This window comes from Perca fluviatilis, chromosome 23 (assembly GCF_010015445.1).
Source record: "Perca fluviatilis chromosome 23, GENO_Pfluv_1.0, whole genome shotgun sequence".
NCBI lineage: Eukaryota > Metazoa > Chordata > Actinopteri > Perciformes > Percidae > Perca > Perca fluviatilis.
Genome location: NC_053134.1, coordinates 21,332,994 through 21,477,172, shown reverse-complemented (window position 1 = coordinate 21,477,172; position 144,179 = coordinate 21,332,994). Strand labels below are relative to the sequence as shown.

At 43.1% G+C, this 144,179-nt stretch overlaps 4 protein-coding genes across 8 annotated transcripts; 2 read left to right on the top strand and 2 right to left on the bottom strand.

Annotated features, from left to right (window-relative positions):
• Positions 1 to 2,570: 2,570 nt before the first annotated feature.
• Positions 2,571 to 16,036, top strand: slc38a2 (solute carrier family 38 member 2). The gene is given in 16 exon segments (XM_039792251.1): positions 2,571 to 2,899; positions 4,189 to 4,308; positions 4,492 to 4,521; positions 4,523 to 4,750; positions 7,382 to 7,455; positions 7,558 to 7,650; positions 8,288 to 8,363; positions 10,086 to 10,168; positions 10,363 to 10,421; positions 10,888 to 11,055; positions 11,169 to 11,248; positions 11,396 to 11,496; positions 12,735 to 12,859; positions 12,964 to 13,108; positions 13,325 to 13,422; positions 14,171 to 16,036. Coding segments are annotated over 15 exon segments (1,596 nt in total). The 5' UTR covers positions 2,571 to 2,899; position 4,189; the 3' UTR covers positions 14,288 to 16,036.
• An 8,610-nt stretch (positions 16,037 to 24,646) lies between these two features.
• Positions 24,647 to 43,592, bottom strand: scaf11 (SR-related CTD-associated factor 11). Of its 4 annotated transcripts, none has more exons than XM_039791828.1 (15): positions 43,392 to 43,591; positions 36,739 to 36,784; positions 35,142 to 35,287; positions 34,585 to 34,668; positions 33,145 to 33,224; positions 32,837 to 32,916; positions 32,709 to 32,746; positions 32,533 to 32,603; positions 32,182 to 32,307; positions 31,602 to 31,687; positions 27,997 to 30,357; positions 27,228 to 27,550; positions 26,537 to 26,710; positions 26,296 to 26,415; positions 24,647 to 25,023 (listed from the first exon to the last, which is right to left on the bottom strand). In XM_039791828.1, the coding sequence occupies exons 2-15, from the start codon at positions 36,755 to 36,757 to the stop codon at positions 24,928 to 24,930; spliced, it is 3,804 nt and encodes a 1,267-aa protein (XP_039647762.1). In that variant the 5' UTR covers positions 36,758 to 36,784; positions 43,392 to 43,591; the 3' UTR covers positions 24,647 to 24,927. The 4 variants fall into 4 exon arrangements, with proteins under 4 accessions (XP_039647762.1, XP_039647765.1, XP_039647764.1 ...); XM_039791831.1 differs by having other exon boundaries at positions 26,296 to 26,406; XM_039791830.1 differs by having other exon boundaries at positions 32,837 to 32,913.
• A 4,848-nt stretch (positions 43,593 to 48,440) lies between these two features.
• On the bottom strand, positions 48,441 to 100,301 carry arid2 (AT rich interactive domain 2 (ARID, RFX-like)). Its single transcript, XM_039791778.1, has 21 exons — positions 99,770 to 100,301; positions 99,553 to 99,646; positions 98,504 to 98,601; positions 81,931 to 82,064; positions 73,694 to 73,912; positions 72,277 to 72,344; positions 70,664 to 70,733; positions 69,478 to 69,728; positions 66,181 to 66,277; positions 65,382 to 65,591; positions 64,037 to 64,201; positions 61,840 to 61,918; positions 61,173 to 61,307; positions 60,118 to 60,317; positions 57,562 to 59,948; positions 53,843 to 53,991; positions 53,611 to 53,749; positions 53,341 to 53,426; positions 52,896 to 53,019; positions 50,872 to 50,963; positions 48,441 to 49,562 (listed from the first exon to the last, which is right to left on the bottom strand). Exons 1-21 carry the CDS (start codon positions 99,859 to 99,861, stop codon positions 49,451 to 49,453), a joined length of 5,001 nt encoding a protein of 1,666 aa, XP_039647712.1. The 5' UTR covers positions 99,862 to 100,301; the 3' UTR covers positions 48,441 to 49,450.
• An 11,763-nt stretch (positions 100,302 to 112,064) lies between these two features.
• Positions 112,065 to 141,636, top strand: gas2l3 (growth arrest-specific 2 like 3). Of its 2 annotated transcripts, none has more exons than XM_039792072.1 (9): positions 112,065 to 112,207; positions 126,266 to 126,322; positions 133,192 to 133,378; positions 134,994 to 135,112; positions 135,803 to 135,944; positions 138,037 to 138,100; positions 138,243 to 138,384; positions 139,893 to 139,997; positions 140,671 to 141,636. In XM_039792072.1, the coding sequence occupies exons 2-9, from the start codon at positions 126,299 to 126,301 to the stop codon at positions 141,505 to 141,507; spliced, it is 1,620 nt and encodes a 539-aa protein (XP_039648006.1). In that variant the 5' UTR covers positions 112,065 to 112,207; positions 126,266 to 126,298; the 3' UTR covers positions 141,508 to 141,636. The 2 variants fall into 2 exon arrangements, with proteins under 2 accessions (XP_039648006.1, XP_039648007.1); XM_039792073.1 differs by lacking the exon at positions 112,065 to 112,207 and adding an exon at positions 123,700 to 123,909.
• The last annotated feature ends 2,543 nt before the right edge of the window (positions 141,637 to 144,179 follow it).

Here is a 144,179-nt window from a genome sequence, read left to right as displayed (position 1 = left end):
CCTTTGTTTGAACCAAAAAGCTTTTTATATTATATTATTATTTATATTATTTTATTTTACCTTTAAAGAACACAGAGCTCTGTGCACAACACCTGAGGGCTACAATAAAAAGAAAACATTGTTTATTCTCCACCAACAATAGAAACCAGACAATATGACACCGGTGCATCTATGTGAGACATATTACCAAACTTCCCTCTTTATCGTGTAAAGCTGTTATTTGAACTGGTGTCACAACATCACAACGCCAATATGACATTTTGTGAAGCAGTTCAGGGTGTAAAGCCAGAAGAATGATGTTGCATGATGCGTTAGATAAGAAAGATCTCTTTGTTGTCAGCTGCTGACATTTCACCTCCAGCTAAGGCAGACTCATAACACAGATCTGGCACACTCAACTGTGTGTCATTTATTCTTAAATACGCATTAAAACTCTTCATTTGGAGTCTTTCTTCACTTAATGACTGGACTCAGGTGAGCCAGGTTGAATCATGCACCCTGCTGGAGTGTCCATGAGCTGAATCTGACCCCCCGATTCTCTGTAGGAGGGCGGCACCGAAAGAATTTGAACGATACCCAGCCTCTTTGCTACATGTTGTCCCCCCTTTCTCTCCCCCCTTTCCTTTCCTGTCCAAAAAAAGCACAAAAATCTTAAAAAAAAAAAAGAGTTGTAGACGTTAGTACAATTATTTTCTTCTAATTCTAAGTATTCAGCAGTCTAGTAGCAACAAAAGTAGTATAGTAGTAGTAGTAGTGATGTATTACTATCAGAATAAGGCGCGGTGGCAGTAAAATGTTGTAGTATTAGCAGCAGTATCAGTAGGAAGTGTTATATTTATGCCATCTGAATCAAAGGTTACACTGATGGTTAACTGACTTTACAGTTCTTAGTCATCCCAGACACCATACTAGACTGTAAACCATGGTTGGGGAAGATTACACTCCTTCACACACACACACACACACACACACACACACACACACACACACACACACACACACACACCTGACCGGCGAGGAGAGCCAGCAGTGTGAAGGCGGATCAGGATGGCCTCTATCACATGAGAGCGTTTGTCTGTAATCTCCTTCCGACAGGGAGGTCTGCTTTGAAGCTCCACTCCCGAGCTGATCTGGAGCGACAGACGTCCAGGAACTTTTGAGTCCACTTTACCTTCAAAAAAAGTCTCCAGAGGTTCGACAGCGAGGGATTGCTAACCTTATTCTGCTTTCCAAAAGAGAGCAATGTCCTGTGATAAATGACATATAGGCTATGGAAACAGATCTGTACGTCAACGTGCAAGTGATTTAAAGAATAATTCTGCAGTAGCAAAATAAATCACTTTGAAATGATTCATAGGGTTAAATCAAATCAAATCAAATTTAAAATCAATTGCAATGAACATGAAGGGGTATTTGAGTTCATCTGACAGGACTACAGTCCACATTTAGACATTTACAGTCCTTTAGTAGGGATATAAGGGTGCATCGCGAATCGATTACAAATCGATATCAATAGGTTGAGATAAAAAAAGAAAAAGAATGGCGATGTAATTTTTAAATGGCCTAGGGTGTAATCTACTTTTTTTTTTTTTTTTTTGGGGGCATTTTTAAGCCTTTACTTGGATAGGACAGCTTAGACTTGAAAGGGGAGAGAGAGGGGGAATGGCCTGCAGAAAAGGGTCGCAGGTCGGAGTCGAACCTGCGGCCGCTGCGTCGAGGAGTAAACCTCTATATATATATATATTTTTTTTTAGGTATTTTGATGTGGGATTTGTTTTAACAAATTATTCACTTATACATATAATATAATTACCAATATATATATATATATATATTATAATATAATTATCAGTTGCACTTTTGATAAGAGGACACATGGCATTTTGCACAGTTTATATGAATAAAGGAATATTTCCCAGTCATTTGTCTGCAGCTCATTCTGTTAAAAGAAATCATAAGAAAAATCGTGTCGGGAACTTAAAATCGTGTATGGAATCGTGGGTTGAGTGTATCGTTTCATCCCTATCCTTTAATTATCATAGGGTGACTTTTGATGTTCCTATAACAATAAACAACTATTTTGTATACATCTCTGTTTCAGTACTTATTGTTTATTCTTATTCATGTTTAATATGTTTGTTGGTTTGTGTGTATGCACCCAATCACCAAGGCAAATTCCACGTAGTTCCACTACTGTGGCAATAAACTGCTTTCTAATCCTGATGATCACAGAATTATTTGGAACATTTTAATAGGGCCTGCTGTAGAAGACTTTATTAATAGTACTAGTGTAGTATTTACTGTATATGGCATTCATGGATAACACCTATTGTAAAACTGTAGCCTCCTAGAGGCTTCCTGTGGTTTTCCAGGGGAAAGTCTCTCGGTCATTGCTCTGTTTGTACACAAACGCGCGTCACTGCTGTGCGTAAAAAAGTCTCCACCTTCTCCATCCAAACGAGTCAGGCCACTCCTCCTCCCCCCGCCAGGCTACTCTTTCTCCCCCCCCTCCCCCCTCCCGCCTCCTTCCATGTAGGTCCGGGCTGATGCAACGCTCATCCATCTTTATAAAAGGGTGAGTCCCTCCTTCACCAGATCAGGCTTTTCTCTCCGAGCCTTCCGCATCTCTGGAAAATTGTTTTTTTTTATAAATTAGACGAAAATCAAATTTGATTATTCAAAGTGTCTTTTGTGATGACTTCACTTGAAGTGTTTTGAATCAGATCTTGTCTAATAGGCCTAGCCATTCATTTTTCCAATTCATTCTCACTCAGCCTAAATACACTCAAGGATCCGTTTGAGTAAAAGAAGAAATCGTCCGGACATTTGCTGTTTCTTTTTTCTTTCTTTTTGTACTTACTGAAAGGATTTTACAGGCTTCCTGCCACATCTTTACAAGGTAAGAATGCCGGTGTTGTGTCTCATCATTTACCCTCTGTCTGTCAGAAAATTTCCGGATGGAGGCGGCCCAGTGTTTTGGGAGATCATTCTTAAGCTTTTAGGTGGTACACTTTTCGGTTTTCTACTTAAATAATAACCCCAATATCTGTCTTTTGTTTGTATTTTGAATAATATCTAATGAAAAGTGGATGCGTCGCTTTTGGGCTAATTAGTCAGTATTAAACCGACTTCCTGCCATAACAGCTGTGTGGCTCTGTTTCCAAAAGAGCCAAAAATGTCCTTGCCTTTTTCTTTTTCGTATCAGGTCAGCCCTAGTCCAGGAATAAATAAATAAATAATTGATCAATGTGACAGACAGTGATGCTGCAGTGCTGGACTCATGTCTGGAGGTGGGCCCAGTGTTGTCATTGCCACACAGGTTAACATTGCAACACAAGCTGAGGGAAAAGGAAATCATGTAAACCGGTCCCTGTGTGTCATCAGCAAAGGCTCTAATCGTAAACCGAGAAGGAATTAGAGTGCGAGCCCTCTGCGCAAAATGGAGAGCCATTCCCATATAGGGGACAACACGTGCCATTGTTTCCATCGGAGCCGGCCATGGGAATGATGTTATTAAATGGATCTGCATGGGGTTACGCCTTTTTGCGCTCTCTGTCTGGATCCACATGCGCACACTCGAGAGATACATATGCCTCTTAGCCTATTATTATTTTTAGAATGTCAGATTTTAGAATATCCACATGCTTTGTCTTATTGGCACCCTTATTCTGCTTTAGAAATGTCTAAGGAGTGTGTCTGTGTGAGGGTAAAGACTTTGACACACCCTGTTTTCATTCCACTTTTCAAATGATTTCGGAGGGAAATGTGCGCAAAGTCAGCGGCGCGTACTGCGGCTTTTTTTTTTTTTTTATTCAGTGTCTCTACATCACATCGCGGCTGCTGAGGTGATGCCGGTCTGGTATTTTTCCACTGCCGGTGCGTCACCCGCCCCCTCCCTCTTCTCTCCCTCCTCCCCCCTCCAAAGAAAAGTCACATGGTATGAGATTCATGAGAAGGGCTGCGGCGCGCGCCTGCATGCTCACTATAATATTGAGGATTCCAAAGGGAGCGTGAACGCGCACAGCTAGAAAAAAAGAAAGGCTGTGGTCTTTTTATGGCATGACGCAGGGAGCAGAAATGCGTTAAAAAAAAAATATATATATATATATATAATATATATATATATATAAATAATTTAATAATTTAATAATAATAATTAATCAAAATGGTCTCTTTTTATTCTTGAAGCATGAAACAGCCCACTGAGATGAGCCATCTCAACATCTCTCCTGAAGAAGACAACAGCAGCTCCAACAGCAATGAGTACACCACATACCAGGACTGTCCTAGGAAGGTCCCACTAGGGGGGTGAGACTGGCTTTAAATATATGTCCATAACATACTATATTATTATATATATATATATATATATATATATATATATATATATATATATATATATATATACACTTAAATAACCCCTGTGTAGTAATTGAACATCCTGTGTACACGCATTGTTTTCTCTAAATTCTCTTTTGTTCTCTTTTAAAGCCAATTCTCTGACGATGGAGAGAGTCAAAACTCTCCCAAAAAAAGTCCTCATTTCACAAAACCTAACAAAAAAAAAAAAAAAAAAAAAAAAAAAAAAAAACAAAAAACACAATAACTGTGAGCCTTTTATTGTTTTCCCACAGCACCAGGGCAATGCTTCCTTTGGCATGTCCGTCTTCAACCTGGGCAACGCCATCATGGGCAGCGGCATCCTGGGTCTGTCCTACGCCATGGCCAACACTGGCATCGCCCTATTTGTGTAAGTTTATTTATATATATTAATTTATTAATATATTAAGTTAATTAGGTTCTTTTCCCCAACAGCCTTTTATCTTTCTGGGGCTGTCAATGTATTTAAATATCTAATCGCGAGTCAAAAAAAGGTGATCTGGTGGTAATGCCAATGTAAATACAACTGCAAAGCACCGACAGGCATCAGAGAAAGGCAGTACTTGAGGTAACAAAACAGTCACAGGAGGATAAGGTTTAAAGTAAAAGGAAAACCACCACTCAACGCGTGCACGGTTTTGTTTCATAGTCTGGATCCAGCTGAGGCGAACAGGAGCAGGTGTGGTTTTGTCTGTTGCATCAAGGTTGCAGGTCATGATGTGTACTAAGTATCTGCTTGGCTTTTTCCCCGCCAGCAGTGTGTGTGTTCAATCTGCAGCCGCTTGACCCTGAGCAGCAGATTACACCAGGGTCGAAAGTTTACAAATGTTCATTCGGACAGTTTTGAAGTACTCGCTATCATGTTTGCAGTAGATACCACTGTGGAGAGAGTGTTATTTTCAGTGGGAAAAAAAAGTGGAAAGGTAAATTCTCTTCAAGGCAAATTATGGGTTTTTTATTAGAGCTCCCCCTATTGGTTATCCACAGCAATTTGAGATAAAAAATGCCTACTTCACTTTTGCAGCTTATGTGAATCACGTCAAGACGTTTCTACATCAGCTGTCATTTTGTTTTAGTGTCTGCATTTCTGAGCCCATTTTCCTGCGGAGAAACCATCACTTATAACAGCACTTTTCTTTGAATCACACTTTATAACTACTGTCTAAGAGGCCCTCAGTTAAGTATCTTTTTTATGTAACACGTGTCCAAATACGAATACATGTACTCATAGCAGGTTACTAGCTTTCTTTGGGTGTCACCGAATGGCAGTATGTACATTTCCAACACGGGGAGTGGCAGCAGAAGCAGCTTAGCCGAGCTAATCCGACTGCATTTGGGTCAGGGTTATGTAACGTACTCTCGCAGGAGATCATGAATGGGGCGCGTCATGGTACACTGTGAGCCAGCAGGTGACCAATCGGAGCCCTACATGGGCCAGAAGTTGGGGATTACAGAAACCCTTAATGGGAGATAGCGTGTCTGTTTGCGTTTCGAAACACTGTCTGGTGCTTGTCTCATCAGGATTTTCAGTTCCAAAGTAAACGGTTCCAGAACAAACCTATTCTCCATAAAAGGTCATCCAAAGCATATATTTGTTGAGTCCGAGCATGTGAAGCGATTAAAAAAAAATTAACCATTTGGATGTCAGAGGCAGACAGACAGACAGACAGGCAGGCGAGTGGCCAGCCAGAGGCTCGAAGCAGCTCAGTGCTTACATGCACGGAGGAAATGCTGCGCCTATCCACCCAGATCCTCTAATGGCCTGGAGATTCATTTTCACCTGGACTATATAATACCGAAAAAAAACCGCTGGCGGGCCCCCCCCCCCAAAAGAAAAAAAAACCAAGGCAAAAAGGCTTTTTCCTTTCCCCCCCCAGAAAAAAAAAAAAAAAAAGCCCCCACAAAAGGGGGGGCACCCCCCCAAAAAAAAAAATTTCTCCCCCCTTTACAGCAGCTATATGCACTATATTTTGAGCTATTTGAGACAATAGAACGCTTAAAAATCTGCACACCGTTTAGGAAAAACAGGATAGTCACCAAGGAAAAAAGACTTCCTTGATCCTTTTTGTGTTTAATTGTTCTCCAACTGTCTTCCTCGTTCCGAAAGCAGAACACAACAATTGTTGAGGATGACTCATTGTCACGCCTTCCACCTAAAAAGAGGCAACCATTGTCTGTTATTATTTTTTAAGTTACATAACATAGGTAGGTTAGGAATTTGGCATAAACAGCATTACTAATCTTGGAACCTATTTTTTTGTTCTACTATGCTGGAGTAAAGTTCACAGAATGAATGTTGACAATGACAAATCTGCTACATTCGAATTAGTCCCATAATAATCTGGACCGCTCTAATTGTAAATCAAGGATTCCCAAAAGAATATTTACTCACTTCTGTTAGATTTCTTCAGGGAACAGCATAATAGTAGACTAGTAGTTAAGAAAACATTCTGGGCTGCAAGTTTAAATTTCGGAATCGGTGTCGGGAAGGAAAAAATGGTATTGGAACATCTCTTGTCAAAATTCTCTCATCGTGGACATTCTTTGCAGATAAAAAGAAATGGTTTGAGATAATATTCACTAGCCTCTCTTTGAGGTACTTTATTGAAATGAATATCAGTATCTTAGTAGAAATGCATGAAATTCCCATAGCCTGCTGGCAGTTTCTTCCAAAAGACATAAGATTAGGAGTCATGACAAGGGTACATTGGTGTAAGAAACATATTCTGCACGTCCAGCAGAGGAAAGCCCAACCTTCCCGTTAACTAAATGTCAATGTGTTTGTTTACCGCAGCCACGGTAACACATTTGTCATTGGATTGGCCTTTAAAGTCGCATGTTCAACACAAGTGTTCACTCTAGAGATTAGCATCTGTAACAACGAAACATTTCAGCATATGTCAGGAGCGGTTTGTCATTGATTTTTGCCGGTTTTCCCTTGTAATTTCCTTCTCGGTTGCTAGTCAACATTCAGCTAAAGACCCCTCTCGTCTGTTTACAGGATTCTCCTCATGGCCGTCGCCATCTTCTCCTTGTATTCTGTCCACTTGCTGCTGAAGACGGCCAACGAAGGAGGTGCGTCTGTCAGATAGTCCTGTGTCCAGACTTCCCGCTGGCTTCTTGGAGGTATTTTTGGAATGCTAAATCTCCCTGTCTTTGTGTATTTCTTCTTTGAAGGTGCACTGGTGTACGAGCAGCTGGGTTACAAAGCCTTCGGGATGCCGGGGAAACTCGCCGCTTCCATCTCCATCACCATGCAGAACATCGGAGGTGAGAGACTTTGGCATTTTAACGGCAAACAGGCCTGTAACAATTCTTACGTCATTGTCTAATCGCAGTTATTTTTACGTAATCCCCGTTCCTTTGTTTGACATTAGCTAAATCTTAATGGTAATTGTTGATTTTGTTTAGAGATGCCAAAATTGCAATTATACAGTATAAGTGGTTATTGGTGTTTTTTTTGTTTTTTTATTGATGAGGATAAATATTGTTAATTTTATGTTAATTTAAGAAAAAAATACAATAATAAAGAGATGTGGTTTACTTCATAGAAAAGTTTAATTTGTCTGAAAAAGTACTACATTATTTTTTAAATTTTTTTAATTTGACTAAAAGAGACAATTATGTTGTTAATCGCAATTATTTCTGAGACAATGAATTGCAAAATAAAATTTGGAATTCTTAGAGCTCTAACAGCAAACTTCTTCTTTCAAGTGTTATGTAACTATAATTGAATTGCGTTTCTTCATTTATCCACCCTGTGTTTATTCCATGAACTACAACACTGTCCCTCTGTGTCTTAATTGACCGCATGGAGGGAAAACCAGTGTATGTTTTTGGAACGTAGAGCACATGACTTGGCTCATTTTACATGGCAATATACTGACTGCAGTTTTTGTCTTCACAGCCATGTCAAGCTACCTCTACATCGTCAAATACGAGCTGCCCATCGTCATTGAATCCTTTATGGGAGTCAGCACTGGGTGAGTGGCCAAATATTTGATTAGCTCTCAGAAAACCCATTTGATCACCCACAGGTCTCGAAAAGTTGAAAACAAATGTGTCTGGGATCCACTCTTAAAAACATTTCTCAACAGCGCTAGTAGTGGTCAAAAAGTCTGAAGGGGTTTGCTTTAACTTTCAGCATCCTAATAGGACTAATCATTTCGGGCTGCAGAGTAATCACTTATAGACGTTTCTTTGGTTTTCATATTTCAAATTGACTCATTTTAGAAGCATAAAAATATGAAAACTTTGCTGCATCTAGGCAGAAAATACATGGGTAAATACATTTTTCTTTAACATTTTCGATCAAATATTTGAAATGAATTCAAATTTAGTTTGATATAAATTCGTGAGATTTTTTTTCTTTGATATATTTGGTAACAAATTTAGGTTTATGAGCCGATAATGGAGGTTCTGAACTCTCTAACAACTCTCCGACTAGATTTCCAAGAAATCGGTGAGCGGATCAGCCTCCGGCCAAGGAACAGATGAATAGGTTGAGTTTTGCTGATATAACTGTTAACCAAATGTCAATACCCACATCCCAGAAGGGGCTGTTTGCAGGGTCAGGACTTTGAATAATTGGTGAAAGAACTGATGTGTCGGAAAGCTGTGTGTTAGAGCACAAACAAAACAACATTCCCCATCAGAACAAAGATTTTTAAATGAGGTGTTAGGGTTAGGGTTAGGGTTAACCCTATAGAGAGCAGGAATTCCTGGCTGACGCACTTGAGGTGAAGTTTCACATCAAGCAAAATGGCTGCCGGTTGTTATTGAAGTGCTGGGGGGGGGAGAGGGGCTCCAGACATTTTAAAGGGATGGACAGTGCTCAGTCGATCCTTCAAAGAGCCCTTTTAGAAGATGCAGCCGGTGCCGCATCGAGACGGAGCGCGCCATGAGCTCATTGCGACCTCGCTCCCAGTTTAAAAAATTTATGTTCAGAGCAAAAAGCTCCTCAGTGCTGCTTTGTTCAATCTATTTCTGTGAGCGATGCAGTCATCCTGCGCAGGCCAGTTTCGTGGCAGCTGACATGCAGGCGTTGGAGAGCTTTGATCAGGCCTGAAGATGGATAAGAGAATTCTGACAGAAAAGTGGATTTAATGTGAATGTTTTCTGGACGAAGTAGTCATTTTTAGTGCTAATTAGTTTACTCCTGGTGCTGGTTACTCAGTGCCTTCAGCTTGGAAAAAGATGACTGTATATGTGATCAAAGCTCCAGTATATACATACTGTTAAACTTGAACTAAGCCTGAAACAAAAATGACAAAATCCACATGTCAAAAACACTGTAGTGTATCCTAAAAAAAGATGACAAAAAAATAAAAATGATTTTCTAAAGTTGTCTACTGCCAACAATACCTTAATAACCTTAAATAAAATGTTACACGCATACGAGGTTTCCGGCTTTTTGTTTCTATGAAAGGTAAAATGATCCTTTGAAGCTTTGACGTTCTGATGTTAAAATTAGATGAGGATGCATGCAAAGTATTTATGACTTCTCATTTACATTACACAGTAGAGCTTGCAAACATTGCAACAACAAAAAAGCCTAGCTGTTGTGAACTTTGTCAAATATATCAAATCTAAATAACAGGAAGGAACAGGAAGCAAAAATGTAAAAAAAAAAGTCACACAGTCACACAGTAAATGACGTAAACAGTATCGCTAACTTGTTCTTGTCCTGTCCTGTTGTGTTTCAGAGCATGGTACACTAACGGTGACTACCTGGTGCTGCTGGTGACCCTTGTTATTATCCTGCCCCTGTCACTGCTCAGGAACTTGGGTAAGCAGTGTGTAAAATGTGTTCATGCATTGCCACATATGGCTGGAAGGGGGTCGTGACGCACTCGCATGTCTCAAAATGTTCACAACTCAGAGTGAAGTCATGCAAGGAAAATAGAAGAAACATTCTGCAGTTTCAAAATAGAAAAAAAAAAAAATAGTAGCTCATGTTTCTGTTTTTGCTTCCGCCCTTAGGTTACCTTGGTTACACCAGTGGTCTGTCCCTGCTCTGTATGGTGTTCTTTCTGATTGTGGTGAGTAAAACCCACCTGCTTCCTTATTCGTCACACGCACGCACACACACACACACACACACACACACACACACTTACATACATTTCCTGCACACCCCTCTTGGGCACATGAGCCAACCTGTTGTGCCAGATGAGTCTTAGTCAGAGAAGTTAATTTTTTCCATGGAATCCCTGGCTCCCCTCCTTCCTACATAGTACAAGAGTAGGATTAACTTATTGGGAAATACAATAAGCCAGAGTCATAAAAACAATTGAACTTAATGAAATAAAATAGTGAAACAGAAATTTGGCTGCATCATTGTGATCTTTTAAGATTTTTTTGTTACCCATTTCTCACAGTGGTGTGGTTTCAGTGTGGTTTTTGTTTCCCACGGTGAGCTAAATGCTGTTTTTTTAGCGAGAAACGCTGTATATTAGCCTAAAGCGCTAGCTGATTTAGCCTAAAATCGGTTGTCTTGTCCTCCAGGTGATCATCAAGAAGTTCCAGATCCCATGCCCTCTCCCTGTGGACGTCAGCGCTCTGAACGAAACATTAATTAAAGTGCTGAACAACACCTTGTCCCAGCTGAACACCACCGCCGTGGACTACAGCGAGGATGCTTGCACGCCAAAATACTTCGTCTTCAACTCTCAGGTAAAGCTCTTTAAAACGCAAAGCATCTGGAGGAATGAAATTTGTACTAAAACATCTCACAGAATACTTTGTGCGTGCATATTAAATTTGTTGTTTCTACCCCCCCTCCCTAGACTGTCTACGCCGTTCCCATCCTGTCCTTCGCGTTTGTGTGCCACCCTGCCATCCTGCCCATGTACGAGGAGCTTAAAGAGTGAGTGCGCACAACTTTCATTGTATCGCCAAACTACAAACCACAGCTGCTGTCTTATCATTTTGAGGATTTTATCTCACATTTACATAACAAAAAAAAAAAACTGGTGTCTAAATGAAACATCCCCTCCTCTCTCACCCCAAACAGCCGTTCCCGCAGAAAGATGCAGGGCGTTGCCAATGTGTCCTTCCTGGCCATGTTCATCATGTACCTGCTGGCCGCCCTCTTCGGATATCTGACATTCAACGGTGAGTCTCTTTGAGCGGGAAAACCCCAATGGCATTTCATGCGTATATATGAATCTATACGCTTGCTGTATGGTGGAACAGTTTTTGGTGTGTAGCTGATTCCGTAATCTACCTGAAATTTTAACAATAAAAAATAAATAAAAGACAGAATTATTTTTATTTTCTCAAAATGAAATGTAAGGAGAAGCATATATGGCATCAAAAACATGCCAAATATGATTTCAGGAACAGATGTCTGGACAGCAACATATAGTAATCGTAATTGTTAATCGTACTAGTGTGGGTTTACTAGCAGTCATTAACCCAGGATAGTCAGAGCGGCTCAATCCACGTTTAGGAGAAACTCCCAGGTCCAAATTAAACAGTAGCCTATCCCTCCTGGCACAAAATCTTCCAGACTCAAGGTCTGTTATGCAAGAGTGGGAATAAGCCACCTGACGCAGCTGACCAGTGTGCCACCATGCGTGCGTCTCTGTTTGCTATGGCTGGAACATAGTGAACTTAAAAACTGGTTGGACAAGACCTTGATAAAACAAATACTTCCTCCACCGTCATGACAGGACAGAACCTGATGTGGGGCGGTGCAGCGTTTAAGTCAGGGCAGGTAGAGATTAAGAAACCATCGTGACCTTTGTTGTAACCTGCTTGTCCGGTATTTTGTGCTTTATCACACCAAAACAAATGCACTGTTAGGAGTCATGAATAGACCAAAATGTTTCACTTTTACTACTGAACATGCGTTTTAAGCCTAGTAAGATATTAACTTTCACACTCACATGAAGCCTTTTTATGCTTAAAGCAACACTAAAGATTCTTTTGTACCTTAAAATAATGTTTCCAAAATCGTTTCAGTGGTTCATCAACTCATAACAGGGTGAACGGCACTTCTGCATTCGCTTTGCGGGCCCTCTATCGGCTATAACCGCACTATGCAAGTTTGCCAGACTGGGTAGCGGATCTGTAGTTCGAATGGACAATTCCGCTTCCAACCTGTAGGGGAACCGAAGAGGAAAAGTGCTTTGGTGTTGCTTTAAGTATTTAACTGTTTCTTTACATGTTCTCCAAAATATAACAAGAGTCTACAGCCATGCTGTAACTATTGATTAAACTATTTAGGTGTTTTCTTCATTCCGATAAAAACTTTGGCTTTTTCTCCGGTTTTGGCAGCTTTATGGCCCTTTATTGCAAAATGTACTTGAATCAAGTTCTAAAAGGTTCTCTGCTGTCTCTCTACACAGTGAACGTGGAGCCTGAGCTGCTGCACACCTACTCCAAAATCTACAAGGCTGATGTGGTCCTGCTGATCGTCCGTCTGGCTGTGCTGACAGCCGTCACCCTCACCGTCCCCGTGGTGCTCTTCCCTGTAAGTGTCAAAGAGACTGAGCTCATCTTATTATTATTGTAGTGAATTTAGTGGGTCACGAGGATGACCTCTCTTTGTGTCTCTCTCTCTCTCTCTCTGCGTAGATTCGTACCTCGGTCAACCACCTCCTGTGCGCTTCTAAGGAATTCAGCTGGATCCGCCACACCATCATCACTGTTGTCCTGCTGGCCGGCACCAACGCCCTGGTCATCTTTGTCCCCACCATCAGGGACATTTTTGGCTTCATCGGTGAGTGTCTGCGTGTGTTAACGTGTGTGATTATGCCATAAAAAGCATCTCAATTACAAAACACAATTCAATTCAATTTTCATTTATAGCGTCATATCATAACAGAAGCTATTTTAGGACACTTTACAGATAGAGTAGGTCTAGTCCTCACTAATTTACAACGACCCAACGATTCCAACAATGTGACTTAAATGCCAAATTTCTTCCATCACACAGGTGCCTCTGCTGCTGCAATGCTCATCTTCATCCTGCCCTCGGCTTTCTACATCAAACTGGTCAAGAAGGAGTCCATGAAGTCCGTGCAAAAGATTGGGGTAAGGAGTTGGTCAGTTCTTAGATCTATATGCATTTTGAAGCAGTGGTGCGACATTTTAGATGATAGGCTTATTTACTTTGCTTATTTCTTTCTGAGAGTTAGATCAAACACTGGCAACGCTTTCATATTTGTCTGTTGAATGTGACACTGTAGCCAGCAGACTGTTAGTCTAGCTTAGCTAAGACTAGAAACTAAAAGTCTAAAAGCTCACTCACTAACCACGTTATATCTCTACTATATTTTGGCCATTTCTTATGTTAAGCTAAGCTTACCATTTTATATTGGACTAAAGACGAGAATAATATAGATTTTTCTCTTCTTACTCTTGGCAAAAATACAAATAAGTGTATTTCCCAAATTGTCAAGCTCTCCTGTAGAGTCTTTTACCAACTCCTACATTAGGCCAATGAGGTGGGACGAGGGAAGAACTTGCTTGGACGCATGTTCTGCGTGCCAATATTCAATGTCCACAATCTGTCTGCATTTCGGTGCTGTGACCTAACTAATCTGGCTATGACACGCAAACCTGACATAGTAAAAAGCTGTTAATTAATTAATAAGTTAATTACCTATATGCCTTCCCAAAGGCAATGCTCCACCCAGTGCTCAAACATAAAACTGCAGATCAATTAGCATAACCAACGTGGTATATAAACAAAACAAAGTTGTGTAATGGCGCCAACATCTTCCTTAATGTTGCTCAGGATGAACATGTTAGCTAAATGAGTTTTCTTTCTCCTCTCCAGGCCACCGCCTTCCTGCTGTGCGGTTTTGTGGTCATGATCGGCAGCATGAGCCTCATCATCCTGGACTGGATCCACAACGCCTCATCCAGCCCGGACACACACGGCAACGGGCACTAAAAGGTCCACCTCTCCTGCTGTGGCCTGCCGAAGACCAAGAAGGCTTTCAGCGCTGGACTGCTACAGCCGCGCAAACCAACAAAGATCAACACCTATTGTAAAAGAAAAGAAAAAAAAACATACAAACACAAGAACTCACTTAATGCTCGGCTTTGACTTCCTGAGCGACGAACCATGCCATTCCAAGAGAATGTATCGAACTTTGTACAGTATGCTGTTCTAGGCCACAACGATGGTGTTTTACTTGTTTTCTCTTTTTATTGTAACTTTTTTTCATTGTCGTTTCATGCTCGTTTTTATTTTGTGATGTTCTTTTGTAGTTATGGTACAGCTGAAAACAAATATTTTGAAGGTGCCTCAAATCAGAGATGACAGCGGAGAGTTCAAAGTGCAGCTCACACTCAGGTGCGGTGTCATGTGTGGCTGTGACCTCAGAGCTCTGCGACAACTAATCCTGCTGAGAAACGTATGTGTGAATCTCCCCGAAGATTGACGAGAGACAACAGACTTGAAAGTTCATCCTCCTCAAAGACAATTAAGTTCCTTCCAACATTTGTTGTTTTTGTTGTTGTTGTTTTTTTCTTTGCCAAAATTGTATTTGTAAAGCATCTCTGTATATTGAAAAGCACTTAACTGTTCAGCACAATTGTGGAGAAGAAAAAAAACAAGGCGTCAGTTTCCACAGGCGAGGCCTACTACACCGCCTTTTCAGTATTCGTACCAAAGGCTTTTGTGACCTTGCTTATAGTGTCAGCTTTCCTTGTAAAACCCAATATAAGTCAACAGAACCTGCCTTTTCAAACCCCGACACTTGGAGCTGCAGAGTAGCTCACAAGAGGACTCTCACAAAACTGTATTTACTCTTTATAACCTGCTGAAGATCTTGTTGGAACAGTGCGTACAGCGATGACACTACTGCTTTGAGAACGGAAGGTCTCCAGTGTCTCCAGTTCCCCTTCTCCCCCATTCGGGGGAGGGGAGAACTTAAAAATGTTTTTCTTTATGGGAGAATACTTTGAATTTGACCACATGCAGTGGTTCTAATATACCTGTTAAACTTGCAACAAAAAACAAACTAAAAACGGTCGCGCAGTTTTCTGCTTTCGAAATGTTTCACAATGAAGAACTTGATTGCTCGATGCGGACTTGTTTCCCCGCCGAGTCGTGAACCTGTCATCTGACAGTGCACTGTGCTTCCAACACTAACTTAACACGTCACCATACTTTTATTGTCCAACATCTATTTATGGAAGACCGTAAAAATCAATGTAATTTAATCTATTTTACTATATTTATATAATATTGTATGTATATATATGTATATATCTATTGAGTTCAACTGTATATACACTTTGTTTGAACCTTCCTTTTTTTTTTTTTTTTTTTACAATAATGCATTGGAGCTGTAAAACAAAAGCGAACCCCACCCCCCCCTTGCTGGTGAATTTGTGATATTGAATTGGCTCCACTACACTGAACTTGAACTGATTCATCTCTGAATTATCCTACTGTGTTGATTCTGTGAAAACTGTTACATGTTAAAGCCACTGATACAGCGGCAGCAATCTTGTTTACTTTTTGACCCCTGAATACGAACCCAGATCAGCAACGTGTTCTTTACGCACATTAGCCATCTTTTGACTTCAGGAGCAAAGAGGGCTTTTCCCGCCAGTGTAACACTCTTGTTTCAATGAAACACTATGTATATCCTGTAAATAATGTCCAATTAAAATCAAAGATAATCTATAACATGTTGGTGTTCTTTGTGTCCTGTGTCGGCTTCTTTTCGTAAAAGAGTTTGTGAATGTGGTTTAGGAGGACAAGGAGTTACAACTGACAGACCTTTAAATGTCCGGTCAGATTGTTGTCAGAATGCTGGTCAGCCACCACGGAGGCCACTAGGGGGTGTCATTAATGACAAACAACACAAATAAAAAAAAAAGAATTTGTTGAAGTATAGTTTTTGAAAGAAAATGCATATTCATTGCTGTCTCAATCTAGTTTATAGTTTCTTCTGAAACACATAAAACATAAATCATTTATGTAAAAGCTTTAGTGACCTATAAACGTATGTATTAGTGTTAAAACATATCAGATAAATAGAACCTCTGATAAAGCGTTAGTACAGCACACAGAGTAACTGTAGAGAAAACCTATCTTTGCTTTCTGTCAGCTTACCACAAACCAGTGATTAAGGTCCTACTAAAATCAAACAAACATGGTGTTGGTGTTTTTTTATTTTTTTTTGTCTGAGCAGAGTTTGTAACTGTGGTTTGAGGACAAGGAGTCAAAAACTGATCTGGAAGTCAATCACTGAATTTATACCAGGTGCTTCATCATGCAATTACAGCCACACACACACACACACACACACACACACACACACACACACACACACACACACACACACACACACACACACACACACACACACAGGTGATTTCAGTTATTCTGGCTGATTATAACTCTGCTCAGGTTGAAGGTGGGGGCCAGAGCTTTAATTGGAATTTTTTTTAGGTCGTCATCTACCAGTAAGTATGATAAAGGTGTAATTTGTCCAGCCCTTACAGGTGCCACAAACTAACAGAATAATCAGGAAGATGCCAATCAATCAGTGTAAACCTTGTACAGTCTATGATCTAAACACACCCACACAGTCCTGGGAAGAGATCCAATCAACCAGATTAACTCAAAACCCCTGTGTGGGTTTGAAATGTCTCATCAAGTGGTTTTCTGAATTGAAGTCCACCTCAACAAGGCCACTAGAGAGCCTTAGTAATAACAAACAAGAAAAGTAAATCCTTTTTCTTCACATGCTGCTTTCATGTAGCTCACAATTTCCCTCTAAGGACATATACTGACAATGTTACACCTTTAAAATGGATTTTATAGCACCCTGTATTAAACTTCAACATTAATGTTTCATCCTATTAGTTAAATATATTAAAAGATAAACTCTGAATGCTTAAGAAAACCTATATCTATTTTTTTACTCTATTTTTAGGAAGTAATAACTCATAAATTCTACTACATTCTGAGTGTATGAAACAAATATTTACTCTGGGCCTTCCACAATAACAGAAAGTCCCGGTCACAATTGTAGGTTTATAATTATTCTCCAAGTGCAGAATAACAGGGATCTCATCGAGCATGACTTCAGTGTTAAATTATTATGAATTTTCTCCTGGGATTACCATAAATTTTTCTCTTGACACCGCTGCTCTCTAGTGGTCAACAGAGGACACTCCACAGCTGCAACACAAGTTCATTTAAACTTACATTGTGTGATTTTTTTTTTGTTGATTCTTAGCAAAAAAATCATTTATTCTTTCACAAATATGTGCTCATTCATGTGTAATTACTTCCACCAACTAATCAAAGTATTCTCGTAAGCGTAGAATCTGCCATTCAGAATCATTCAGAATACATACGAGCGACTCGCTCGAATGATGGCCGGCATGTAGCGCCTCCATCTTTAAAATACGTTAGCCAAAGAGGGACATACCTCCGCCTTTCGCCCTTTTACACTCAGTGGCACCGTGACGAATGCAAGGGGGAGATTACTCGCCAGGGAAGCGAAAAAGAGAATTAAAACGACGACGCGACAGGCTAAGCAACAAGACCAAAGTTAATGTTGGAGTGGCTAGAACAGCTGCATGTAAACGATGGAGATACTAAGAGCTAATTTTGGGTTCGGCCACCGTAGGACTTAAAACGCGATCAGAATGGGAGGGGCTAGAAAGTAATATTCAGTTGGTTGTCATATGCAATTCCACCGCTAGATGGGAGAAATTCTTACACAATGTAGCTTTAACCTTTTTATCCCACACCGATTAAATATTTATATAAGTCTGATAAAAGACTAGGGGGATTTACATTAGGGTACTTTAACCTGAAAAGATTTGCCACAAAATGCACACTGCCCAACTTTTCAGCTCATGTACAACTTATAATATTCAAGCCTGTAATTGAGCTCAAAAGATAGTTACTGATAGTTACTTATCAGTTCTAATCACTTTTTTTGGTTCCACAGTGGAGCCTGATAGCTGAAGGCTCTGGCTCCCATTCTACTTTTAGAGACTCTAGGAACCACAAGTAACTCTGCATTTATGAGCTTTATGAGTACTATGAGCTCTTCAAGATATGATGGTGCTTGACCATTTAGAGCTTTGTAGGTCAGGAGAAGGATTTTAAATTCAATCCTGGATTTTACAGAAGGCCAATGCAGAGAAGCTAATACAGGAGAAATATGATCGCTTTTCTTAGTTCATGTCAGAACACGCTGGAGAGTCTTAAGGGACTTATTTGAGCAACCTGATAGCAAGGAATTACAATAGTCCAGCCTGGAAGTAACAAATGCATGGACTAGTTTTTCAGCATCATTTTGAGACAGGATGTACCTAATTTTGGTAATGTTACGAAGGTGAAAAAAGGCTGTTCTTGAGGTTTGTTTTAAGTGGGTGTTAAAGGATATATCTTGATCAAAAATAACTCCTAGATTTCTGCCAGTAGTGCTGGAGGCCAGGGCAATGGCATCCAGAGTAGCTATATCTTTAGATAATGAGGTTCAGAGGTGTTTAGGGCCCAGCACAATAACTTTGGTTTTGTCTGAGTTTAACATCAGAAAATTGTAGGTCATCCATGATTTTATATCTTTCATGCATGCTTGAAGTTTAGCTAACTGACTGGTTTCGTCTGGCTTGATCGATAGGTATAATTGGGTGTCACCCACGTAACATTGAAAGTTAATTGAGTGTTTCCTAATAACATTGCCTAGAGGAAGCATATATAAGGTGAACAGAATTAGTCCAAGCACTGGGCCTTGTGGAATCCCATGGCTAACTTTAGCGTGCCTGGAGGATTCATCGTTAACATTAACAAATTGAGATTGATCACATAAATAGGACTTAAACCAGCTTAGTGTGATTTCTTTAATGCCAACTAAATGTTTCAGTATCTCTAACAGGATGGTATGGTCAATATTGTGGAATGCAGCACTAAGATCTAGTAAGACAAGTACGGAGACAAGTCCTTTGTCTGAAGCAGTTAGAAGGCCGTTAGTAATTTTCACTAGTGCCGTTTCTGTGCTATGATGCATTCTAAATCCTGACTGAAAGTCCTCAAATAAACTATTGCTATGTAGAAAGTCACATAACTGATTAGCAACTACCTTCCCAAGGATCTTGGAGAGAAAGGGAAGATTAGATATAGGTCTATAGTTGGCTAAGACCTCAGGATCGAGGGTGGGTTTTTTCAGAAGAGGTTTTATAACAGCTACTTTAAATGACTGCAGTACATAACCTGTTAATAAAGACATATTGATCATATCTAGTAATTAAGTGTTAACCACAGGTAATACTTCTTTAAGTAGCCTCGTTCAGGATGGGATCTAAGAGACAGGTAGATGGCTTAGCTGAAGAGACCTTTAACATTAAATTGTTGAAGGTCTATAGGATAAAAGCAGTCTAAGTATATGTCAGGTCTTGTCGTTCTATCGGTCCTGCGTTTAAAGGTGAACCGTTAGAAGTTGAGGGCAAGAGGTGATGAATTTGATCTCTAATTGTTATAATTTTATCGTTAAAGAAGTTTATGAAGTCGTCACTACTCAGAGCTATAGGAATAGATGGCTCAATAGAGCTGTGAGTCTCTGTCAGCCTGGCTACAGTCCTGAAAAGAAACTTTGGGTTGTTCTTACTTTCTTCTATTAGTGATGAGTAATAGTCTGATCTGGCATTTCTGAGGGCCTTCCTATATGTTTTCAGACTGTCTTGCCAATCTAAACGAGATTCTTCCAGATTGGTGAAACGCCATTTACTTTCAAGTTTTCGCGAGGTTCGTTTTAATTTGCGAGTTTAAGGTGCTAGTTTCCTTTGCTTCATCATCTTCCTTTTGAGAGGAGCAACAGAGTCTAAAGTCGTCCGTAGCGAGGCCGTAGCACTGTCTACAAAATTATTAATTTGGGAGGGACTAAAGTTAACATAAAAGTCCTCTGAATTAAATGCTGTTGGAATTTCTTCCTTAAATTTAGCTATAGCACTGTCAGATAGGCATCTAGTGTAGAAGCTTTTATCTAATTTCGTATAGTCGGGTAGTAAGAATTCAAAAGTTATTAAAGAATGGTCTGATAGTAAAGGATTCTGCGGAAATACTATTAAATCTTCAGTTTCGATGCCATATGCCAGAACAAGGTCGAGGGTGTGGTTAAAACAGTGAGTGGCCTTATGCACACTCTGACTGAAACCAATTGAATCTAGTGGTGAGTTGAAAGCAATACTAAGGCTATCGTTGTCAACGTCCACATGGATATTAAAATCACCAACAATAAGTACTTTGTTTGATTTAAGGACTACACATGATAAAAACTCAGAGAATTTAGATAAAAATTCAGAATATGGACCTGGAGCTCGGTAAGCAACAACAAATATAATTGTCTGTAATGTTTTCCATGTTGGATGTAGAAGATTAATAACAACAAGGCTTTCAAACAAGTTATAATTTAGTTTAGGTTTAGGATTAATTAACAGGCTTGAATTAAAGATGGCTACAACTCTTTACCCCCCTTGTCCAGAGCCTCGAGGAATTTGAGTATTAATATGACTGGGAGGAGTGGATTCATTTAGACTAACATATTCTTCATGGTACAGCCATGTTTCAGTAAGACAGAATAGATCAATTTGATTATCTAATATCAAATCGTTTACTAGTACTGCTTTAGAAGACAGAGATCTAATATTTAATAGTACACATCTAATTTTCCTATTCTGTTCTATCATTGCAGTGGTAGTTTTAATTCCAAATAGGTTGTTAAGTATAGCTCCTCTTTTGTTTACCTTTGATTTAACTGATCTGAATCGGGGGACAGACACCATGGTTATGGGACTATGAGTGGGCGACTGCTCCAACGGAAGCACAGAGAAGCGCGTAGCACTGCACCTCTGATTACTGATTTCAACCTTGGGTTGTCATGGTTAACAAAGCATTAGGGCTGTTCACAGAGGTACTGTAAAGAAAACCTATATCTGTGCTTACTGTCAGCTTTCCTTTTCGGCCTCTGAACACAAACCCGTGATTAATGTCCCACTAAAATCAAAAAACTATAACATGGCGTTGGCGTTGGGTTTTTTTGTTCTGCGTCAGCTTCTTTTTGTCTGAGCAGAGTTTGTAAATGTGGTTTATGAGGACAAGGAGTCAAAAACTGATCTGGAAGTCAATCAGTGGATTTATACCAGGTGCTTCATCATGCAATTACAGCCTCTGAACACACAAACACACACACACACACACACACACACACACACACACACACACACACACACAACACACACACACAGGTGATTTCAGTTATTCTGGCTGATTATACCTCTGCTCAGGTTGAAGGTGGGGGCCAGAGCTTTGATGGGAATTTTTAGATCACAAATCTTCATCTACCAGTAAGAATGATAAAGGTGTAATTTGTCCAGCCCTTACAAGTGCCACAAACTAACAGAAGAATCAGGAAGATGCCAATCAATCAGTGTAAACCTTGTACAGTCTATGATCTAAACAACCCACACAGTCCTGAGAAGAGGTCCAATCAGCCAGATTAACTCAAAACCCCTGTGTGGGTTTGAAATGTCTCATCAAGTGGTTTTCTGAATTAAAGTCCACCTCAGCAAGGCCACTAGAGAGTCTTAGTAATAAAAAATCTGTCCTTTTTCTTCACATGCTGCTCTCATGTAGCTCACAATTATATACATTTACACTGACAATGTTACACCTTTTAAAATGGATTTTATAGCACCCTGTATTAAACTTCAACATTGTTTCATCCCATTATATACTAAAGACAAACTCTGAATGCTTAAGAAATCCTATGTCTATTTTTTAGGAAGAAATGACTTAAATATAAGTAAATTCTAATAACTTGTGAGCGTATGAAACAAATATTTACTCTGGTCCTTCCACAATAACAGAAAGTCACGGTCACAATTGTAGGTTTATAATTATTCTCCAAGTGCAGAATAACAGGGATCTCATTGAACATGACTTCAGTGTTAAATTATTATGAATTTTCTCCTGGGATAACCATAAACTTTTCTCTTGACACCGCTGCTCTCTAGTGGTCAACAGAGGACACTCCACAGCTGCAGCACAAGGTCATTTAACCTTTTTATCCCACACTGATTAAATATTTATAGAAGTCTGATAAAAGAGTTACAATTACAATTTGCCAGAGCAAAATGCACACTGCCCAACTTTTCAGCTCACATACAACTTATAACATTCAAGCCTGTAATTGAGCTCAAAAGGTAGTTACTGACCATGGAAACAGTAGACACGTTTCTCTGCCCTTTTTTAACAGTATACCTGTTATCCCTGTCAATTTGGCTTTACTTAATATTTTTCTGCTACCTCCTTAACCATTGCTCTTTCAGCAATTCAACCATGTTTCTTTCTCTAGTGATCTAAAAGGCCATGCACAAACATGTAAACCTACACAGCTGATTTGATTTCACTTGACAGGCTGATTTGACCTCTTTTCAGGGCTGTGGGCAAACGTGGCTGATTGACATCTCTCCAACTCTCATGTTAGCTTTGCTAGGCAGGGCAGCGCACCTTAATTTGCCTTTTTTTCACATAGTAGGAAAAGCACAGGTGTTACTTATAACATTAACAACGGCTCTGTTACGTTCGAGTGTCCCAGTGAGCCGTGACAGGAAAGCCAGGACGCTGAAACAGGAGTAGCTAAATGGAAATCAACCATTATTCATTGAATTATTTACACCTGTGCTTCTCCTATTCTTATTCATTTACACGCCTGGAGACAGGAAATAATTCCTAGCAAAGCTTTACCCACTTTCAACCTTTGGTCTCATTAGCCAGATTAATTGATTGCAGCTGTGAGCAGTGTCCAGTCAGGGCACCAGACCAACACGTTTCAGGGACAAGGGGTGTCTAACTGCGTGTCAATCACTCCTGATGCACACGCATTCATTCTCCCTTGTGGGGGGAGGGGCTTAGGAGACCGTTTTGGGCTTTAGCGGAAAGTGGGGAGGGACTGAGAAGTTATCAATGTTAAATATTTTTGGCCAAGTCCTGGATCTTCACAATCCTACCTACAGCACCTTTTAAGATTTGTTGATCGAGTTTTATAGCATTACATTTCATCCAACTGTACTTTAAGATGATGACTACCAAAAAAAACAATAATTAGCAATGCTGTTCGGAGTCAATCATGGTTGACTTATTGGAAGTCGCTCTGGATATAAAGCACCAGTTAAATGAAATGTAAACGTAAAGTTTCAGCTTACCGTTTAGCTGTCTGACCTACAACTTTAATAGTTTGGTTCACTCTCATAGCATCGTTTTCAGCCACAGCTGAGAGAAATGTTTTTCAGAAAAAAGTTCTAATAACCCCACCGTACACTACGTACAGAACCGAGAGACTAGCTGTTCAACGTAGTGGAGCACTAAGCAGCTTAGAAGGACAGAGATTTCTCTCCAGAGTAGATAGAGTGAATGTTGGAAATAAAAACATCGTTAACTGCTGGCTGTGTAAATAAGCATATTTGCTTTTTTTTTTTTTTACATGTCGGTATGTAACTAATATTATATACTCGAACAGTGTTCCAACCTACTGTACACCAAATTCATGGCAGCTTTTAACTTGTTGGCTGGTAGTCTTTTCCTTAGGAAAAATTAAGTAAGGAGGGACCCATTGTGTTTAAACAAAGTAAGAAAACATCACAATACCGCCTATTGTTTCAAAGGAGATTTTTTTGGGAAGTACAGAGCAGAAACAATACAGAAACGAGATGGAGACGAAATTCAAATGTAAACTCCGAGGAAGGAAACCCTTCCATCTTTAAAATCTTATAATGGAGAGGTTTCCTTCTTTCATCTGAAGCCTGACAAACACACAGCAGATCAGGAAGCAGCTAATTTATTTCACTACTCTCTGGATACTTTGCACAGTTCCTGTTCACCCATTGACATTGAATACACATTCAGGCAGGGGGTGGGGTTTATTTCATTTGATCTGCCTCTCTGAGACCTGTGCCTTACATTACAAACTCACTGCTGATTGGCCATCCCACTTAAGAGTCTCCTCAACCAATCAGGGCCCAGATTACAATCACACTCATCAGATTCCAGCCCTTAACTGGGCCACAGAGATTAATAAAGGCAATGCACTGTTTTTGAAACTAGGCTTTCATCTGAAATATTATATAATAATAAAAAAAGAAAAGAACATTGACAATATTTAATTAATAAGCTATGCGATCAGGATGCCATTTAGGAGAAATTCATCGTACCAGCACCCTGGGAGAGGCTCTCCACCACATAAACTGACATCGTTCGCTGAGCGTTGCATCCCCGTGCTCCTTACAGTAGTTCCCAGGTCACATGATCTATGCAAAATAAAGGGCTCTTGCATTACAATTTCTGATTGGGCAATTCTTTTTCTAACAAAATATGAAATTCTATAGAAAAAAAATCTTCATTCAATAAAAGGTAGAGATATAAAAAAAAAAAATAATAATAATGTTGGCTCTCCGTTGTCTTTCAGTTTGGAGGCCAAATTCCAGCCAGAGGAAATTGCACTTAAGCAGCTGAATGGGTCTGTGAGGGCGCTGCCGCGCCATCAGCAGGGCGGGGGTTCACTTCTTGCGGGCGTGCTTGTATTTGTCCACGTAGGCCTTCACCAGGTTGGCCACCTTACTGGAGTTCACCTCACCACTCTTGCTGTGACACACCTGAGGAAAAAAAAATAATAAAATATAACACAGCCTAGGTCAAACAAACTGTCATTTGAAATATTAGCTGCCGACTGGGCGCGTTGAAGCAGTGAGCGTGGGGGCTGTAGTAAGAGTGACCCTCTGAGGGAGGTGCTTTTTGTTTAGCGTAATAACACAAGAGCAGAAGTGTAAGAACTACAGTGATCTAACAATCTGCTCTAACATAAGCTGAATTGTTAGCTTGCCTGGCGTGCTACTAGTCTACATCCTTCACGTTCCCCTTTCCGGGATTGCTCCGATGCTGCAGGAAATTCCGCCGGATGCACGTATTTTCCGTTTCCTTCCGCTTTCTTTGTGTTGGAATTTTAAATTCGGTGGTCTATTTTTGACTGCTCCTCAGATCTCTGCAGGGTAAATTGAGACAGCTAGCTAGACCATCTGTCCAATCAGAGTTTTCTCTCGCACGACTACTTTTGCAGCGGCTCTGTGCGGAGTTCAGCAGCGCCCATGGCGATTGTGATTGGTTTAAAGAAAAGCCATGAAACCAGAACACATTTTCCTCCCATCCTCGAAAGCTGTGTGGAGTAGCCAGACCCTCCTTCAGCGCGCTTTGGAGGAGGGTCTGGCAAAGTGAGACTAGCTTACTACCAACAGTGGTAATGGAGTCGTACGTTTAAGGCTATGGGGCACATCGTTACCTACATTATTTTGTGGGGTTACAGGCTAGATATTGCTTTTCCTAGCGGCCCAGGTTCGAGTCCGACCCGTGGCCCTTTTGCTGCATGTCATCCCCCCTCTTTCTCCCCTTTCCTGTTTTCAGCCATCCTATTGAATAAATGCCAAAAATGCCACACAAAAAAATAATAATCAGAGGCAGAGTGGAGCAGGTCACGCTAACTTCGCCACCTGGATGCTATCAGAGTTTGGGGTAATGTTAGCAGCTCCGTCCTTTACACTCCAGCGTCACCAGCCAAACTTATTACCGGAGGTAGTGTTACATTTGCAACACACATCGGTTAGCCTGGTCTCTTGTAGAAGTGAAAAACCAACCAAGCATGCAAGCCAGGTGTATGTAAGAATGAAACTTACAGTTACCTTATCACACTAATAAAAAACACTTGCACCAACATTCTACATTGTCTGCAATACAAGAACAATGTTGCTTCTTTATTTCCATATCTTCTGCATGGATCGTCAAATCGTGAGGAAAGCTTGACGGGGATAGCAACAGTAACTACTGGGGGCGGGGCTTAGCAAACTGATCTGGTGTCAGAAAAAAAAAGCATTTACCTTTTCTACCGCTTTGCGGACAATCTCCTTGTACTCGTCCTTTGTGATTTCCTTCTTTTGGTAATAGGGTTTGATGGCATTCTTCACTTCGTTTACAGCTTTCTCTTGGATCTGTTGTTTCTTAAGCAAAAAAGAGGGTTTTAGATTGCTGGAAAGAAATTGACAGAAATAGAGAGAGAAACATCCTAAAAAAAGGTGGTCTGTGATGGGAGCAACAGGCAGACCGGTGGCGGCAGGTTACCTTTTCTTTTTTGGAGCTATCAGCTTGAGCCTTATAATGCTGGCCGGGCTGAGTTGTAGAGGATGGTAGCACCTGGCTGGGTGCCGACTGGCCATGGGTCGCCACGGCAACACCAGCTTTGGTCGGGGTGGGAAGAAGGCCAGGTTTCCCATAAGCCATCATTGTACTTGCCATCTAGGGGCAAAGCAGATAATCTGAATAAAGACTACAGGAAGGCTGCAGAAAAACCGTACTCGTGTATTTAATTTTCTTATTGTCAAAACTTAAAGGTCCCATGACATGGTGCTCTTTGGATGGGGGGGGGGGCAAGGTGGAGGGTGTGGGCGTGGCCTTGACCAACTACCACTTTGCTTGTTTGAAAGCCATGATGTCTGTCTCTCATGGGTGGGCCAAATTCTCTGGGCGGGCAAAGCAGAAAAGGGGGATGTAACCTTTTTTCCAGAGCGTCCCATCTGAGCTTTCATTTTCTCAAAAGGCAGAGCAGGATACCCAGGGCTCGGTTTACACCTATCACCATTTCTAGCCACTGGGGGACCATAGGCAGGCTGGGGGAACTCATATTAATGTTAAAAAACCTCATAAAGTGAAATTTTCATGCCATGGGACCTTTCAGCTATTTGTAACGCCAATGATATACAGACTCCCATCACATGCTCAGCACTAGTCCCGTCTAGGTCCTAATTAAGCGCACCTGTGTGGTGTAGCCATCAGGCTGAGCTGCTGCGGTCAGGCTTCCTTGATGCATGGGTGGAGGTGGTGGGGGAGGGGGCGGGAGGCCCTGAGCACCAACAGCCGGGACCTGGAGCAGTGGTACGGCGGGGTGGAGGTGCACAGGGACCTGAGGGGGCATGGCGTACGGCGCTGCAGGCTGCAGGCTGACCGGCAGGGCCCCCCGCGGGCCCTGCATGGGGTAGTGATGGTGAAGGACATTCAGCTGAGCAGGAATCACGTTCATCACAGGCACCGGAGCGTTGCCTGGGACCGCCTGGGGAGGAGGCTCGCTTTTAGCGGGATCTGGGAGAACAAGAACATGCATAGTTAGGAAGCTAAAAACAACCACATTTTGTAGTCAATTTAAAGTACTGTATATTTATGTATAAAAAAAAGGAGATATTCTATCAATTCATAAATTGTGAAAATGTACACACAATACTTCACAGGAGGTGGCTCACACAATACATGGTAGAATCAAACTATTAGCCTTTTCTCAAAAATAGAGATTGTGTGTAATGTAATGAACAGTGGTGCACTACCTCCCTCTGCTAGCCTCAAAGAGAACATTTATCCCAAACACCGTGACTACTGCTCATATTTTCAAGAGAAATTTGGCTGATTAGACTTTCTGTTAATCATCTGCGTTTTTGAAGTGATGGTAAAAAAATAAATAAATAAATAAAAATAAACTGTACAGAGAAGCCTGGTTTTCACAGTTGTGGGGCAAAACTGAGAAGGTTTTTGACCTGATGCTGCTGCCGCCCCGGGCTGCTCCTCCTCTTGTCGGCTCCAGCCTCCTGGTCCTCCTCGCTCCCTCTTGGAGTAATAATCCTGAACGTCCGCGGGAAGCGTCCTCCTGACGGCCCAGCTGGATGCCGAGGACCAGCCTGACCGGTCGTAGTCTCCCGGGTCCGACTCTTTCCTCCGGCCACCGCCCCGGTTCTCGTTGAAGCGGCTGTACGCGTCATTCCCTGAAACGTTGCCTGTACCTGAGAAGTTGTTTCGGGGCTGCCAGCGGCTGTCGGCCGTTTCCTCCTGCTGGTTGAAAAAGCTACGGTTGCCGCCACCGCCACCCCGCCCTGCGCCCCGGCCGCGTTCAAACCCTCCGCGGCCCCCGCGGCCCCGTGACTCTCCTCTGTTCCCGCCACTGTTGCGGTCTTCCCAGCGCGAGCCGGCGCCGACCTCGCGAGTCTTTTCGGTAACCCAGTCGGGATTTTCTGACCAGGCTTGGCGTTCAGGGGAACTTTCTGTGGGCCCGCCGTTTTCAAAGCGCCCAGCGCCTCCGTGATGCCTCGGTCCCTCGCCAGCAGACCCACTGCCCTGCCCGGCCCTCCAGCCGCCCCGTCGCTCCTTCCTCTGGGGAGACTGCTCTCTGGAGGCGGGCCGATCGGGGCTGGGCCCTCGTCTGTAGGCTCTCGTCCTGGACCGTGATCTGGACCGAGACCTGGACTTTGAGCGACTCTTGGATCGCCTTCTCCTCCTCTCGCGACTACGTTCCCTCTTAGAATGGTCCCTCTCGCCGTCCCGTTCCCTGTCTCTTTCTCTGCTGCGGGCACGGGACGAGCGGCTCGAGGGCGGGCTGCCGTCCCGTTCTCTGGACCGCGAGCGCCTCGACGGTTCTCTGGACCGTGAGCGGGAGCGCCTGGATGGTTCTCTGGACCGAGAGCGGGAGCGCCTGGATGGTTCTCTGGACCGGGAGCGCCTGGATGGTTCTCTGGATCGAGAGCGGGAGCGCCTGGAAGTTTCTCGCTTGGACTCCCTCTTGGGTGACCACTTGGAGGTTGGGGAGTGGAAGCGAGAGCGCCGCTGCCTGCCATTCTTCCTCTCTTGGCTCCTCTCTCTTTCCGGTTGCTCCTTGTAGCTTTCGTCTTTGGCGACTCGGCCTGCAGCCGCAGGAGGTTCTGCAGCGGCGGGAACGGCGTTCTCCTTCAGGAGTTCCAAAATGGGACTGCTGCCGTGCTCGCTCGTGGGTGAACTGCAGTCCATGGGGACGACTTTGGTGTCATCCTTGGATGGACTGTCCTCCTTGGTTCCTTCCCCAGAGCGGTCCACTACGGGAGGCTCTTCTGATCCAGCAGGTTTTACATCAGCGTCCTCGGAGGCTTTCGAGTCTGGGACGGCCGAGTCGTCCTCCGACTCTCCGGCGGAGGGGGAAGCTGGTGGTGGGGAATCCTCGCACGACTCAGCCATCGCTTCCTTTGGAGATGCTTCATTGTTGGCTTCTTCGGACCCCGCACGGCGCGCCGTGTCCTCATCCCGCTCGGGCTGCTCGTCACGTTGCGGAGACCTCGCGTGGTCCTGCAGCGCGTTCTCAGAGTCCGAGGGCGACGGCGAAGCCCTGTCCTCAGAGTCCTTTCCTCCGCAGGAGGAGACGGGGCTTGCCGGCTCCTCCTCCTCCTCCTCCTCCTCCCCCCTCTTGCTCTGGTCTCCCTCAGAGCATGAGCCGGGGCTGTAAGGAGCCGAGTCCGAGGGGCAAGACATGTCATCGTCCCCCTTACCTGGTTTCGGTTGGCGTCGGTTGAGTTGTTCCTGAGTCTCGTCGCTGTCCTGTCCCACGTCGTTACCCGAGGGTTCGGCGCCTCCTGGCTCATCGGCAGAGTTGAACCCGTCCTGGTCTTCATTGAGGCTCACTTCAGCATCAGACGGTTGCTGCTCTGAGGGTTTCAAATCGTCTTCCTGATCAGATTTGTCCCCTTCCTCCACCTTCGTCGTCACGCTGTCGCATCCATCACCCTCTTCCTCTTCTTCCCCCTCCTCCTCCTCGCTTGCTGCCGGGCTGCTTACGACTTCGGGGGACTTTTTTCTCCTCGTTGTGGCTTTCCGTTTTCCGCTGGCCTTTCGGTTTGTTACCTGTTTGCCCTTCCTCTTGGCCGGCGCCTGCGATGCCCTGCCCGGCTTGGCGGACGAGTCGCCGTCCGATGAGCTGGACTGCGGCGGGGACGACGGGTCGGAGGCGGGAACCTCTTCCTGGCTTTTATTGTTGCGTCCAGATCGCCTGGACGGTAGAGACTTGGCCTCTTTGGGGGGAGCTTTGGAGGTGGAAGCTCGGCCGCCTCTCTTCTCTCCACCTTTGGGACACGTGATGGCGCAGACAACGCCCTGAAACACTGGGAGAGAAAACAATATAAGCGAGGCCCAATAGTATTTCACAGATACAATCAGCTGCCAAAACCTTTTAAACTATACATTATTTAGGAATCTATCAAGTCATCTAGAGCGCTTCATTTTTTGTTAAAGGTCCTATGACATGCTGCTTTCTGGATGCTTTTATATAGACCTTAGTGGTCTCCTAATACTGTATCTGAAGTCTCTTTTATATAGACCTTAGTGGTCCCCTAATACTGTATCTGAAGTCTCTTTTATATAGGCCTTAGTGGTCCCCTAATACTGTATCTGAAGTCTCTTTTATATAGGCCTTAGTGGTCCCCTAATACTGTATCTGAAGTCTCTTTTATATAGACCTTAGTGGTCCCCTAATACTGTATCTGAAGTCTCTTTTATATAGACCTTAGTGGTCTCCTAATACTGTATCTGAAGTCTCTTTTATATAGGCCTTAGTGGTCCCCTAATACTGTATCTGAAGTCTCTTTTATATAGACCTTAGTGGCCCCCTAATACTGTATCTGAAGTCTCTTTTATATAGACCTTAGTGGTCCCCTAATACTGTATCTGAAGTCTCTTTTATATAGACCTTAGTGGTCCCCTAATACTGTATCTGAAGTCTCTTTTATATAGACCTTAGTGGTCCCCTAATACTGTATCTGAAGTCTCTTTCCCGAAATTCAGCCTTGGTGCAGAATTACAGCCACTAGAGCCATTTCTGTGTCTGTAGCTATTGAGGAGGAGATAAGGGGGGGGGCAAGGTGGAGGGTGGGGGTGTGGCCTTGACCAACTGCCACTTTGCTTGTTTGAAAGCAATGATGTCTCTCTCTCTCTCTCATGGGTGGGCCAAATTCTCTGGGCGGGCAAAGCAGAGAAAGGGGAGGTAACCTTGCTCCTTATGACCTCATAAGGAGAAGATTCCAGATCGGCCCATCTGAGCTTTCATTTTCTCAAAGGCAGAGCAGGATACCCAGGGCTCGGTTTACACCTATCCCCATTTCTAGCTACTGGGGGACCATAGGCAGGCTGGGAGAACTCATTCATGTTAAAAAAAAAACTCATAAAGTGAAATTTTCATGTCATGGGACCTTTAAAAATTGTTTTTCTACTGCCATATCAAATATTAAAGCTCAACATGTATTCAGAAAACAAAGTCTAAACTGAGTCTAAATAATATTCATATCCAAATAAGGAGATTGTTTACATCGGATTAACAACAACAACAAAATCTGCAAAGAAAAAGACTCACCGAAATGACCGGGGCCAAACAGTGAAGTGGAGGTAAAGAGAGATGGAGATGGGCTGTGGTTCCAACCAGAGGGATGGAAATTCTGCCTGTAAATCCAAAAATCCAAACACAAAAACAAGATACCATCTGTTAAAACACAGTACGGACATTGTCATACAACTTCTCTCAGTGACTCAATTGGTGATACCACGAATGCTTGCTTTTGTTTTTAAATCTGCATTTCTAGACATTCATCACTTTAAGGGTTTCCTTTAGGATTTTTTCAGCAATTGTACTGTCCACGAGGGTCCGCGAGACGTAAATGAGTCAAAAATGTAGAATACATTTTGGTTTATAAATTGATTTCTTTTTTTAACTTAAATAGTTCATTTGTTCTATTCTTTCATTTCAGAGTACAATAAGACATTGAACTGCATGAATTTCAATAAAAACCTGGAAAAATTGGGGTGTTTTTGACCGGTAGTGTATTAAAATAAAAAAAAATAAACAATCAACCCATACCGATATGATTGACGATATATTGTGCATCCCTACTCTGTGCCCCTTTATCAATGCTAGTGGCGAGTTGGGATTTCCCTACCTTGAGGTGCCGGTAGCAGGGATGGGCGCAGCGGGAGAAAGCCACGGACAGTCTTGCATCTGGGGTTTGCACTGTTTGAACCCGGTGTCATATGGTATGTCCTCTGTCACCCACACAGGCTCTGCACTGCAGGACCAAAGAAAAGAATTTCAGAGTCGTATAGAAAGTACTTTGGGAAGGTAAACTACTGAAAACCAGAAAGCCTAGCAACTAGTAAGTCAGGGAATCGCCCCATCAAGGCACCCGATTTCAGATTTTCTTCTTCTTTTTTGCTGCGTTAACCAGCGGACAACACTAGCAGCGTTTGCTATCATTCATCGTAACATAATAACTCATAACACAGGGACTTACATGTCCTGAGTCAAAGTCGTTAATGAGACACAGGGAGACGGTGACCACGTACAGCACTCAGTTCCTCTCACCTGGAGAAAATGCATCAAAACCAGTGATGAGATTAAAGCGTTCACGTTACACCAAACACTGAAACGAGAACACAGGGCGATGGAAAAGGAACTCATGAAAAACACCTTTTTTCGGCTCAGTGAGGAGGGGTCGTCATCGTTACCTGGAAAAGACATTTACAGACTGTTAAGACCAGTTAGACACAAGGGAGTTGGTCATGCATATTTCTGGAGGAAGAAGGGTGTCAACCTACATTTCCTCACAAGTCCTTTTGTTTTTGCGTCTGCCATCCGCTCCACCTTTTGCCGTCTCAGTCTTCTTGCAGGCTTACTTCTGAAAGAAAAAAAAAGAAAAAAAAGAAAAACACACACCCCCTAATTTGTTCTCAGGTTGATTTCATAGTCAAGATATTCAACATGGTAGCACAGAATTTCATACTACAACATCACTTCTCCCTTATTAATGATTAAGTAAATCTAATTTCTTATTTTCCGTAATCTCTGTAAAGACCTTCAAGACTGCTAATCCTTATACGGAGAGAAAAAACTGGCTGACACTCACTTTAGACACACTTTTTGTTCGGGGGTTCTACAGCAGCAACTCTCGGCTTCAGGTTGAGTCACTCGTTTCCTCACAGGAACCTGTAAACAATGACAGCAGCACCTTTCATTTTAGTGCCAACATTTGCATCGCATTCCACCAAAAATCGCATCATTTGCCCCTAAACGGACATTTGCAGGTACGTCTTTAAACTGGTCAAAGTGCCAACTAATCCGCCGGCAAATATTGTTAAAAATCTAATGTTTAGATTGGCTTCGCGCAAAGATATACAGAAGACAAACAGCATGCAGAAAGGTATATGCCTTGGCGAGGGTGCCAAAATGAGAAAAATGTTTCCCCTAAACAGATAGTGATTTTCAGAATAACCCTGCAGTGCGGAACCTTTGTCTCCTCTCTCTGGCAGTGACAGTAATTACGCAAACACTGTCAACACACGTTGATGACATTATGCCTGCAGGTATATGCGAGTTTGCAGCAGTTTGCAGTTTCCCCCCCCTCCCCCCGCCCAGTAGCGCGCGCTCTCTCTCTCTCTCTCCTCAAGTCTTCCAGTGCAAATAAGGGCAGAGTGAAAGAAAGGGCCGAGTGGTGGGAGACGCGTTATTATGGAACCCACGCATCTTCGAGGCAAGGCTCGCCCTTCAATAGCATTCACACACTACTATTGGCTAGGCGTCCATGCTTAGGCAAGGCAACGTAACCCCATTTGTTCAGGTCCTATACCCTGACCAATCGGCTATCCTAACCTTAACCACTCCAGGTCAATGCCTAACCCCAACCAATCGAGCTACTTCGTAGGGCGGGACTTGCCTAGAAGTTACGTGGGATCCATAACAACGCGTGGGAGACAGCAGATGAAGTAATTATCAATGCCAGCAGCAGAAGCACAAGTCTCCCTTCCGTGTCTGCCATTAGTCCCTTCCCTTCTTTCAGCCATCTCCAACGAGGAAAAAGCTACACCAATGGTGATCCGTGTTTGCCCTTGCCGTCGACCGCTTTCTTTTTTTAACATGACTCCTTCCTCTTAACGCAGAGTTTCCTCTTCTTTTTTTTTTTATCTCGATCATCCGCTCCAGAAACTTCTCTTGGCAGTCCTTAGCATTTTCCACCACGGCTACGACCATACTTCTAGCTGCTGCTCCGTCGCTATGGTCCCCGCCCCCTTAGCTCTCTGGCTGGTGGACGTATATGCATCACTTTCGGTGTGCCGGCGCGGGAAAAGCGGCCACAGACACCACAACTCCGGCATACTGCGAAATATGACAGCTTTTCCTGGCGGCGATAGGCTTTATCTGCATTCTGTGTTTTGCGTCTATCGAGCGCTAGAATGTACGTTCAGATATATGTAAAAGTTCCGCAAACGGCATCTTCTGAACAGCAGACGCAGCCATGCTATTATCCTCAGCAACGATGGAGAGAAACACAGGTAGGCCGCAGACTGACCTGCACACAGCTGAGATTCCCGTCCCATCTGTAAACATTAGTGAAAGGTCTTCTGTCCACCGGGCAGGAGGGGGCCATCTGCAACTTTAAAGTGAATTAAACGGCTTAAAAGAGAAAACAATTAACGCTGATCAAAATGCTTTACAGGCTTTTCCACTCCAACATGAATTATATTCTGGGGAAAACACTAAATTCTGTTTTTGGCATGAAAATGTTAAGATTTAATTATCTTTTTCAGCGGAAGGCCAATATCAGTAATAACCTTAAAAAAAAAAAAAAAAGGGAATTGGTTGAATCCTTAAATACTTTCTAATTTAGATGTAAGAATGAACATACCATTTGAATTTTTTGCATCAGTCTGTAGACATTCAGTATTTAAAAAAATAAAAATAAAATAAAAACTGTACAGTCAATTTTTTCACACCCATTTGGATTGTGCTCTGAAGTCCAAATTGGCCCAACACCAGTGCACTGCTGCTGATATCACCATTTCACAAACTATATTTATCACAAATGTCATGAAATTCCAAATGTAATGTAGTGGCAATGAGCGTCACCTCTGCCCATGTGAGGAGACATCTGAGGCAGAAGACGTGGCAGCAGCTGTCGGGCATGGCGAGCTCGCCTCCAGCCAGGACGCCCAGGCAGATAGGGCACCTCTCCGCCTCCTCGGCGTCCGTCCCATCAGGCGGGCCCTGGCCGCCTGAACACACGCAGAAATACTTCACACACTTATGACTCAGATCTGACGTTCTCTACTCAGTGTGAAGAGGAAAAAGATGCACTAAGATAAAAGGTTTCTCAATGTGGGGATGCGTGGATAAAAGGGCTGCACGATATTTTGTTCCATCGTCTACGTCGCAATGTGCGCATGGGCGGTAGTCACGTCGCAGGACTACAACTTTTTTTGCCGCTTGATAGAAAAGCAAACTTTCAACGTTCTCCTTTTACCTGATTGTTACCGGCCGACCCTTCCCCTTTAAAAAGGCGCTGTAGGTAGGATGGTGCAGATCCAGGACTTGGACAAAAACATTTAACATCGACAACTCAGTCCCTCCCCCTTTTCCACTAAAGGCCAAAACGGTCTCCTAAGCCCCCCACCCCACAAGGGAGAATGAATGCGTGTGCATGAGCAGTAATTGACACGCAGTTAGACACCCCCCTTGGCCCTGATTGGTGCATCTGAACAGGGAGCGGTGTATTTTTGCAAATTGAACTACAGGCTGTAGGTGGTGCCAGAGGAGCCAGATATATTTTTTATAAATGACCTGCTTCATGTAGTTCTACTGGAACATAGGGTCAGTTTCAGCAAAATATGACAGAAAGTTAGTTTTATAAGTCTTACCTACTGCATCTTTAAGACAGGTGGCCACGTGGGCAACGTCGGTGTGTGCGTGTGCATGACGTAACGTTAGTCCGACGGGGTGTTGTTATGGGAAGCGAGGCTCTCCCGTGTGTAGAAAAGTAGCGCAAGCGGTAGCTGCCGCCGACACAGTGACACACACGCTTTTCCACGGGTAGTGAACCTACAGCAGCCAGTGTTTTAGGTTCGCTGCAAAGACGAAATAAGTCGCCCGATTAATGCAACGTTATCACGACATCTCCCGGCCATTTTTCACCGCAGAGTTGCCAGAAAGCTGCTACCAGCCAGGCCTGAGCTAATATTGTTTTAATATAGCCATAAGAATCAAGAGGTCTGTCCCAACTAACGTTCGGAGCCGCGAAACTGGAAACCTAATACTAAACAACAGAAGTCTGTGTCTGATGTAACGCGTTTTACACCGATTCGAGTGTTCTTTGATACACGGAGTGCGTTGCTAGTGCGTGACATGCAGGCTCTGCATGCGCAGCCAACCACCAATCACAATCAATGTTGACCAATTTATCAAACAACCAAAGCAGGCCCCGCTAGACGACCACAACCTGAAATTTAGAGGAAGCAACATGCATGCATTATTAATATCGTTGACTTTAGCCTGGATTGATGGTATTATATGAATACAATGGTCACAGGGAGAAAAGAATATCGCAATGTCAGTTTTGATCGTGCAGCCCTACGTGGATATACTTTAACTGATGGGTCATACTGTTAATGGCACATATATATCTGAACATTTGAACCTCAAACAATCATTGTGCTGTGTAAAGTCTTACCACTTCCAGCTCCAGTCATGTCACCCCTGGGCTGTCCTGATCACCACTACAACACAAAGTAGGAGAGAAAATGAAAGATGGAGGTGTGCAGCTGATTATGTACACTGCGTTGTGCACTCAGTTTAGCCAACAGGGAAATTAAACTAACATCTCCTGATAACAGCAGCAAGATCTGAAAGAAAATACTGTATGTGGCCAATTTGTTTGAGTGATTTTGAAACCTGTGACATTGAAGCATTTACATTTCCAAGAGGGCTGGTGGTTGGCAATGTTTACATCATCTCCACTACTTACTATTAGAGATGCACGATTACAGCTTTCTAGGCCGATTCCCGATTTTCATTGAGTTAGGCCAGCCGATACAGATTTTAGCCGATTCAGATTTCATTTTTTCTAACCACTTTACAGCACACAAATATTTATTTTCTATCTTTTCTTTAATAGAACATTTTGCACAGAACATAGAACATTTATTTAACAGATAATGGATCACTATAAAATAGAACTATATAAATTACTCCTGGTGTGGGAAATTCACACACATCTCAAGTGCAATGTTAGAACCATTTCCTTCTTTTCACATCCAATATCCAACTAAACAGTGATTTTTGTTTTGGGTCGTCCCTCCACGCCCTGCTTTTTCCTTGCAGGTGTTGCATATTGCAAACTTGTCATCTTCTGCACACACGCTGAAGAACGTCCAAACAGCTGACATGTTGCAGGTTAATCCACGAGGTTCCCTACATGTGCGAGAATAGCGCGGACACGCGCTTCACACCGCGAGCGGGTACGCGCGACAGACGGCAAGCAAAAGAAAGAAGGGGCGGGGGACTGTGCTGTCGTGTCTGTGCGTACTTGAAAACTGTAACTCGTATAACTTAAGTTGTCAGTTAACTGTAGCGTTGACCGGCATTTCCGTCACCGGCCGGTCTATCGGTTCATCTCTACTTACTATGGAGTTACAGAACACACACACACACACACACACACACACACACACACACACACACACACACACACACACACACACACACACACACACACACACACACACACACACACACACACACACACACACACACACACACACACACACACACACACACACACAAAAACACACACACACACACACACAACACACACACAGCAGAAAATAGATGGATGCTCTAGCTCTAGCAACTAGTTTCTACAAATCCGCCTTTTAAGCTAAGTTTTTACTAATAAACAGTGGAGTTTGAAGCTGTCAAAGGTGTGTTCAGAAAGTGGAGCTAAATTTCCACTCATTTCACTATGAACAGTGTTTGCCATGTTTACGTTGATTTATTTGTGGCGGCCCGCCACAATCTCTACGTCGACCGCCACATATTGTTTTACTATTTTTTTTATTATTTAAAATGGGTAAACTCGTATTCCATTGAAGAGCTGTGTGTATGAATGTTAAAATTACAACTTAAGACCATATTAACACAAATGACTGCATCGTATGGGGATGTACAACAGGAGATAAGCGGATAGAAGGAAGGAGATATTAAAAAATGGAATATGATAACATGCTTCCTGTGCCTATGCACAGTTGCTGCTTGTGTTTTTTTCCTGGAAGTGTCTGATGCCAGTGGAGATTGTTTAGAGTCAAGACAACCTTTGGAAAAAAAAAAAAAAGGTGCTGACACACCAAGCCGACGGCAAAGAACTAGTAGCGACAAAGGCTGACTGAGGTGTGGCCTCTCGTCTCCTCGCATCGCCTGTGTCTTGTCCAAAAAGTTGCATTTGAACACACCGCAGGGACTACAGTCAACGGCCATCTAGCACTTCCTTACTGTGCCTGCGTGAGGGGAAATAACTCTCCATGTCAGCAGGCAGCGGTAATCTATTCGTGTTTTCAAAATTGGAAACGGATATATAGTCAGCAAAAAAAATAAATGGCCTCTCACTTTTAACTGCTTTTATATTTTGAACAAACTTAACATATGTAAATATTTGTATGAACATTGAAAGATGTAACAAATAAGACCTAAACTGAAGAATTTCCACAGACATCTGACTTGCAGACACAGAATAATGTGTCCCAGAACCAAAGGGGTTCAAAATCAAAAGTTGCACTCAGTATCTGATGTGGCTACCAGCTGCATTAAGTACTGCAGTGCATCTCCTCCTCAAGGACTGCACCAGATCTGCCAGTTCTTGCAGTTGCTGTTACCATCCTGTCCCGCAGGTGTGATATTCGGATGTACCGATCCTGTGCAGGTGTTGTTACACGTGGTCTGCCACTGCGAGGACAACCGCTGTCATTCCCATCTCCCTGTAGCGCTGTCTTAGGCGTCTCACAGTGCGAACATTGCAATTTATTGCCCTGGTCACGTCTGCCGTCCTCATGCCTCCTTGCACCATGCCTAAGGCACGTTCACGCAGATTGGCAGGGACCCTGATATCTTCCTTTTGGTGTTTTTCAGAGTCATTAGAAAGGTATCTTTACTTTACTATTTTTTTTATAACTGTGACCTTAATTACCTACTGCCTGTAAGCTGTTATTGTATACTGATAAAGTTCATTAATTAACTACTTTGGCTCCACTACAGCTCCGTGTCTGTCCCTCTGCTTCGGTTTCACTCACCCCTGAGTCTGACTTAATGTCCCGCCCACAGCACTATCTGACTATCTTTTACTGTGTAATATGTAGAAAGTTTCATATTTATTAAATAATTGCTTAAAGCATTTAAACAAAGTTTTGTGTTGGAGTATGTTACATTCAAAAATCTTATTGACTTAAAGATTTTCATTTTCACTGTACGTGCATATCTGTTTCAAATATCGGTTTTATTAACTTCTAATAGTCGTTATCGGCCTTAAAAAAAAAAAAAAAAAAAAACTATCAGTCGATCCGTAATGTTTACACGTATTTGTGTAACTAAGGCGCTGTACCCAATTGAGTCCGTCTGAGTCCGTACAAGACCCTTCAAGTTAAGCCCACTGCTTCAAAGCCCGCCCCTTTAAAAGCTGTGATTGGCTAGTACTCTTTGCCTCGACGCATCCTTATGATTGGATGCTACGCGGACCTATGAGTGCATAATTTTAGATAAATTAGCCAACTATCTTAGCTTGCTAATTCCACCTTGCGTTTATGCTACACTGGTTAAGAAAATGAGCCAAGCATATTTGTCACTCATCTGGCGATAGAAATGTGCTTTCCTACGCTGTGACAAGAATGCGTATGAAGCATTGAGTCGTTTAATTTGACTCATTTGGTGGCTAGCTAGTTAGCTCGCCTGCTAATCCCACCTTGCAGCGCTGGGTCTACGGTTAGGTCCCCCGCTCTTTGTGCCTTTTTGTGTGTTCCTGTCTTTTAGTGTGTTCTTCCATGGTGTTTTTGTAACATTGTTTGGCTGTCAAAAAATTGTGGCAACACCGGGAGGAGTTCTCCCCGTGGGTTCCACGTCCGACTCTGGTCACCGAGACGAAGGCACGCCAACGTGCGTTTCTCTCCTGATTAAAAGGATAGCGCCCCCTGTTGTTAAGGTAAGGGCATACGGTTTGGTTGAGGTTAAGGAAACATCTCAACAGGGAAACAATCACAACACCGGCAGCACGGCCAACAGGGAGAGTAGGGCTGGGCGTTAGGGAGAAAATCAGAGATCACGATATTCTTGACCAAATACTTCGATATTGCGGCAATATTCTAGCGTTGACAATCGGTGCTTTAACAAAATATCTTCACACTTAGATTTTAGATAAATAATCATCAGTAAGTGGGGGAAAGGCAAATAACAGAACAGCTAGGACAGTCTGGTAAGAAAAGTAAATCACTTTACTGTAATGCAGCCTTTAAAACCAGGAAAAGACAACACTTATGTCATACCATGATATCCAAAATCGACAATATATAGTCTCATATCACAATCGATATAATATCGCTATATTGCCCAGCCCTAAGGGAGAGGCAGTAACGTCTGGTAGCTCGGCGTAGCCACGGTGGTTTTGGCAACCACGTGTGTAGCTAACGACAGTTCAGTCCTCCTTGTGTCCCAGTCTGGAGCTACGCTAACTCAGCCTTAGGGCCGGGACACATATAGCCGACGGCCGACCGTTGACAGAAAACCCCGTCGATATGATCAGTCGCGTCCCCGAGGTCCAAAAAAACTGCCACAGAACAGACCAAAAAGACGAGAGGAGACGAGACGTAATACATCTCTATAACAGCAGGCGGCGCTAATCTGTAATGTTGCCCAAGAAATGAAAACCGGCAGCTGATTGGACGAACGTGTCACATGGGTTTGTTTTCTCCCCGGAAATTGAAAGCCAGACTGTCATGGCGGCCTTTCAGAATACGATCTCATATTGTACTAAAATAGTTCACTGAAACGTGTTTCTGAAAACATTTTAAGCGAGAAATAGGCCATGCAGTTGCTGAATCTGTCTTCATTTCAGCTCAACAAAGGTCAGTTTAAAAGATTTTCATCAGATTTTGAGAGACTCTAGTCACGCCATTCCGCTCGTCATTTCCAGCTGAGTCCCGACTTCCCTGCCGCCGACCGAACATGTCAGGTTGGCCAAAATGAACTGCAACAGCCCCCCAGACGGACGACGGCACGGGACACACCGAACAGATTTGAGTCACTGACCTCGCCAGACTGTCCCACGGACGATAATCGGCCTGATGTGTCCCGGCCCTTAGTTGAACAGCTCGTAAAAATACACATAGATACCAGTCATTATATAGGTAAGTTGTTAAACTGTGACATTACAGTCCTAAAAAAAAAAAAAAAAAAAGGACCTTCTTAAGACAGACTTGTTTGGAGAAAATATGCTAAAAGCAGGGGGAGCTAATCTACAAGTATGGTGGAGAGGTTTCTGTTCAGAGGTCTGCTCACAGACTTGTACCAGTCTCGCCTGGTCCAGCTTTGCTGATCTCGTTTTGACATCTCGTGCGGTTTGGACAACTGTAAGTTACGCCCCTCTCTTCCAACGCGTAGATATCCCCTTCTCCAAAACACAGACGCTTTGTCACAGCTCTCTGCGTCTTGATACCGACGCACAAGGCCCTCACACGCACTAACACGCACACATGGCCGGGGCCGGCTTTTGAAACAAAGAGAAGCTTAGATGACAACACGGAGAGGGAGTGTGACTTTATTCTTTGTTCAGGACGCCATTTCTCCACTATATATTTACATAGCAAATCATTGTGTACTATATTAATGCCGGGTACAGCCCCTTTAAAAGGGGATACGCCACCGTTTGTTAAAATAGGGCTTATCACGGTCTCCCCTAGCTGTAGATAGGTGGGCCAACGCATTTTTTGTGCATGCATTGTCAAAGAAAAAACAACCTAATTACTTGCACTGAGACAAAAAAAATGCATTGGCCCACCTATCTACAGCCAGGGTAGACCGTGATAAGTCTGAATTTAATCTTTTTTTAAGAATTGTGACCAAAACGTATAATTGAAAAATAAACTACTTAGTGGACAAACTATGTAGGACTAATGGTGACAGTTTCTAAAATTAAACATGTTGCTCCTTGAGACTATGAATTAAACTATTAATTCATTACACAGAAAATCCCTGACATATAAACTGGATCAATGTCAATGTATATAATATAAATCATTGTTGGTTGCAGTCCTCATTTTGAAATTTTACTTTAAAAAATAAAAAACTTTAAAATTCTAGAAGTGAAAGTGATTCCCCCAATTTGATAGTCTGACTCACTGTTTGGCAACCGTGACCTAAAACCAATACAGAGAGCTAGCTTTGTGATCAGGTGTCTGTGATCAAGTCTGAGTACTACTTTCAGGTGTTGTTTTTTTTTTAGGCGTTAACGTCCAGAAACAAACTTAAATTGTTATGTACCTTAGTAATGACGGTGAACAAACCTAGATCCAGCAGACCAGAATAATTATCCAAGCTGGTTGACAGGGAGCCTGAGATCTAAAGCTGAGAATGATATCTGATCCGGAACCAGTCTTGGGTTCCACCGATTTCATTATGACGATCTTAAAATGTGTCTAAAGTGAAACCTGTGTAACGGGCCTATGCCAGAGCCTGGGTGATGTAAGGGAAACAAGGTTTCATTTATAAACACTTAAAATAAACCAAGTCAACACAGGCCGTTAGTCCAAAACTGTCATTTTAACTTCCAGCTAACGCTAACGTTACCGGATAACGGATGACTGAAAGCCTCAACCAAGAGTTAGCCTCGCGTCAGATTACGTTAAATCCCTAAATTGAGTGATTGGTTTAACTAAATATCAGTTGAGTTGGTGAGCAGAAACTTGCTGCCGTTTTGTGCCAGCACGGCCTGGCTCCCAGAGACACAAAATTAGCACCAACAAGATCAACCAGTGCCAACACGACGACGATGACAACATGATTGTTGTTGGTTAGCCAGACAGCTATTGCTAGCTAAAAACACAACTAGCAAAAGGGCTAGCTGGCTGTTGTTAGCCCGTCAGCAAACATGGCTAAATAGTTTCAACTATAAGCCACGGTGATTGTAATGAAGGTCATAAGTTAGCTAGCTAGCTAGCTAGCTAGCAGCAAGCGAATGTAGCTAGCCGAAAGCTATCTAGCTGCTCCGAACAACAGCACCTGCTTACGTCGCTTTTAAGCTTGCTAGCAGTTAGCTCCAGTGAGCTAGCGGCGAGTGTCGTTACTCACCTTTAAGTGCTGCTGCAGCTGGTTTGCACCTAGTAAACTGGTTTTAGCGTCCAAGCTGCTGCTATGAAATGCTGACAAATCGCACTATCCGGGAACTGTTTTGGGCTAAAAAACGGAGCGTAGCTTTCAGAAAGTCTCAGCCACATGTCTCGCGGTCTGGCTGAGAGTTGGTGCAGCTGTCTCCCCCTACCGGAACCGCCGAGCATTACAAATCAGAGTGGATTTATTCCTCTGGTGGTGTTACAGTGCACAGAAATAACGTTACAGTAACAGGTGGTAGATGCCAAAACTGTATTCAACTTCCAACTTCCAGGTGGACATGACTTGACTTGCAAATGTATTTGCCAAATAAGTTAAAAAATCAATAAATATATGAATCATGTAACTGTATTTTGTAAAAACAAATAAAGTCAACGTGTATTTATTTCTACTTTTAGATAACCCCAGATAGAGGGGGTTTAACCCTTGTGTTGTCCTTCGGGTCCCAGTGACCCGAAGGACAACACAAGGATTATGTACTTCCGTTTACTTTGTTGAGAATTGCTCTCTAAACAAGGGTTAATACAGCACCTTAGTTCTTGTTTGTACAGCATTTTGGTCAGCTTAAACTGTGTTTAAATGTGTTCTAGAAATAAACTTTACTTACTTACTTTATACAAACAGGGTTTAGAGAGCAATTCTCAACAAAGTAAAGGGAAGTACATAATCCTTGTGTGGTCCTTTGGGTCACTGGGACCCGAAGGACCACACAAGGGTTAAGTAAACATAGTACTGAGCATTGGTGAGTGCAATAGGGATAGTCCAAAATCCCGGTCTCCAAAGCCACCGTCCAGTCCAGTCAAATAAAAACAATATAATAGCACATGGACCTTTTTCACAGCAGACATGTGGACTTGTGATAGTAGGAAAAGCACAGCTGAAACTGATAACCTTAACGATGGCTCAATTCCATCAAGTGTCCCAGTAAGCTATTTCAGTGAGTCAGCATGCACAATACCAGGGCCTCTCCTAAGTGGAATGCAGCTATCATTAATGGTTTTTAATACACCTGTGCTTTTCTGACTATGACATGTCAACATGTCTGCTGTGAAAAAGGTCTATTGTTGGCACAAAGAAGTGGCCACATCAGTCTAACATTACATTTGAATAACACAGTAGCCTTCACAAGCCATCACATGGTGTGTTCACTTCTTTTGTTTTACCGTGAGGAAAAACATCTATATTATCTATATTTTTTTTAAATAGGCCTTTTAAAGGAGAACATTTTGAGTTGTCACTGTCACAGTAGGAAAAGGCTGAATTCCAGTTAGCTTCTTTGATTTCATGGTCCTGGTTTTGTCCATGCTGGCTCACTGTCACTCTCACTAGGACACTTAGAACGAACAGAGCCATCATTAGTGTCATAAGTAACACCTAGGCTTTTCCTACTTTGACAAGTCAAAATGTCTGCTGTGTAAAAGACCTATTAGGAGCTGTTTTAATGACTTTATTTGGGATTTGAAAATCATGCAATATGTCAGTGAATGTCCACTGCATTCCAGTGGTCACACTGAGAAACTACATCAAGATAAGACACCTCAAGTCTGACATGGTAACATATTTGGAACAAAAATTCTGTTTCTTTTGATCATTTTATTTTGAAAGTTGTGGCTGTTGGAACTGACAGTTTGACATGAGTGTATTTAGAAACATGAGTGTTCACTGCCATCCAGTGGTTCACAAAGTACTGAAACACCATAGCTACATTTATGGCTAACACACGGTGTTAAATGTAACTACTGTATAGTGTGATTATTAAAAACAACCACGTAATATCAATATTGGTAAGTACCGTACAGCGAAACAGAATCAAGGCAGGACGTGTCATGTCAGACATAACATAACACTTCTCGTGAATATTTAAAAAATACAAATACAAGTCATTGCGTGGGACGGAAACTGGTTGGGAGAAGTTACGCTATAAGTAAAAGGTTACTTTCTTTTACTTACCTTATAAAAAAAAGGTACACTACAATTGAAGCTACTCCTTAAAATGCTTTCACATCAAAATTGTGATTTAAGTTTAAATGTAGCTTGAATGTGCTGCAGAAGCACAGGTGAAAATAATAAAGTTAATGATGGCTGAATTCCATTTAGCTGCTTCAGTTCAGTGTCAGCATCCTGGTATTGTTGGTGCTGGCTCACTGTCACACTCTCACACTGTCATGACGTAGGCTGCGTTCCAGACACAATTTTTTGTCCGTAAGTTATGTCTTCAAGTCACGACTCACGACTTGGTAGCGTTCCAGGCAAAGACACGACAAACTCTTCTAGCTGGCGTTAGCGTTAGCTAGCGGCTACCTACCGTTGACGTTAACTTGCGCTAGCGGATACTAGCGATTTCTAGTCTGCAACATATTTTGGGCTTAATTTAATAAACATAACCTGTAGTACACAATTGTATGTGTATTGTTTTGATTACAATGTGTGGAATTACTTTACGTTGCCTATTTATTTCAATTTCTCACTGTTAATCACAGGCATCTGTACAGCATCAAAAGGGGGCCGACATTGTTGTTTATGGGTGTGTGACGTCAAAACTGTAACTGGGAGTACAACGATCTGGTACGGGTTCACGATTAGTAATGCTGCGTTCTATTTACCGCGACAACTCGTTTTTTACGAGGTCAAAGTCGGAAACACGCCCCCTGACCTCATATTTACGAGCTCGCAACTCGTACAACCTCGCAGTACCCCGAGTTCAAAATCCAACATGGCTGCCCCCAACAGTTGTGAAAGCCGCAGTAACATAAAGTTATAAGCACTTCTGTCTTATTTGTGTCTCACTAAATCAGTCGTTCACACCGGCATGTCCAACTTCTATCTGTGGACGTGTTGTTACGCTGTTTGCATGCACAAAAAACGGCGTAATGCGTTGTTATCAACTGGTCGCTAACAATAGCTAACCGGGCTAGAGCCAATGAAAATCCGACTTTAAAATAGAACGCATTCAACTCGGGTATGACGTCATTCCCAGTTGCGGATTCCGAGTTCTAAGGTAAATAGAACGCGGCATAAGTTACGGGTTTGACTGCCGTTCCAGGGCACTTTCACGGGCAGAAGGTAACAAGATTGCGAAAACACGAGTTACGGGTTGCCTGCAACGCAGCATTACTGGGACAATTGAACAGAACCAAGCAATCGTTAATGCTATTAGAAACACCTGTGCCTTCTCTCACATGGCAAGCCAAAATGTCAAAATGTGGAACAAGGCAATTACAACAAGTCTGAATTTAATCAATTATATAAAAGCAAGGATTTTCAGCAGACACAAAAACCATGTCAGGGTTGTTTAAATGAGCAGTGATAGCTACCATGACTGAAAAGAGAGCACCAGGTATTTAACTCAAACCTCAGCAGCAATTACACAAGGCTCCCTGCGCCTTTTGATTGAATGCAGAAACACCAAAGCAATGACCAGTGGGCAACAAAGATGGAAGTGAAAATAAACCAACAAAAGGATCTCTTATTATGCTTAAAGCGCTAACAAAATATGACAGTGTACAGTCTTTTGCTAAATACAGAAAGTTCTCTGTAATGTGAGATTAAACACAAGCATGTTTTGGGAGCAGTGGAGCGCTCAGCAAAGTCATTAACAATTCAATTATGTTGAAAGGAAAAGAGCCAACAGAATATGTCCATTGGTGTCCAAGCAGAACAAAAGGATGAGCTTGCCAGCAAATGGAGCTTGTTAGGTCAGCTATATCAAACAAGAGGGCTGTTTTGAAGTCCCAGCTACCAACCATGAAAACTGAGGGCTGAATATTCCAAACACAATAGCATCTGTTCAGACGTCTCTTATTATAAGCCCACAACACAGGCTGCCATGATGAATCCAGGAAACGACTCATGCTCAGTTGGTGTTCTCTACATCAGTCGGACAGCTGAATTCCAGTACCGACATGTTCCAAATGTGTTGATTTGATTTTAAAATGTCTCTACAAAAGTTAACTGGTTAACTTTTTTCAAACCGTCAAACGGTTATCCATTTCTTTTAGCTAACTATTTCAACCGTCAACTTCTTTTAGCTAGCTAACTATTTCAACCGTTTATCCATTTCTTTTGGCTAACTATTTCAACCGTCAATTTCTTTTAGCTAGCTAACTATTTCAACCATTTATCCATTTCTTTTAGTCATTTCAAAAGTTTATCAATTACTTTTAGCTATCTATTAACTGAGCTAACAGTTTACTTATTCTTAGCAATCTATTTTAACCATTTACCTTAGCTAACCATTTCAAATGTTTACCCAGTACTCCAAGCTAACTGTTCAGACTTCTCTGCTCACTTGTTAATTTATAGCACTCTAAATCGCAACAGGTGTTACAGCTCACTCAATATGTAAATTTATGAAATTACACCACAATCTTTCCAAATAACCCCCAGCATGGGATACAAGTACCCCTGCTTGGTAAACACGGCTCTACATTGACTGCTGCATGCACTTTGATGGGGGTCGGGGAAGAAATAAAGAAGCAAGCGTAAAACCAAAGCAAAATGTTCAGTGTTTTATTTAAAAACTATAAACAGTCACCAAAGTAAATAAAGCCAATCTCTAACAGACTGTTAGGTCTATGTATAGTCACACATCCTACTGACACCGCAGAAATGAGGATGGTTGGGTCGCCCCGGTCAGATGCTAATACGACAGGCAATCATAAATGTTACACAACACACGGTAGAGAGGACAGTCTGAGGACGTGAGCCGGAATGTGGCATGGTATTAAGAATGAAAAAATAGTACAATAAAACTCCACACTATATTAAGATAGAAAAAAGTAGTGAAGAAAATATCATACCTGCACGTAAAGCAAAGAACACAGGAGAAAACCTGTATAAAAACTCCATGTATTTAAACCAATTTACAAATACAAAAAAATTTCGGTACGCGCACTGTGCCCGTACAATGACAAAACGCTTACAGTGGATATATGTTACTTGTGTGTGTGCGCGTGTTGAGGGGCGATGGGAAGGGGGAGGGAAGAGAATACCTTCAATATTTTTTTTTTCTTCTACAAAATGACATGAGATATATTATTCCATACTCTTTCAGCCAGCAAAATGAGTTCTACAAGGTATTATAATACAAAAAATGTCACAGTTCCACAAAAAACTGTTTTTACCCCCTCCCTAAGCTTTACAGCATCAGTACCTTTGCAGAATTATTTACAGGTTTTTAAGTACATTCATCCACTGCTGAGTATAGAATCACATTAGATACAAGTGACCAGGGATCATAAAAAAAAAAGCAACAAAACAGAAAAACATACTACTTTATTCAATTCTACCAAAGTAATGCTTCTATTACTCCACAGAGCAAGTTCTCCAGTGGCTGCATCGGCATGAAAGGATCTTCTTTATATATATTCACAACATATTTACAAGATTCTTTTTCATTAATTGTAATGGTATTCATTTCAATAATAAATAAGTGAAAATATATTGACTCAAGTAAGAAAACCAAGCTACCAAGTTTCTTAAAAAAAAAAAAAAAAAAAAAAAAAAAAAAATAGTATCTGCGCCAGTTGCCAGCTGAGTCCTCCTCCACCCGACCCTGTGGGACACCTACAATAGCCCGCACCCCCTCCCTGCCCTTCTGTACTCTTCAGTCGACCGCCACTCACTCCAACGCACACATCAGTTCACGGGACGAAGAGGAAAAAAAAAAAAATACAAATAATAAAAAAAAAAAAAAAACTTAAACAAAATGTGCTCTGTTTGGGGTTTTGTGGAGTCCCTCAGGGAAGCAGTCTTAAAGAGCTTCCCCTGGTGGGCAGCTGGTGGAAGACCCCGTGGCAGTTTCTTTTGAGTGAGTGTGTGTGTGTGTGTGTGTGTGTGTGTGGATGGGGGAGGGCAGGGTTTTGAACACACGTTGGCGAGGAAGGTGGTGAGGGATGAGAGGGGGTTGGAGGGTGCCAGGCGCGGCAGAAGGAGGGTCTTCGGTCCGGTTCCCACCCTCTGCTCCCCCTGCACACCCGCAACGGCTCACCGGGGGGGTTGTAGAGCTTGTCCTTTTGGCGTTAAGCCTGGAGCGAGCGCGTCAGTTCATAAAGGCATTTGGCGAGCGTGGTGGAAACCTCCATGTTACTTAGCGCGAGCACAGACAGGTGCGTCTCATGCCTCTTTACCAACCTGAGGGGCAAGGGAGAAAGAAACAAATTACATCACAATTCATTCAGCTGACGCTTTTATCCAAAGCGACTTTCAGTAAGTGCATTTAACCATAAAAAGGTACAGACTCCGACAAACCGCAAGAATCACGTAGAAGTACACTAAGAAATTTCCATTCCGCTCCATTACAGACAGAATACCAGCTGAGATCAGTGGCATTGTTTTTTTTTTTAAACCAGGGCAGCAGTTTTCAGATGACATTATGTGCTTACATAATTGCAAAAGGGTCCGCCAATGTTTTCTCAGTTAGCCTTTTAAAAATGTAGCCTGACAAGCCAGAGCCACATCAAGATGTTGGGTCTGGGAACTCACCATTGACAGAGGTCAATCCGAGGGGCGGGATAAACGGTTGTCTTTCAAATTCCCTCTGCACGTAATAGGATAGCGCTACAACCAGGCAGAGCAACGAAGAAGGTAGCGGAGCTAGTTGATAGATTAGACTTTATCCGGTCGGCAAAACTCCGAACACATCTTCCTTTTTTAAGAATGTTTTCAGTGCCGTTCTTTGTTCTTCTCTCAAAGAAAAGCTGAACTCCAAGTCTTCCAGAAGACCGCTGTTACCAGCAGCAGCAGCCATAAGCCCGCCCACCAACTCTATACACGATGTGATTGGCCTGACCAGAGTTTGGTCTTTCCAGCTCGCAAGCCAACGGTGAGTGCCTGGCTGCAAAATAATTTTGCTGCCGCTAGGTTGCGTCTACATTTCTAGGCCATTTCAAAATGATAGCAGATTAGTAAACAGAATGGGCCTTTGGAGCATTGGATGAATGGTTGCTGATAATGAGCAATGGAGATATTGCATTAAAGATCAGCCATCCACTGAGATCAGCTGGTATTCTGTCTGTAATGGAAATTTCTAAGTGACCCCAAATTTTTGACCGGTAGTGTATATTTGCTTCAAATAAGCCAAACTACAAAGTGCTACATGTCAGTGCAACTTGTCAGATTCCCCCCTCCACCATCATCTTCTTAGCCAAGTTGCAATCGGAAGAGATGCGTTTTTGTTCGTTCCACCGTTTAGGAGCCAGGACAGCAAACAGTCGGTTAATGAAATCTTTATCCAAACACCAAGAAAAATAACTGGCAAACCTAATTAACTTGATGAAACACCTCTGACTGGAACATTTAGGCTCCACAAAAGCGGTATTTACTAAGTATTTATGTATTGGATTTTTCCTGACATCTTTCTGGTCACAAGGCAAAGGAACAAACGGTAGCAAAAACCAGAAAAGTTTCACTCGACACTCTCCACAGGCAGAAGGACACTTACATGCGACCACAGTCCGAGTGCTTGGCGATGTTCTTTAACGTTAAGGCAGCAGTTAGTCGTATGTGTTTGGTCACTGGTCCCTCTTTCTCATCCTAGGAGAGGGAACAAACGAGAAACAAATTCAGAGATTCCACTATGAGAGATGACAGAGGTTCAGAAAGGAGAGGCAGCTGACGAAAGGCGCTTATTTGGACAAGTGGATGGGTAAGACGACGGCGGAACATCCATTTATTCTAGTTGTGATAGTAACATGGCAACAAGATGAGTGTTCTTACACACAGTATCCAAAAAATCATCATTCACAAAGTGTTCTGTTCTAAACCTGCAGAAAAGTTGACGTACAGTACGCTTGGGCTGACTGGCGATCACATTATATGGATCGACGATTGAAGGAATGATTGGCGACTGGGTTTTCCTACGCATATATTAAAGCGATTTTAACAAACTTACTATGAGAACTAGAATATCTTTAATCTTTGCCCTACTGTTTATTTTCTAGTGCAGCGTCCAAGTCCACCCGCTGAGCCACGTTAATTAGCACAAGTACATTTTAAATCCAAAACGTTAATTCTAAAAAAGGAGTTTGCCTTCCCTTTCTCCATGCATCTGACGGGCCGTGCTTCTTTCGGACCGTCACCCAGCCTGCCCGGCTTCCCGGCTGCTGCCGGGGGACGGGAGCCAACGTTGCATTAGTTTCGCCCGCACCCATTAACGTTAACCAGGGGCTAAGACACAGCAGCTAACGTCAACAATCCAGTTTCCCCTGGCGCGGAGCTTCGCCTCCAACACGACAAAAAACTACAGTAGTTACATCGGGGCTCCAGACTAACTTTTTTCACTAGGAGCTCAGTGGCCCCCAACTGAAAATTTTAGGGGCACAACCAGAAAATGAAGGGGCACACTCTCCTCCCTTTCTCACCTAGCTGTCCTATCAAATTAAAAGGCGGAAAAGCCCCAAAAAAATTATCTTAAAAAAAAATTAAGGAAATCGCTTATGAGTGCTTGAGTAAACTAGTGGAACGTTTACTTTAAACGTATAGTGGATAATTAGCCGCTGGAATGAAGAATACATCGAGCTACTATCAACACAGAAGCATGTCATCACCACGTCAGCCAATCAGGAGGCAGGACAGGACAGCCGAGCCGGTGTTGCCAGTTTCATTGATGAAAGTGAAAGCTTCTCCGCATATGCGTTAATGTTATTTCATATTACGTGTTCAATATACCTAGACTGGCGATCAGATCGCCTATCGGCAGGGTTCAAAATGAACTACTTTTTCGCCCATCAGCCAAATTGCTAGTGAATGTTCAAATGATACCAGCCACTCAATAGATTACAATTGTTATTTTTGGCTGGCGAGTGAAGCAAATCCTACCAGCCACATGCATATTTTACCACCGTTTGGATGGTGATTGGTGCTAATTTTTTTTTAACCCTGCCTATCGGCAGTCTCTAGTAACCACGATTGGATGATTTGAAATGATTAGAGATCGCCCAAGCCTAACGTACAGTCTAATGGAGTATTCAGCCTAACAAAGACCTGGACATGACCATGTTTCTTCATGTCAGTTTGTTCCACACATCCGAAAAGAACCCCCCCCAAAAAACAAACAGAAAACCTCTCAGAAAAGCTCTTTTATATTAAAGGCTTTACACTTTTCTTTTTGATGCTGCCTTTTTGAAGTAGTTGTTCATTTCTTACTCTGCATTTTAACTGTTATTCTGGTATTTTATACCGGTCTCATTCTATTTTTAGCTGTTTATATAATATTCTCTTCAATGAATGTTTTTTACAAATGGGGTTTAAGGGCTCTTTAATGTTTTATGTAAAGCCCTTTTAATTGCCTTGTGGCTGAAATGCGCAATACAGATAAAGCTGCCTTGGGATGTAAAAGCTTTCAGAGCGGTTTAAGTCCACCTCGGCCAACCAGGAGCTTTCACACAAGTCATACAAAAGGAGTGCGTGTGTGTGTTTCAATGAAAAATCGGGGAGGTAATGAGGTAATTGCCATGTTCTACTCACAGTGAAGTCCCTGAAGACCAGGTTTCGAGAGCCTCTGCGGAGGGCCATGAGAGCTGCGCTCGGATGATTCACGATTGCTTTGGGTGCTCGCGGTGTCTGAGAACTGCCTGCCGCTGGCGGAGTCCTATAGAACACACCAAGCATAAACACACCATACATCAATGTCATCCGTCAAATACCACACTCGTCTCCCCCCCCAGAAAATTGCAATGCAGTATTTCTGATTTGGTCCGTGCCAATTCAGCATAGTCCCTTACCAAGTAAATTCCCTTTCCATCTACCATTTTAAACTACATTTGTTTCAATGTCCCATCTACCGGACAAGAATGAAATCGACCAGTCAATGCTTCAGAAAATGACTTCAGGCACAAACAAGAAAAAAAAAAAAATTAAGGTGTAGTTTCATGCATCAATCATTAAGATGAATAAAGAAAGGTGTATGTACTGGGAAGAAGTCTGATTGGGACTTTGCGCCTGCTGCTCCTCTAGTTTGAGTCCAGCCAGCAAAGCCTCTCGAGAACAGTGCTTATCCTGGAAAAGAAAGAGTGGAAACTATTTAGATCAATCTGGGACAGTTTCTCGTTGTCATACATTTTTTTTTTTTTTTTAACGTCGATGTGTTAACGGTACTACGAAAAGGTGCAATAACAAAAACACTGAGAAGACATTGCCCTGTACGACTGCCAGCCACGGATCAAGTGCAGGGGAGTCTTACCTGTAGATGCGTGATGAAGGACAGTCTCTGCCGGGGGAAGGGTTCACATCCCTCCCATTGACAGTGGCCACCGTATACGCCTTTTCCGCCGTGTTGCGTCGCCGCGTGGTAAAACACCCGCGACGGCGTTTCGAACCACCTAGAGAAGAGACGAGAAACCCGGTCAGCGGAAGCTGGACAAAAAGGCCTCGGCGAAGGAGAACCGGGGAGCGCTGAGTGTTCCCACACGTACCGTTTACAGGACTGCCACAGACACTTGAAGTTCTGCCCTGCTTTCCTGCTCTGCTCTGGCGGTGCTGCGGGGGTTTGCTGTGCTGAGAGGTGGGGGCTGTGGTTACCCCCCGGAGCAGGCTGGGATACAGGGGGCGGGGTAGACGTAGGCTGCGGAAGAGTCGGGAAAATAAATTTGAATAAAAACTAAATGGAATGAAAAATTAGACACCATCAAGTAAAGACCCTCATTCTATTAGGGATGTAACAGTGCATTGTGAATTGGTAAAAAAATCTATATAAATGTGTAATAATTACAATGGGATGAGATAGATAGATATTTTTAAATCACGATGCAATTTTTAAAAACGGCCTAGGGCGTGATCTTTTGATTTCACTTGTTTGACTTCAGACGTCACTACATCTTGATTTGATGTGGGATTTGCTAAAAAAATAAAATAAAATCTATTAATTTCTTAGATTTTTGTTTTATAAAACTTTATTTCAGTTGCACTTTGACAGTTTATATGAATAAAGGTATTTGTCTGCAGCTCATTCTGTTAAAATACCGTGATATAATCGTACTGTGAACTTAAAAAAAAAAATCTTATCGAATTGGGAGTTGAGCGCATCATTACATCCCTGCGTTCCACACAGAAGATATTCACCGTTAGTGGCATATCAAGCTCTGAACGGGTTAACGCCAAAGTCCTGAGTCAAGACTTTTGCTGACAACAATAAAAAAAAAAAAAAAAGGACTTTTGAAAAGACACAATAGAACATTCACCGGCTGCAAATTGTAATTTTCCCCCCAAACAAAAACTGTTGGCTGAGATGTAACCCGGGCCTGTCTAGTGGCAGAAGTTGTTCTCTCAGCTGCTTTGCTATAGGAGGTGGGTATCGGTGGGAGCCACATGGTCTTAACTGGCCTCACCTTCTTAACCTCCAGACATTAAACACAAGTGATGTGCAATAAACGGCATGTTTGTTGGCGTTTGAGTTTTAAAAAAAGAAGTTTTCACTCAAAATATTTTTCTCTTGGAATCGCGCTTCTTCACAGACAAAACCAAACTAATTTCACAGTGGATGTTAATGCCCCCTGCAGAATCACAGCAGAATCACATGCAGAACTATGCTCAAATGGCTTTCTCTCTTCAGTTTTTTACCACAAAAAAAGGTAACCATCTCCAACACACCGGTTATCAGTCTGATGATTTACACACAGCCTGCATCATGACATTCATGCAGTACAGACCAGTGTAGCATACACCAGACAGAAAGCCGTGGGAAAATATAATGAAAAACATGATTCTACGCAACCTGAGGCCTGGACTACGAAGCAGGATTTGGCGTTGGCGAGCTAACTTCAGGTTCAACCCAGGATTTTCTTTATCACAAAGGTGGATCACTTGTTATCGGGTTCAATTGCCGTGGTAACTCATGCTGGACACCTAACCTGGTCGGGAGCAGGTTAAGTTGGAGATCAGAGATCAACCGGTGTAAAAGCACCGCCTACTGACCAATCAATACTCGATTGATAACGAGAGAGAGAGAGAGAGAGAGAGAGAGAGAGAGAGAGAGAGAGAGAGAGAGAGAGAGAGAGAGAGAGAGAGAGAGAGAGAGATGCGCTCATTAAAGTTAAAACATTTAGAGACCGACAACCCCATTAACATTCCCTGATGGGTATTTTTATGAAATCTATATTTTAATGGGAGGGAATTACGTATCGGCTTCTTGAGCCATGTGTCGCCAATGCGCACATCGGTTTGAATTATGTTTTGATATTTTTTTATTTGCTCTCACGATCGCTTGCCACTGCCAGGGTTGCAACTGAAATAATAGGCTAAAGCAACGACACAAGTGTAATTATGGTCAGATCTTGGTCCTGACTGATAGGGAAGTGATATTGGAGTTGTGATTTAAACATCTACAGCGTCGGCTATTTTTTAGGAAGCTGCAACTGTATTGCGTTTTCCCTGTAAAACCGAGTCTGTGTTCTTCATATTTATGTAGAATTATAATTTGCTCTTCTTATATATAACATAAGCGGCTCTGGTAGATGTTTGCGATTGGTCGTGGTGCGCAAACACCGCTTCTTTTATGTGAACGTGCGCCGCTGGATGGGAAACCCTGAGTTGACTGAACTAGTTGATAACCACCGTCGTGATACAGCTTATGCGGGACCGCGGTTGTTAGGTGAAGCCGGATAACTGAAAGAGATCCAGGACATGTTGATCTTGCTTCGTAGTACAGGCCTCTGCAGTAAACACACACGTGGCAGTGTCTTAATCAGCCCAAAAAACACACACCACACACACAGTCTGATTTCAGTCTGACACTAACATATTTCACATCTAGAACATAATGTACCACAATTCTGTTACATAACAGTGTATTTCAGAATCGAATGCTGCAATCGTATTAAAAACACACCCTGTAATGTTTCTGACCAACAGTGAAAGTGCGGAACAATGTTTGTTATGAGTTGCCCGTGTTCTAACATCTATAACAGAAGAATAAGCACGGTGGGATGTGAGTCATACCTTTAAAGTGTAATGTTTAACCCATAATGCTCACTTTTAGTGTCTTTTTTTTGGCATCTCACAGACATGACATGAAAAATCTCAAGGATTGGCTCAACAAAAAAGTAAGTGCCTAAGGCTACATGAACATTTCTACATTTTGGTTTAAAAACAAGTATCTTTTGCTACGCATACATCTCGCATTCACACTGCTCTGACACAAGACGTCTCCCTCTGAGACTAAGCTACTAATGTTACCATGGCAACCACAAGCAAGGGCGGAGTAAACATGCACCTCCTGTTCACCCCAGCACGTGCACGCCCAGCATACGAGAATGTCCACGAGATATGCGGTTTGGGTCCCGTTAGTTTTCAACGGCGATTACTTCTTCTACTGGAGCTAAAAACACTAAATGGAACTAAAAAGCCCAAATGGCCCATTCTGGCTTTTGATGATTTATTCTCAGCAGCCCCTCTGCAGGTTTAACTTCATGTTGTTCCACAGGCGAAAAACATCAGCCAACTCATTAAGACAGAGGGAGGCAGTGAATGGAGGAAGCAAAGAGCCGTCTCTGCTCCGTCTCGGTGAAAGAAATCTGAGGTCATAGTATCTGGACTTATACTTGGACTTACTTAAGTTATAATGTGCCTTCCAAAAAAATTTAAAAAATTGGGTGTCAAATAACGTCATCTCAACTCAGACCACAGAACACCACCACAGACTCCAGCTACGTTTTGTGCAAAGTATCTAACATCGTAACAGTTGTTGTTGAAACACTGCTTAAGAGTAAAAAATTAACAGATAACAGCTGCCAACATTAGCCATCATAAAACGCGGGTTTAAAAACAAACGGATACATATGCTTTACGCTCCATCCTGTCTGCTAGACTGTGAAGGGAACATCTAATGTGTTTGTTTTCAATGAAAATACCAATTGACACCCTAAACCAAATACGTAGGTGGTACATTAGACAAACACAGTAGCCACAGACAACATACATGACTTGGTATTGCAAATACTCACCTTGGTGTGTCTGTGACAGACATGCAAGACGCATTTTGTAACAGACCTGACACTGAGTCACACTACTAGAAGTCTGTCTCACTACTAGAAGTCTGTCTCACTACTAGAAGTCTGTCTTCTAGTAGTGTGACTCAATGTCAGGTCTATTACAAAAACGTGGCTCACTGTAGGACTAGCGTTACAAAATGACTCACCGTTGAGCCAGCTGCCAGTGCGGGCGAGCAGTTCCTCTGCTGAGTGGCGCTCTCTATTGCTACTTTGGCTACTGTGCTTGGGTCTGTTCCTGCGGGCACCGCCACCATGGTGGCACTGCTGCCGGCGTTGTTGGGGTCACTGATGGTGATGATGCGCACGCCCACTTTATTGGGGATCCCCGAGGACGCCGCGCTGCGGTCCTCGCTATCGGCTGGTCTCTTGAGACCTCGAGCCTCGGAGGCCACTCCGTTCGCGGGAGGGGCGGCGGGACTCGGGGAGGTAGCGCCAACGGTGGAGGGGAGGGTGGAATTGGGGAGCAGTTGCTGTCTTAGCACGTGCGCGGCGTGGCCCGGCCCCAAAGGTCCATTGGTTAATTCCGAGGGAGGCCGGTTGCCTGCTGCCTGGGGTCCGTTAGCCAGGCGCTCGGCCTGCTGGGCTTTGGCAGTGTCCTGCTGGGGGGGAGGAGGACTAGGAAGAGGGGGGTCTGACCCGTGACTCTTCTCTGAGGGGCCCACCTCCCCGTTCCCCAAGTACTGTTTGGAAGCAATGTGATTTGGAATGTTTTTGTTTATGTTGCCACCACCGTCACCCCGATCAAAGTCACACACCCCGTTGACTAGAGTCTTTTTGGGGTCGGGGTTGCCCTCCAGAGGGGCGTTGGGGGTGGGGGAGAGGGCCTGCTTCCCGTTAGCAGGGTGGCCCTCCGTGGCAGGGCCGTTGAGCACCCCCTGGCTGTTCCCTGAGTGGTATGGAGGTAGATTCGACTCCATGCACTTCCGACCGTTTAGCAGCTTGGCACCTGCCGCGACGTCGCCGTTGCTGGTTTTGCCGTTGGAGTCGCCTTCCGCCAACGACGAGTTCTCCATTACCTCGATCTTCCGCTCATGGATGTGCAGCCCCGTGGCGTCCTTGGCCTCCTCCTCCTTCTGACAAATGATCTTGTCTCCTCTGAGGGGCGCCGGCGGCGGAGTGGCCGGGGCGTGGTGAGCCACCGTCGCGGCAGAGAACGGAGGTGGGGGCACTCCCGTGGCCACGGCGCCCTGGCTGACGGCGGCGACCGCGGCGGTCGAGGTGAAGCCAGTGTTGGGGACCACGGTGAACGTGACCTGTCCGGCCGCCGTGGGGCCCTGGATGATGGTAGCCGCCCCGGGGCTACTCGTGGAAATGAGCTGGCCGGGCAAGAGCTGGACCGTCTGGAGGGCTGGGGCTCCCGCAGCAGGAAGCTGACCAGGAACCAGCTGGACATTGAGCTGCTGAGGCTGAGGAGAGGGATTCTGGGTGCTGTAGCTCGTCTGGTAGATGACCTGCGGACCTGGGGCTATCGTGCTGTTGGGAGGGGGCACCTGTGGAGCGGGCAGGATGAGCTTCCCTCCCGGAGTAGAAGGCCCTCGCTTTGGAAGCAGTAGCTGTTTGATCAAGCTGGACTCGGTGGAGGTAGGCTGAGAGGGGGGGTTTGGGGAAATAAACTGGAGCTGCGGCTGTTGATGCGGCTGCTGTTGATGGGGTTTCATGGACAGTGCGTGGCTGACAGTTTGATTGGGATGGGTGTTGGAGTGACAAGCAGGGGGCGGCCAGGGGCTGGAAGCAGCTCCGGGCTGCCCTGTTATCTGGATAGTCTGGGCACCGGGAAGGGCGGAAGGGTTGGCGAGAACGATCTGGTGTATGGCAGGGGTGTAGGCTGGGCTCTGCTGGGGGTCGGGGCCAACTATTACGACACTCTGCGCCTGCTGTTGAGGCTGCTGGTTGGGAGTGGCTATCGTGGCTGCTGGTCCACCTGACTGGCTTGGTGCTGGTTTGGGGGCGATATTCTGAAATGTAACGCGTGAGCCCTGGTTATTGGGCACGCCGGCGATACTAAACGCCTGACCGGCCCCCACCTGGATGGAAGAAGAGGGGGTCGAGGTCCCAGCAACACACCGGGGCTCCGCCTGGGGAGCGTCACCCTGAGGCCCAGACAGGAGAGGGGTTTGAGGCAGGGCCGGGTGCTGGGTGATCGGAGGGCACACGCCTTGCACCCTGGCGGTGAGAATGTGGCCCTGCGGTACCTGCTGAAATAGCGTGACGGGCGTCCCCGTGGGGAGCATCGGGGAGTGTTGCCGAGCTGCAGGAGGAGCGCCGGGGTTCTGGGGGCTGTGGTTCTGGGCGGCCGGTGCCGACGTCGGAATCTGGACCACTGGACCAGGTCGGATCTGCTGCTGCTGCACCGCCGCCAGAGGATTCGGCGGCAACTGCGGGGACACCAGGTGTCGGGAAACAGTCGGGTGGCTTTCATGAGGAGGCTCCTGTGCAGTCAAGGCCATGGATGGGGCGGCGCCGGGGGTGCTGAGGCTGGGGCCCAGGGCCCTGACAAACTGGGCTCCAAGGCTGGGAGGCCCAAGAGGTAAGCCTGGTCAAACATTAACACACAAACGCAGAACTGTTCAGATCCAAGATGTTACGGTTAACGCAAACTTACTTTTCCTAGTTTACGAAGACACTTTTAACCCTTCCAAACATCACTCCCGAAGAAGGAGTGACTGGAAGAGAGTAAACATTTTAAATTCTATTAGTTCTACCTGGAGGCAGGGCCTGGGGGTCTCCGGGGGCTGCTGGAGGCGTTGGAGCAGCTGCCGGATTCTGCTGCTGAGGCTGCTGGTAGTACAGCTGGATGGGCAGGGGGATCGACCTGCGCCTCAGCCCTACCAGGAGAATCTGAAGCTGACCGGTGGCCTTGGTCTCCTCTTGCCGCCTCATTGTGTGGTTGGGAAACACAGTCCTGTGGTGGTGGGAGGAGACACAGGTTCATCACAAAGGGGGAACGATTGCTGGGATCTTTCTGGAGGATCATTACCACTATTAAAACTCAAAACAGCTAAGCTGTTAAAAAAAAAATTCTGTGGAAGTGCTAGACAGCGAAACGAAAAGTCAATAAACTGCAAGTCCCTTGCTTACCATACATAGACAATGATATACAGTATGTATCTACTTGGAGTACAACCTACACTGTGAAAGGAATGCTTTTCCAAATAAAATATATATTTTTTTTTAATTGAAGGAAAGAAGGGGTTACTGCATGTTAGGGCTGAGCAATAAATCAATATTATATTGACATCGATATATGAGACAAGAAATCATCTTAAATTGTGGATATCTTAATATGACACAAGTGTTGTCTTTTCCTGGTTTTAAAGGCTACATTACAGTAAAGTGATGTCATTTCCTGAACTTACCAGACTGTTCTATTTGCCTTCACCCACTTAGTCATATCTACATTACTGATGATTAGTTATCAAAAATCTATTTTTGTGAAAGCACCAATAGTCAAACCTACAATGTCGTCACAATATCGACGTATTTGGTCAAAAATATTGTGATATTTACGTCTGCAGACATTAACTCAGAACCTCGCTGACTAAAATAAAGTTTGTATCACCGTTTCATCCCAAAAAAAAAAAACCCACTCAAAACAGCTCTGCTTTATTAGAACTGCTCTACAAAGGCAAAGGGGCAGTAACTGCTGTGTAGCAAACGGAGAAAAGTCTCTCAGGCAGGGCAAAGACATCAGTGCTCTGCGCTGGGGGGGGGGGGGAACAGAGGAGCTTCAGACGGGGAAGGAAACGGGACTACTGACCGCAGACACTTGAGGAAGCCGGTGGAGTTCAAGATGTTGCTTCGTCCCATTTTACTGCACGTGGCCAAGTACTCGGAGTAAATGTCTGATCGCGGCACCGAGCCCTCGGGGTTTGTCTCAAAGTGTGCGTTCAGCCTGTTGGAGGAAAAAGAACGGTTAAAAAAAATAAAAATAAAAGTGTTTAATATGAGAGCAACAAAGCCGCAGACGTGGGGGGGCGGTGGGTTAGGTACAGAGTAGGGCTGCATAACGTTAAATACGGCGATAAATCAACAGATATTAAAGCGTACCCGGTATTCTGCTAAAATACAGCTAATTGCTTGTTGAATTTAAAACAAATGAAATGAAATAATCTTTCAACATTTTATTGAAGATTGAATTGAATATTAAAAAGGCACCACTAAAAAAAAAAAAAAAAAAAAAAACACATTTTAAAGTGCTGTTTTCTACTAATATTGTCTTTCAACTGGTCTTTCACAATATGTAGCAGCCTTTGGCGATGTGTTTATTGCACCAGTTGATATTACGATGACGAAAAAAAAAGAAAAAAGTGATATATTGTGCAGCCCTAGTACAGGAAATTATACATTTGTTTTCTTACAAAAAAAAAAAAAAAAAAAGTATCCAAACTGTATTTTCTTTTTTTATTCAGATGATTTAATCTTACCACTGCAGTGTAAATTTTTCCCCATCGAGCTCAACGATACCAGGTGGCGGTGGAGTGGATTGAACTGGGACCCTCGTTACTGAAAACGCAAGAAGAAAAACATTTAAGGCTTAAAACGATAAAGGTTTCCGCGTAATCGATCAAATGCTGAAAGCTAGAGGTTGTTGGTGAATTGGTCCATTGATCCCATCAACTTCAGGGTTGTGGTGCTCTCCAGGCTGTCCACTAGATGTCAGCAAAGTCATATCTAATATCAAATATCTAATATCAGCCCAGTGATAGCCAAGGAATGACACTTCCAAGGTTAGGTGGGTTTGGTTCCCACCAAAGGGCCACCGGTTCATTCACACAAACACAAACACTTGTTGTGCAGTGAGAAATTTGGAACGCTGCTTTTACATCTGCATTTGAATTCCTTTGTTTCTGCCAACCATGACGCAGGTAAATAATTAAAAAGGTACAGAGATCTAAAACTAAATAAGATAGATAGATAAATAGATAGATATTTTTTTTAGCTTGACAATAAAGTCTCGGTTTTCTGGTGGTTTTAAAATGTCATCAATAACTGTTCAAAAATTAAAAAGGTAAGCTTAACTTTAATCCTATCATCTATATTTGCTACTTAAAACACTGCATTTGTAACAGTTGCAACTCATTTCATCACAGACAAGAACGGCTTCAAATAACGGAATACTGCTAGACTCTGGCCGTCCTTCTAAATTAGCAAATAGGAAAATTAAGAGTTCGGAAAATTGCCAACGTCCATGTACTGTAGTTTCCCACTAAAACCAAAGCGACTTATTCCAAGAGACAGGGAAAAAAGTGATTAATGATCAGCAGGTATTTCGGTCAGGACTGGGTACAAAACAAACTGATTGAGAAGAACTTTTAGTGAAGGATGCAGCGCAGGGCTCCAATGGCTCTGCCAGAGGTGTATCAAAGTACGTGTGAACGGTGGCTGTAGTGGCAGGCAGAGGTGTATAGTCCAGGTGCCAGAAAGTAGAAATCCTGTCCTGCAGCTGTCCCAACCATCACTAAACCAGCTCCTCTACCAGGTAGATAAGCTCGTTAGTGAAAACACCTGTTCTAGATGTAGAGGCAGATCCAAAAACATGGCAGGATTTTTACTTTCTGGCACCTGGACTATACACCTCTGGTGGCAGGTGCTTTGAGCGGTCGCCAAGACATGAAAAACGCTAAATAAATGCAGTTAATTTACTATGAAGTATTTTTAAGTTCAGATCTTTTAAAACCTCATCTGGCTCAGACACACCGTTCATGACACACCGTCACAGATCAAACCACAGTGACCTCACACAGATTTGTTGTTGTGTGTACCCTTTGTGGCTGTTTGTATAATTTACAGGGCCTTCTTAATTTGGTGGGGGGCAACTTAGCCCCAGTGGGCCACCAGGCTTGTAATACACTGGGGGGGGACCCTGCAACATAACGGCCTACAAGTCCAACTGAAATGGTTAGCCGATTAAACACAGAACTGTTTTGATCGTTTCCAGTTTCTAAAACGTGAGGATTTTTCTGCACTGAGTACTTTTATACTTTAAGTACATATTCCTGACGATACTTGCATACTTTTATTTAAAGGTCCCATGACATGCTTTTTGGATGCTTTTATATAGACCTTAGTGGTCCCCTAATATTGTATCTGAAGTCTCTTTCCTGAAATTCAGCCTTGGTGCAGAACTACAGGGGGCAAGGTGGAGGGTGGGGGTGTGGCCTTGACCAACTGCCACTTTGCTGTTTGAAAGCCATGATGTCTCTCTCTCATGGGTGGGCCAAATTCTCTGGGCGGACAAAGCAGAGAAAGAGGAGGTAACCCTTCCCCTTATGACATCATGAAGGGAAGATTCCAGATCGGCCATCTGAGCTTTCTTTTTCTCAAAGGCAGAGCAGGATACCCAGGGCTCGGTTTACACCTGTCGCCATTTCTAGCCACTGGGGGACCATAGGCAGGCTGGTGGAATGCATATTCAGGTTAAAAAAAACCCTCATAAAATGACATTTTCATGCCATGGGACCTTTAAGTAACATTTCCAATGTTGGACTATAACTTGTAACAGAGTATTTTTTTGTATAGTGTGGTATTAGTACTTTTACTTAAGTAAAGGATCTAGATACACCACTGCGCCCTGCTCCCATCAACAGTGTGAGAAATGATGTGTGGCGAGCAGACACTCACCAGGCGCTGCTGCTCCCTGCGCGGCTGCAGGCACCTGCTCCACCAGCTGTGGCCGGACCTCTGCCGCCTGCTCGGCATTGGCCTGATGCTCGATCAATCGCACCGCTGTCAGGGCGTCGGGTCCAAACGTATGGAGGTCCACCGATACTAATCGCACTAACAGGTCTGATCCAAGGAAGAGAGAAAGAAGAAAACACACACACACACACACACACACACAGCACAGGTTCAGCACTGAAAGAAAAAAAAAAGTCACATTCCCACCGTGGAGAGAACACAAACCAGATCCTTTAAGACTAAGAGTAGAAGGAAGGAAACACTGTCATTTGAGCCAGTTATTTATGAATGGAATGGAAGACTAGGATGACAAAACTTGGCAGGCAGACACTTTTTATTTATTTTTTTTTTTTTTAAAACGCTACCAAACCCATGTGACGCTAGATTTCAAGCCCTGGATTCACCCATTAAGTAGAACTAGTACAGTGCCCGTTCAAAATGTGCCCGGACTGGCTGATTGCTTGGCCTGTGGTATTGCTGCTTGGAGCTTTCTCCAAAACCATGTGACCTCAAAATGACTTACAGAAGGACCCTGAAAGCACTTAATACGCAACTTAACTATTGACTCACTTTTGCGTCAGAAGAAAACATTGTACTACTGCCACCCATCCAGCCCGTTATCAGAGCCAATCAGCCAAAAATATGCACTTCTTTTTACCTTAACCTTTGTTGTGCGGCAGTTTAAGTTTTATTCACAGTTTGTTAATATCCAATATCCAACGCTGACCAAAATGCTCCACATTCCACACGCCAAGTTCATAGGGTAACCCAGGAAACCAAGTGTGAAGTAGATCAGATGAACGGTTCATGAGATATTTCACACAGACAGACAAGTAAACGGCCACGGTATTAGGGGTGTTAAAGATACATCAATCTGGATCGATATAAAGACCCACGAGCCAATATTATCGATGCAAAGTGAAAATATTGACACATAATCGTATTTTAGATTCCCACTTTATATTTATTCTTAATTAAAAAAAAAAATTGGTTTTTATTTAAATGCCTGGGAAGAGCTCCGACATAAAACTGACAAATCCTATTTAGTTTCTTTTTTTGAGGTGATGTAAATGTAACTATTAAATTGGGACAGGATATCATCTTGTATCGATCGCAGGTTCCTGAAGTGAATCAAAAATCGTACCGTGACAGACTTTAAAGATGTCAGCGAATGTTGCATGGTTGTCCTAAGAATCCGTACCGTAATCGTGGTGAAACTTGCGATTAACACCCCTAACGTGGTAGGTTTCAAACCGAAATACAACGCGCGACAGTCGCGGATGCATACCTATGCTATGGTCGACGGAGGCGATCTTGCTGCAGGGGATGTCTCCGAGCTGGGCCAGCAGGTACAGCACCTCCAGAGAGGCCATGAGGAGCATGAGGTCCGGCAGGGTGAGCAGCATTATTACCTCCCTGTACGAGTCCTGGTCCACGTACTCACAGATCAGCACGCCGTTGTCCTCCGCCTTGCTGAGGTTGCCCAGGATTTCCATGGCTGAAAATGCATGAAAAAAAAAAAAAAAAGGGACACACAAGAATACACATTTCACTTACGATGCTTCATACAGCATATATACTGACACTAAAGGGTGACTTATGGTTCTGCGGAGGCGCCGCGCAGAGCTTTCGCCGTAGCATAAAGTTTATACTTGTGCATTGGTGTGTGATCTCTTTAAGAGAATAGCAGGGCGGTGTGTGTGTGTGTGTGTGTGTGTGTGTGTGTGTGTGTGTGTGTGTGTGTGTGTGTGTGTGTGTAGCTTCCGGGCGAGTAGCGACTCTAGAGTCATAGTGAGAGAAATAAAGTGTCTCCCCTGTGTTTTCTGACCACGGTGGGAAATCTGTAGCAGGAAAAGTTAACCCTCTCCTTGATTTCATGTTGTTTATGGAGAAGGAGAACCTGTAATTGAGTCGAAATGCAACGCTACCAAGCCACGGCCGAGCGCCGTGGGTTTACATTTCGGGAGAGGCGCACGCCAGGCTACGGCGTAGGGTCCGTGTCGCCACATACGTACCCACGATTTAACCGCAGAAGCATTAAGTCAGCTTTAAGATGTTTAACACAGAGGCCCCACCAGAAAACTCACCTCTCATTTTGAGAAACCGGTCCCTGGACATCAAACATTTGGTGATGGTGTGAAAGATCAGATGAGTTGTCCGAAAGTCAACGGGATCCAGCTGGAGCTGCAAGAAGTCGCACAAGATCAGTTCCATGATCCCACAATCCAGCAAGTCAGCTTGCAAGTACTGCAACATTTATTCTACATGTCAGAACCGCCCTCTCTGATCGCTTCCAATCCATCCTTGGGAGAGGTTGGTTTGCAGCGCCAACGCAATCAATCTAGCAACCCAAACAGCTGACATGAACATGAACAATGATCTAACAAACAAAATGAACAAGAATTTACTTTAGATAGCCCGAGACTTGTGTGATTTAACAGGAGTTAGGAGGAAACAGTGTTGAGATTAATAATAACATGGAACTTCCTGTATGGATCATATAGTATTACAGGTATTTTATCTGCTGAACTGTTAACATTTGGCAAAAAAAAAAAAAGAATATCATGGCTACACTTTCCTTTCATTCGTTTTAAATTCAACGAGCAATTTGTTGTATTTTAGCAGAATGCTATGCAGCAGAAAGGCAGAACCGAGTAAATTTTAACGTGTGTATTTATCGCAAGTAATATCATTATCGGGATATTTAACAACGTTGGGGCATATCGCATATTTTCCTCATATCGTGCAGCCCTAATAACTACCCTGAAATTGTGTCAGATGCCGCATAGTGTGGCAATATTTTCATCTGTATCTTGTGTCTGTATTATTTGTCTAATTTGTAAATACTTATTTCTTTCTAAAAGTATCTGATAATGTTATGTGGTCCTTGTTTTCACCTTCCGTTTGACTAGTTTATTACTGAACCCAGCCATCCCGCGCCACCCACCGACGGCAGTAAATTCTCAACCTGTGGGAAACAGTGGCCCAATCCCAATGTCCGGACTCAGACTCACGGACTTTGGTGCGCGTTCTCGCGAAATTCGTCAGGGCTTAGGGTTGTCCCAATGTGGAATTTCAAAGGGCGTGAGGGTTTGAGTACACACTTACCGAGCCCTTTCCGTAAGTCTGCATCGATGCGGACTTCACCAAAGGGAATTACCCACAGTTCAAAGCGTTGTGACGTTTACCGCGGAGACGATAGGAAATCCGGAAATTACGGGGTAAACAACAGCACGACACGCGACCCACGGAACGGACCAACCTGTTGTCCTGCTCGTAAAACAAGAGTTTGGATTCAGGCAGCCGTCTCCTGGCCCTCGGCCGTGTGAAAAGCAACAAACTTAAAAGGACAATTCCCAAACCGGCAAGTGTTAGCAACATCTTTGTTATTAAACGTCGCCAAGGTAACATGTGATCTCGTGAAGCGCCGTCCCAATCCCATTTATACCTATCCGAGCCCATGTGGCCTCACACACTCGCTCACTTAGTACCTGAGATCACTTAAGTCTGTGAGTCCTTAGTCCTTAGTCCTCAGGGCTCACTTTGGGATTGGGCCAATGATTTGGTGTACTGGTCACAACGTATGAGCAACCAAAAAGAGTTCTATAGTAGTATTTATATGATTTACATTGACAGATAATACAGGGCTTTGCCGTATCATATCTGAAGAATGTGTCAACCGCCCGAAACCCAACCACCCAATTAATGGCATCAAAGGCTTAACTGATTGTATCAGGGAGCGCATGCATACGGCGTCTAAAAATAGATGTGGGCTCATCTACATGCGTCTCATACCAAATAAATGTGAAATTCTAAAATTGAAGCGAGCCCTTGTAATGTATTCCCAATGTTCGTCAAACAATCTACATTTTAAGACTTTTATGTCTGTAACAGCTAGAACATGTGATAATTCACCTTGGTCAAATTAATAGGTAACACATTCTGAAAAACAGAATGCTTTGGAAGTGACTGACACACACACACACACACACACACACACACACACACACACACACACACACACACACACACACACACACACACACACACACACACACACACACACACACACACACACACACACACACACACCATCTGGCAGAGCTCCTTTCTTAGGAAACTGTAACTACAATTACAGCTGATTGGGTTCAGAAACAGAGCACTGGTCCGTCCCTAATGACCCTCGCAGACGCGTTTGTTTTTGAGCAGGAACTAATCATTTGATTATTACTTCATCTGATTTTGGAAGAGGATAATGCAAGCTTGTTAGCCAACTAACCACTGTGCACGTTTTAGAAAAATCTGTCAAGACATCTGATCTGCACAAGCAGAAGCTAAGGGCAGACGCCCACAGTTAAATCCATTCTTTACACTTTCGCTGCTGCGTTTTGGGTTTTGGAAAGCCTGAAGTAAAAAAAAAAAAAAAAAGTCTCAAAACTCTTCAAATACCGAGCATCGCTTTTTGCTACAGCCTGATGCGCACCACTTCAACATGTGGAGGAACCCAAAGCTCGACAGACCTGCGGCGTTTAGTAACTGTCGCTGTGTTATGATTGGACAATCGCCGGTACGGAGGAGGGGTTTAACCAACGGTCAATTAAATCTGTTCAGACCACTGGATAGCGTGACAAACAAATGAAAGTCCTTCAAATGCAACTCCTATCATTCACGAACTGGACCGGCCCTTCTCAAGCTCCGATTCAGACGGTTTTGGAGCAGAAATGTTGGCTGAAGACGAGAGGGTTTACTGTACAGCAACCTACATTATGGACACAAAGCTCCCTCATCAGCAGGCACAAATGGAATCTGCCGATTTCTTTTTGAAAATCTGCGGAATTCAGCGGACTGGTTTTTCTGCTTGGGGTGGAGATTTGTAAACATTAGGAGTTCTATTTTTTTAATTTGTTTAAAATCTGCTAAAGTCCGAGAAACATTCTGCGGCATTCTGCGTCTGCTGATTCCGTGTGGCCCTGCTCATCTGGCACCTTTTTCCTACATTGCTGAACTAACCCAAATTACTGATTTTTTTTTTTTTTTTTTTTTTTTTTTTAAATATAAAAGGTGGCTCTTTTTGAAGCCATGCTTGCTATATTTGGAGCTAGGGCTGCACAATGTTTTTTTTTCCTTCTATGAACTGGTGCAACAAACATTTCCTTTCATTTGTTTTAAATTCTACAAGCAATTTGTTATATTTTAGCTGAATACTGAAAGCAGCAGAGATGCAGAACTGAGGACACTTTAATAGCAATTAATTTATCCCAAGTAATATCGGTATCGCCATATACAACGTTACCGCTACAGCGCATATTTCCCTCATATCGTGCAGCCCTATTTGGCGCGGAGTTTTTGACAAGAGCCCCAAAACGGTCACCAACCCGACCAACCTCGGCAGCCACGTTGCCCAACGTGTCGAGTCCGAGCTGTCGGAGTGAGATGAGGTTACAGTGGGCACAGAGCAAGAGGAAGCGCAGGCACGTTCGGTTGGCCGCCAGCAGCTTGACGTTGGCCTCCTCGAAGGAGAGGTTCCGCAGGATAACGGCAATCTGCAGCACCCGCTGGGCCTCCATGTCGCTGATGCCCAAGTTCCGCGGCGGGTGGAAGAGGCTCTGCCAGCGCCCCTCGCACGACATACCATCTGCAACGAGAACAGAGCGGGAACCGGCTTTTAGCCATCTTTGGTTATCATGTATGTATAGAGCTCAGCAGTGACCGCAGCGCCCACTTTTTTTTTTTTGAATGGCTCTGGTGGCGGAAGTGTTTAATCCACATTCAATAGCTTCATGGACGTTCTAAAAAAAAAAATTTGCTTCTTTAAAAAGGGTCTGGAACCAAGGCAGCCAGCTACGAGATGAATCGTGACCATAAAACATTTGATTTGGCGCAAATTATTTTGAAAACGGCAAAAAAAAAAAGTACAAAACTGTGTCCACAAACTGTCATTGACTTCGATGGTAGAAACTCGCTCTAGCCAATCGCAGGTACGGTTAAACATTTCCAGGAGTAGTGGTAGTAGTGTAATATTTCTCCACAAGATTACAAATAAAAACAAGTTTTTCTATATAAAAAAACAAAAAAAAAAAGGTTGATTTCATACGGACTTCTAGCTTCTTACAGGAGCAGAAACTTTCCATTCACAGCCTTGGAGCTTGAGTTCAGTCTACCTTGGATGGTTTAGACAAAATGTCTGATAATCAAAATCCTTATGGAAAAAGTGAATGGGATGGTTTTTATTCTATTGCAAGGGCAGGTGTAACATTTCTCCAACTGGTGCATCAATTTTGTGGTGCCACCGTTTCATTCCATGGGATCTTCGCTTTCACTTAGTTTATATAAAAAAATAAAATAAAAACTTGGGTAAAAGGGAGTGTGAAGGTTGGGAGAAAGAGGGGTTAAAAACACAACAGAACAACCCTTCCCACTAATATTACACAAGAAACACTAAAAAGGAAGTCACAGTAAACCAAGCAAAGCACACATGTTTTTTAAGTGTCAATGAATACACAGTGTGGGAGCGTACAGGAGTGTACCCTTTCATTGCTTTCTGTGGCTTCTAGCAGCGAGCGGGTTTACCTTGTGCCGGGCTGTTCTTGTCCCAGATCAGCTCCCTGACTTCCACGTCCTCCACCACCTCCTTCCAGAACTGCAGAAGAGCGGCAGCTGTTAGCGGTGCATTTGACCCGATGATGATTCAAATCACAGCCAAATTCAGCAAAAGCAAGTTAACTGCAACTGTTGTGTCAACGATCTATCAGACCATAAGAGACCTGAACTAAAAGAAATCAAATCTCCAGTTAAAAACATCGTCGAAATGGTCTTCTTTATTCGGCATATTCTTCTTCCTTGTCAAAACCTACATTACCCACGATGTATCCCAAACACATTTTCACCCATAATCATGAAAACCTGCACTACGCTGTCGAGACAATGGGAGTAGGAGACCAGCCTCCCCAACATGGATCAAAGCCTTTTGAATTGAAATGTCATTGAGTAGGGCTGGGCGATATGGAGAAAATCAAACCTCACGATATTTTTGACCAAATACCTCGATATCGATACCGCAACGATATTGTAGGGTTGGCTATTGGTGCTTTCACAAAATATTTACAAAATGAGATTTTTGATAAATAATCATCAGTTATGTCAATACAATGACTAAGTGGGTAAAGGCAAATAACAGAACAATTACAACAGTCTGGTAAGTTCAGAAAAGTACATCACCACTTATGCCATATTACGATATCCCAAATCTAAGACGATATTCTAGTCTCATATCACTAGCCTCGTGAGACCGTCCTGATCTTGCGAGCTCCAGTTTTCCACTCGCAGATCAGTCCGGCATCTTGAGATAGAGAAAATTTGGAGCCGCTCGCCAAACGACCGGGCCAATCAGCGTTGGTTTTGAGGTGGGTTAGGTGGTGATAGACAGATGGTTTATCCAATCAACTAACCAGTATTTTCAGACAGCGGTCCGGGAACCTGAAATGGGGTCTTTTATTCCTAAATTCTCGTTACACAAACGGCAAATATCCTTTACCGACATGTTGCTTGCTTGCCGAGCTAACGAGCTATGCTTTGCCTGCAGCAGCAGGGGTAGCCTGGCTTGTGGTTATATTTTCATACGCTTCGTGGATCTGATTGGTTGATTTGGCCCGTCTATCACCAAGATAGGTGATAGACCGATGGTTCATCCAATCAGCTAACCAGTATTTTCGCCCCTTCCCAAAAGTTCTCCAACGGAAAGTTCCCAGATGGATATGCCGAGCAAATGTGAAGCAATCCATCTGGCGGAGTCAGGTTATCATATCACGATATCGATATAATATCGCTATATTGCCCAGCTCTATCATTGAGAAACATACTGGACTTCTATTGGCTTCCGACTGTGAACCCTGACCTGAAAATGCACTTGTGACTGGCGATAAATTAAACACTACACCGCCTCTCAAATTCAGAGAAAAGTGCTCTTTAAAAGTTCCTCTGTTGGGAGTAACCGCTGGGTTTTGTGCCAATCGTCACACAGTGAAGAGTGAAAGAGATGCTCGGTGGCTTCTGTAAGCATATTTACTGGATCTATATTATTTCTATATATAATAGCCAAATCAACAGACGTGTAATGTTTAGCCGACAGCTTGCACAAGGCACAAAAAAAGTTACACACGTAAATATTTTGTTTACTACTTTACCCTGATGAAGTCCCGGGAGGTGTGTTCCTTCCAGTCCGTCCCGAAGACCCCGGAGAAGCTGCCTAGCGCTGCGAAAGGCACACAGAGGGAGGGCCAGAGTTCAGTTCAGTGTTATTCATCTCTATCCCCTGTTCTTCAATTCCCCCTCGATAAGTTCTATTTAGGAGGTGCCAAGAACAGAGGACCTCTGATCCAAGAACAAAGAGTGGTTGGAAAGGAAGCCGCAAACTGGGAACGTATTTGCAGAGTCCTACTAATACATTGTAATACGTTACATTATTAAAAGGGATACTTCACCGATTAGCATTAAGCTTTGGGTCAGTAGAAACCAGGTGGTATTTTTGAATGACCGTGCTTCCCTCCCTCATGTCCCCCACATACGAGAGATAGCTGTATTTTGTGTCCGAAAAAAAAAAAAAAAAAAAAACTCCGTTGTTGCACAAAAAATAAAAACAAAAAATAAAAAAAGGATACCTCCGATGACGCAAAATGACAATATTTGCATCATCCAAGTTTTTTTTCCAGACACACAACACAGCTATCTCTCATATCAGGGCGACATGAGGGAGGGGAGCACGGTCATTCAAAAATAGTACCTGGTGTCTACTGACACAAAGCTTAATGCCAATCTGTGAAGTATCCCTTTAATGTATCCGTAACATTTCACTGGGATTGGACCTCATACGATTCCATGTGACAAATACAATTGATTGATTGATAATACTGTTTTGTAGGGCTGCACAATTCAAATTAAAACTTGGTTTTCCGAAATAAAGTTGATAGGATTCTTTGTATTACAATGGATTCGAGTGGGGATGTCCTGATCGGCTTTTTTGGCCCCTGATCCCAATCAGATTTTTTTAAATATAAACACACACACACACACACACACACACACACACACACACACACACACACACACACACACACACACACACACACACACACACACACACACACACACACACACACACACACACACACACACACACGATTGGATACTTGTATTTACCTAGATTATAAAGCTGCACAGTGTCTTTTGTTTACAAAAGAAAAGAAAGTAAGTAAAAAGAGGTCTTCAGCCTAATACATTTATTTTAGTGCAGCTAGCATTTTTGTAAAACTCCGATATAAAATCAAATTCTACTTAGAATGGTGTAGAATTTTCTGAGGTAAATGATCAGAGTAAGGTGATGTGGGTGGCATTGATCCGATCGGGACATCCCTAGTTCTAGTTAATTCACTTTGGACACCTTAAATGAAAACTACCATTTTCAACAGATATTCTAATGTAGAGAATCAACTTCCCAAAGGGTATGTACATATTACAAGGTTTGTCTAATGTGCTCCAATGCGTGCAAGAGATGAAGTGAGAGACTACTTCTAAGTGAGGTGATGAGCGAGGTTCGCAACGTACAGTCGTCGAAGACGCCGGCGTGCGCCAGCAGCAACGTGACCAGCTTGGGGTCCTTGTCCAGCTGCATGGCGTGCTTGCTCTCGTTGGACAGCAGTGTGCAAACGTTAACAGCAAAGTCCACTTCGTTGGGTAGCCCCGAAAGGAGAGACAGCACCAGTTTGTTGTAGTCACACGGCGGGACGAAATCCAAAGACAGTCCATAGCTTTGGCGGAGATAGTCTGGAAGAGAGAACGCAGCATATCTCAGGGTTACTTTACATATTGCATGATCAAATCTGGCATTTAAATGTCAGGGAGGTGAGAGAGATGTCATTAACATTGTTGACAAAATCCACGTACTTCTAAAAGATTTTAAAAGTGCTCATATTATGCTTTTTGGCATTTTCCCTTTTCCTTTATCGTGTCATGTATCTTTTTGTGCATGTTATAGGTTTACAAAGTGAAAAAGCCCAAAGTCCACCCCAAAGGGACTTACCATCTCCAACAGAAAACACTGTTCACAACCTGCTCCAAACAGCTCTATTGTAGTCCAGCCTTTACTTCAGAGACAACCGGGTTTCACTTTGTAACACACGTTATAATTCTCACCTAGCTGCTAGCGTGGCACGCCCTCATACTCTGCTTCTGACTGGCTAGTAGTCCTTACCTAGCTACTGCTCATGTGCGACTCCCAACAAAGATGGAACAGAAGTGAGATGTCTCACTCTGTAGCTAAAACAGAGAGCTCAACACACAGGGTGAAAAGAGGAGCTGCAGCAATGTGCAGTTGAAAATTGAAACAATGTAAACCTATTCTGATATAACCTCTAAATACAATTATGAATAGAGGTGGGCAATATATCGAAATTATATGGATATCGTGATATGGTGTGTTATATACTTATATCGTAATGTAAGTGGTGTCTTTTCCTGGTTTTAAAGGCTGCATTACAGTAGAGTGATGTCATTTTCTGAACTTACCAGACTGTTCTAGCTGTTCTACAATATCGTTGCGGCATCGATAGAGGTATTTGGTCAAAAATATCGTGATATTTTATATTCTCCATATCGCCCAGCCCTAATTATGAACCTGAAAATTTGCATAGTAGGAGCACTTTAAAGTTTGAGCATGCATCACATCTCAATACACTGACCTTTGGTGGTTAAATTAGCTAGCATCACTCCGCAAAACAAGGTAATTTTTTTCTATTTTCCTAGCAGGAGGATGAGTGTAGAAACTCTTGTTGAGGCAGAAAGATTGGTCACAATTTTCCAACAAAGGGCCACAGGTTTCACCCAACTCCTGTCAGCCGTGTGAGAGATGATGTGTGACAAACAGACGCTCACCAGAAAAATAGCATGCATTTGCCCCATAACTGACTTCATGGCTGTAAAGATTTACAAAGAATATGTTTATGGCATTCACTCTCTAACTGGGACAGTTTTGGGACCGATTGGTGGGATTGCTGTGGACGAATTACCCGCGGCGATACACCGGTACGAGCAAATGGCGTCACCGTTTAACCATGTATAAATATAGCCAGCTAATTTAAATAGCTCACGTTACTGTATTGTGTGAACAGGTAACTTCATTTAACATTGTATGTGGCATGTTCATTTGCGGGGTGCAAACGTGCCACCAAAACAAGTTCCTTCCCGAGACTATTTCGCAGAGCCACCGTCGCTGCGTCCGGAGCTTAGCGCCGCCCCAAGACGATTGCGATTTGTTTAAAGAAATTCAAACAACCCAGAGCGTTTTTTTTTTGGTTCCCTTTCTCCTATTCCAGCATGTATCTGTGGTGTAGCCAGACCTTACTCCACAGCGCTGTGGAGATAGAGCTGACAATGTGACACTAAACAAAAACTCAAACCCTTGCCAAAATGTATGCCATATGCATTAACAAAAAGCCAAAAATGTCCTTAGTGATGCCAAGAGTTAAATAACTGTTGAACAGGCTCAATAAATGTCTGAAAACATTGTATTTAAAGCCCAAAAAAAGCATTACAACACTACCTACCAAAGCAAAGGGAGACACAAATGACTTTAAAGCATACAGTAACGATGTTAAATATAAACCACCGTCGTGGCATTCGACCGTAACACACTTGCTTCTGGAGGAGATACGGAGAAGAAATGGAGCAAGACAAGACAAACACTCGCACACTGTAGAGGATTTTTAAAGTAATCGTTGCATCATGCGAGTATGCCAATAGAGCTGCAGAGTAAAAAGCCTGTGGTTGCCCTACTCCGTTCCCTCGCTGCCATTGCCTCTGCACACACCTTCAGCCACTTGAACCCAGATGAATTTTTTTCCTTTAACTGAGTTTAAGCGATCCAAATGGGCCTTTCAGCGCTTCAGCGAAAGCGGTCTTTAAAATGAGTTTGATGAGCCGTGTCTTGTGTGACTGAGGAACGTGAATGTTGGCCAATTTTTAACTGTGTTCGTCTTTGACTCAGTCAACGTCCACAACGGGCTTCTTGGAATTAAAAAAGGCATCTAAATCCTAAAAACAGCGGATATCCCCGTGCGGGGAGTCATGACTCGACTGTTAACTCAACGGCTCTAAATGGCAGATGATCCAGTCTGTCAACGGGCAATCATGTTGTCAACAAAAGGCCCTAGTGTCCTCCCTTCTCTGTGGGCTGATTTTCTGCCATCAATCATTTGTGTGCATAGGTGTCATCTTTCCATAAAGTGGATACTTCAATTTGGCGCAGGAGCTTTTGTAGACGGCTGCCTCTGGAAACCAATCACATAGCAGAGGGGAATCCTGCTGAGTGCATTTCATTTCCATGCTGAAAAGGTTTGCGCAGGCCAATGGGATTCAGCCGAGCTGCTATTATAGCAGCAACAGCTCTGTTCGAGAAAAAAAAATAAAAACCTGCCTGTGTCTGCTGTTGCCCCGACACCTGCGGCGAGCCGGCACTGCACAGAGGTGCAGAGTGCTGATGTACAACATCGCATTTTGACAGAGAGGGCTTTATGAGCCGAGTGGAGAACACGTTGTCGCAGGCCTACGACCAAAACAGGATACGAAGCAGGGAAGACCAAAGCTCAGCGAGAGAGATTTACAGACCAACTGTCAAATAATTAATCATTGAGCCTGCCAAGCCGTGCATTATTTCAGCCTGGCTGTCCTACTACATTACAGCTGCATTTAAAACGCAGAGCCCGGGGTACAGACAGAGTTCAGTTATGAAAGGTGTGTAAGAGAGCTAGACCAATCAGCCAGGCAGATATCTTAGCCAATATTAGCCTACTGCAGATGTATCAATCACATCATTTTGGACCATTATTATTAGCATAGGTGTCTACAACGTTGAAAAAGGGTAGAGCAGATGAGTAAGTAAAACCCAAAAAGATCAAAGACCAAAATAAAAAAAAAAAAACTTGCTAGAGAAGTCCACTTCGGACCAACTACAATCATTAGATCTGAGAAAGGACATTAAAGTTCCATTCATTTGGCTTAGGTGATGCCCAAAAACGGCTTAGGGTGCGCCGTCCAAGCCTTATAATGGTAGGGAAACCACTGCAATGTTATGCGTCAGCTGAGGAGTACTGTAACAAGAAAAACCTAGGACTGTCGAAGGAAACGTCAAACTAGGTTTCAAGTCATTCAGAAACCGCTTTTGGTCCCTACAAACACCTGAGGGAAATATCTTTAGCTGCTATATACTCCAATCAGAGCCACAATGATTAGCCGATCAATCCGTAGGTTGATACACAGAAGATTTAAATCGGCAACTACTGATAATTCATTATTAATTTGTCATTTTTAAAAAGCAAAATTCCCCAAACATCCCCCGTTTCCAGCGTCCCAATGCGGGAGGATCTGATGCTTTTCTTAGGGCGTTTCCACAGCGACAGCCTTTAGTTCGGTTGAATCGAACCAGAGTTCGCTTGCCCCGCTGGTGCGGTTCGTTTGGGCAGGTGATGTAAACGTGGCAATCAAACTCTGGTGCGCACCAAAAGCGACTACTACTTTTTAATCATTAAGTCAGTCGTGTGATCAATTGGCAACATAAAAAGTATTGATTATTATATGACTTTTTTTATTTATTTTTTATATTAAAACGCAAATTCCTGAAGTAATGGTTTCAGCCCCGGTATGACAATGTGTTTGTTCACCTGGGCATGTCTGCACAAATTCAAATCACACAAAAAAAAAAGGTCCACTCCAGCAACCCCTTACAAGCTGACATTACAGTCATCACTGAAAACCAGCCTCAAACCTACAACAACAATCGAAAAGAGTTGCACCGCCAACTGCAGGGGGGGAAACCACCGTGTTCATCGATGTCTGACTCATCTGTGCAGTGAATGAGGGAAAGAAAAAAAATACTAAAAACGTGCAAGCCACAACAAAGTTCACCACTGTTTGTGTGTCTTCTCTCACCCAGGTCATGTTGTGGAGTCACTTAGCTCAGCAGGCAGAGAGCTGATTGTTAGGGAGAAAAGAGCGTGAGGCTCGGGGGCCCCATTCAGACCAAAGAAAGCGATCTGGCGATCCATGGCAGGGTTGTGCGGCGATCAGGGTCACTTCAATTGTGTGTTGTGCCATTCCCCCCCCCCCCGTAGACTTTATATTTGACAATAAGCATTTTCTGTCGGATCGTTTATAGATCGACATTTTCAGGCCGCACTTAAAAAGCAGCTTCATTTCACAGAGGAAAAGAAAAGAGAGACGGCGCCAGAGCTTGTTTTGCAGGACCGCCGGCCGCAGCGGGCCGCTCGGTGCCTTCGCTTCCCCGCCACAGCGAGGCCTCATTGCCGAGAACGGATGACAGCCCGGGGAGACGGACAACCTGGCTAGCCAATCTCCCGGCGTCCACCGGCGTCCCGTCTGGGAGTGAAGCAGAGGAACCTTTGGGCTCTGTGCCGCCGCTGGCCCAGTCGGGCAAACGCCGCTTTGTTGTATGCATCATAGCAACGGTTTGGTTTATCCGCTTTTCCCTTTATGTATGAAGAGATTACCGCCGCGTGCTGGCATGGAAAGTTATTTCCTCTCACGCATGGACAGAACCCATGCGGTAGTTGGCCGCGGCCTGTAGTCTTTGCGGTGTGTTCAAGTGGAACTTTTCTTATTCAAGATACAGGCGACGCGGTGGAGACGCCACAGTCGGCCTCTGTCGCCACTGGTTCTTTGCCGCCTGCCTAAATGTGTCAGGACCTCAAACGGGCTGGAGGCTCTAAACTGAGGTGGAGGAAAAGCCAACAACTGCTGCCGCCCCCTCCCTTCCCTTTATCATTAACTGCTGTCAGGACAGTCAAGTACCTCGGGGAGCAGCTCCGCGGTCAACACTACAACGCTGAGGCTAATGGACAGCTCCCATTCACCGTGTGTGCGCGAGCGGGGTTGGACAATACACACAAAACCTTGGCAGGTTGGCACAAAAACATGTGGTTTGAAATATAATGGGGTTACTCTGAGGCTGCTTTCATCATGAAAGCAGCAGCATGCTTGGTTTATAAAATTATTAGCGGGCGGCAGTCAATGCTTAGGTGAGCGTAGGCAACCTCCAAGAGCAAAAAAAAAAAAAAAGGTATCAACAATGCACACTTCATAGCCTTGATTCAAACACAGCAGCACTTAGGAAGGTGGAAAACGGAATTAAATGAGTCACGGTGTAATAAAAGTGATAAATGTGAAGTACAGCAGGCGTGCCCATGAACCGCTCAAATGGCAGGAAGCTCAGCGTCAACAGGGGTCCTCGGGCCAGGATTGTAAAGTTAAAAGAAACATTCCTGCCGTCTTTAGACTTTGCCGTAATTGCTTTCTTTGTGTGGACAGTGAGCAGTATTGGCGCAGAATGAATCAAATGGCCTAATGGAGGCGATTGGGATGTTCAATAGTTGACGTTGCAGAGTAATCGGTGCGTCACGAGATCACGAGTAATCCAAAAGATCCCCATGGAGATCATGTGCAAACTAAGAACACCACGTGAAACAAACAGCCAAGGACAGAACTTCACATAAGAGACCATTTACATCTGACTGAACTTCTCGGTGTAGAGAGGACGCGTTATATGTACTAGTTTGAACTGTACGAATGGGATCGATCTGAGGGTAGTCTAGCTCAGCGGTTCCCAAACCTTTTCACGTGAAGGACCCTTAAAACTGACACAAATTACACAACGGATAGGATTTCGCTTTTCGCCCCATCTAATAGGATTTTTGCTTTTACACCATTTATTACAGAAAGTGTGTGAATGACCCAAATAGTCATACATTCTGTCATTGTGTTACTTATGGATGAAACTTTTAACTTTTTGCTGGGACCCCCTGGAACACCCTCAACGACCCCCGGGGGTCCCGTGACCCCACTTTGGGATCCACCGGTCTAGCTTTAAATGGTTTAAGGAATAGTTTGACCCCTCTCGTGTCTATACAGTAAATTTGAAGCTGCAGCCAGCCAGCCAGTTAGCTTAGCTCGGTCCAAAAGGTACCAAAGTCCTCCTACGAGCACCTCAAAGGCGCTTTCACCCCTACAGTTCGGTAGACTATGTGCGATTCGGCGATTGGGGTCGGTTTGCTTTCACGCGGCACTTTGTCAAGCGCACCCAACACTGTAAACACACATCACGCTAACAAAGCGATCGCTGGTCTATTATTGGACAGAATATCCGAAACTAGCAAAAATGGGAGAAAATGTTTTTTTCGGGTTCTGCTTTAGTGTTTCTAATAATTTAGAAGAATGCCAACAATGTGAGCAGCTGACAAGACAGCGAGTGAAGGAGAGCGAGATGATGATGATGTCAGACGAGCAGCGATGTGTGCTCAGAACAGCTTATGGATCTGAAAGTTATCATCCCCTAAGTCATACATAAGTCCGGTAATCGTGTGCAAGGTTGAAATTGCAGGCTTGTAAATAGCTCCGTTTTTTTTTGGTTCACTTCCCGCATTTGGGTCGGGCCCCCCCTCTCGCCTGACGTTGAACCGAACTCTTAGTTCACTTGGAAGCGAACCGAGACCCCCCGTTTTTTTAAGCGGACCAGAGGTTGTTTGTTTGTTTGTTTGATCCCCGCCAGAGTTGGGATGAACTTTCACACCAGCCCCCAAACGAACCGGACTATCTGAACCAAACGCTCCACGGCTCGTTTTAAAAACGGACCGAACGAGGTAGGTGTGAAAGCGAACTTGTATTTCAAGAGTTTAATCCGTAAGAAAAATCCAAGTGGTAAAACGACAATTCAACATCGTATGGGAGGTTACGTCACGCCAGAGTAGGCATGGGCCGGTTACCCGTTTCAAGGTATACCGTTGTTGACAAAAGTCACGCTTTCAAAACCACTAACATTTTCGGTCATACCGTTCCTAAGGTATTATTTGTATTTTTTTTTTTAAGTCTTCAAGGACAGAAAGTGCACTTTAGAAATCCATCTCCCTGCCAGTGTGCAGGGTTTCAAAATAAAAAAAATTTTTTTACCCGGACATTTCAAAAACACATTTCAAAGTTGTAATTGCAATACCACAATAACGTGAAACTGTGATATTATAAAAAAGGTTACCACGCCATCAGAATCACATACCGGCCCACGCCTACGTCGAGAGCGACAGAATGTTGCCTGCTCGACTTCAGCGCATAAAAACCTGTTTCCATTCAACACAGCAGCGCGTTGGGTTTCCCGAACAGCTCAAATGAAAAACATTTCATGAACGGAATCTTTTGTCATGCCACACGCTACGTCTTAGAACACTATTAGAGATATTAAAAAGCTGTTTGAACCTTCCATCGACACAATTTCCTTCCTCGTCATATTCTTGTGAAATAAATTCAACCCACTAGAAAAATCCTTGACACAAAACAGACATTGTTGAGGCGCATTTCTATGCATATGCTTGACCTGTGGGCTGACCAGTTTCCCATGACACACACACACACACACACACACACACACACACACACACACACACACACACACACACACACACACACACACAACAACACACACACACACACACACACACACACAACACACACACACACACACAGCTCTGATGAAGTGATGCTCTGCTGTAATCGCGTCTGTGTGAGGACTGAGTGTTTGAGTTGGCCGAGAGGGCCGAGAGAAGCGGACCGTAGAGGAGCTGCAGACAGAAAACGAGAAAAGTATGCAAATAGAAGCTGGATCCGTGTACCCGATACGGCCGTGACCCAGACAGAAACAAAAAGAGTAAACTTGTGAACGCAGAAAGAACAGGACCGCTTCTGAATACCAAGCATGGTGCACACAAGAAGAAGAGCCACTGCCTTACCTGATACAATGTGCTGCTGGTAGTTATAGGAGCTGGGAATTGCACCGATTGGAAGAGAGGCTTTGGGATTCCCCGGCTGCGCTTCTTCATCATCCTCGCCGAAGTGGTGCACTTTCTCATACTTCTCCAAGTATCTGCGGCGGGAGAAAAGAAAGAAGAGAAAAATAAACGATGAGCCAAAGATTTGCTTGGTGTACATTTTGCTGTGAATTTGTGTAGACTTGAGTGACTTGAGATTTGCATTTTTATTTTTTTATTTATGCAGCAGGCACATTTCCCTGCGAGCACAGAAGCCTTGAAGTTGATGTAGCGTTCTCTCGCTGTGATACGGAGTACAAACTCCTAACAAGCCACCGACTGTCTCGCCGTCTTTTAAAAAATGTGAGTCGTAATGGCTTCTTTCAACTAAACACTAAAAATCTGCACTCAAAAATGTCCCCCATTTAAGGGAAACCGTTTCACTCCGAGATAGAATCTCTCTAGGTCAGCACGACAACATGAAACAAACCGTATCAGTACTGCTTGCTAAAAATAAATAAGAAATGCTGATAAATGTAGTATCACTCATACCTGGAAGGACTGCAGGGTATCCTAAAGCTAACCCTAACAGACAATAAATACAGGTTTGACTGGCATTAGTTTCACTTTCCTAACGCCTTAGCCTTTAAGTCAGGGTGCTGTTTTTGAGCAAACTCTTTACAGCTGTAGTGCGTAGTCTCCGTCGCACCCGTGAGGAATTCTAAGTAATAACAAAACTGTCTGCGCATCCACATGATACAAGCCTTCAAGGATTGCGCACCGCCCCCACCCCTCCAACACGCAGTTGCTAGTAGCCAAGGAGGACACGGAGGATTAAAAAAAACATGGACTCAATGAAAACCTTACCCCAGATTAACTACCTTTTTTCTATGATCCCCATCACTCCTACAGACAAATGGTTCAAAACTCTCAGTTCATTAATAACACAATTTTATTGGAAAAACAATAAACCGAGAATATCACTCTCAACACTACAAAATAAAAAACAATCACATGGTGGGCTTGAGGCACCAAACTTCTATCTCTACTTCCTGGCAAATCAATTACAGTACATGGTTAAATGGATCAATATACATAAGCACATTTACCCGTGGCTGGAACTGGAACAAAACCAATGCACAAACATCCCAATTGCAGATCTCCCCTTCCTCTCACAATCAAATCAAGAAATCCAACTTCTGCTAACGCATTACCATCTATTCAGCTCTGACAGCCTGGTGGAAAACAAACCAAATCACAAAATCATCACTAGAATTAAACAAGTTCACCCCACTCATGTTACAGAACAAACCTTTTTACTTCCCCATATGGGCACAAAAAGGAATCACACACCTTCACCACCTATTTGAGAACAACCATTTCATGTCATTTAACACACTCACAGAGAAATATAGGGTTGGGAGAGAACAGTTCCTTCAATATCAACAACTTAGACTTAAAATAAAAGATAAAAATCTGAATCACCAATAACACGTTACAACCGTCTCAGCTCACAGAAGAACTTGTGAAAATTAATAACTTCAAAAAAAACTAACCTCCCGGCTATATACAATGATTTCCAACCTAAACACAACAATAACACTCCCAACAACCAAGTGGGAAGCTGATCTGGCCTGAATACTGGGAACAAATCTGTAAGAATACCTTCTCCATGACCACTAACACAAACCTGCAGCTTATACAATATAAAAGTAATTCATAGGACTCACATCACCCAAATTAAAATGTTCAAAATGGGCCTAGCAAACAGATATTTGTTCACAGTGCACCTTAGGTAGCACAGACGATTATCTACACGCCATGTGGCTCTGTCAACCAGTTCGTTCATTCTGGATCACGGTCACCGAGACACTGTCCACCACCCTGAGCTACAGAATCCCATCTTCTCCAACACTCTCTCCTTGGTGATCTCTCCAAAATCCACATCCCGCAAAAAATTCAGGGAATCCGTTGCTCATTTCTCTAGCCGTCGCTAAAAAAGTAGTCCTCCAAAACTGGAAATCAAAGAATTCTTGCCACATCAATCACTGGACAAATTTAATCTCAGAATACATCTCAATGGAAAAACACAATGCACACAGAGAGAAGCAAATGTCAGCCTTTGAAGACACCTGGTCCCCATTTCTAAAGTCAACAAAAATATAACTACAAGCCGTGTATATTACCAGACATATTCCTCCCTCCTCCATTATGTAATGCCCCGCCCTCCCTAGTACTTTTACATTATTTATATAATTTAATTAGTCTAATTTCCCCTCGTCTTCTTTTCCTTTCATTATTTCTCCCTTACAGTTATCACTTTACTCATACACACATTAGCAACACCATCCACACTTATGCATTACATGTTTTTCCAACTCCCTTCAAACACGAAAACCGTGATCAACCAAATATGAATTGTAGATCATTCTACCCAATTATTAATAATACATTCTGGTGTTTGTCAACTGTCCTGTCCCGTCTTGTCAGTTCTGTTATTGTCCCGTCTCACTTCCTTCGGTTGTTCCGTTTGTCACCTTGTCGCGTTTTATGTGTTACACTTCGTACATGGCACTTTAAATCCCCCCTGCCCTTATATGGATCCAGGGTCTCCCTAAAACAGGGGGAATGGTCACGGTGGGGCAACCGTTAATGCACTGAATGTAATTCTAAATCTGAATGTAACATACTGTGTATAAAAAAATATCGCTCTATAATAAAAAAAAATAATAATTAAAAAAAACGTGGACTCTTCAGAAGAGGTCATTATCTTCACTCTTTTTTTTGGCATCTATAGCATACTGTGCATCACCACAAGCCTGTAAACAGAGGCTTCAATCAATAAAGAAAATAAAGTACATACTGGCCATTTAAGTACAGTAGGCTACCAAAAATAGTGACATATACCACATTGAACTAAATATGGCCCTGATACAGGCTCTATCTGAACTCCTTGAACATGTCTTTACATCATTAAAACAATGTCAATGTCAAAGGCTTTCAATAAATTAATTGGAGAAAAAAAAAATCGCAAACAGAGGTGAGTCGAGATCGCGATTTGATAATGATTTATCGTGCAGGCCTAATAACGGGTGAAGTGAATCACGTTTTCTATATAAAAAGTTAAATCACAAAGGCTGTACACCCGATCCGGAAATACTGTCAAGGAGACAACAGGCCAGCGCTTCTTGACGCGTTTCTTGGCTTATCAGCTGAAGGAATTCAAGGGATTCCACCCGTGACCCAGTCAAACTAGAATCTACAAACCGATGAATGAGTGTAACATGAGCAGTGTGAGCAACCGTGGCTGACAGACAAAGAGCCCCACCTATAGACACCCAACACCCTCAACAGAGAATTGGAGGGAAAAGACTTCACAGTAGCTCCCTTACAGTCGGCAAGACGCGCTCTTGATTTATTTATTTTTTTAATCTCTCCACTTTTGCATCTAAATGCTCATTGCTGTACATCTCAGAAACAGACACCTTTAAGTCAAGATAAGACATGAATCTGGGGCTGCTCCATTACAGAAAATAAAAAATCATAGTTGCAATTATTTAAAGTGCCCATATTATGCTCATTTTCAGGTTTATAATTGTATTTAGAGGTTGTACCAGAATAGGTTTACATGGTTTAACACCATATTTGTGTTGTACTGCACATTGCTGCAGCTCCTCTTTTCACCCTGTGTGTTGAACTCTCGGTTTTAGCTACAGAGTGAGACCTCTTACGTCTGTAACATCTTTGTTGCCACTCGCACATGTGCAGTAGCTAGTTAAGGATCATAATGAGCTAGCTAGCGGTTTCCATAGACAATAAAAGAAAGGCTGTTTCTACAACTTCAGTCAGTACAAGGCAGGATTAGTAGAGAGACTTCTTCTAAACGAGGGCGCACTTCCAACTTTGCGTGGAATACCTGCAGAACAGGGACATGGAAGTAGTTCTTTTGTGAACTAGTGTGTGTTGTAGCCGTGTTTTTGCCATTGAGAACGAGGTAGCATGCTCGCCACCTCGTCTCGGCTACCGACATAGAAAGCCCTGCCGATTTTGACCAGCTCACCGTGAGACTGAAGGCAGGATATATTCAGAAACCCATATCTCACTCAAAACAGCATGGATGGTTTCTTTTTCCCCCAAGTTTGTATGTGTGTGGAAGCACTAGAGACAAAATAACACCCCAAATCCCAGAATAAGTGATTTTTTTTTTCATAATATGGGCACTTTAAAATGATTACTTATTGACTTTTGGAAAGGTGTTGCATTTATTTTTGAATTTTTTACTTTTTTTTTTTTTTTTTAAATTCAGAACAAGACAAAATCAGAGTTTTCTTGCTAAACGTAATGCACAAAATAAATTAAGAATTCACTGTACCCAACGGCGAAACAAATGGAACAAATTACACAGTTCAAAAGTGTAATTTGAAACAAATCCACGGTGAGCTTTCACCTCGCTTTACTAGTTAAGGAGCGTAAGCTCGACAGGGCCCAGCCAATGGTGCTTTTTCAACAGGCGTCGAGTAAAGCATGATCCGCACAGAAAAGCGAAGCTAAAAATGAGCACTGCACAACATATCCAGGTCTTTTTTTTAATGACAGAGGGCTCACCGAAGCATAGGGCAAAATGAGTCAGTCAGTGGCATGACTGTGTGAGATGCAACACATCAGAAAATGTATCCACCGTCACACAAAAACAGCGTAGATTGGCAAGCATTTCAATTCTAATATCCCACTTCTTTCCCCCCTGAACCATACCTTGCTGAAAATCTAAATGATCCATTCTGTTTCTATCCCTGTATAAGTGAGGATTATTCTATACAGCAACCTATTTCAGAGGATGAGTTGACCTAAAACTTCAGTCCAAACTTCTTTGAATAGAAATGTGTAAAATCGGGGCGATGTGAATAACACCCCCTTTCTCATCTAAACAGCGCTACTACAGCCTGTAGTAGAACCGAGTGAACCGTCTGCAACACCAACAGCTGGGAGCCAACGCCAAGCAAACAATTCCTCTTAAACTGTAAATCATTCTCACATTCTTGAGAAGTTTGCACTTAACTTGGGAGAAAATATTCTCATTGAGCATGCCGACTACCACATCAGGCGCTCTTGGATTTGATAAACACCCCGTTATAATGCAGAGAAATCTCCCAGACAAACAAAAACAAAACAAAAAAAACACGCGTGCCAGAGCAAAAATACCTCCGCAGCGATATTGGTGGTGAACCCTGCCTGTGTGGCCGCGAGTCACCGAGCGAGCGCCTGTTACTGAATGAGGCCCCGCTTGTTCATCGTGGCCAAAGGTAATCCCCCGTCCGCTGGCTGCCCGGGCGACACGCTGGACTATAAATACACTCAGCCTTCATTTGTGCAGAGAGTGAGAGTGAGAGTGAGTGAGAGCGGGAGAGATAGGCCCCAGTCCCGACTGCAGCGTCATCAACCGCTGTCTGTCTGGGCACAAGCAAAAAAAAAAAAAAAAAAAAAAAGGCTGCGGGTAAAGACGGGTGGGGGCATGAGGGGGGGAGGAGTGGTTTAACTGCAGCTGCTAATGTCTGCACTTCCCCTTATTTATTTTATTTATTTTTTTAAATACACGCATGATGAGAAAAACATCAATCCTTCCCCAATGCGAGTGGCACGCAACTTCCAACCAGCAGAAACCACGGGGCTTTTCATCGTTTTACTACAGCAACCATTTAGGGCAGAAGTGCCAAAATAATTTCATTTGAATGGACAAAATGTATCTGGGTGTGGAAGGCCACAGGCCAAGAAATAAATGTGGATGTTGAAGAATACCGTAATTCTTGTCATTCGCCGTAGATAAAAACGCACGCATTTCATTTAACGGGGAAGTTCACCAGCACAGTCCTGTGCCATCAAGTCATTTTTGGCTGCACAAAATGTACATTTCCTAGTCATTACGGTTAGGATTTTACAGCACTTTCAAAATAAGGGGAATAAGCATGAGCATGTCAAATGCCATAACGGGCCAAAAAAAAAAGGGAGCATGGGCCAAACTTGGCATGCGGACCCCAAATTGGGCAGCCTCGTTTCAGGGAAACCTGCACGGTCACTGCCAATACTGGAGGCATGTTTTCCCTCCAAAATGATACAACAAGTGCAAAGGGTGGGGAACTGAGGAACGTTGCGAAGTGATGAATAGACATACGTGTGCAAACAGCCGCTGTCATTAGTGTTGTGTTATTTACGGTCATCTGGATCACACCAGTGCAGAGCCTCCTTGGCTGCGATTACCCTCAGCTGCCCAGATGCCCTCAGTGTGTCGGTGTGTGGGAGTCCATTGCCCCCTGCTGGACGTGGACGCAGCCATGCAAACACACACACACACACACACACAGTGCCAATTTCTGGACAGAAATGTTTGCTGGGATTTAATGGAGCCGGCTGTCCGACACAGACTGAGGCGGGTTTGCTTCAAGTCAATAATCGCAGGGCCATTTACTGAAGGCGGAGCCAATTGAGAAACCACTGTAAAAGTTGGATCAGTTACAGAACAGACTACAGGTTTCCTAAAAGCAGACTTAAAGTCACACTAGAGCATAGGAGGACGCAAGCAAGTAGACATGGTGGACAAGTCAGGGCTGCACGATATGAGGATAATATGCGATAACTTCGAATATCACGATGGCGATATTTCTTGCGACAAATAAACAGATGTTAAAGTGCCCTCAGTTCTGCATTTCTGCTGCTTTGAGCATTCTGCTAAAAGACAAAAAAAAAAAAAAGAAATTGCTTGCCGAATTTAAAAAATAAATAAAAAAAGGAAAACATTTCCAACAAAAATATTTTTTGGAACAAATTTTACATTCGCACCACTTAAAACAACCTTAACCCCTGTGTTGACTTAGGGTCAGAATGACCAGTTTTAAATTTTTGTTTTCTATCATAAAATATGGGACTTAGATATAAGCGCTGAAAATGTAAAGAACATTTTTACAATTTAAAAAACTTTGGAAAAAGCAAAAACGGCGTCAAAAACGGCGAAAAAAAAGGATCCTTTCCCAAGGTCGACAATTTAAGTTTTCTACTGATATTTTCTTTCAACAAACAAAAACAATCTCAGTGTCTATTGTTGCAAGTTGATATCGTGATGACATGAAAAAGAAAAGAAAAAAAATGATTTTGTGCATGTAATCTCTTTATGTAACAATCTCCTAAAACGTCAATGCATGTATGCTAATGTAAAGGAAGCAAAGCAATACCAAATCCAATTCAACCCTTGTAAACACTGCAAGCACTTCCATTTCAGTTATCAGCCGTGTTAATCTCGATGCCACTGTACTGTAGCTCAGTGGTGAGCAGCATTTCCTGAGTTCAAACTAGGCTTTTTGCAGTGGAAGACACACCGGTGCACTTTCCTCCAGAACGCCACCGACACAGGTGATGCATGTCAGGGACAAGAGGTTTTCCTTCTACCAAGTTGGACTTGGTGGGATTGCTTTCCAGTGTTAAAGTGCCCATACTCTGGGATTTGGGGTGTTATTTTGGGTCTCTGGTGCTTCCACACGCATACAAACTTGGGAGAAAAAAAAAAACCCATCCGTGCTGTTTTGAGCGAGATACGGCTTTGTGAATGTATCCTGCGTTCAGTCTCCGGGTGAGCTGGTCAAAACCGGCAGGGCCGTCTACGTCACTAGCCGAAACGAAGGGGGCTAAATGTTTAGCCCCCTCATTCTCAATGGCAAAACGCGGCTACAACACGCACTAGTTGACTATAATCCACAAAAGAACTACTTCCATGTCCCTGTTCTGCAGGTATTCCACGCAAAGTTGGAAGGGCGCCCTCGTTTAGAAGAAGTCTCCCGGCTAATCCTGCCTTGCAACTGACCGAAGTTGTAGAAACAAACAGGTAGCTGATGTGACCCTTACCTAGCTACTGTTCATGTGCGACTCCCAACAAAAGATGGGATGGAAGTTGAGAGGTCTCACTCTGTAGCTAAAAACAGAGAGCTCAACACACAGGGTGAAAAGAGGAGACTGCAGCAATGCGCAGTACAATAAAAATATGGCGTTTTCTGAAAATTAAACCATGTAAACCTATTCTGGTACAACCTCTAAATACAATTATGAACCTGAAAATGAGCATAATATGGGCGCTTTAAAAGTAAGCCACCTGCTTGGAAATGTACTTGAATGTATATTCCAGCTTGGACTACCCCCTTTTACATCATGCAATTGTGAAAAAAAAAGCTCAAGTTGTTTCTTCTTTTCTCCAAGAATACCAATCCTGTTCCTCAGTGCTCGTTTGAAATGGCCGCCGCTTGCCTCGTCCGTATGACTGTGTGGTCAAGATGACGTTAAGCGCGTGATCCCGCCCATCTGCAGCTGCTGATTTCCCCATTTCCCCGTATTGGGTCATTCATCGTGAACAGGTGCTTCTGTCAGCTCTGAGGCTCAATAAAACCACCGGGGGTTAGTGCTGGACGATGTATCACATTATCTCAATTAATTAGATGGTTTTGTTTTTTCCCGCATCATGTGTGGAATGTCTACATCCTGGAAAATTGTTAGGACAACGTGCACAAAAGATTATTTCCAGTCAAAAATGATCGTGGATTATAGCTACCTACATTAGTTCTCTTATGTCTCTTAGGTCCTTGTAAATTATAGTGTGTGGTCTAGTCCTACTCTATCTGTAAAGTGTCCTGAGATAATTCCTGTTATGATTTGACACTATAAATAAAACTGAATTAGGTCACGAGTAAAGCTGTAAATGGCGACGTGAATAGTTACACCACAGTGTTTCCGCTATATACATATACTAGCGGTGGCCTGCAGCTATGTAAAAGACATACTGATAAAAGGATAAACGCCTGACATCCGGCGCATGTCCCTCTTCTTCCGCTAACTGTTTTTTCTGCTAGGCTACCGTTGCTGCCTGACTGATTGCAATTGGTTTATAGAAATACAAACAAGCCAAAGCTTTTTCTTTTTCTTTTTTTGCCCCATCCCAGAATAGATGAGCGACGATACCATGTTGCTAACGCTAGCTAGCCAGTAGTCTTCAGATATCTGCTGTAACTGATTATTAAACCGGGATCTAGTTAGTTGAGTTTTTTTTTTTTTTTTTAAATAGGCATAATGATTACAGCCCTGCAGGTGGTGCAGGTATTATATTCCCAATTGTCCTAAAACAGGTTATTTCATGTTTTAATTTTCCTGCATTTTGCATCTAAACAAATGATTAAATTGTGATTTGTGGCCTACATCACACAGTGGACCCGCACTTAACTGTCCACAAACCACCCTGAAGCCCAGTGCACAAATGTCGCGTCTCCTCTGCAGCTGCATCATTTGTGCATATTTACATGAGCCTTACTACAATGGTTTAGTTTGTCAGTGATTAGTGACTACAGGTTCTTCAAAATATTGATAAACAACATTAGGGACAGTGAACCTAACGAGGGATTTTTTGTTGTTGTTGCATAGTGTATAAAATCTCATACACACACTTTGTCTTACAGGGAAAATGTTAGCAGGCATGCTCTGATCAGACACTTTTTCCTATTATTTGGGATGGACTAATCACACAGAACAAACTCCAGTTATGTGTGAAATGCACTTAGCAAATAAAGCAATTCTACTTCTACTGAAGAGCTGTAGCCTACATTACACCCAGGGCAACCTATTGGAAGCATATCAGCTATGTAATGAAATGGTAAAGCCAGATTCTAGGTGCACCGTCGAGTACAAGGCCGAGCTGTCCATCTGCTAGTTAGCAAGGAAACTGAGAAGAAGAAGATTAGGCTATCAGTGGTGGCCAACACTGCTGGAGGGCAGGTCAAATTACAGACCGGCCAAAAAGACAAAGTGAGTCACTCAAAGAGCCCTCAGATATCCGAGATAGCAAGTTTGCTCTGGCGCTCTTACCGTTATAAAAAAAAAAGTCTCTTATTATGCTGGATGGAAAGGCCGTCATCTGAGCATCGCTAAAGGCTGAGCTGCGGCTCGGATGAGGAATATAAACGCGACTAATGCAAGCCAGATCAAAAGGCCACTTCATCCAGATGTTTCCAGATGAGCGGGAGAGTGTGCCGACATACACAGGAAGCAGAGGAGGACCAACAAGAATGATGGTACTCACAATAATCTCATAAGCAGGTGTGAAAAATCAACAGCCGCCATGCTGAAAGAGGTAGTGAAATGTGTCTGTAGAAACAGTGACATGGCAGGTTGTCTTTTAATTAATTAAAAATGACAAAAAGCAGGTGTGAATTGGCTTAAGTATGATCTGTAAATAAAGACATTACCTCCGCAGTTTGGCACTAATCAGCTTCAAGTACTTCTTTAGTACAAAAATAGATGAGTAGACACATTAATAGATACGGTGGGAAAATTTGAATCGTTTCCAAAGCCTGCAACACATTTTCAGTGATTGCCCGATCCAAACTTTGTATCTCTATACAACCTAAGTAGGCTAAATGTAAGAGATGCCTTTGTATCAGACATGCTCCTGGTGGGTTCTCTGAGCACTGGAACTGCGGTTTCTCTACAGTCTCAATTAACTTTAAGAGTTTCTCCATCTTTGGTTCAGAAACCCACGTGGCATTGTGTGCGATATGCGAACAGGGTCACAGGAGATCTTTTAAGATTGATATAATTATATGTTCGTAGGTTTAAATAAATATAATCCACTCGCAGCTGGCTGCCAATAGAGGGAAAAGTAGTAACTAAAACACTGTCTAATTGCTGTGGGTCATGAGAATTGTGGGACCTTAAAGTGGAGTCAAGAAATACATGGGGCAACTAGTCTGGCGTCAGCAGGGGACTGAGATCAAAAAAAAAAAGTGAAACGTTCAAAATGAGTAAACCTGTGAATCTGATTGCACCTGCTGCTCTACACTACAACCAGTTAAGGTTAACAGATGAAAGTGTGGTATAATAGTTTTGCTGTAGAGGAAGCAGCGTGTTCATCTCTGAAAAAGACAGATTACTTGGCAGTGGTTAATTCAGCAGAAAGAAAAAAAAAAAAAAAAAGATGCTTTCTTTTTCTAGAATCACTGAGGACAGTAAAAACGGTCCTTGGCAGCAGAGCTAAACGCCAAACTTATTCATATTACAGCACTGGTTTAAAAGGTGAAACCTGATCTGTACTTTAATATTGCAACACAACACTGATTAATCTAAATACCTTCAATAGACCACTGCTACACGGGCTCAAATCAAGGCTCGCTTATTCCTCACAATGAATGTCATACGACATGAAACGCTATCACAGAGCAACGCTCTCACCTATTGAAATAGTTGAACAAGGCCGAAAAAAACAAGTTTCTTCTTCTTATACATTTGCAAACATGTGTTTGAACCACATCGAGACAATAGATGATCCGAACATTTGGAGCCAACGGAGAATTAAGTCCGCGGTTACTCGATGTCAGTGCCTCCTGGGCCTGATTTCCTCCCAGCGGGGATGCAGTGGAGAGGGCAAACAAAGGTTGAGCCAGGGTATCTGTCACCTGACTTGGCTTCTGTGTTCAGTGTGCTGCAGTTTGGAGAACACACACACAAAAAAAAAAAAAATGGTCTAAAGACTGTAGGACTCCGTTGCCCCATGAGGGTTGAGCGCTTAGCGCAAACCGCAATCATATGACACTACTAATGGGAGAGGAAAACCATGGAGATGTGAAATGGCATTGACTGAGAATCATCCAAATCAGCGCAGCAACAGGAAAACTGGAAGCAGCCGCTGGCAACCCTAACCCTATCCACTGAAACTGAGTTCAGAGTACACAGATGTAGAACATAAAATGTATGTCAAGGAAGGTTAGGGTTACAGAAAGTCTGCTGATCCCGGACCGCTTTGACCTACCCACAGGATCAGCTAACTTTCCTCTATGTTGAATTTGTAGTGGCGGCCCACCATGGCAAAATTTCTGCTACCACGGTATCAGAAATAGGGCTGTACAGACCTGCCCCCACTGCTAAAAAAAAAAAAATCCGAAAGGAAACAATGAAACTTTCTGCCGCTATACAGGTTAGACCCAGCGCTGCCGCTGCCCACCAGCCCGCTGTGACCCCTGGGGCGCTGGCTGAATTCGCCACAGCTGCCGCCCATTCTCCTCCCGGCTAGAATAGTCTCCCAGCAGTGAGACTATGTGAGGCTGAGGGACCGCGGGTTGCGCTAGCTAGCTAATTCTTGTCTCATTTGTAGTCCGATGAAACAGTAAATTCATCAAATTCCGTGTCCCATGTCGCCATCTTCAAATCTACTGTAGCGCTCCTATTTAGCGGGGGCCCGTGTCAACTCGGTTTCCAAGGGAACGCAGCAGTCGAGGCTTTCGACCCCCACCCGCAGTGCAGCACAAGTAGACTTTATATTTCACAATTAGTTTTCGGGTCATATCGTTTACATATTTCCGACCGCACTTGAAGGCAGCTTAATTTAAGATGGAGGGACTTGTGCTTTGTTGTCCAGGAAACAGTCAGCTGTTATCTCCTGGGCAGTTGTGTTTTGTTTTTTTGGCATTTTAAAAACTTTCTTTCGGCAGCGATAGAGACGGGGATGTTTACTGCACTGGACGGTCACACCGCCTCAAAAACGGACAGACATGTCTTATCGCCGGTTACGTGACTGCCCACCGCATGGTGACGTCAGAATGCCTGTCTCCAAAAGTGGAATCTGTCTTAGCTTCACGCGGCTGCATTTATTTATTTTTTTTTCCCCTGCGCCATTGGTAGGACTGATGTCCAAGGAGCGCTTCGACAAGTCGAAAACGAGCTGGAAAAATTGTTTCTGGCACGCGCCGCTCACTTATTACCGAGTGACATTCAGATATCAAATAGACGGTAGCAGGAGCTGGCACGGATCTTACAGTGCTGCTTATTACTCTGCTCTGAGTGGGAGGTGCTGACCAGAGAGAGAGAGAGAGAGAGAGAGAGAGAGAGAGAGAGAGAGAGAGAGAGAGAGAGAGACACACACACACACACTCCAGTTCATTCAGACAGGGAAACTTGGTCAACAGACAGACTGGCCTGTATCAGAAAAGTCAAAAGTTTGATCCCTGCAGCAATGGAGTATTCTTAAGTCCTACCTGCTAACTCATTTTAATTAAGGGTGGCACGACTGATCTGGCCAAGACAGGCAGCAGTACAACCACACACACATGCAAACACAAAAACACTTAAAAACATTAAAAAAACAACTGAAAAACCGCAAATCCCTCAAAGTCAACCACAATCCTAAACACATCAGGCAAACCATCTACAGCCAGATGTGGCTGCCTCCGAGTCAATCGCCATCCTTTTAAAAGCGACCAATGAGAGCAGCTCATTAAGTTTCATGCATTTCTGTAACTTGTTCCAGGTAGAGGGAGCAGCAAACCTAAACGCCTTTTCCCCCAAGCTCAGTTCTAACCTTTGGAACAGACAAAAGGAAAAGATCCTGGGAACGAAGATCGTAAGTCCCGATACCATTTACACTGATATAGGTCAGAAGGTAGGATGGAAGTAGACCTAAAATAGCCTTGGATATGAAGATATGCCAGCGGTGAAGTCTCCGTGTTGATAGACAAGGCCACCCAACACGTTCATACAGTATCAGAAGTGTGGAGGGTTTCAGAGCATGAAGACTTTAAGAAGAGGTTGTACAAAGTACATTTTGTAACTTAATCACATGTTATTATATTACACCTAGTCTAGATCCACGACATTCCACTTCCGGGATTGTTCAGGTGCCGCCGGATGTCACTGTTTTCGGCCAGATGTCCTTCACCTTCCCCTTTCTTTGTTGTAATTCTAAACTCTGGTGAGGACTATGGTTAGCTGCTCCTCAGATCTCTGCAGGGTAAATCCAGACAGCTAGCTAGACTATCTGTCCAATCGGAGTTTTCTGTTGCACGACTAAAACAACTTCTAAATGTACACACGTTCCACCAAAACAAGTTCCTTCCCGAGGCTATTTTGCAGAAGCACCGCGGCTCCGTCCGGTGCTTTGCGCCCCCCAAGACGATTGTTGGTTTAAAGAAATGCCAATAAACCAGAGCACGTTTTTCTCCCATCCCGGAATACTGTCTGGACTAGCCAGACCTTCCTCCGCAGCACTGTAGAGGAAGGTCTGGCAATGCGAGACTATATTACACCCATCCTAAATGTCATTGTTTATAAGGGAATACAAAATGTATCACTTTAATAAGAATTTGTATTTTTCTTATGTGTTCTATTTATTTCATTTGTACCGTTGAAAAAAAAAGTATTGCACGGTTTATGTATTTCTCCTAAAGCCATTTAACTCTGTATGTTCAAATTCAGAAATACACATTTTAACATTTTTGTATTTCATGCATTTTCCTTGATAATCAAGCAACTAGACTCACATTATCGCAATCTCAGTATTGTAAATCACAATATGACCTTTTCTCCAAATCGTGCAGCCCTAATTTCATTCACTTGGGTTAAATTAAAAAGAAACGCATCAGGAATCGTCACTGGAGTCGTCAACTAGAAGTCGGGCTTGTTAAAAGGCCAGATACCAAAAACTGAGCCACATTACAATCTTTTTAAAATGTTACCCGATACTGCTTTCAACATCATCACCTACAAAACACACATCTATAGATGAGTTCAATTGTACAAAAAAAGGCATGAAAATTGCACACAGAGCTGAAAAATGCCCAGATACAGACTGTCAGTCGACTGGATAATCAAGATTGACACACGATATTAGCAAACATCCACCCAGCTTACGCCTCCTTGAGCGAGACGCTGAATTTGAACCAGCTCCACTGGGCACGTACCCACCTTGTAACCGCCTATGAACTCTGACCTCCCTGGATTACGTCCAAATGAAAGCTTCCCCCCACAGTGATCACATTATTAGCCTGCTTATGCATAGACAAACTGGACGTGAAAAAAATTTCTCAACCATGCTTTGTCAGCCAAAAAAAAAAAAAAAAGAAGCAGCATGAGGGGTGGTGAGGCAGGTCTCTTTATCAGCCTTAAAGTTGAGGCAAGACAAGTCCAGCTGCCTGCTGCCTCTGACATGCACTACGCTGAACTGCCTTAGATAAACTCCACCAAGTAGCTCCAGCGGCTGTCGCGACACGAGGGTGATATTCGGCATGTCCGTTGACTCAGCTGTCATGCCTCCCTTGCTCATCCACCATCAAAAATTATCTGTACAGGTAATAATTACAGTGACTTGTAGCTGTTCTGAGGAACAAAGGTGAAAATGTTCTGGGGGGGGACAATTGATTCTTTAAAAAAAAAAAAAAAGTTATGTTAATGGTTCCAAATCATTTTCTGCTCCGTCTTGTCATCTGCAGAACAAGATATTTATATACCACTTTCTGACATAACATAACAGGCACGTTAGCTGGCCCAAACTGTGTCCTACTATAAAGTTTTATAGAGGCTCAACAGAGCACATCAGCAGTTGACTTTCTGTGAAAGGTACTTCAGGTACACTCAAAACTAAGCCCGTTAGACAAAGACAAAAAGATCTCTGAATGTTAAGTGTTTGACTGAGCCACTGAAGACAAGTTCACACAAAAATCTGGTCACGGCAACTCAACAACCTGTGCTCTATAGCTACTTCTTCCACTCCAAGAACAGACCTTAAACAACCGTCTGGTATTCCGTCGTTTAAACATGTGGCGGGTAAATAGCGGGCTCTGGCCATTACGGTTCTCCGAAAGACCTCCACCAACTTTAGCGGCACTTCACGCCTGCATGTGCCCGAGTTGTTTTGCCCCGGCACCCAACGCTGATGTTTATCTGTGAACTTTTGAGGAGCAACAAGTCTCATTGGATGTGTACAGTTGGTAATCAAATTAGCTGCCACACTCCCAGCAGCTTGCAAATAGCCAACTTCAGTAAAAAAAAAAAATGCACAGATAATTGACTGCTACTTCTGATGCCAACCAGTGACCTGCAGTTGCCTGTAACATATCCATGACAGGCTACAAGGGTTTCTCTGCTACAGAGGTGTAATCCCCTGCAGGCAGGTGCTAGTGATGGAAACAATCCTTGCATGAGGTAAGGGGGTGGGTGGGGGGGAAAGAGAAGACGAAAAGGAGTACAGCTGTTAAGAGCTGCATTTCCACCAGACTCCCATCACTGGCAGCTGACTGTGTTCAGACTTGGAGGCTAAAATGTTAGACACGTTAGACAGCACCCAGAGCTGCTCAATCATTAGTGCTTGTATCAAACCCAAACGCCCTGTGGCTACACCATTTTCAGAAAGGAATAATGTCATTAGTGTATGGTTTAGGGTAATTACAGACACAATGCACCTTAAGAGTGTTCTCCAAAACTATGTTCCAGACTTCACAAAATGCAGAAGAGACATTTGGACAACATATTCTCTTTTCTTTTCAATTATAAAAAGACCAGTGTTCTTTTCTTGTGTGGAAGAAGCGAGTGAGTACATATATACTATGTTGTGACAAATGTACACAATACAGCCCTTGCTCTGCATGCCAAAATATTGTACTAGCGCTGCTTCCTAGTAGAGGGGAGTGGAGAGGCTAGATCCTGCTGACTGCATCTTCACATTTGTAAACACTTCCCACATGCTACCTGAGAGAGCCACGCTACTTACCGAAGGTAGTACTGTTTTAAAGCAAATGCAGCGTTGGAACAACTCCTTGGAAAGTTAAACTCGTCTCCAAGTTCAATCCATTGGTTTTTGTCAGAGACCTGAGAGGAGGAAATGAGTTCGTTAGGAGATAAAAAAAAAGCACTTGCAACAAACAAAAAGAGCGGTTACACTGCTACCATCTGGTCTGCTACAGCCTCCCCACACACACACACACACACACACACACCAATGAGGACATATCACAATCATTAATCAATAACTTTCTCAAACTGCTGAAAATATTTTTTTAAATACTGAGAAATATTAAAATTACCCAGCAGTACATTTAGTATTTTAGCATTTATCTAGCCATTAAAGTGTTGGTTATCCGAACATATTTACATTTGACACAGCAGTAAGTACAAGTGCCTGACTCCCTTTAGGATAGTATCGTTAATGTTGAGGCTAGTTAGCACTGTAGCTAACAAGCTAACTTGACTTTTCGATTTTTGGCGTTAAAAGCTAACGGGGCTAAACTCCGACGAACTGTCTCCACCAAACGCAAATGATTCAGCTTGCGGCGACCCGTTTGATTGTGGAGTATGTTTTGGTGCCGTTTAGTGTATTCACTGTACATGGGCCTGTGAGGCCTACATTTTGTGATCAGCCATGAAGCCGAAGAAAGATGGCTATGGCGAGAAAGAGAAATGAAGCTTCCCCTGGGTGAAAACTACCGGTAAAAGCCCGGGCGAAACGCCGTGTCCTAAGCGGTGCTTCCCGAGGCCGGGCTCCGTACCGATAATCGATGTTAAACGTGCCCGCTAATTTTGAGTCGCTCCAACTGCACTCTGACTCCGAGCTGTTAGACTCTCAATTCAAACCACACAACAACACAAGCCACCACATTGCATAGAGATACATGGCAAACTAGCACAAGGCCAACACCGACCAACTAACGTTTTTGTAGAGGGTTACACTTCCCGGGGTACCCACACGGAGTTGTAGAGTGGTCCACCGAGGAGTCCACAGACAGCAGAGTGTGGAGAAATCCACTTTTAGTTCCCACTCACCTTAGCAAATCCACCTAAAGAGACGACTCTGATATAGAGAGCATTCAGGTCCAGCTCTTTCCCACCCACGATAGGAATCTTCCTGAAAGGCGATCTAAGGGGATAACACAAGAAATAAATGCATATATGTTTAAATAACAGTTTTGGTTAACTCACAGTCACATGCAATCCACATTTAAAGTTATATTTCTTGTGAATAAAGACGCCCCAATCTCACCCTCTGCTTTGGTGAAATTGCCGCAGCTCGTCCAGGAAAGCCTGTCCTTTCCTTCGCTGATCTAGTAGATTTTTCCCCGTCGAATTTGCCATTGTTTTTGCATGCAAAAACGGTTAAACCCCACTTCAGTCGCTTCTTAAGACACCAAGGATCCCATACTCCGCCGGCGCTCAGTCATTCGCGAAGCTGAGTGTTTAAAAAGTTAAAGAAATAGCTGATAGCAAGAAGAGCGGCAGCTCGCTAATAAAGACTGATGCACACAGAAAGCAAGCCCGTTTCAACCCCGGACTAAGTTCCAACGAACAGTCAGAAATACAAACGATTTACCGGCAGATTAGAAACGCCATGGCAGAATGTGTAGAATTAATGCTTTTGGTCGCGGTTGTATTCGTTTGGAGTGGTTTGACAGTGTGTTACGGACGCAGCTCCGAGGCTATCGCACACACTGTAGAGCGGCAGAGGATCAGTTCTCAGACAAAAAGATGTATGTGAAGGCCGCGGAGCCCAGCCTGCCATGCGTGCAGCGCCCTCTGCGGCCACAGGCGGCAGTGCACCGTCCAGGCAGAGCGGGTGCTGGAACAATAGAGACTGTTTTCTTTTTTAGGGACCGTCTGACAACTCGTTTCTCTGTTAGGAAAACGGGTCAGAAGGTACTTGGAAATGTCCCGTGGGGGGAGGGGATAGCACTAATTAACATAGATTCCTTGTTATCCCAACCAGCCGTGTAATAGAGGGCAACCCTACATTTTAACGGCAAAATACTATTTTTCCAACCTGACATTGTATATTTATAACTGGCTTCAAAATGAATATCTCACCTCAATGATATTAGTTAAATGAAGAAATTGTATTTTCATTAGGAAAGAAAAAAACTACAGTCAACCTGTAACAATTTCATACAAGTACCACAGCAATATTTCAAAATACCATGCAGCCACTTAAATCCAACACTGCAGGAAATAATGTAGTCTATTAACATGAGTTTTTTTCACCTCTACAACAAAATAAGGTGTAGGGATACAAATTCCATTTCGTAAGAAATACTTCCTTACTACATTTAAAAGGGAAAAAACTAATATTTCTATGAATTACATGCATCATTATTGTTTACTGGTGCTTTTTATGAAGGCTCATTTACTCACTTTTTACCACTATCCTGACATGTTTTAACATTCATGTACATCTATTTTCTGAAAATATTTTTTACTTACATATTTATGTGTGTCATACTTTCTCCAAAATGTATTTTTTTGTTTGTTTCTAAAATCAATTTAACATCTTTTGTGTCTCATGTCATATTGAACAGTAATACAGTCCAACTGGGGTAGGACCTCTTAATTGAAAACATGACACATTGATTGATGTTATATGATCAGCATTATATTTAGAGCTGGATTTGGGTTAGTTTGACATAAAGTGCCGCTTATTTTGCAGTCTTGTTGATTTTGAGAATTCTGGGCAATTAATAGGGTGTATTATTATGTCAATTTAAAAATGTATACTTCCATTACACATTGTGACCACTAAAACATCTATTTATAGCGGTGTTAGTTGTCCATTTTTTTTGGTGCTTCACATATGGTCACTACATTTTTTTTTCCATGGTGCAATTTGTTGCTGGAAACTTGTTAACGTTTCTGTCAAGCTGCCCCTATCCCTTGCTGACCACTTCAAAACGACTTTTATCTCACAGGATGGTTGGAAATTACTCCTGATCCCTTCTCCCTGTGAATGCCAAGTGAATATCTTCTTGATGGGGTTACATTCAACCATTACACGTACCCCTTTGCTCAATGAAAAACCTGTCACAAAATGGCGGAGACGTACGTTAGCAGACCCCATTTTGAGGAATTGACACTAGACAGCGGAAAAGTGCGTGTCCTTGCGTGTGGTTTTCAAAAAAGTGATATTTTTTGCAAACAAACTGCGGCACACCCGAGTTCACCTCACGTCTGTTTGGACTCCCGTCAACCGAATTCTGGGCTAACGAGTCGATCGTGCGCTAGCTTGTTAGCTTAGCAAGCGCTAGCTAACTTAGCAAAATTACCACGAACCTGTCCTGAGCAGTTTGTAGTAATCCAATTATCCACTACCATATTACGTTAAAAAAGAACGTATCTACTATTTTGTGTTGTTATTAATAACGTTACCACTCTATTGAGTAGCTACGTTTTTGTTATAGGTGTGCTAGCTAGCGCTAGCTAGCTAGGTGAATCGTTTGGGCGCTAGCTGTACATTAGCGTGTCAGATTCCAGTCCCTTATTAACACTGCTAATATTGCTAAGCAGGTTACCTCCGGATGCCAGCAGCTCACCTAGCTAGAAGCTCCTAGAGCAAACATAAGTTTGCCGTTGTTATCGTTTAGCTACATGTAGGTTAAACGCTGAGCAGTTTTCACCACATGATAGCCAAACTAATATAACGTTAGGTTGTTATAATCGTTTAAGGCACGCGGGCGTTGTAGCTAACGGTGTGGTTAGCCGTAGTATATGTGCGTAGCTTCGCTTTGCATTTCTAGTTATTTGATAGCTTTTCAGTTTTTAACAGTCCATGCTATTAATAATGCTGGGACCTATTGAAAAGTCAGTAAAACGAATTAATGGTCTCCATGCTACTTCTGTATCGGTGTAGCTACTGTATACAGTGCATGGGTTGGAAAATGGCGTGCTAAAGGTGAAACCCAATTTTGTATTTGCGGATTCCCAAATACTACAACAATATATTGTCAAACCGAGAGCGTTTATTAATAATTTGGAGTTATTTCACTTGTTTGTTTTATCATAATTTAGTGAAAGACATGGCTTCTCATTTAACTTCCTCTCTGGCTACTTGTGATTTGCAAATCATACCTCTACACTGACGTTACATTATTCTAACTAGGACTTTATTGCATTAGTGGTTAAATAGAATACATTTATTGAATTAATGTTGATTAAGTAACAAAGATAAAGACTGCTGTATCGTATTCTATGCTAGAAAATGGCCTACTTATTCTGATGCATAGCAGGCATGAGGTACACTTGGGGATTATCAAATTATTTGAGCTGCTATTCAGTTTTGCATCAAATTTGTGGTGGTCTTGATAAAGATTGATATGTAAATATTTCAAGTATTCAGTGTAGTAATGATACTATATAGCAAGCAGAAATGAGCAATGAAATATCTGCAGTGATGCACTTTGTAGATTAATTACATTTGTACTGTCGTGCATTATTTACCTTTTGGCATCCTAGATTACCTAACAAAACATTGAATGTAATTCCAGCTAGTAAATTCAAATTTATTGACATATTGTAAGGATGTTCTGGGTGGATCAAAATATCAAAAGGACAGTCCTTGACTAAAGAAATTCTTTAAATCTTGTGTTTACCCTAATATCAATTTGATGAAATTATGTTGCCTACAGCAAAACCTTTGTTCTATAAACGTGTACAACACAATGAAGATAGTGTACATCAGGCATGATATTGCAGTTACGTCATAGGGCATAAGCTGTAAAATGTTGTGAGCGATACAATTCCCATATGAGATTTCAAGTGTTTTCAAATGCCTTAATTCATGGCAGTCTGACCAGTCATACGGACTGTGGACATGCTTAAATAGATCCAAACAAGGCCCTTAAAATCAATAATATAGGGAATTGGAAATTAAAAGGATTATTAACTGACTTTAAGCAAATTACCATTATGTAAGTATCAGATATGTTTTCATAGACATTATTCAGTCAGAATCAGAAAAGGATTTATTGCTAAGTTAGTAACACTTACAAGCCATTTGCCTTGGTGGTTGGTGCATACATAAACAAACAAACACTGAACATTAATATGAAACAAACAATAAATACAGAAACAAATATATACACAATGCACTTTTCCTTAAAAGATCATATATGTTAAAGCATTTCAGTCATCAAACTACATTATGAACTAATGACATAAAGGTCCACATTAAGGCAAATGTAAGCTTAAAATCTGTAAACAAAAAGCAGCTAGAACGTTGACATCTTTGCAGCGATCCATTTAAACTGCATTTAAAAAGTGATGAGTGGTGTGCAGTGACTGTGGTTGTGCACTTGCAAGCTGCACGGTCAGTTATGCCATCACACAGAGGTCTTCATCTGATGTGACAGCCAGGCCTCTCGTGGCATATGGCGCAAATGGGGCCAGTAAAGCTCAAGCCGCCTCCAAACACCCAGACAAAAGATCCCAGTTTGCATGTAACGTCCTTACACCTCCGTGCACCCCTGCAGCTTCCTCATCTGAGGTTTATGTCTCTGAGAGTAGAGTAATGGCCGACGTGGAGTCATTTGGTGGAAAATGGCTCCATCTTCTGGCAGCCATTGCACCGTGTCTAAATGATGGGATGGATTCACCTCATTGCATTAGGAACATATTGTACTTGGAAGGGATCAGTTGAAAGATTTTGAACTGGATACAGTCACAGTTGGAGCTAGATGCATGCTGGGAGATTAGGGGAGGGAGCAGTGGGTGGTAGTGAGGGATCCTAATAATAGAGCAGGAACTTATGCAGTAAAGTTCACTTGATAATGTCATTTTAAAAGTTGTTTGTCGATTGGAACTTTTTTTTTGTATTTTTAAATCAGTATAATATTTGCCTAAGATTGTTGTGGATTGGATACTAATGAAGAAACAATGAAGAAAATACATTTTGTTGCACATCAAATCTATTTAATGTTTATTTTTATAGGAACGAGTACAGACCATTAACCAATGGACCAATGCCACATATCACAGCATTTGTAAGCTAGTTTGCAATGCCCGTCCTTTATACAAAAAAAAGCACTAAACACAAACGATGCAATAAAATCACGACTCATGACCGTGTATTTTGCTCTCTAGCAGTGCAGAGCGCAAAAATGATGTTGCCTCTTCATAAACATTATAGGAGCTGAATAATTAAAATCGCATTGGCAACCAACCACTTGGAAAAAGTTTTGCGATTTGAATTGTTGCTATTGTTGCTAGGTTTCAATAAGACACAAATGTTAACAATAAATGCCACCAAATAATGACAATATGCATTATATTCCTTATCCCAAATTGATAGATTATAGTAAAAAATTCCCATAGCACACAGATGTCTTTTGTAAAATAACACAATAGAACACATTTTAAAATTGACCTAAACAGTCATACATTTACTCAACAAGGCAGTTTTAAAAACCATTAAAGGACCCATGGCATGAAAATTTCACTTTATGAGGTTTTTTAACATTAATATGAGTTCCTCCAGCCTGCCTATGGTCCCCAATTGGCTTGAAATGGTGATAGGTGTAAACCGAGCCCTGGGTATCCTGCTCTGCCTTTGAGAAAATGAAAGCTCAGATGAGCTGTTCTGGAATCTTGTTATGAGGTCATAAGGAGCAAGGTTACCTCCCCTTTCTCTGCTTTGCCTGCCCAGAGAATTTGGCCCACCCATGAAGAGAGAGACATCATGGCTTTCAAACGAGAAAAGTGGCAGTTGGTCAAGGCCACACCCCCACCCTCCACCTTGCCCCCCCCTCTCTCCTCCTCAATAGCTTCAGACAAAGAAATGGCACATCCTAAGGAAAGCTCATTGTGGGACTGGCTCTAGTGGCTGTAATTCTGCACCAAGGCTGAATTTCGGGAAAGAGACTTCAGATACAGTATTAGGGGACCACTAGGTCTATATAAAAGCATCCAAAGAGCACCATGTCATCGGACCTTTAAGAACTTGTGAGATGTTGTTTGCTATTAGGGGGTCATAGGCCTACAGTCTTTTGTTCTTCATTGCTTATTGTCCGGCAAAGTCGTAACCGGATTTTAACTGCAACTAATATTACCAATCCAGTGTATGCAAGTCACTGTGATCCAATGGTTCCTGTTACAGCACACCACTAAGTTAATCATGTTCACTGTAAAATGGAATCAACTTTAAAGATGCCAAGACAAGACTAACGTTATTACACAGAGTAATTAGTGCACAGAGTCCGTTATTGCATCAAGCATGTGGCTACGTACTTACACACATACCTTTGAGACATTCTACCCTTAAAAAAAACTAAAATGTGGCCTGTTAGCCCAGTTGGTAGAGCGGGTGCACATATGCAGAGGTTAATTCCTCGACATAGAAGTTCCAGGGTTCGAATCCGACCTGTGATGGTTTTCTTGCATGTCTTCCCCCCTCTCCCCTTTCGCATCTCAGCTTATATATCAAATAAAGGCAGAAATGCCCCCCCCCCTGCCAAAAAAACCCTGAACCAAAACTATTGTAAAAAAACTAAATATATAAAAAGTAAAACTAAACCTTTCTAAAAAAAACTTAAACTAGAACTTAACTAGAATGAAATACTATAAAACTTATAACTAAACTAATTATACCCTTGCTTCCAATAAATAAATAAATCATTGAACCAGGATCAATAAAAAGTACTAAAAAAAGAGACTTTAAAAGGTAATCAGTTGTGATTGCAAACAGTATGTTGGTAAGGTAAAGCCAAGGGTTAATGAGAAATGACACATGTAAGATTGTTTAGCTGTAAGTGTATGGATGTACCAAAATCCTTTTTTAATAAAGTGCTCCTGCCCTTTAGCCATCATTTATTATTGTTATTTAAAAAAAAAAAAAGTGTCAAAATGTCTTCTGTCTTCTGTGTGTGTTTGTCCATTTCCACTAGGTGGCAGTTGTGTTTAAAGGTGGGGAGCTCATCATCACATCAGAGCAGAGCTGTTGCAGCTCATGAAATATGGCACTCTTTTACTGATTGCCTACTTTTAATGTAATTATTGACTCTCTCTTTTTTTTTTTTTAAACCACACTGGCCTGTTACACTATCCCCTTCCATTTTTTTTTCTCATATAGGCCTATGATCCAGCCCTTAAACACATCATAAATGCTCTTATATCCAAGACACTTGTTGTATGGTAGCATGGCATGGGAACTGGCAGTTACCCAGGGATTTGGCCATTTGTGTAATTTCAGTGTTTTTAAAAAGTCTTTCACTGGACATTCAGTTTAGACAATTCCCAGATGGCGCTGTTAAAAAACTTGGACCATCGTTGTTTACAAAGATCACTAAATGGAAGCTGTATAAAATGTGCTTGCATTTGTTGTATATAAGATTAAGACAAGAATGTAATGTGCTCTTATCTGACCTTAGGAAGCCTATTAACAACAGGCAAAGGGACTACAGATGAAAACTAGGGTTGAATTTACATTATTCTTTTCCTAAAGAATGTCATTTAATGTACACTGTCCCTTTTTGAAAAATTAAGAATTAAGAAGCGATGTTGCTACATTTCCAACAGAACTTTTTCACAACCTGCTGTCCTAATTGTCCACTACTACGAGTGACGGACTGGGATCAAAAAACAGGCCTGGCATTTGCAACACACCCGGCCCTATTTTTTGTCAATAACCTAGCTCGGAAATTAGTAACTCTGCCTTCCGAGTGTATCTTTCCACGAACTTTGCCGCAGTACAATTTTGAATATTTGTTGCTGCATGCATAAAATAGAAAAGACATATTATCAGTAGTGGCCCATAGGGGTCCATAGGGTGGGAGCGGCCCTTCTGGCTTTTGCCCAAATTGCAGATGGCCAGTCCGTTACTGACTACTACAAAGTATGTAGGCCTACTTATCTTTGTGTTACGGAAATTATGTTAAAGAAATGAACGTACTGTGCTTTTAGAGTTTGTGCCACTGGAAATGACACAAGACATGCACCAAAAATGCAAATTAGCTGCGACTTTTCATTCCACTGCACCCAAATGAGTTTTTATGTAATGGTGCTACAGTTTGTCATTTTTCCAGTGTAAAGTACACGATTAAGTAGATTTATGATGTGGAAGTGGGACAGAGTGTCAAGAGTAAACACAGCTGTAGCTAATAACATGAACTCATCACTAATGTTCAATCAGCTGCAGCTGTGTTTTCCATACTTACATTCATGACACAAAAGCCACAAAGCCCAAATACTTCCGTTTGTATTGTTGTATTGTTGTATTGTTCAGCATGCACTGCAGATTATTGACTCGACAGACCCCTGTGCCTGAAATCCAGAAGGATCTTTTCCACAGTCTTTTTGACTTGTTTTACACAGGAAATACACAGGTGCAACTGTTGACATTAACAGTTGTTCCAATCAAGGGCACTATTGCAGGGGCCTGGAATTGGGGTGTTCGGTGTTTTAAGCCCCTAACGTTGTCTTCCAGGCAGCGCTGCTGGAAGGCACTGAGATTAGGAAATGGTTATGGTTAAGGTTAAGGTTGGGGTTAGGTGCCTTGAAGTGGACGGTCGCAGCGCTGCCTTGAAGTCGACGTTGGGGGCTTAAAGGCCCTGACGCACCAACCCGATAATCGGCCCGGACAGTCTGGCGAGGTTGGTGACTCGAGTCTGTTCGGTGTGTTCCGTGCCGTCGTCAGTCTGAGGAGCCGTCGGCCTTCATTTTGGCCGACCTGACTTGCTGGGTCGGTGGGCGGGCAGTCGGACTCAATGACCAATCTAATTGGTGGAGCGCTAACCCGGAAATGACGAGCGGGATGAGTGACGAGCGCCAAAAATCTTTTAAACTGACCTTTGTCGGTCTGAAATGAAGACAGATTCAGCAACTGCACGGCCTATTTCTCGCTTAAAACGTTTTCAGAAACACGTTTCGGTGAACTATTTTCGAAAAATACGAGATCGTATTTCAAACGAGCCGCCATTACTATCGGCTGGAGAAGCCAGACCCGTGTGACGCGTTGTCATTTACGGTTTTCATTTTTTTTCGCTTCGGTGTGTTCCCAGGCACTATTTTGGACCTCGGGGAGCCGACTGATCAGTCCGACTGCCTTTTCCGGTTGGTGTGTCAGGGGCTTTAAACACTATTGAGCTGGAATTGGCGCACCTAACTGGAACGCAGTCATCATTAATGCACCTGTGAAATGTCCAAATATGTGCCATAACATTTTTTTGGACTGTGTCATGATTGAAACCCATATAGATATTGATATATATAAAACTTTCTCAGTGTCTGGTAACTCCTTCTTGTTTTACAGGAAGTATCTTAGTTTCAGGACATTTTGACTTGTCGTAGTATAAGCACAGGTGTAGATAATGAAATGAATGGTGGCTGAATTGCATTTAGCTGCTCCAGTTTCAGGCTCCCTGTATGCGATATTTTTCCCCCACTATGGCCACGCCAAGACCCGCCCTTCAATAGCATTCACACACTACTATTGGCCAGGCGTCCATGCTTACATGTACAGGTCCTATCCCCTGACCAATCCCCTAACCCTAACCTTAACCACTCGAGGTGAAATGCCTAACCCCAACCTATCGAGCTGCTTCGTAGGGCAGGTCTTGGTGTGGCCATAGTGGGATTCGTAATTTTGCTCCCTGTATTGTGCATGCTGACTCACTGTCACCCCGTCAGGGCGCACTGGGACACATGAACAGACCATAGCCATTGTTAATGTAATTAGTAACACCTGTGCTTTTCCTACTATGACAAGCCAAAACACCTGCTGTAAAAAGGCCTATAAAAGAGCTGTGTGTGTGTGTGTGTGTGTGTGTGTGTGTGTGTGTGTGTGTGTGTGTGTGTGTGTGTGTGTGTGTGTGTGTGTGTGTGTGTGTCCAGAACTGCACTGCACAGACTATATTACCCTTTATTCATTAACCCTTGTGTTGTCTTCCTGTCGTCCATGAAAAAAAACACTTTAGTTGTCCCTATCTCAACGTTTTTGTTGCTTTTTTTTCGAATATATATATATATATATATATATATATATATATTTGTTTAACGTTTTTGTGGGGGTTTCAATGTTTTGGTCGCTTTTTTCAAAATTGTGATCGCTTTTTCAGATGTTTCTGTCGCTTTTTCTGACATTTGAGGCTCTTTTTTCAACATCTCATATTTCTAATATAAAAAAAGCTGTGAAAACATAAGGACAACAGAAGGGTTAACCCCTCGTATCGTCTTCCCGTTAACCATGCACTTGTTGTCCTTCGGTTTGGTTTGCCTGTTTATAAAGCATAAATTATCACCCTATTCTGGATTATATTAGCCAATGTCATAACTTATTCTTACTAGTTTTACACTTCTTTTTGGAATTGATGTTCAATAAACCTCATTTACTTGAAATGATGCCTCATTTTTTTATTTTTATTTTTTAAATAAGCAGAAATTATGAATTATCTTATCTAATAGTTAAGATCAGAGGAACATATGTTTATGGATTATCACAGATCTTCACCCAGGTATACATTTAAGTAGTGATCATCAATTAGCGTATGGCACCAGCCATGTTATTTTTGGGAAATTTGGTTAAAAGAAACCCCTATTTCTGATATACAATCTTTGAAAACGGGTCAAATTTGACCCGAGGACAACATGAGGGTTAAATTCACTTATAAAATGTGTGTCAAAGTCATTTTTTTGTTTGTTTTTTAATCACTAATCCAACCCAAATTCCTTGTATAAAAAAAGGGACCATTTATGTGCTATACTGGTACTGATTAGCAGCTTCATCAGGCCAGTGAGGTTTTAGAGATTGAACAGTGTTTGTAGAACAGAAACCTGCGGTTTAGTAAGCTCAGGCACGCAGGGCAAATGTTTAATCTGCACACCAACACAGTAACCTTACACGGCACTACCCAGGCAATTACAACACAAAAACAAGTTTGAGTTTACATTCTTCACAAGTAAATTCAGTTAACTGACAATCTATTGTGTGTTTTCTTGCAGACAGTTGTGTAATGTAACTTAGTACATTTACTCCAGTACTGAACTTAAGTACAAATGTTGAGGTACTTGTACTTTACTTGAGTCTTTTCTTTTCATGCCACTTTCTACTTCTACTCCGCTACATTTCAGAGAGAAATATTGTACTTTTTACTCCACTACTCATCTGACAGCTTACTTTACAAATTAAGATGTTTGCATGTCTGATTTATACTTACATACTTTTACTTAAGTAACACTTTCAATGCAGGACTTTAACTATTTTTTTTTTTTTTTTAACATTGTGGTATTAGTACTTTTACTTAAGTAAAGGATCTGAATACTTCTTCCACCACTGCTAACAGAACAGTATCCAGTTTCAGGGAGCTTAAAAGGGTCAGCTGGCAGAAAGGCAGGCTGGGCAGCTGGAAGACTGTCTGTTTCCAGAAGTATATACAACAAAACAATGTCTAAGTGTGGGCTGCCATGGGTTTCACTGCACAATGGCAAAGGTGCAGCTGAAACTCAACACAAACCTCCCCCCCCCCACGAGATGGATTAGCCCCTGAAGAGATGGCTGGATGTAAGTGGGACTCATCCTCCTCGCTGTCAAACGTGACATAGGACATGTGTGTGGAGCACTACCGCAGGTCCTTTTATTCTAGCAGCAGTCAGACTAACATTATAATTTAGCACTGCTAGCTGATTTTGCAAAATGAGCCATCACTTGACAATATTCTGCATATTTATTTGTTTATTACTCTGTCACCTCCTACTGTGCAATATGCCATTTCCTTACTCATCTGTATAAATATATTTAAAGTGTAGCCTATACATCTTGAAATTAGTATTTGTATTAATCTTATTCTATTTCTTATAATACTTTTTGTATATTTTTTAGAATTATTTTTATTTGATGTGTATTTAAATAAACCATACAGTATGTACAGTAGTGCAAGTTGTGAGTGTTCTGACTCCCCACCTTCTTCTCAGCTTGTCCATGGTAGTTGTCACCATTGACCTGTTGCACATGCATCACTAACAGCAATCCTGTGAAAGTGGACTGACATCTAAATTCACCCTTGTGTTTTATTGATATTGCCTTAAAAACTAAAAACTAATTACAATTTCTTGTCTTTTCTTCAGACCTTTTTCAAACCCAATGTATAGAAAAGTCTTGAAGTGGTAACTCAAATCTTATACAATCATAAGGCTGTGATGGATTAAAAGAATACATCACTGTGAGAACTGCAGGTAAAATGGACACAAGTGAAACTAGAAAAAAGCATATTAGGGTGATAGTAGAAAGTAGTTGAAGGAGGGACAGAGTAAAAAACTGCAGAGAAAATGAATGAAAATAGGAGAGAAAATGTAAAAAACGACGCACTGTAGTTTCTTTATTGCTTATCTTACTCACATTACCTAATACAAATCATATTCTATGATTTAGGATGCTAATTTATATAGCTTTATTTAGGCACTTATATGTATTTGAATGGGTTTTCATCATTCAGTAAAATGACACTCAGGTGAGACGTATGGCCCCGCCCCCCCCAGCGCCCGGAGCGCCCTGATTGGCTGATTCGAACAGCACTGTCCACAAACACACAGCAGCATACAGCAGCGGAGAACATGAGTAACTCCAAATAACTGGAGTGCCAAGTCAGGATTTCCACAAGGAAGAACGCTTTAAAAATCAACTCAAAGTGACCAGACTTTCTGCTTGAAGACTCCATACCCTTCCGTTTTCCTGGTAAGTCTAAAACTTGTACTTCATCTTTTTATTAAGCGAGAATAAGCGGGGAAAGTGTATCCGAAAGTTTTCGCCTGCGAGGAGAAAGAGGTTTCCTCCTGTTTCTCCCCAAAATCCATGAGGGAGCCTCGTGGAAGCTGTTAGCAAAAATACTGAAAATGACGTTATTTTGTTCATAGGCAACAACTGAAGTCCAGTGTGTTTTTCAAATAATAATTCCCATACAAAAAATATATACTGCCAGGAGTGCAGAACTGACGCAACATTGAAGTATAATACAAGTTTAGTATAGGCTACTTTTTATTTATTTTTTAGGGTTTTGCCTAAAACGTCTTCTACGCAGCTAGCTTAAAGTCTATCTTTAATGACGTTCCTTTCACATAAAGACTGTGGTTATGTTTCTGACTGAAATGTTAAATAAACGATGCACTTTTCTTTTCACGCGAGCCACAATCAGCAGCATTTTTAAACGGAAAGGCTGCAATTCAAACTAATTAGCGTTAACATCCCTGCACTTTACAGTGTATGTCACTGTTCCATAATGGCAGTTTAATTGACTTTGACAGGTCTGAGCGTGCTTGTGTGGAGTGTAAAACAACAGCTTTCAGTCTGGAGCATGCGCACATACATTTTAAATATCCTTGATTGGCAGGTGGGCATGAATAGGTAAGAGGATCAGTAGTTTACTATGTCTCTCGTTATAATAATGTATAGGCTGGTTATAGGATTAAGTGAAGTGTGTGTGTGTGTGTGTGTGTGTGTGTGTGTGTGTGTGTGTGTGTGTGTGTGTGTGTGTGTGAGATGAGTTCATTGAGAAGAGCAGGGTTGAAATTCTCTGTCATGCTGTTTTTAGATCAACACACACAGGCATGTTACCCTGCTTCTGTAGCTATTGTGTCCGGACAATAACGAGGGAGACATTTTTATCAAGTGGTGTACATATGTGACAATCCTGGTTTCCTGTTTGAGGAAAAAGGATGAAGTAAATTATGCTCTGCAGGTGCTTCCTGCACTGATGGTTACACCAGGGAAAGGCCACTCACACTCTGATGATGAGTTAATGGAGATGTTTAGCCTGTTTTTGTCTTCACAACAACAAGATTTCTGTCGCATAATCCTTTTTACTTCATTCATTCTATATCAATCACTGAACGAGTAGGAGTTGTGGGCATCAATTCCGAGGTCTGGAACCAGGCTACTTATGAACATTGCTGTGAATACATTTTCCCCACATCCAATGACATGCACTTATTGGATGTCACTATAACTCAAGCAAAAGGAAGGGTGTGAACGGGTGCATGCGCGTCATTATAATTCCTCCACATGCAGTTCAGGAAACATAACATGTAATTGTCCCACACATGTATGTAATCAGCATACCCTCCAGTCATTTCCTACATCACCATTAATCCAAAACACTAATCATCTGATGGGAATAGCTTTCTGCTTTGCTGTTGAGAAACTGACTTGTATCAAATTGCATTAGGGTTAGAGATCAGTTAAATGTACACCCTGTGTTAAAATCTTATGTTATTTAAAGTTACACTAAACTAGATCTATATAACAAAACACGCCTATCTTATCTGCCGTAGTCTCGCTGTCTCTTTCACACCTACATTCCAGTAGAATTCAATTTCAAATTCCCTCTGCACTCACAGCCAACCAGAGCAACGTTAGTTGATAGATTAAACTTTTGCCGTATCCGGCACATCTTCCTTTTTTAAGAATGACTTCAGTGCTTAGCTCCAAGTCTTCCAGAGTCGCGGCCAAAGCCGATTCGAAAGACCGCTGTTCTCCAGCAGCAGCAGCCATCTTCTTTGTTTCCAAGTAGCAGGGAATTCACCAGGAATTCAAGCTGTACAGTCGCAATTCTGCCGTCCTTATCTTAAGCCCACCCACCGACTCAATACACGATGTGATTGGCCTGACCAGAATTTGTTTTTTTCCAGCTCGCAAGCAAACGGAGAGTTGCTAGACTGACCCTGGCTGCAAATTACATTTGCTGCTGCTAAGGTGCGTCTAGATTTCTAGGCTAACATTCCAGGATAGGAGGGGGAAAAAAACGCTCTGGGTTGTTTGAATTTCTTTAAACCAATCGTGACGTAAGTGAACACTGTCCAGAGAAACTTTTTTTTTTTTTTTTTTTTTTTTTTTTTTTTTTTTTTTTTTTTAAAACCCTCTGCCTATCAAAATCAGACATGCTACATCATTAGCATCTTTTTAATCCCTTCTTAAAACTTTCGTTAATAGGAAAGTGTTGAATGTGTTGGAATATTGAATATGCTGTTTGGTTTTATCATCCCTCCTTGGCCATTTTTAAACAATATATATTTTTAACTTTTCCTCAGGTGTTCCTTTTTAATTTATTTCATTGTTATTTTTTGAGGTGTCGTTGTTCCTTTTAGTACTAGGATCTGTCACCGGCTCACTAACGATACAGTATAGCACTCGGTTTCAGACAAAGCTGTCACTGCCCAGCTCTTAATGAATGAGCCCACGCATAAGTAGCAACCCCAATTCCAACTTCCCTTCATAACCACCATCTGCTTGATCTTTGGCATCGGGCCTCGCAGTTTGGGCCTGTCAGGCCTCCCGAAGGAAGTTAAGACACACACACACACACACACACACACACACACACACACACACACACACACACACACACACACACACACAGAAGGCTTAATGAGTTAAAAATGCACGTGGGCACATATGGGCTGCGATGCTGCGTGTGGACCGGACACAATGGAGATGATAATGAAATCTTGGATTACCCCTCATTTATTTAGGGTACAGTTTACAGGAAGGGCATGGTAATGGTGGGGGCTGTTTTGTGTTTGTTTGTGTGTAAAATGGGGTTTGTTAATCTGTAGGTGCATGCGTTTAGATACTGTATATAGTTGCAGATAAGGGCTGACGTCATGCATTCTTCATACAGGAGATGTTGGTTTGGATTAGTAACATGATGTGAGATAACATAGTCATCTGTGTGTTCTTTGAATGCTACAAGTCATTATGTGAAGACCGTATTCTTTTAACATTTTAGAACTAAAATCCTCATATTGAGGCTGGTGAAAAATGTCTTATTTGGTTAATTTAAGTCTCTAGATTTGCATTCCTGATAGTACATTAAAACGAGTTTCAACAGTTTGCATTCACCGATGTTGTCATGATGTCGGCATTGACCGTTTGAGGGCCTGCGTTTTTTTAATTTGGGTTTTCTTTGTTTCCATTGTAGTGTCACTTTGTTAAAAGCCATCCTTTTAATGGCTGGTGTGAGTGTGTGTCTCTGCTCACAGAAGATCTAAGGGTGCTCGAACCATGTCTTAGCACTGGTAAAGGCTTAAGATGAAAGGTGACCTATGTTTTTAACCCCCCTTCCCCCCACAGACACACACTAACTAGGGGAATTATGTGAAACACAAACATGGCTAATAAGGCTGATCTCGACCCCGACCTTTTGCGTCTCCTTGGCCTGACCTTATCTGAACTGACCCTGATAGAGCTTGTTACATGGCAACACTCTGGGTAGTCTCAGGAAAGAACTTGTTTTGGTGGAACATTTGCACCCCGCAAAAGAAATTGCCACATACAATAAATTAAGTTAACTGTTCACACAATACAGTAAAGTGAGCCATTTAAATTGGCTGGATACATGGTTAAACATCGTGTGTGTGTGTGTGTGTGTGTGTGTGTGTGTGTGTGTGTGTGTTGTGTGTGTGTTGTGTGTGTGTGTGTGTGTGTGTGTGTGTGTGTGTGTGTGTGTGTGTGTGTGTGTGTGTGTGTGTGTGTGTGTGTGTGTGTGTGTGTGTGTGTGTGTGTGTGTGTGTGTGTGTGTGTGTGTGTTTTTTTACTTGCCATTGTCAGCGTGTTGCCAATGTTGCTCAGGGATTCTAGTTAATGTTCCTCAACGCTACCGGAATTTTAAAGTTAACCCAAAGAGAGCGGAAAGTGAGGGACATCCGGTGGAACTTCCGGCGTTTGGGAACTATCCGGTAAATTAACCGTTGTCGATCCAGACTATGTGTTTGTAGATCCCAGTTTGTGGATAACTAATCCTTGATTGTTGGCAGAACGCTGACACAAAATACACCATTTGGTGTGACTGGATTTCAAATATCCCATGTGAAGTGTTATCGGTAAAGGAAGGGCTCACATGATTAACTAATGTTGACAATAAAGGAGGAGCCCAGCCCAGCCGTGCTTCACATAAGTATTTACACTAGTACATTTACAGTAGTAGATATCCCTTATGGCCTGGCAGTTTTTGGCTGCATGATAGATGTCATGTTTGAAATCAAAAGGTTTTCGCAACTTTCCCTCCTGGTGCGCCTATCTGTCAACAGCTTCACGTCGCAGTGCATTCATTTAATGAACACCTGATGTGATGCGCTCATGTGAACACTTCATTAGGGGATGACTAACGGTCACTAAACGTTTAATAACAGCTGATGGCGAACGGCTGAGTGAAAATCAACTGGTGTGTGTGTGTGTGTGTGTGTGTGTGTGTGTGTGTGTGTGTGTGTGTGTGTGTGTGTGTGTGTGTGTGTGTGTGTGTGTGTGTGTGTGTGTGTGTGTGTGTGTGTGTGTGTGTGTGTGTGTGTGTGTGTGTGTGTGTGTGTGTGTGTGTGTGTGTGTGTGTGTGTGTGTGTGTGTGTGTGTGTGTGTGTGTGTGTGTGTGTGTTCGGCTCAGAGTGGGCATCATTCCAGGCCTGCTGTAGCTTTAAAGGATGCCCTGCCTGCATGTTGGTTACTGCCGATTGACTCAGCCAACTGATCGCTGACATCATGTAGGGGAGGACATTTTTAAAAATGTGGAAGATGACTCAAAATGGAAAATTTTAACTGTATGTTCAGGGTTTGCAGTTGGCACGGGTTGGTGCCTTGATGGTACTCTGTTAGAGAACTGGCTTGTGGTGGTTTGGCTGTTGCCCCATGCAGTAATGTTTTCTGGCAAAGTCAACAATCTGATCGCCAAATGTGGATTACTGGGACATGGTAAACTCTACAGCTAAGGCCTCTGCATGTTTCAAACAAATCAAAGTGCATAGTGATGTGTAACCTGACAGCTTCACACAGCCCATTCATTCATAGGTTTTCATGAAACTGCCTAATTTGCTTGCCTTAAAGCAGATCTTTTGGTGTCTCCTCTTGTAGTTCCTGTAAAACATTGGAGTCACTGTTTAGATATTCTCTTTGTCACCAAAACGGGCAAGTATTGCTTATCCTGTTGCTGTTTTGAAATGTTGTGTGGAATCTTTTGGTCATCTTAGATGTTGTGTTCAGTTAGCCTCTTGTAATTTATAGAGCACTGTGGGAAACCCTGAAATTTTAAGTCTGGTTTGTTTCAACAGTAAAGCATATTCTTCTACTTAGAGACTATCAACGACTACTGGCTCGGTTTATCAAGGAGTGTGACATATATTTTGTAAGGCTACAGAAATGACAATAAAGATACCATTTAGATAAAGATGTGTCCTTTTTGAAAAGCACAGTTTTAAAGAAGGCAAGTCAACATGTTTTGGGTAAATAGGCCTACATGGCTGATTTGTATTTTCTGTTTGTGTGCTGCAAACTAATGGTCTCTTTTCACCGGCCTGGAATTGGCCTCTATTGGGTCCTCCGCTGGTCCAGGTTATAGAAGCCAGGGCAGGAAGCCTGATCCTGAGTCAGCAGTGAGGGGCTTTGAAATCCCGGCGAACACACAGTGGCGTGTAGTGAGCTGTGGATTAGCATCAACAAATCAAAATGGGATTGGCAGGTGGCTCCCACTCAGCCAAGCCTTTAAGATGGACTTTACTCACAGTGTCCCACCTAAGGAAAAGACCGCTCCAACAAGGACAGGAGGAAGGAGGCCAAGAAAAGTTTTAATCCTGCTTGAAAGGGGGCTAGTCTTTTGCCATGGAAAACCATGATGAGCAAGCTTGGGCAGGCCCAGGGGGGGGGACTGAATCACTTTAGAACGTAAAGTTTCATTCAAGAGGCCGTGCTCGTTTCAACAGCAGACCGTTGACGTATATTTACTTTTTTCATTCTCTGCGACTGAATGAATTTCCCCTCTCGACACCAGGCAGCCGGGCCCCATCTGTAATGAAAAGGGGGAGTCAGGGCTCTAAATGAAATTCTCCTCCGACAGAGTAATTAAGTCCAGACACAAAGGGCTCAGCAGGACGGAGTTTAATAGAGGAGGAGTTAGTATTCTCCAGGGGGGAAGTTTGGCCCAGCAGAACCCTTTTGGACTGCGGGGAAGGGGAAGGGCGCAGGAGGGTCACTGGCCTGCAGCCACTTCACACCGCGGCTACTGCGGGCACACACACACACACACACACACACACACACACACACACACACTGGTATTACTCATCTGTTTCTGTCTGCCCAAGTTATCAATTTAAATTCTATAAAACGGGGCCTCTTTTCTAATTTGAAAACCTCAAATAAAATTGTGTTCACTAGAATCCTAACGGAAGCTTCCAGATTTAAAATAAATGATGCAAAAGAAGCTATTTCCAAAGGCCAGGTTATTATGCTTGAAACAAACTAGTTTGTATGACCTGCCATGACACAAATAGGGATAACGGTACACACTGTCTAAAAAGTCTATTCTTGAAGGCACTCATGCTGTTGCACTTGGCTCTATATACACACACGCACACGCGCAAAACTTGATGGAAGTAATTGTGTGAAGAATGAAAGAACACAGCCTGAGAGAAAAGATAAAATCCTGGTAAATGTGCTCCGCAGCACGCCTGGCCAGTCACTGTGCTAAAGCCGGCGTGCATGTTGAATTGTCGGTTTCAGAAAGTTACAGAAATTGTCGGTCTCTGAAAGGTATCGGGGCTAGGGGGTTTCAGGTGCTTTCCTATGTCCGACAAGCCCTTTGCATGAAGCATACTGGGCCCCTTAAGACTCCATCACATGCAGAGCGGTGAACCGCAGCAGAGACGATTTTTAAATGATTGGGCTGAAAATGATTCAGTACTCCAAAGAAAAAAGCTTTCAGGAAAAATTAAGAGAAAAGCCATCGTGAGAAATTTGCATAATGGAAGAATAACTTCCAGGAAATTAAATTATAAAATAAAACATTAAAGGTCCCATGGCACGCCTGCCTATGGTCCCCAATTGGCTTGAAATGGTGATAGGTGTAAACCGAGCCCTGGGTATCCTGCTCTGCCTTTGAGAAAATGAAAGCTCAGATGAGGTGTTCTTGCTTGTTATGAGGTCATAACAAGCAAGGTTACCTCCCCTTTCTCTGCTTTGCCTGCCCAGAGAATTTGGCCCACCCATGAGAGAGAGAGAGACATCATGGCTTTCAAACGAGAAAAGTGGCAGTTGGTCAAGGCCACACCCCCACCCTCCACCTTGCCCCCCCTCTCTCCTCCTCAATAGCTAGAGACACAGAAATGGCACATCCTAAGGAAAGCTCATTGTAGGACTGGCTCTAGTGGCTGTAATTCTGCACCAAGGCTGAATTTCGGGAAAGAGACTTCAGATACAGTATTAGGGGACCACTAAGGTCTATATAAAAGAGACTTCAGATACAGTATTAGGGGACCACTAAGGCCTATATAAAAGAGACTTCAGATACAGTATTAGGGGACCACTAAGGTCTATATAAAAGAGACTTCAGATACAGTATTAGGGGACCTCTAAGGTCTATATAAAAGAGACTTCAGATACAGTATTAGGGGACCACTAAGGTCTATATAAAAGAGACTTCAGATACAGTATTAGGGGACCACTAAGGTCTATATAAAAGAGACTTCAGATCCAGTATTAGGGGACCACTAAGGCCTATATAAAAGAGACTTCAGATACAGTATTAGGGGACCACTAAGGTCTATATAAAAGCATCCAAAGAGCACCATGTCATCGGACCTTTAATTTCTCTGGGGACTCCCACCTAAAATAAAACTCCTTTTTAAAGACCCCCATGGGTTCTTGAAACTGCACACGGCCGACTTTGGTTTAATTTTTTTTTTTAGCTCATGTTTACTTTGTTTTTATTCCCCTGACACACGCTCAACACCGTGTAGTGGAAAATCAAAAGGACATCATTGCCTGAACATTCCACTTTTAACTCATTACGTAATGCGTTCTCATTTCTTTTGTTGCACTTTCGTGCACGGGTGCTCGCATGCACTACCGGAGCACCGCGGGGCTGCATGCGTGCCCCACGTGCTGTGTGTTGTGATGACGGGAGCGTCGTTGAGGTGGATGCACTCTACTGTCTGGAATAGCGCTGATCCTCTTAAATGATTACTAGCTGAGACCAGAGAGAGGCGACCTGCGTGGGCAACATGCGGACAGATGTCTCACCCCCCCACCCTCAACAAAACACACACACACACACACACACACACAGCATCTATGTTTAGTTCAGGATACAGGGAAGCTCATTCTTGAGCCCTTTCCTTTTAATAGACTCCAAGTCTATTGTACCTAGACAAAGGCAATTCCTTTCATTTATTCCGCACCTTTTTCTGGCAGGAAGTGGATTGTGTGTAGAGCACTATAAGGAGAAAACAGGGCCTCCTGCTGAGGACAGTTATCTCAAGTAGTTGTTGGTTTGTTTATCCCTTCAATTCAAATTTGCTAAGTTGAAGATTGTCTTTAAATGCATTATTTTGTGTTTGTCTGTGAATTCCTGCAGGCCAGATACCACACTGACTTTAAATGTATCTTGAGTTACCAGTGGAATTGCATTTATCATCCGTATAGAATCTGAATATTCTAATAGCCTCAAAATCTGCAGTTTCTGCAATCGCTTATGCGTAACACTGCAATGCTTTTGTAAATGTAACATCTGGAAACGCCATCTGAAGATAATGCCTAAAAAGCGTTGGAGTGGAGTCCTGGAAATAGCAGATTTCCTGAGGGGAAAAAACCCGGCAACAAAGCTTTTATTTCACTCCTAAATACAGGTTAGTCACTCCAAACCTGACCCGGCTCTTTGTGTACCAGGTTTCTGTGCCTCATTTACTCAGTTGCAGGTTTTTTTATTTTCAATTGCTTTTGGCACAACATTTTGATTGAGTAATCACCTTTTGCAGGTCAGAGTAGAGTGATGTGCTCTATGGACCATGTGGTGTGAGGATTTCTTTTTTTTTTTTTTTTCCCAAACTTTTGTTTATTTTTATTAAAATTTTCATAACACGTGACATGCAGCACAATCCATGGTGAACAAAGCATAGTGAGAACAGTGTGTCAATTCCCCCTACCCACCCCCAAACCAACCCAGTTCAGGTCCAAAACAGACGGGGACACACAACACAGACCCATGCACACTGACAAACCCACGTGGTCCGAGGATTTTACTTTTGACAATTGTAAGTTTGTTTCAGTAAATGTGCCAAAGCAATTGAGGAAAAACTGTAATCCTAATGTGGCTTTAACAATATAGGAACGGCTCAACATGTGCACCATGTGGGAGTAAACTGAAATGGGGAATTGGGATTCTTAGAAAGTTGTAAATTCCCACTCTGTTCTATGAACTGGGCTTTCACAGAAACGCCAAAAATAACATTGTTCATATGAAGTACAACTTCATCATGAGCTCGATGAAGTTGATCCACAAAGAGGCTCTGCTGCATATTTGGATCCCCAAAGAAATAATGCACGAATATGTACATAATCGCAAAAACTGCCGCATCTTTTGGATGTGACATCTTGCTGACGGAAGCAGGAAGGTTCTGGAGGAAATGGCACATTACAGATGGAGGGCAGAAGAGTGCCAGCATTGTCAGATGTCGTCTTTTTTTTTTTTTTTTTCTCCCGGCAACCGCTGGGGAATGTGCGTGGTAGCGCTCAGTGTCACGGTGTCGAGCCGTGCCCTTTCCAGCGTGCCACTCCCAAGTTCACCGCCAATAATATAAAACGTGTTTTGTCTTCGCCTCGCCCCTTTTTTTTTTGGCTTTGGATTCTCTCGCCCTCCTCTGTGCTTGACATTTTGACTGTGTGTGGGTGCCTTTGGTCCCTGTAGGGAGTCACGCTCTCAGGCTCTGCTGGGGCCCCAGATGCACACAACTGGAGTCCAGAGCCAAAGATTTGCCCTTTTTTTGTCCTGTGTTGTTTAGTGCGAGCCCTCTCGAACGCCTGCACGCTGAAAAGAAGCGGAGCCATTCTGGATTGTCTCCCTCTTCTGACATCCTAAATGTCGTCGTTCCGTCACTGTTTCTGGTTATTCGGCTTCATAGCCTTGAGGACATTGCTTTAAAAGACTTCAAAGAGGAAGACAACGATCCTTTTCAAATCCTCTAGCTGCCACAAATCAAGTTTTTCAGTGCTGGTCTTTGACCTTTTGACATTACTTTTATTTCCATTCTTTTTCCTTTTTTTTTTTTTTCCTTAACCCATCAAGAGTTATTCTCTTGAATTTCAGATTTTGATCGACCCACGGTCACTGAATTTTGGCACAGCACAAGGTATCGCTTGGAGCATGTTGTGGTTTAATGTGGCTTAATTTCAGCGGTTGATCTGCTGTTCAAACTATCATTGAACGAATACAAGAGCATGCGTAGTTGTCTTTGCCGAAACGTCATCGTAGACTTCAGGCTAATTTCAGGGATTCACTTATTTTCAGTCGTGTGTGTGTGTGTGTGTGTGTGTGTGTGTGTGTGTGTGTGTGTGTGTGTGTGTGTGTGTGTGTGTGTGTGTGTGTGTGTGTGTGTGTGTGTGTGTGTGTGTGTGTGTGTGTGTGTGTGTGTGTGTGTGTGTGTGTGTGTGTGTGTGTGTGTGAGATTTTTGTGCCCCGGGCCACTTGGATGTAATATCTAACACCGTATGTTCACAAAATGAGCCTTGCTAATGTCTGTCAGACAGCACTTCAGTCTTCAGAACTGAGCTGGTTGGAACAGCTGTGGACACCCAACATCTGTGCGTCTCAGTTAGTAGCTCGTGTGACGTCACGTGTTCAGTTCTTTGCTTTCTTAAGAGTTTTGCTCACCCCAAGGCAAACTCGTTGGAACCCCTTCCACATGGACGCAGATGTCAGCTCTCTTGATCTCGACAACAACAACCGTCCAAAAAACCAGAACAAGCTTATTGTTTTCCCGCTTCCCGTCCCGAACTTTCTGCTGAGTGCTGGTGTGGGAGCTTGGGCGAGTTCTCTGTTGGGACTAGTGGGAGGTAGGGGGGGGGGGTGAAAAGGAAGTGGAGGTAACCTCCCCCCCTCCACCTCACCTCCTCTATCCCATCTCATTCCATTTCATTGCACCCTGGTTGGGGAGTTCCTGATTGTGCTGCTGGCTTGGTGTGTGTGTGTGTGTGTGTGTGTGTGTGTGTGTGTGTGTGTGTGTGTGTGTGTGTGTGTGTGTGTGTGTGTGTGTGTGTGTGTGTGTGTGTGTGTGTGTGTGTGTGTGTGTTTTGTGTGTTTTGTGAGGCTAGGGTCCCGCCACAAGGATTGTTTGGGGGAAGCAGAGGGGTGGTCAGGGCTTAGCCAAGCGTAGCCACTTCATTAGTCAGGGCTCTCCTTTTGCACCTCCTCCTCCCATCCATCCTCCCCTCCCTGTCATTCCCTCGCTGCCTTTCCTTCCCCACTCACTCGTGGACCCACAGAGGCAGGAGCCGCTCTGGCTGGACAGCACTGAGCCTAGCGCAGGGTTTTGACTCCGCATTGGTGATGAGGATGTGCCTTTGAGGCTGACCGCAGTTGTTTGGCGCAGCTTCCTCGGCCAGTACCGTACCATTTTTTTTGTTCCGAGGTAAGTTGTCTTGTGTTGTCATCCTTCCTGTCACGTCCCGTCCTTGGCCCCGCTGACTTGCATCTTCTCTTCCCCTGAGCTGCAGTTTTGGTGTCGGATGACTGCACGCAGCACTCTGATTAGGCATGCCTTTTGATGAACAGCCGAGGATGCAATTTAAGTGGCTATTAAGGCATTTCTATGAGTATGCTAGTTTTCTTTTGCTTCTTATACCGTTTTCATCACTCTGTGCGTGATGACATCAGGTGGAAACACCATAGGGCTAGAAGTTTTGCAAACCCATGTTGGGTGTAATGTTGATTGGATGGTTTATGTGAGGGGATATTTGTGTGTCTGCGGAGCATGGGGGTGGGGGTGGGGGGGTGGTAGTGTTGGGAGACTATTGCCTCAGCTGTGTTGACCAAATTATCAGTGTTATTAGGATCTACGTGCTTGTGATTGCTTTCTCCCCCCACCAACTGCCTCCCTTTGTCAAACGCACACACCCTCTGGGACAGCAGAGCGTCGGGGGTAATCCTTCACATCCTGTGTGGGAAAGGGCAGAGAGGAGCACTCAGACTAACCTCATCACTTCCTCGTGAGAAAGTCTGATCCACTAAAACCCACTGCCTGTCCAGAAAAACAACAACATCCCGGCTGTTTTTTATTTTTTTATTTATTTTTTTAACCCGGAGGGCTGTTTGCATCATCCCGAGTGCTTGTTTGCAGCTTATATCCTGTTCAACTGTCCTCCTTTTTTAATGTTTCTCCATTACTACTTTATCACTACTCGGGGCATCATAGCTACGTGGTTTTCAACTTTCCCAGCTGATTCACCAGGACACCTTGCGACATCAGAATTTAATGTCTTGTAAATTGGATTTTTTTTCCTTTTTTTTTTTGTTTTTTGGCAGGAATCACGCTGACACTGTGTACTGTAGATGAAAGAGCCCCTTGTCTGAAATTAGTGTAAATACTGCATTTACTTGATGGGATAACCTTGAATGAAGCTTCAAAGTAATTGTGTGAAGCCCGTTAAGCTTGAATGTCATTCACAGGGTTTTTTGATGTCTTTCTCCTGTCCCAGGAGTCAGAGTAGGGCTGGGCAATATATTGATTATTATATCGTGACATGGGACTAGGTATCGTCTTAGATTTTGGATATCGTAATATTGTGATATGACGTAAGTGTTGTCTTTTGCTGGTTTTAAAGACTGCATTACAGTAAAGTGTTTTACTTTTCTGAACTTACCAGTTCTAGCTGTTCTATTATCTGCCTTTTCCCCACTTAGACATTATTGTCCATGTTACTGATGATTATTTAACTAAGTGTGAAGATATTTTGTTAAAGCACCAATTGTCAACCCTAGAATATCACCGCAATATCTATATCGAGGTATTTGGTCAAGAATATCGTGTTCTCTGATTTTTCTCCCTTTCGCCCAGCCCTAAGTCAGAGGGCTCCAGGGTAGGGCTGGACGATAAACCGCATATTATTAATAATAATAATAATAATCATAATAATCATAATAATCATAATAATCATCTCAATAATAATCTCTTACTGAATGCTGTATACTCAAACTCAGAATATCTGCTACAACCAATGATACCAAACCAGTCTGGTCAAAGTCCGCTCCAGAATTTAGGAGGATAATGTATAAGAACAATATTCTTTACTGTTCTCTAGTGAACGCTCTTTTAAAGGAATAGTTTGACATTTTTGGGATATGTCCTAATTCATTGGTACTGCTGAGAGTTAGAAGTGAAGATTGATACCACTCTTAGGTAAGGTACGGAGCTAGAACTAGATGTGATTAGCTAAGTTTAGCAGGGGTAAAGGCTAGCCTGGCTCTCTCCAAAATCTGTCTACCAGGCAGCCCCTCTAAAATGTACAAATTCACACATTGTCTAATTTGTTTTAGTCCGTACACAAACAGCACTCTAAATCAATGTGTGCTCTTGGAGGGAGTTGCGTGGTGGAACTGTTTCTTGACGGTCAACAGTTAATCCATCCGCTCAGCATTTCTGCTGGTTGTCTGGCAACTCCAAGGTGATGGCAAGACTCTAGTCGCTGCTTCCTGCTGTTCACCAAGAAGTAGTTAGTTGCAGTATGTCAATCGCCTGTTTTCTTTGCTTCTAGTCCTTTTTAGAATGAGCTAAGATAATCAAACTTCTCATTTAACTCTTGGAAAGAAAGCAAACGGGGATGTTTCTTAAAATGTCAAACAGTTTCTTTTAGAACTGTAATTAGCCCATAGTCGGACACCATTTGAACCTTCTTATTCCCACTCTTTTGAATTGCAATGTGAGATGAACAACAGACCTTCTGGATATGATCTCTTTTAACCCAAGTCTCTGTCTTATTTCTCCACAGAATGAAGAAGTGAACAATCTTGTGGTCACAGTCATGGCTGTCCAGGCTGGCATCCAGGTAGGCTCATCACCATCTAGATTGGATTAGAGGTACTTTGATTGGCCAGAGAAGACATGAAGTCTTTGAGTCCATTGTGGATAGTGGTACAGGTTAGAGATCAAGGAGTCAGAAACGTTCACATGGCTGGGTGTTGTTCAAGTCTCAACACATCAGTAGACGGGTTACAAATGTCTACCTTTCAGTAGAGCTGAACTTGACTTTGAGACCTCGTTATATAGTACCCTGTTTGGTCAATCAGTACCTTTTCTTAGTATCCAGGCAGTGAGTCACATCTGTTTGCCAAATTGGGGGAAAAAAGTTCTCAGACTGTGTAGTTATTCCGGTTAAATAAAGCGGTGCAGACATCTGTCTCCCACTCAACAACTGCGGCGAGCCCACCTGTGTTCCAGCATGCCATCTTGTTATTGTTATGCATGTCTGGCTTTCCACCGTTTGGACCCCGAGGAGTTTCTCCGCACGTTGTTTTTAGGGGGAGTGGGTGGAATGTGCAACACCTTTTTTAGCTTTTTTTTCCCCCCTCTTTTCACTCCCAGCAACGAAATGTCAGCCATCCCAAAAACCCCAAACAACAAACGTATCGCGTTACAGATTTGTCCCATGGCAGAATGTCGTCGTTGAGAAGGGCTTTTCTCTGTCATCTGGTTTGGAAAGCCCTGGCTCTCTCCCCATCCGTCTTGGACTGTGGATATTGCAAAATATGTATCCCAGTTCTACGCACATAACATGTGGCAGGAAATGTCTCAGACTGATGCTAATGTCTTGACGAGGCTAAGAGGAACCTCCCCAGAGTTGTTGATGATCTGTGGTCGGATGCTCTAGCTTCAAGTGCACCAACGGATGGTGTTAATTAGGTTTGTTTGTGCCAGGAGATTTTTTTTACATTGGTTTAAACTGTATGGTGCTTTATCTCTGTAGGCTGCCTTTACGTTTTCCCAAAATCATTGTCACTTTGTCTAGATTCTTTTGGGGGAGGGGGGGCATTTCAGCCTTTTTAATGGAAAGAGCCGATAGATATGAAAGGAGAGAGAGAGAGAGGGGGGATGACTGGCAGGAAATCGTCTCAGGTCGGACTCCAACCCTGGACCTTCTGCGTCGAGGTATACACCTCCATATATGTGCGCCTGCTCTACCCACTGATCCAACCCGGCCACATTGTGTCTAAAACATGGGTAAGAGTAGTTTACATGTAAATTAATCGCCCTTTTAAGGACAATTCCTGTTGTTGTTGTTTCTTTTTTTTAATAGTTTGAACTTGTTTTTACAGTGCATCTCATTCCCATTCAATTCCAAAGACCGCAGAAAACAACAGTGGGGATTTTCTAATTGGCAAAAAAGATCTAGACATTATAGACAGTCATTGTTTGAGGCCATAGTTAGTTAATTCATGTAGGTTTGTGGAGCACCCAAAATCCCACTTGCACTTCAAATAGAAGAAGAAATCGAGGATGGACGGTGGATAATATTGTGTGCCATGGGAGGCACCATGTGAGGGGTATTGATCCGTATCAGGCTGTGGTGATGCTGCAGAGAATGTAACACTGCAGCTACTTCCAAAGCTCACCTCAGAGCTTCACTGCCAATGTAGAGCAGCGCAGTCACACTCGATAACTGGTCACACTCGGACTGCTCTGTTCAGCCATGCTGAAAATCTATGCACTCGTGGAAGTATAAGTAGCATATGCGTACATTAATGCAACAGTAAAACACATTGTATATGATGTCTGCAGGTTTTCGGTCTCATGCCTGGGATATCTGACGAACCTCCAGAAATATTTAGTGATGGCTACAGATTGTTGCCGTGGGGTTAAAACATGGTCACTCCAAAGCAAAAAAATAAATAAAAAATCTTTTAGCTTGATAGTAGAGATGTTCCGATACCGATACCAGTATTGGTATCGGCTCCGATACTGCCTAAAACGCTGGTATCGGTATCGGGAAGTACTGGAGTTTATGCACCGATCCGATACCACGTAATGAAGCCCTAAAGAAAATCTACGTTAAAGTAGTTTTATTTATGTTCTTTTTCATTATAACTATAAAAGAAAGTTCTGGGGCATTCCTTGTTTGCGTTTGTTCATGTTTCACAAAGAGTTTAACCTGAGCCAGACCGACAACAAAGAAAGAAATCATATCACATCCATACAGAGATAGTAGTATACAGATGTTAAAACATAATGAAATATATGACACGCTGGTATCGGATCGGTACTCGGTATCGGCCGATACGCAAGTTCAGGTATCGGAATCGGTATCTGGAAGCAAAAAAGTGGTATCGGACCATCTCTACTTGATAGTGTTTCTGATTTTAGCTTTCTAAACCTAATCCTTCAATTTAAGTTCAAAAGTAGAAAGCAAAACACGGAAGTAACAACAAAGTTTATAGGGATACAATCTCTGAACCTATCGGCTATCGGTCTGATGACGATTTAGTTTCTAGGGAAAACAGCCAATATTTCTGCGATGCCTGTACTTTTTGTAGGTGTTTTAGGTCCAGACGCCTTTTCGGCCAATCTCTATGAATGGATATCTGCATAGGATTGCAGATAATAAATAAAAAAGATAACTATAACAGATGGTTTCCTAGATTGCATTTCGGCCAGTGTGTTCAATCTCTTTTTGCTCTCCACACGGTCTGTTTACCTGCATGCAACCAAAGCCTGCTCAAACGTTACTGGTCAATACTACTTGGGACTACAAAATAAAAATGGCAATTGCAACCCTTTCGATACCAATTTATGTTTTTTCCCCCGTGGGGCGACAGATTATCTGTTGACAGAGATTAATATAGATGCACATCAATGCAGAGCAGGGTTAGGGATATGTTGTCTCCTTGTAGCATCTTTATCAGGTAGCAAAAAGGAAACCCACACCAAATAGAATGCCCTCCGAGAGCTCCAAGTATTTGAAAAGGGCAGCATGACCTTGTTAGTTAAGCCTGCCCAAACCTATCAGCTGTTGGTTTAGTTATGATCCTGAAAGGTCAAAGGTCAACAACCAGGCCATGAAGTTTGGGAAGTCAAAAAAATGGGGGGGCGGGGGGGGCTAAAGTAATGGCAAAGCGCTTCAAATGTAAAGGAGTGGAATTTGTTCTGGAATCATTTACCGTGATCAAATCGTAACTTCTTGTTTAAGTTGGAGCTGAACATCTGACCAAGCTTAAAGTGAAAGTGGTTCACAGGCTTCACATACATGACTCATTGACATATGGCATGAAAAAAAAAATGTTTTATAATAATGTGAACAGATGCTACAGTCATGAGAACAGCTTATATAATGAGAAAGAATCTTTAAATAACCAGACCATAATCATGAGAGAAGACTATGATGGAAGAAGACCTTGCATGGCATGTGTGTCTATTTTCAATTTCAACAGTGGCTTGAAATGATAATTTTTTGAATATTTTGCTACATCCCACTTTTTTCATTGAGCTTCCTGTTATTGACTATTGTTTCAGGGGGTTTAGTGGTATAAGTGGCTCAGGTTAAGAGCATCAGATAAACTCCTAAAGCGTACCATGCCGGCCTCTCACTCCGTTGCATTTCATACCAGGATTACAGAGCCACATTCCAGCGCCTAATGAGGACAGAAGTGGTGAAAGAAACTGAGACTTTCTCTATACTCTGTGCAATGCAGATTTCAGTTTACAACACAAGGCTTCTTTAAGAGCTAAATACTCTCTATGGACCTGTATGCAGTTAGGTGACATGGTGCGAGGCTGGATTATCTCACGGTCGTCTTTTACGTAACTACTACGTTACACTACGCTGCCTTATTTTCTAATTAGCCAGATGCCAAGAAAGGCACATGTGTTGTTGTGAAATTCTGCAGGCAGTTTGCCCTTCTGAACTGTTATGTAATGTGTGTGCGCACCAAGTGTCTGTCTGTCGGTCTGTCTGTCTGTCTGTGTATGTGTGTCGGCTCATCCCTTTTTAAAGTGGGGTAAACTTTTCAGTTTCAAACATCAGGCGTTTTTGCGACTTTCTCCCCCTTTTTTATGTGCGCGTTTCCCCAGTCTTACATCTTTGTTACGACCCCCTTTTGGGGTCAGAGGTCACCCTGATGGGGAGAAGAGTGGAACTAACAAAAAACAAACATTCCTAAAGCAATGACGTCCCGTTGGTGTTTATTCTAAACATTTGTTTGCATGTCCTTAATCCTAACACAGAGCTAACGACAGGGCCCTGAGGGCTAAATGTCTCACCAGACAACCCAAATTACACTTTGAGTTGATTAAATTAGGTATGAGTCAAAGTTGCCTGAAGTAGAATGTTAAAAGGGACAGAAAGTTTAATTAACTTGTCACGAAGAGTTCTACTCAGCCTATGAAAACCGTTGTATAATGTCTTCGGTGGTTCTGGAGGGATCTTTATAAAGTTAAAATAACCCTGATGATGTCATCAGAGTTCCCTCGGCTTGGGCCTGAGTTATAAGCTGGAGGTGTAGGGTTTGAAAGAAGTTGGCATTTAAGGTGCGGGGGGGTTAATAAAACATTCTGTTGAGTTGCATCATGGGAATTGCAGGATCAAGTGTTTTTGGATTTTGACCCATACTAGGGACTAAATGTCAGCATATCTCGATCTCTGCGGCTTTGATTTTTTTTTTTTTGTAAATTTTTATTTTCACACATTTTCTATACAATTGTACATAGCACAACAGTGCTGCCATGTACATAAATACACAAATATACAAATATACCTGCAGCTTTGATATTGACCATTCTTTTTATTTTTTATTTTTTCAATCTGGCGCTTGAGAAGCCCCCGATTTAATGGAAGTGCAATACTAAATCACTGGAGTAACCCCTTGGGGTCAAAAGGTGTTCACAGTTTGCAGTTATCTATATTAAAAATTGAGTTTGCCTTTCTTCTTTTAGACATGTTTAGGTAAAAAATTGAAACCGTCCTAATGAATTTAGACTCCTAATTTGTCAATCCTTTCTACTTAGCATTGTGAGATTTAAACCTGTTGTTGCATCCCCAGTAGGGCCGCGCAATTTTATCAAAATCGCAATATTGACTAATATTGACATATGCGTCAAACCATTCTGAATTAAGTACTCTGGTGCTGCAGAGACATCCCGGCCTACAAATTGTATCCTACAAAGTAAATCGCACTATAATCGGTTTTATTTATTTATATATTTTTCAATGAGAATGATACAAAAATGATTATTACTTCCAATATCGTGAATCATATTGCAATATCAGTCAAAAATAATCGCAATTATATATTTTTCTCATATCGTGCAGCCCTTATCCCCAGTTCCTTTTTTATTTTTTTTATTTTTTATTTTTTTTTCCTTTACATAGTCCCAGTAAGTAAAGAGATTATGGACATTCAGTATCTGCTTGATCCAATGCTTTGTTATATAGCTATATCACAATGCACATGCACAAACACAGTCTCCTCAGCAGTGTTGTCGGGGCGGCTCCGAGCATCAGCAGTGCATTACTGTATAACGGGCCTCTCGGTCGGCGTTGTCTGGCCAGAAGGCTTCCTGTTTGTAGGCAGAACGAACGCCATGAATTCAAGGCCCCAACAGGACTGGGCCTTGTTTTAAGCACAATAACCCATTCACTACAGTGGATGCAATGTCTCATTATTGCTTGATATGATATGTGATGGAGCGAAAGATTAGAGGCTGTATCTTAAACAGATGTCAACAAAGTGGACAGGGAGATTTCAAACAGAATTTGATGAACAGTATGTAATGTCTGCACACGTCTGTCGTCGTAGTACACAGCTGCTGCTGCTGCTGGTTTCTGGATTGCGCTTCCTGTTGCCTGCAGACAATTTAAGAAGTTGAAATAAAAGAACAACATTTTTTCTCGATTAGTTGTTTGGTCTATAAAATGTCAGAAAATTTTGAAAAATGACAGTTTCCTAAAGCCCAAGAGGGCGTCCTCAAATATCTTGTTTTATCCACAACTCAAAGATATTCAGTTTACTGTCACAGAGGAGAGAAGAAAATGGAACAATATTCACATTTAACAAGCTGGTATCAGAGAATTTTTACTTTTTTATTTTTTTTATATTTTTTTTTATCATAAGAAATTACTCAAACGGATTATCAAAGTAGTTGGCGATTTATTTAATAGTTGACAACTAATTAACGAATCGATTCATCTTTGCAGCTCTAGTTTTGTCTCCATATTTTTCTAAAAAAAAAGTATGTCTAGCTTAATGACAATTTCCTCAGTGTATGTGGTGGCTGTGAAACGAAGAACACTGAGGCTACACAGGATTCCTTGAGACAAGGGATCGGAAGGGAGGGGTGTGAGAGTAGAGATGGATACGATGAGACATCAGTGATCAAGTGGCTGGCTCCAGGCACTGAGCCCCGGACTGTGAACCAGTGCTAGACACCCATTTAAGCAGTCAAGTGCGACAGCATTCAATTGTCTCCGTTTTTCCTTTTTGGATTTGCAACAAAGGAAAGAAAATAAAAATAATGACTGAGGTTGTCTTTCAGTGGACAATGAAATGCGTTAAAAAAATAATGGGGTTGGGTGCTTGGAAATTAAGCTTGGGTTTCGGTTTTTACTCCGATTAAACCACAGTGGTTACCAGGCCCAGTGGCAGTGTGGAATGACGGCATCCCTAACACGTCCTCTCTGCATGGATGGGCCACTAAAATTCCTCTGATGTTCACACAGAGCACGGCTGGATGGTAACTAGAGTATGATAATGTGTTGGCTTGCAGAGACTGTTGGCTGTGGAGAAGCTTCTAACCTATATTCAGGGTTAAAAAGCCTTGATGAAGATCTTGCAAGATTGGGCCGGATGCCATTTATTTTTATTTTTTTTCTAGAACACATTGATTTTCATCGCATGTGTAAACGGTTGCTTCATCTTCCTTCTCCAGGTTTGGTTTGGCGAGAAGTTTGACGCCCCGCTGCTGAGCCCCAGGAGCCCTCGCAGCCCGTTAGCACAGCGCCACGGCCCCGGCCTCGCCGACGTCTTCCAGTATGACCAGTGGCTGGCCGTGCGACATGAAGCCACCCTGGTGCCCATGCAGGAGGATCTGGCCATCTGGCTCAGCGGCATGCTGGGTAAGGGCTGCGTTTCAGCTAAGAAGTAGGGCTGCACGATATAAGGAAAATATGTGATATGCGCAGCCTTTTGCGATGTATTTATTACGCCAGTTCATATCGCTATGATGATTTAAATAAAAAAAAAAAAAAGAAAGAAAGGAAAAAAAATATATTGTGCAGCCCTAAAGTACTGCTTTTTAGAGGTTTTGCCATGTCTTTTTGCCCCCCTCTGACTGTCTGGTATCATGTTGTTTTCTCTCTTTTAGAGTAAACGGATGTTAATGTTTTTCTCTGTCTGATGTATTTTACTGTAGTGTAGTTGTATGGAGAGTAGATGTGTCCAAACTTGTGCATATATGAATCAACACTGCAGTTGCATGCTAACAGTTTTCCCCCCTCGAGGCTAGGAAAATACTGAAGCACAATTGATGCGGGTCTCCCATGTAATTGGATTTGGATGCTGCAGACACAGAAACAGAGTGGAACAAAATCCCTAATTTCATCCTCTGCTATTATACGGACATCTATTGTCCCCTTTTATAATACAATAGAGCAGTGGGGAAACTGAAACTGACTGGGAAGTGACTCCATTCTTTTTTTCTTTTTTTTTTCTTTCAAAGAAGCCGGCCGTTTTTCTCATGAGGAATGTGGGCAGGTACGAAACGCTCAACATGAGTTATAGGTACCGTGACCGTGACGACCTGTATCCCACATTTGTAAACCGTTGGACAGATCCCGAGGGGGCCGGATGCTACAGCAACAGGTGGCGTGCAGCGGATAAGGTTTCAAGCCTCGGGGCTCGGCTGTCGTCGTGCAAAAATTCAACTTTTGTGGAGCAGTCTTTTGTCACTTAGTGTTGTGACTATTTTGGATTTTGTTCCCAATGTGAATTCAGTTCCCATGGCCTTTTTTGTTGAGTTTACTAGGGCGGTGATTTACAATAAGGGGTCGTGGGAGCGCCATAAGTTCTTGAGCAGTTTGTAGGGAAGTCCTCTGAAAAGCAACCGTTAATGTGCAGTCTTTTTGTCCAACAAAAGACAATGAAGAAGAACAAAACTCCTTTTTATAGAGCGAAAAAAGAATTTTGTTAGTTCGTACTAGAGATTAGGACTGGTTACCGAAATCAATACTTTTTAGGCACCGACCGAATTGCCTCCTTAGTATAGAGGCATCGAAAAATGCCTCATTATTCAATACCAAACTTCAGTACCTAAGGACTAAATCTCATCAGCGTCAGTGAGCCAATCAGCATGCAGCATGCTTCTACCAAGATCTAATAATGTCTGTGATTGGGTGTCCAACATTACACGTCGTAGAAGCAGGCAGGAAAAACTCTACGTTACACAGAGAGACGGGGCTCACGTAGTAGGAGCTGTGAACAAATAAAAAGTTAAAATGGATTTTATAACATTGGTATCGAAAAAAGTATCGTTCAGGAACCGGTATCGAAGTCCCAGTATTAGTATATATATCTAAAAAAACGCCCTACTAGAGATGTGGTTTGGACCCACATTACACAAAATTATGTAAATGGGACAAGTCTCCGCTTTATAAAGTGCTTTTGCAGATGAAAAAAGTAGCATCATTTGGATTGTGCTGTACATTTCATTCTGTGTCTTTTTCACTTTTCCAGGCGAGGAGGTCAGAGCCGAGTTTTTCATGGACGAGCTGAATAACGGCGTGAAGCTCTGCCAGCTCATCGGCGTGCTGCAGACGAAGATCGCCCAGAGCTGCCCCTCCGCACTCTGCAAGGTGAGTCAGACAGCGCCGGTGAAAATAGCCGGGACCATGGTCCAAAGGGCAGCTCTTATGCTCACACATGGGGGGGGGGGAAGCAGAGCAGGTCACACAGTATGGACACATTTCTGACTCCATTCATTTCGGAGTTCAGTTAGCACATATGACATTCCTGTTGTGTCAATCGGAATGTCTCATGATCATTGTGCTCTGGTTTTATCCCCCATGTGTGCACTAGAGCTGGGCAGTGTATGGATATTATATCGATATCGTGATATGAGACTAGATATCCTCTTAGATTTTGGATATTGTTAATGGCTTAAGTGTTTTTTCTTTTTTTTTTTTCTCTTTCTCCTGGTTTTAAAGGCTGCATTACAGTAAAGTGATGTCATTTTCTGAACCTACCAGACTGTTCTAGCTGTTCTATTATTGGCCTTTACCCACTTAGTCATTAAATCCACATTCCTGATCATCATTTATCTAAAATCTAATTGTGAATTTATATTGTTAAAGCACCAATTGTCAACCCCACAATATCGATATCGAGGTATTTGGTCAAAAATATGGTGATTTGGTTCATAACGCAGTCTTATGTTCTCACATTTGTTTTAAATCCCTTCACTTTAACTGCATATGTCCACACAGAGTTTGATGATAATGATTTTATGGATTTTTTTTTTTTTTTTTTTCTCTTTCACCCGACAGCTGTTCCCCACCAGGAAGATTGCATGTAAGCGCGACGCCTCTCCGGGTTCCTTCTTCGCTCGAGACAACACCGCCAACTTCCTGGCCTGGTGTCGCCACGCCGGCGTGGAGGAGACCTACCTGTTTGAGTCCGAAGGCCTCGGTAAGAGCGGCAGCTGACGTCACAGAAACTATACACTGCTTCCATCTGTTCTGGCGCCAGTGCATCCTTTCTGTCGGTATTTGTTTTATCGCTGTAGATGCACACTGCCAATCTTATGATGGAAAAAAAGTGAAGCAGATGTGGAATCCATAACATCAAGTTGTGGCATAATACTAGTCCAATGAAAAATGGCCATAGATGGAATAAAAAATAAAAAATAAAAAAAAAATCTATATTTGTACTCACGCTGGGATCGGCTCCAGCGACCCCCGCAAAGAAGAAGTGGTTACAGATAATGGCCGGATGGAATCTATATTTACAGGAGAAAAAAAGCCAAATTAGCCTGCCATTTCTTTTTCCAAATTAACTTCTTTCTATTTAAAGTCTTCTGTTGCTCTCCCCCTTTCTTTCCTTCGTGTACAGCAGCTTTAGCTCTGTTACAATCCATCTAAAATGTGAACCGGTGTCTGAGTAAATGTGACCTTTTTTTTTTTCTTTTTTCTTTTTTAAACAACATTGTTTTAGGCCAGTATCACCCGGCAACCCTTTCCTGGTTCTATATATGAATCTCGGTTGTTGGAAGAACCCACGGTAACTTAATAAAGTGCTACCTTCAGCTGCTCTGGCAAAGATTGAGACGGTTTGTCACAACCCTAACCTCTTGAATAACCAGATAAAAATGTCAAAGTCCAAGGTTTGTTTGTCCAAGCGAGCAGAAGGAAGCAGACATTTTTCAACCTTAACCGACTGGTAAATCTTTTATTCCCGGGGATCGAAGGCCAAATGTTGAAATGACTTTGTCACACCAGCGAAGTCATACTTTTGAATTTGAAAACTTTGGGAAATGGTATCGTGATGAGTTTCCCTGCATGTGCTTGGCCTGTCTACCTACTGGAAAGAAAAGACTCCCCGAATTTTTCCTCTTACTCTCTCTTTAGCGAGCATTGGTTGAGTCCAAGCCAGTTTTAAAATCAGGCCAAAAGGGACGTTTAGACCAAGTAAGAAAAATGCACCAGAGTCCTGAGCAAGAAGACCATACAAATCCTCAAGGAGTTCTTTTAACCCTCGAAGGTCTAGCATTTTTACATATCTTCTTGAATTCTCCTTTTTAAAGTGTATTTGCATATATCTGATCCCAATGTGTTTCATATCAAAATGTTCAGACCAAACTCAGCTTTCTGCGGAGTGACGCCCAAAATGGTTCCAGAGCAACGTGTAAAGAGATAATTTGGCCCTAAAGTGGAAATATTTCTCGACTTGCTTGTGAAAACATACCTATGCTTAATTGTTTTGGTGCTTGAAGAGATTACAGAAGTCTCAGGTTCACAAAAGTAGCCAAATAATGATTTAAAATAGTAACTAAATGTCTAAAAGGACATTTTGTAATATCACTTTTTGAGTAGGAGTGTGGTCAAACATCTCTTGGACTCGCCGGTGCGTCTTTTGTCCTCCAAGGGTTAAATATTTACTAGGATGTATGTCTCTCTGCGGGTTGGTCCTGGATCTTCTTTTGAATAAGAACACCAGCTAACAGGAAAATGGTTAACGCCACACTGTTCTGCTAATGTTGGCCTTTTATAGAGGATGATTAACAGTGTAAAACAAGATGAGACTGCGGCTGTAAGCTCCTAATAACTTTGCGGAGCTCAGTTTTAAGCCTTGCTTCTTAATGGTTTAATAGGATCTGTTGTGGAGAGCAATTGCCCTGAGTACTCTGTATGGGGGATCACTTCATTACAAGTAATGGCTCTCAGATAAAAGGGATTGGAGCGATTTTAGAAGGAAAGCCGTACACCCGCTGTGACTCTCTTAACTCTTCAATTTATATTCTTGTTTAATGAATACCCGTGTGTGACTTTAAAGCTGTGCCCTCCACACCCAGAGCCCTGTTCTCTTCTTCATGAATCATCCGACCGTCCCTCAGGGAATAACTATCTTTATCGTATGTGTGCTCATAGTGTCGTGTTTTGGAAAGTTACACGTGAACCTGGTGGACCTCCTCCCTTTTATTTGCCATGCCGTTGTGTTCTCCTTAAAGAAAGCTGCTTCTCCACATTATTGACCTGTTTAAGTCTTGTGTTTTCCGCCTCAGTGCTGCACAAGGAGCCTCGGCAAGTTTGTCTCTGTCTCCTGGAGATCGGCCGCATCGTCTCCAAGTAAGTCTTTAAACGCAAAACAATGAAGAGGAAACTTCAAATGGTTTAAACCCCCCCCCCCCAAAAAAAAGGAACTGTTCAAGATTGGTTAAACGTTTCAGGGCCGAAGGTGCAGATGTAAAGTGTGCTGTGCGTTCCTCAGGTACGGCGTGGAGCCTCCTGTGCTGGTGAAGCTGGAGAAGGAGATCGAGTTGGAGGAGACTCTGTTGATGACGGAGGAGCCGCGGCCAGCCGTCAAAACCTTCAGCGTGTGCTGCCAGCACGGCGGCCTCTACCAGCCGGGGGTGAGTTCTGACTCCCAGCTCTCCGCTAGCAGACCAAACCAGAAATCCATTCTTCTTTGCCGCTCTAAAAACAGTTTACAAAAAATAAATAAAAGAGTAGAAAAAGACCTTTTTAATTTACTGGTATCAGATCAGTACTCCGTATCAGCTGATACACAAGTTCAGGGATCTCTAGTTAAGCTGCTCCTTTTTTTTAAATTTTTTTTTGGCTCTCTGCTGGACAGTGCTCACAAAGAAGAGCTACGTGTCACGTGCCGCTGTTATCGATGGGACACACAGCTGACAACCTCGCAGGTGGAGATGGGCTCAGACGTACGCGCCGCAAGCCGCTGTGGACTCGTCCACGACAGTTCACGGGAACGTCGTGGCTGCTCGATCGGAACAAGTCCACAGCTGTCCACGGAAAGTGGAAAGCATGTCTCCCGGACGGGTGAACTGGGAGTGTTATTGGTCGGTTAATTAGGGTAGGCTATCGGCAATCTCCCGCACCCCCTTGCGGTACTCCCAAGGTACCCCTAGGGGTACGCGTATACCCCCATTTGAGAGCCACCGGTCTAGGATGATGGCGGTCACTGCTGGCCGCTCACAAACGAGCAGAAAGGGAGCTGCTGTTTGCTCAAACAATCCATTTGCACGCAGCAAAGCGTTGGAAGGCCTACAGCTGATCACGTCAGCGTCACATAGGTGGTCCATGTGCGACCCAGTTGAGGCGGCTTCGTCGGCGCCCCCCGCGGGGCATGACGCATCCGAGCTGACCACGTGACGCTCTGTCGGCGCCCGGTGAGTCACTCCACACGGTCACACGTGCACACAGAGATGAGCTGGCTGTGGATGTCCCAGTGGAGATACTCCATCTCTCTCCCAGCGATGAGGCTCCTCCATCGGCACTAAATCCCATCTGAGGGATGCTGTGATTGAACCGTGAACGCCATCCGTGTTCGCTGGGTTTATTTCCCACGTCCGGTCCCGCGGGTAAAATGAGGCTCCGACACTCTCTGGGTATGGGGGTTTTATTCCCGGAGGAGACAGCTGGACTAAAAATAACCGCACTCATTGAAGTGGAAGACAGTTGGGATAAAAGCACATTTGTTCCCAAATGCATTTTTCCTTTCCATGTTCAAATAAGCAAGTCGTTAAGCTGCAGCTTGTAGCAAATGCTGTCAGTTATTTTAGGCCAGTGTGTCTTCATCCCCTCGTGTCTTGTTGCGTCTCATTTTGAGATTTTAAATACTTTTATTAACTTTTTATTTTTTTTATTTCAACAAGACATGCTTTGTTTCACTGGGTGTGATTTGCATTATTGCTCACTTACGCAGCAGCAAAAAGCGGAGGTCTTTTTCAAATATATTGCTTTGTTTTCCAGCCATCTGAGGTGACACGGAGTAATCCTCTAACTGTAAACGTTTGGTTCTGATAGAACTGTATGGAATGTTTACAAAGAGTCCAATATTTCTGCCAATAAGATCTCCAATACGGGCGCCTTATGATCCTCTATTTGTCCCTCGTAGGAGCACGGCATGGACGACCCACCCTGCAACTGTGCCAACAGAGTCTCCATTGAGTACCTGTCTGAGGGACGCTACAGACTGGGAGACAAGACCCTCTTTATTCGGGTGAGTGCTCTGAACAGACAGACACACACACACACACACACACACACACACACACACACACACACACACACACACACACACTCAGACTCTGCAGTGGTAGCAGACTCCTGTGTTGGCTCACTTCACGTCAGTAATACAGACAATCCAGTCAGTCATTTGGTTGTCCCATTCAGAAGCTTTTAAAATACGTGTGTGTGTGTGTGTGTGTGTGTGTGTGTGTGTGTGTTGTGTGTGTGTGTGTGTGTGTGTGTGTGTGTGTGTGTGTGTGTGTGTGTGTGTGTGTGTGTGTGTGTGTGTGTGTGTGTGTGTGTGTGTGTGTGTGTGTGTGTGTGTGTGTGTGTGTGTGTGGAGATTTAGAGCACACAGGACTACACTACATCACTGAGGCTGTGACTCTTGTAAGCTCGTTACCCAGTAGTAGCGGCGATCACCTGATAATTACTGTGCGGTCTGTGGTGCCAGGTCTCGGGACAGACGAGCTCATTTAAAGATCTGCAGCAGGAAGGAATATGTCACGGTTGCTTTTTGACTGGCTACTAAGATTTTTTAATTTTAAAGAAATGTTTATCTTTTAAACATTTAAACCTAAACCTATATATTTTTTTTTTAATATAAAAAATCCTCTTTCTTGAGGAGAAAATCAATGTAACGACTGATTGGTTGCCCTCCACAGATGCTTCACGGGAAACACGTGATGGTGCGCGTCGGCGGCGGCTGGGACACGCTGCGCGGTTTCCTGCTGAAGTACGACCCTCTGCGAGTGCTGCAGTTCACCACTCTGGAGCAGAAGATCCTGGCCTTTCAGAAAGGCCCCCCCGGCCTGGGAGGTCACCGGAGCAACGCGGCTCCACCCCCTCCTCCTGACATGGACCCCCTCGCCGCCGTCAACCAGCTCATCTCCTCGTCGTCCTCCTCCTCTTCCTCCTCCACGTCGTCGTCGTCGTGTTCCTCTGCGACCGCCGCGGGTCAGGCGTGCCGGTCCTACACCGCCTCCCCGGCCTGCACGCCCACGCTGCCCAGGAAAGGTGCTGCCGCCGTGGCGCCCAGGAAGAACCTGCAGGGGGCGCCTCCTTCCCCCAGGAAGCCCACCCAGCTGCCCCTGCCCACCACCGCCACCCCCCCCACCACCACCAAAGGTTCCTCGTCTCTGCCCTCCACGCCTGTGGGAGGGTCCTCCAAACCGTCTCCCGGCCCGGGGTGTCGCAGAGCTCTGACTCCGTCCTCGGCTCCGCCACGTGCCCCCGCGGCGCCTCGCCCCGCCTCCAAACTGAAGCTGCGACCGTCCCCGCGGGGGGGCGCGGCCCCTCAGCCCAGGAGCCCCGTCTGCCCCGAGCCGTCTTCCAAATGCCCCAAACCCTCCAGCCCCTGCGCCGCCTCCGTGCCTCGCCCCGCCACCGCACCGGCACGAGCCCCCGCCTCGAAGGACGCCCGGCCCCCGTCCGGCGCCAGCCAGCGCGCTCGCCTACGCGCAAGCGCCGTCCCGGCTCCCCGGCCTCGCGCCTCCGTCTAGAGGCCGCCAGGCGGGTGCGGACGGCCGCGGACCGCAGCGACCCCGACTGGCCAAACCCGGGCCCGGACCCCCGCCCCCAGCTCACGGACAGCCTCCCCGCTGCCCAAACCTACCGGCTCCCTGCCGAAGAGCAAAGAGGCGACAGCCAAAGCCAAGGGCCCGGCCCCGACCAAGGTGGCCGCCGCCCCTCCACGCGGCACTGCCGCCGCCCCCGGGCGGGTCCCCGGGGGCAACGCAGGCCCTCCCCGTCAGCAAAGCCAATCAGAAAACACCAGCCACAGCACAGAGGGCAGGGCGAAAGCAAGCCGCCCCCCACCACCACCACCACCACCACCCCCCCCATCAACAAGAAGGCCACTCTGAAAGCTGAAGCCACCCCGGGACTCGCCCTGGCCCCGCAGAAAACCAGCCCCAACGTCAGAGCGGGGAAGACGGAGCCCAGCGCCAGGAAGAAGACCCCAGGGACCAAGGGCCACGGTGAGGACGCTTATTTTGAAATGAACAGCAGGCGGAGGCCTAAGACGTAAGGGGGGGGGCAGGCGGGCGGTTCCCCACCGCCAGCGGGCCGGTCACACACACCGCTTCTTCTCACCAAGTAGACTCTTCCTGTCACTAACCCTCGTCAAAGAGCTTCTCGTTGTATTTCTGTTGGTTTTTGAATGTTATTTAATAGCCTTTTTATTTTTAATTATTAATTTTTTTTAAATCCAAACGGTCAAAGATGTCATGCTTTGTATGTCTTTTGTCTTTGTGGTGATTTCATGGTCTGTTCGGAGCGCTCGGCTAACCCGGTTAACACTAAAACTTGCACAGTGTTTACATTTTCACTTCCGTTACATGTACAGCCGTTGAACAAATGAGTTGGGACTTTTAAAGAACAAAGGATATCATGTGGGTATTTTTAGTTTTTGTTTTTATTTTTATTTATTTATTTTTTTTTTTGAAAAAACCATGTTCAAAAGCTAATGCTAACGTCAAAGCTTTTTTAATAGCCCAACAGAAGATCACAGAATACAGCCATGATTTTTAGTTAAAGGCACTTAGGTGAACATTTGAAGGAAACAGATGTGTGTTTTTTTTTCTTCTCCATGGGTCCTGTTCTCTCCAACAGGCTACCAAAGAACAACTGGAACTCAAATCATGTTTGGTTTTTTTTTCCATGATTTTTTTTCTTCTTCTTCTCCCCAGTGAGAACATACTGGTGGATAGTGGGACGTTGTTCTTATGTCTGATGTTTGTATCAATGATATCTAGGTGTGGGGGGGGTTTATTGTGTACGCCTGACAAGGCGTCATCAAGGAACGGACCTTCCTGTCATGTGCCTTCATCAGAAATGTTTCTGAGCGGCATTAGAATGTATTAGATGACCGGGGGGGGGGGGTGTTTAAATTGTTTTTACTGATGAAAATTGCACAGTGTGTACGAGCACCCATGACTTAGGTTTTCTCAGAGAAACGCCCAAGTCGCAGATGAACTACTGATCTTTTTAACTCTCTAAAACCCCTTCTTAGAGCATCTACTTAGACGTGTGTGTGTGTGTGTGTGTGTGTGTGTGTGTGTGTGTGTGTGTGTGTGTGTGTGTGTGTGTGTGTGTGTGTGTGTGTGTGTGTGTGTGTGTGTGTGTGTGTGTGTGTGTGTGTGTGTGTAAAAACAGTCTAGTTTTTTATGTGGTGTCTGTGTGACTACAAACTATATATAGATAGATATATATATATTATCAGTGAGGCTTTTTCTCGTTTTGGGCACTTTACAGAAACCGCTGTGTTTGTCAGAATTTGAATGTCTAATGTGTGCGTTGTGTCTCTTCTCCAGCTACCTTTTGTTGTCTTTTTGATTAATAAATGGACACGTGTTTTAAAAGATCATCTTGGTTTTGTCTTATTTAACATAAGCAACGTTATGCTGTTGCTCCAAATGTTTCTGGGGATTTGTTTCCCCTCTAAAGCCTTTTAAACTCTCTTAGCCTGGATACCAAAACAAAGCCCTCCCCCCCACCTCCCCCCTCAGAGTATTAAGACTGGAAAGAACTGTTATAAAGCAACACCGGGAATCTGTATTCATGCCTCACGTTATTCACTTCAGATGAATTAGTAATGATTAGAACTAGGGCTGGGCGATATGGAGAAAACCAGAATCACAATATTCTTGCCCAAGTACCTTGATGTGAATAATGCAAAAATATTGTAGGGTTGACAATTGCTGCTTTAACAAAATATCTTCACAATGAGAGTTTAGATAAAATCATCAGTAATGTGGATATAATGACTAAGTGGGTAAAGGCAAATAATGGAACAGCTAGAACAGTCTGGTAAGTTCAGAAAATGCAGGAAAAGATTAAACTTCAGCCATTTACAATATTACGATATCCAAAATCTAAGACAATATCTAGTCTCATATCACGATATTTTGGTATATCGCCCAGCCCTACTCCCACCCCACACCCATAAAAAAAAGAGCGATTTAAAAGGATATATTTTAACAAAGTGACACTACAATAGAAACAAAGAAAACCCAAATTAAAAAACACAGGCCCTCATACGGTCAATGCCGACATCATGACATCGGTGAATGCAAACTGTTGAAACTCGTTTTAATGTACTATCAGGAATGCAAATCTGACATAAATTAACCAAATATGACATTTTTCACCAGCCTCAATATGAGGATTTTAG

What these genes read in the sequence shown, in the direction of transcription:
- scaf11 (XM_039791828.1), bottom strand. An exon ending in CCTCACTGAGCCGAAAAAAG is followed by an intron (nt 32,604 to 32,708) that starts GTGTTTTTCATG and finishes CATTTTCTCCAG; the next exon opens with GTGAGAGGAACTGAGTGCTG. An exon ending in CTGATGGCTACACCACACAG is followed by an intron (nt 26,711 to 27,227) that starts GTGCGCTTAATT and finishes CTTTGCCCCTAG; the next exon opens with ATGGCAAGTACAATGATGGC.
- arid2 (XM_039791778.1), bottom strand. Translation starts at nt 99,861, where the DNA reads ATGGCAAATTCGACGGGGAAAAATCTACTAGATCAGCGAAGGAAAGGA. An exon ending in TTAAAACAGTACTACCTTCG is followed by an intron (nt 82,065 to 98,503) that starts GTAAGTAGCGTG and finishes CTCCCGCCGCAG; the next exon opens with ATACTTGGAGAAGTATGAGA. An exon ending in CCGGTTTCTCAAAATGAGAG is followed by an intron (nt 65,592 to 66,180) that starts GTGAGTTTTCTG and finishes ATGCATTTTCAG; the next exon opens with CCATGGAAATCCTGGGCAAC.
- gas2l3 (XM_039792072.1), top strand. Translation starts at nt 126,299, where the DNA reads ATGGCTGTCCAGGCTGGCATCCAG. An exon ending in ATCGGCCGCATCGTCTCCAA is followed by an intron (nt 138,101 to 138,242) that starts GTAAGTCTTTAA and finishes TGCGTTCCTCAG; the next exon opens with GTACGGCGTGGAGCCTCCTG. An exon ending in ACAAGACCCTCTTTATTCGG is followed by an intron (nt 139,998 to 140,670) that starts GTGAGTGCTCTG and finishes TGCCCTCCACAG; the next exon opens with ATGCTTCACGGGAAACACGT.